Source organism: Oxyura jamaicensis, chromosome 5 (genome assembly GCF_011077185.1).
Source record: "Oxyura jamaicensis isolate SHBP4307 breed ruddy duck chromosome 5, BPBGC_Ojam_1.0, whole genome shotgun sequence".
NCBI classification, from domain to species: Eukaryota; Metazoa; Chordata; class Aves; order Anseriformes; family Anatidae; genus Oxyura; species Oxyura jamaicensis.
This window is the reverse complement of record NC_048897.1, coordinates 3,808,576-3,952,754: the sequence shown is the minus strand read 5'-3', so window position 1 is coordinate 3,952,754 and position 144,179 is coordinate 3,808,576. Positions and strand designations below refer to the sequence as shown.

General features: G+C 41.0%; 2 protein-coding genes and 1 long non-coding RNA gene across 3 annotated transcripts; all 3 read left to right on the top strand.

Moving 5' to 3' along the window:
* Positions 1-62,267: 62,267 nt before the first annotated feature.
* On the top strand, positions 62,268-77,839 carry API5 (apoptosis inhibitor 5). Its single transcript, XM_035326877.1, has 14 exons — positions 62,268-62,432; positions 65,822-65,983; positions 66,551-66,644; positions 67,617-67,682; positions 68,013-68,164; positions 69,468-69,674; positions 70,202-70,306; positions 70,949-71,038; positions 71,642-71,823; positions 72,026-72,119; positions 73,509-73,565; positions 74,379-74,455; positions 74,853-74,989; positions 75,741-77,839. The coding sequence occupies exons 1-14, from the start codon at positions 62,364-62,366 to the stop codon at positions 75,818-75,820; spliced, it is 1,572 nt and encodes a 523-aa protein (XP_035182768.1). The 5' UTR covers positions 62,268-62,363; the 3' UTR covers positions 75,821-77,839.
* An 847-nt stretch (positions 77,840-78,686) lies between these two features.
* Positions 78,687-136,879, top strand: TTC17 (tetratricopeptide repeat domain 17). The gene is made up of 25 exons (XM_035326875.1): positions 78,687-78,875; positions 93,293-93,382; positions 95,101-95,270; positions 96,312-96,423; positions 97,533-97,664; positions 98,344-98,453; positions 98,780-98,924; positions 99,242-99,381; positions 99,629-99,789; positions 100,111-100,223; positions 101,763-101,903; positions 102,298-102,413; positions 103,501-103,675; positions 104,232-104,309; positions 106,513-106,737; positions 108,837-109,023; positions 124,053-124,220; positions 124,867-125,117; positions 125,748-125,913; positions 128,371-128,491; positions 128,802-128,961; positions 129,433-129,516; positions 131,310-131,429; positions 133,446-133,589; positions 135,768-136,879. The coding sequence occupies exons 1-25, from the start codon at positions 78,717-78,719 to the stop codon at positions 135,897-135,899; spliced, it is 3,600 nt and encodes a 1,199-aa protein (XP_035182766.1). The 5' UTR covers positions 78,687-78,716; the 3' UTR covers positions 135,900-136,879.
* LOC118167481 lies at positions 114,802-120,668 on the top strand. The gene is made up of 2 exons (XR_004751160.1): positions 114,802-120,095; positions 120,398-120,668. It is a non-coding gene; the product is annotated as an uncharacterized LOC118167481 (long non-coding RNA).
* Positions 136,880-144,179: the final 7,300 nt, after the last annotated feature.

Below are 144,179 nucleotides of genomic sequence, written 5' to 3'. Positions count from 1 at the left end.
TCAGTGCAGGTAAATCATAGAGCTTCAGTGTGTCATTGCCATGGAAACCTAAAGCTAATACTGTACAACTTATCTCTTTTAACATTTTGCAGTGGTTGCAATGTCCTTGTTCAGACCAGAAAGTTTAAGAAATATAGTAAGAGAGATATCTCCAGATTGGTCCCAAGATGAAAACAGGTTCAGACCCACTTTCTAATGGGCCAGATTCTGGTTTTCTGGACTCCCACCAAAAAGATTTTGTTTCTGAGCCCCATCCATCACTAAAGCTTGAATTTTACCCTGACATCTTATGTGCACATCTATCAGTATGCTTGAAGAGGGCAGTAAGTTATTGCGCGTGGATTCTGTCTCATTTGTTATCATTTGCTACATCCAAATCTACTCCTGGTTTATTTGTCATCACCTTTAGTTGCTGTCCACAGCCATAATGCTTTGCAGCCCTAGAGGGATCAGTGGGGACATAAAGGTGGTGCTGCTACACCCTCATTGCTATCAGACAACAGGCACGTGGCTGTGCTGTACCAATAAACAATCTGCTGTGTCCACAAATTTCCTGTGCTTCTGCAGAAACTTTATTGGGCACAGTACAGAAACTCAGTTATTACTGGGAATTACATTGCCTACTGCAACCCAAGTTGCATCCAATTACTTTTTCTTTATGCCTTTTGTTCAGTCCCCAGCAAACATAAGAGAGGGAGGCTGGTGTCCTTCCAGCAGCCCTTTAGTAGGAAGCCAGGGATCTGCTGAGTCCACTGACATGGCCCCAGCTCTAACCCAGTCACTTTTTTCTCACAGCAGCTCCACTGCTGTGATGAAAGTTAACCCAATATTGGAATTTGGTTGTTTCTTAGGAACCCCATTCAATTTACCCCTCTTTATGCGAGAGTAAACGTGATGCCGCCATCAGCTCTGCCTGACAGAATGATAAGCAGAGTACCTTTTGCTACTGCTCCTTTAACTAAATATCTAAAATTGGTTTATTTCTTTCTGTCTCATACACAGAAGTTTCTCATAAAATAATGATTTAAAAAAATACTGATTTAAAAAAAAAAAAAAAAAAAAAAAAAAAAAAAAGGCCTAAAATGCAAGGAATGAGCAGCATTTTAGCCTCCCCAGTATGTACCATGAATTCCAGCTCAGGGAATACCACTGTACTGTAGTCATATCAGACATATTCCAGAAAATTACACCATGAGCAGTTAGCAGAATTTTGTATCAGTTGAGACTTCCTTTTTATCATTGTTGGGATATAACGTTTGGTGTGATGGGGAGGTGGGGTGTGGCTAGAGAGACTTTTTCAGAAGCTCCAACAAAATCTACGTGATGTTAGTTAAGCCCCAGCTAAGGACCTGATCCCATGGGATATGCAGTTTCAAAAGAACAATGGTGTTGCTTAAATACACTGCAGCATATATGTTTATCAGATATAAAAGCTCTGAGCTTTCCGAGACACAGAGGATTTGTCTTTTACATTGGTATAAAGCTCTGCCTTCTTGTTTCCCTACCAGCTTGTGAGTGGTTCTGCTTTATGCTTCTCATTTGTTACCAGGAGCTCACTGATTTCGGCAGCAGCTGAAAGTGCAAAGCATTTCTCCGGCCCTTTGGTTGAGAGTTGATGTTTGTAAGAAAAAATAAAAAGAAAAAAAAAAGAAAAGGGAAAAAAAAAAAAATGAAAAAGCACCCCAAATGTTGTCTGAACTCCCTGAATTTATTCTGATGTTCTTGGTACTTTTGGTAAAACTCTGTGTCTATCTAGAGGTCTAAAATGTCACTAGAGGACTACCTGTTAGTGGTAACTGACTGCTGCATGTCATAAAGTGTGCAAATCAGCTATCAGAAATTTTGGTCCTGAAATTCTTCATAACACTGTTGGGAAAGAATCAAGCCTGCACTGTTGGCCTTATCCTTCTTCTGAACCTGAAATATTGGGAAGTTATTGAGGTATCACTAACATCTTAAAGATTACTTATTTCCAACATAAAATAGCACGTTGGAGTCACTGTATTTTATCTGAATCCTTCTCTAATGATTTAAGATATGCAGGAAGATATGTAGGAAGGAGATGGCAGAGGGAGTAGGAGGTAGCAGTGGCTCAGAGGAGCTTCAGATCAGGCTTAAGGACCCAGGAGAGGTACCTGTGGGTGTTAAGGCAGGCGGGCTATGTGCCAGGGTGGCATGCACTAATTTCCCAATGCTATAGCTTGGCTGCAATTTCACTTTTAAGAACTGCTGCTCGTTCCCCACCCCACCCCAACATCCCCTTGGGGAATTCATAGATATCTTGACACAGCTTTTGGAGTGCCTGCACTATAAACCAGATCAGGAAAAAACACCTGTAAAATGCATACCTGGGACCACATCATAACTCTCCACCCCAGATACTGGAAGGCTCCTAAACACCTGCATGTAGTGATTCCAGCCAAGGCGCCTCTGTTCAGGGCCTGCATCTGGAAGGCAGCATCAGGAAGAACTGGTCAAGCAACAAAAGCTCCTTCCAAAATGTCTAAGCGAGGTTAGAAAGAGTAATATAGCTATGAAGTTGCTCCAGGAAAACAGTCCCTTGGCTGTCTGCACCAAATAAGCTTTGTGCAATATATAGGACTTTTGAGGAGCAACACAGAGCCACAGAATAGGGATTTTGTTACAATTTTTCAAATTATATTCAAGATAAATGTTAAAAATCATAGTCAGTATTCAAATTATATTCAATGTTAAATGTTAAATTTTATCTTTTTTGATCATCTTGTAATGAAAAAGCTGTCTTAAACAGTTTGAACAGTTATGACATAGGACAATGGCTAATGCGTCATACTCATGCCACATAACGTACATACATGTCCATACACGCATCTGCAGGCCCCAGATCTGAAACTTAGTCCACTCCTCAACACAAGCATTGCTTCTCTCTCTTACCTCTTCAGCCATCTTTTGTATTTTTGAGGCAGCTCTTTTTAGTAATTATCACAACTTAAGCTTTTCTGATGACGAAAAATGTGGTTAATAAAGTGATAGTCAGAAGCTACTGAGTAATCTGCCCAAGGCATTTTGCAATTATTTGCTTATTCTATAACCTAATAATCATTTTAGCTTTAGGATACAATAAAACAGAAGTGCTAATTCAGTAGTGTTAAAGGAAGACTAATTATACTGAGGACACATCCTCTTCTGAGTTTAGTCACTTGTGACCTACTGTGAAGCTACCAGGAAAGAGCCAGGCACTCTCCGGTGCTGAATTATTCATGGCCTTATCTGCTTGAAGGGGCTGATGGAAGCATTGTTCATCCAGTTTTACTCAGCAGACTCTGGCTGCACTCATCTCGGTGCAATTTTAGAAGTATTCAAGTCAGGAACATTCAGATAGGGAAACAGATTCATGTTCTATGTCATGTTCATCTGATTTTCAAACAAGTCAGAACATTTCCCTATAAATGAGACAAAATGTGAGAGAAAACAATGAAAGGGAAAGTATCGAGAACAAGTGTGTCTGTGGGTCATAATCATGGTCTGCACTGAGAGGAAACAACCTGTCAGCTCCAAGGGGAGCCCAAAGGCCTTCCTAACTCCACCACCTGCAGGTGTGTTACAGTACTTTTGATTTCATGAACCATTTACTGCCATCATTACGGAAATCTAAGTGCTGTACTAACCAACAAGAAGTCTTCTGGTATTGGGTTCCATAGAAAACAAATACGTTCTGTGCAAGTAGAAACCCTCTTCGTTGTGTCAGCAGTGAAACAAGATTTCTTCATGTAATAGCACCTCCAGTGCACCACAGGTCTTACGTGAAACATGAGAAGGAAATTCAGTCTCTGTGTAGACTGAGTTGTTGACTTGAGAGCAGAACCTGGTAAGGTACAGTTTTGATTTATTTTGTGAGATGGGAGCTCCCATAAAAATCATTTCAGATGGTGCCAAACAGCCATAATACAATAACACACCTAATTATTACTGTTAGCCTCGGATGAAGCTGAACCAGCAGTAATGAGAAGGAAGGCTCTGTTGTATTGCACTCAGTTTAAGCCATCCAGACTCAATTACGCAGTTTTATTCCCTGTAAAAATTGAAGTATAAGAAAGAAAGAAAATGTTATCCCCCTGTGTATCATAAATCATTGTGCTGGGCTTTCTGTTTTGGACCAACTGATATTTAAGGCCTTGACCATGCAGAATGATTTAAAATTAGTGAGCTGTTTCACTTTTTTATACACACTTAAATCTGAACAAGGTGAGAAGTGCTGGGCATATGCAGATTTTACGTTCTAAACCTGTTAATACATTGCATGCAAGCAAGTTATTGGTGCTGCCATCTCAGGCATCACACTCTTTAGTTCAACCCATTCTTACCAGAAATGACCTGAAACGAGAGCCAGGAAGGAGGAATGGCCTGTTTGTTCCTTTCAAACCTCACATGCTGCCTAGCACTGTTACAATAAAGAAACCATATGTTTTTTAAGACATAAGGCACATTTCTTTTTATTTTTAAATGCCAGCTTTGGCCAAGGGGAGAAAGTTACAGAGTCACTCTGAAGAGAGTGCCAAATGGAAAGGAAACCCAGCAAACTTCAGTCTACTAGAACTGTTTTCTGGCTCAGACAGATTGAGTTTTCTTGGTGGGACTGGAAGCGTGGGGGTGGAGGACTGATACTCTCCTATAATCATCTAGTCCCAGTAGCTGCATAAGCTTGTACATATAGATATAATACTTACATCACACTGCTCGACTTTGCAACACATTGGCTGGGCTGGTCAGATATGTTCTAAAATATCATCTCTAAAACATCCCACTTGTAACAAATTTATGTTTAGCAGTTGTAATCATATAAACACAACCATTCGAGTGCCACTCCATCTTCCAAATAAGATCATTTGGACTCACTACAGTTCTCATTGTTTTTAAGAAGAAAAAAAAAATAAAAATAAAAATAAAAAAACTCAAAAACCAAGGGATTTCTACTAAGTGTTGATGTGACCACATATGCACCAATCCACTAAGTCAGTACACCCCAGTTTTACATCACTCTGACAGAGCTAACCTGCACTTCACTGTGAAAGCATTAAAACTCTTTCTCATTGATCAGTTTGTTTAGTTTTGAATTTGTCCTATTAACAGATTCTCTGTCAGCCTCATAATGGAACAAGGCTCTCCCTAAGACAACCAGTGGAGAGTTTCTCTATAAATTTGTTAGGGAGATAGAGAGAGTGGTGCTGCATTAAAGAGCTGCTTTCAAATGGTGAGAGAGGACAGCAGGTGACTCCTTATACACATAACTCTCATGAGCAAATGCAACAGTATTTTATTGGGAGATCAATAAAGGAGCTGAAGGACAGAATAAGGCAGGGAATGGAGACCTCATTGTTAATCTGTTTTTGCCTGTCTTGAGACAAAAGGCTGCCTTCATTCTGAGACATTTATATCAGGGTAACAAACCAATGTGATGTTTTTGTATCTAGATGTCACACTATTACAAATAAACTCATCATAAAATGTGGGTCCTATTGCATTGCATTATGTGTCTGCACAGGGAGGCTTACAAAGCATTACCACAACAGTGAGACTAGTGAGATAAAAGGGTCAGGAGAGAAATCCAAAGACACATTGTTCATGGCTTTGTAAATGAACTCTTATCCCTTTCCTTTGAAGCATCCAGTGCTGGATATACCAGAAAGGATAGACTACTCAGAGGTTACTGTTCCATCTGAAAGCAGCAGTACAGCAGATGCTCACATGTTGCATGATGCTATCACAGCTCTGTAGTCCCCTACATAAATTAGAGCAAGGAAGAAAACATGATGGACAGAAGAATGAAATAACAAGAGTAAGCCTGTCCTGCTTCTTCCTCTTTAATGTGGGATCTCTTGAAAAACTATTTTGCACCAATATCTGCCCTTATTGTGAAAATCCTAATTTTCTCCAGGAAAATATGTATATACAGAAATAAAATTAAAGCTTCAGATCAATAGTTCTTGCATGTGGGAACAGACCCAAGAGATCTACCTTGCAATCCAACGAATTCTATGATTAGAAATCTTCTGTAGTCTTTTTTGATCTCTATATGAATTTGAGTCCTTTTCATCTTTTCCCCTAGATGAGTTCTCTGCAGCTGGAAGCTCATATACCCCTCTGTTTCAACAAACACAGAATTAGCTTTATGTCCAGAAAGTGTCATGCACCGCATATTTAGTGCAAAGGTGCACTAATGCTTCCATTGTCCACATTGGATATTTAACTAATTACCGCTGTCAAAACTCATCAGCCTTTTGTTGAGTTGTTTTGCACATACTTACAATTTTGATGTTGTTCCTACTTCCTGCATGGAAGATATCTTTAGCTGTTATGGGTATGTCCAGCATGATACTGCACCTCAGCTGACTCTTCATGTTGTGTTACAGCGCTTTAGACATTTCTTAGTATTTGGGCAAACAGCCTGCAATTTATTTAGATTTCAGCAGCTTCTGCCAGTGCTCTTCTCTGTTGTATCTTCATCCTAACGGTTGCACTGGCATTGCAGAATAGGTTGCTATGTGCTCCAGGTGACGTACACTGAAGAGCCTTCCCAGCCTTTGTGTGTGAGTTTTCCTGCAAAGAAACAAGAGCCCTCGGCGTGCTGGGGTGTACCTGTGTCCCTTCTAGGGACCAGATCAGGGCTATGCTGCAGAGAGCATCACAGTAGAGGTAAAATCTTCCTATCACGTCAGGTATGGTAGCACCTCCTGGTACCTCTGTATCTCCTGCGGCCCCACTACAGCTCTTACAATGCACCTGTCCACGGCCTTGCTCTCCATTTTTTGCTCCAGTTCTCTCACCACATATTCAGTTCAGTAAATGCACACCTAAGTGAGCTGTGGGGATACGTGTGTTGCTCTGATCATGTTTTCAGCTTCACTTATGTGAAGATTTGAATAGCTGAATTCCATTTGCTTTGTTAAGAGCCTATATTTTTGCAAATATAGGCAAATTTGCATGAATGAAAATTTGTGAAAAGCTGCAGATGTATAAAATTTTATTGTTCTGGATGACCCACAGAAAATAGAAACCATATCATATAACTCAGGCAACCAGACAGGCAGTGAAAATTGTGAACTCTCTGTAGTGATTGCTCTAAGGAATAATTGTTATGAACAACCTAAGCAGATCACCAACTGAATTATGTCTATTAAGACAAGTACTCCTCAGAAAGAACAGCTGGAAAAAAAAACAAAAGCCAATCAGTGAAGAAAAAGCATCTGGCTATCTGCAGTTTTTAAAACAAGAAGAGAAGAAAGAACAAAACTAGCATCCCACTTTTCCACTTCTTTCCTAGGCAGGCTGATCCACCCTGACTTGTACACTTTGCCAGTCAAACCCTATTCAAAATGTAGCTAATGGACTCCATCCCCTGAGTCTTGCTGCTGTGCTTCTTGAGACTTGCTGCTGTGGGCTGCACTTACGCAATACATGCAGATAAACCAGCATTATTATTATTACTCTCATCATCATCATTATTATTATCATAATCATTATCATCCCTATTAACAGCAATATCATTATTATTCAACAAGCTACTATTTCTTTCTGTTGCCATGGCCTTTAGGAGCTGCAGCCATAGAGCCCCAGTACACTGGCTTTATCCAGTCAAGCAAAGCCCATACTGATAATCTCTTTAGCTTGTGGCTGTGCCCAGCTCTGCAGGAGTGGAATGTAAGTAGGTAGATGTCTGCCTTCCACATTTGGTTCTCTGGAGAAACAATATTTTTGTATTTGACCTAACAGTCAGGGGGACTCTAAATATTGGTGAATGGATCCAGGATCATTTCCACGTAAAAATCTCACTATAAATCCTTCACAGTGATGAACAGACCAGTATTTTAAAATGCCCACTCTAGCTGCAACCCTTAATAAATTACAGAACATCTGAACTACCCAGAGCTGTTTCTTCCAACCCGCACACTAGCAGCAAAAAGTGTTTTATTGCCAGATAAATGCTTCTGTGGTTGTATTTATGTGAGGAGACCATGGCACTCTATGAGAAGTAAATCACCCATGTCTATCCCACTCCCTTCTACTTTTACTTTGAGATAAGAAAAGATATCTAGGGCACCAGTCATGGTGTCAACCCCTGTCAAACTCAGTGTTTGGGGTTGCCCAGCACAAAAATTAAACAAAGTTGTATGATATGAGAAAACTATGAAAACAAAGCCTTTTTCCAGAGGTCCTTCATCTCATGCCATCAGTTGTAGTCTAGGCCCAAGAATGAATCTTTCCCAGGGATCTAAGACCTCACTGTGAAACAAGGGAGACAGTTCCCATTAGTCTTCTTAGGGCTGTGTTTCCCATCCCTCTTGGTGGGACCATCATTGCTAATGATTATCTATCAAATAGAGACTGGACCTATAGCAGATGAGCCTAGGAATCCATCAATGAAACTGCATGTGTTCAATTTCTTTGTGATAACAGTCAAGTTAAGTGGTTACAAGTATATTGTGCGAGACTACATTGAAAGCCTTGCAAAAGCTCAAGTAAATGACATCCACAGCTCTCCCTTCATCCATAAATCTAGTTATTTGATGATAAAAGGCAATCAGGTTGTTCTGGCATGATTTGCCCTTGGCAAACTGATGGTGCCAACTGATTCCAGGCACCTTCATCTCCTTCACGAGCCCAGAAATGTGTTTCGAGAGACTTATTGCATGATTTTCCCAGGGACTGAAAATCTGAAAATTCAAAATTGGAAATATCCTTTCACTTTCCAGCAATTTTTCCATGAGACTGCATATGCCTAGGCTCCCAGGTTTTTTGTTTTTGTTTTTGTTTTTGTTTGTTTGGTTGGTTGGTTGGTTGGTTGGTTGGTTTTTGCTCTCCTAAGAAATACTTAAACATTCCTTAGTTTGGTTATTTTAGAACAAGGATAAACTATGTCTGTGATTAATCTCATAAGTAAATCATTCTGAATGCATGGATACAGCAGAGGAAGCAGCATACTAATTAAGATGTGACTAAATATTTTACATTTGGATTCTTATCCCACATGGACAAAAGTGAAACTGAAGAGCCTACTGTAAAGTAAACTGAACGCTCAAGAAATTTTCCCATATCATATACTGCTATGCTGTTCTGTTATTAGTACAAGGCTGCATATTGGCAGCACGTGGCAAAGATCCATAGTCAAAGAAGTTCAGAGTATCAGTCAGTAGAGGTAGAACATTATTCTTCTCATCCTGAATCCGGTCACAGGATGGTACAGTAACCATAACGGATGCGGGAAGGAACACACTCAGAACATGACTCTTCAGAACAGAAAAATTAAAGGAATTGGCAACCTCAAGGCCAAGAACTATCACTGCATGGCACCCTGATCTTCCTGAGCCTCTCTTTCCTCCAATGTATCATCAGCCATGTTTTAAGTCATAATAAATGGTTTTTTTGTGTTTGTACCCTTAAATAAAAGCACTATAGAAATGCAGTACTACTAATACCCAGGAAAGACTGATTTCATTATGAAATAAAAATACAGCCACAATACCAAGAAAAACCTGAAAGAAAGCAGAGAGGAAAAGAGACACTCATCTGCCTAGGCAGCCTGGCCTTTCTTCGTTTGCAAGTCACATACTTAGCAGGCATGTATTTGACTCCACTTTGTAGGACATGCACTGGCAACAAAATCATTTTTTTTATTAAATGACTGAGAATGTATGTTTCTCTACAAAATGGTTCAATAACACAAACCATCAGCTCAGAGAATATGTGACCAGTATACCTAACACCTTGCTCTTCCATCTTTATAATAATTTTAAAGCTCTCTCTCCTGCAGCTCTTAATAAAGTAAGAAAAGGGCCATATGGCTGTCCCCTAATTTCTTTAGCATTTCTCAGTGGATGCTTATGAAGATTAGGAATGGACAACTGGGAAGCAACTGGCATATTTGTAACATGCCACATACACTAGGGAGCTTTCCTACCAGAGAGAAAAATAGATGGGGTATGCAGAACCAAGGCCTTTATTTCTCATTTTCTGTGTTTAGAGCATTAGGCAAGTAGTCAGGTACCAACCTGATATGTATTACACAAAAACACCTCGGCAACAGTGAGTATTTAGAAGAGTCAACTAGAGATAAAGTGCAGAGGTGAAGTCACCTACTCATTTACTCATTAAAGTCTACCACTGAGAAAATGTTTCATTTCTTTATTTTCAGTGGTCCTGATGGATATATTGAAATATCAATTCTTTAGCTTTTATGATGTCTTTCATCCCAAAAGATCTTCAAAGGCACATCCATCTGCACAAATACTGTCACCTTTTCTTGGTATGAGGTTCTGCAACCATTAAGAATGTACCAGGAATGTGACTGCTCAAGGCAGAAGGTGGTGGCCAGTGATAATTACTACCAGAGTTTGATTAGGCAGTTTCATTTTTCTTCTGAAGCTGAGACATTCTTTTTCCACAGTCTTCAAAAGTAACTTTTGACTGTTGCATTATAAGCAACATAATCTCTCAAGCTCCTTCCTCTGACTTTAACAAATTTGAAATAGGTCCTAGATGGATAGTAAACATGGATTTAAGTCTTTTTACTAATGTAGATTTCTTTAGCCCAGTCAAAGACCTGGTCAGGCAAAAAGGCTTCATGTTCAGTATTTATGAACATAGGCTCCTCTTGTAGGAGAACCCAGTTTCTGTCTGGACCTCAGTTCAGGAACCTCAATGACTCTCTCCAGCCTGGTGGATCAGATAGCTGAGTGTCCAGGTGATAGCTAATGGACATCTCCAGCACCTATGAGATGAGTCTGGGCAGCTCATAGCATGTTATTCATCCATTTGATACCTATGTGACCAAGCTCTATATTGCTGTTTAAGATGTAGTGCCTTTTCCTAGTAATCAAGCATTTTACCTATATAAATATCTTCTGATTTTATGTATGTATGTGTTGTATTTGTCTACATACATAGTATCATATTGATAATATTGATGTTTCTTTAAAATCCCAGATAACCTTCCTGTACTTCTTTAGTCATTTAAAGACATTTAAACATTTGCATACTAATACACAGAGATACCAAAATCAGGTAGGAAGGATTTAACAGTATTCCTAAAACGTAGTCCACACTGAATTTGTTAAATCTAAATTCTGATAATCAGAACATTTACTGGCATTATGTAAATAGTATAATGATTATTCATTGGCATACAAATTAGGACATCATTTGCAATTCAGTTCTACATTTCTGCACTTCTAACACAGATATGCATCATTTTGCTGATTTTGCAAACTGAAACTGTTAGTTATATTTTATTCTTGGTAATCCTGAAGGAGTAAAACAGTTTGTGAGGAAGCTAGCACATAGATCATCAATAATATTGCTGCACAAAAAAAAAGTAGAGTTCTTCTGGTTAGTAGCATGCAGACAATCACCAGACTATCAGATCTAAGATTCAGTTTTAAAGTAGAGCATTTTTTGCATTTGTCAGATGAGCAGATTTAATTTGGAAATACAGAAAGGCAATAAATACACAACTCTAAGGTGACATTTTATGACATTTTTCATGAATGTATGCTGAAAGAGAATATTTTTGAGCCACCTGAGTGCATCATAATATTTCAGCCTTTATTGAGTTACAGACAAATGGCAGATATTTTACAGTTTAGAAAAGTATTAAACATCCTAAGCATCCCCAGTGACATTTTCTTCATCCAATTTAAGCAGAGTTCCTACACTCAGAATGCTACCCATAGGTTCTAAGTTTCAATTCCCAAATGATAAGCAAAGCAGAGCAAGAAATACCAAATGTTACACTCCAAGCCCACATGTCATCCGTTTTCACCCAAGGCACCCGAAAGCCTATCTTTTCTGTTCAGATCACAAAATTAGTGAGTATGAGGAAAAGCAGAAAGTCAGTAAGAGAAGCCAGAAGTCTTCACAATAGGGTCCCCAAAACACGGGTGATTGTGTTAGGAATATAATCATCCTTTTAAAGGTTATCAAGTAATTACATCTCTAATTTTGTTTGAATGTAGATTAGTTCACTCTGCTGAGATCCAAGAGAAAAGAGAGATCCCTGGAGTTCTGTGAGAACTGTTGGACAAATTTTAATTGCAAAAAATCATGTGGAGATGTTCCTTCCAATAGAATAAATAAAATAAAGAAAAATTACTAGGAATTTTCATGCTCGTTTTGAAGGATATCAAATCTTAGTGAAAAGAGAGTCACTTTGCTCAGTATAAATGCAATGACTTATTATTTTATTTTTTTCTGCAAAGCAGGTTATGTTGGGTGCATGGAAAGCCAAAAAGATCAGTCTCAATTATCTTAATAAATAAGGTGGCATTACTAGAGAAAGGAAGTTATTTTCATAAGCAGTAAACCCAAATGTGCATGCTTGATAAATTAAAGTGATAATCCAGATTAGGCTGTCCCACCTTTAGGATGATTGTAATCCATAATTACCAGCTGTCTCAGTATTTCAATGAATTATAACAAATATTTCATCACAAATATATCTGTTTCTAACAGTGAAGTCCATATTAGTTGACTATGAAAACTAAAAAGAAAGAATATATATATATGTATTTCTGTTATATAGTTATTCTCTAATATATTTTTAAGGATTTTTTCCAGAGGCAATGAAGATTGTAAGGAGAAAAAAATAGTCAACACATATTCATTTTATTTTCATTGACATCCTCTTGGTTTTCCCTCTTAGATGAATCTGGGGAATTCCCCAGTGGAAAAATTAGAAACGTTGGCTTCTTTAATACCTTAGCTATTTTATTAATGTCTCTGTCATTTGCAGACCGGCATATTGCAAATAATCAGATCTCCAGTAGGTGTGGTACAGGTTGGGCACCAAAAGAATTTCCAAACCCTTGTACAGAATGTTAGGTATTCTGATTTGTTGGGGAAATTTTGGACAATCTTTGTGTATTGATTTATTTAGTTAGCTGCTTTTTCCATGTGTTAAAGAGTTAAACATTTGACACTGCAAAATTAACCTATATGGCCTCCTAGGACAATGATCACACAAAGCTATTCTTATCCTAGATAGGGAAAGAATGACAGATAGGTCTTTTCTGTCCTACAGAAGAAAGTGGTTTCCCTCTCCAGTGGTAAGTACCTTCCTCCACCCCATTAAAAAAAAGGGGGGGGGGGGATTTCCCGTGCATGAGAATGTGCAGAACAGGAATCACTATTTCTAAAACATTTCAAGTAGTTCTTTAGACATCCAAGTAACAAAAAAGATGCTCAAACTGTTAATAATCTTATTCTAAATAGATACTCAATTTGCAACACTGGAATTGCACAAAACATGTATAAATGAAACAGCAATTAACCTTTAGTTCTGAGCTTCTTCTCTTTCCAACCAACATGGGTCAGTTACCATAGAGATGATACCTACGTGATGTGCAGATGTGACTCAAACACGGCTGGAGTTTCCATCTCAGCCGCAACTCAGTATGGCACCAGGATAATTAAAAACCTGCTAAAAGAGAAATGAAAGTTCATCTGAAACACTAAGAAAAAAAGCCAATTAAAAGGAGAATGGTTGAGGGGGGACAAGTACTTTGAAACTCCAGGAAAAAAAGACTTCTTTCATCAAGACAAGATGTCCTGGCCAAACCCGGAGAATCTCCTCTGGAGGCCAACGTGCTGAGAACGTTTGGTGCCTCTTGTGGTTCAGAGCCCAGCCCAAAGCAAGACCTCCTGAACTCAAAGTGATACAGTTCAGCACTTTACAGCTGAACCGTTCACTAATACCATACACTTGTACCACACAGCAATTGGTTCCAGCTGCCTCTGCCTATAGCTCTCCGTGACTGTCCAGAAGTGCACTGAGACACTAGAATAACTGTTCTAGTCAATGTCTTATAAAGAACGTATTAAAATTAGTTGGCAGGAGAGTCATCCTTTCCTGGTGAGTCTTCTTCAAGAGCTTTTTTCACCAGTTTCCAGAAGAGTCTGAAAAAGAGCCAAAACATTGTGGGTGTGTGCTGTAAAGAATCAAAGAGAAAGGAGGCTTCAGAGTTTTGATAAGCCGCCTACTTTTAGCTGGGTTACATTTTGGTTGCACTTCCAGAATTATCTGTGTACAAGCATTCATATGATACAGTTGGCAGAGATCAGCTATGAACTTGTGCAGCACCTTCTAAATGTAATAGCTGTTTGCACAATTTCTTTTAGGCATCATCTGAGAGGCTTTGTTAAAAGTTCTTTTCACACTATGTTCAAAATGAACTTTGGCTGCACAGTGTTCACCCTTATGGCGTGAACATTTCATTGAGATAAGTAACCCAGGCTTCAGGGAGAGTGAATAGTGTGCAGAGCGCTTGGAAAACACGTGGCCTTTTCCCTTGTAAAATAAAGGCAACTACATACATGAAAGGAAAAGTAGTGTCTGTGTCCCACAGGCCGGTCCACATAGTGCATTGTCACATTTTTATTGAAATCATCATCATAAAATTCATAGAATCATAGAACACTTGTAGCGTCATGTAGCATCACTTGTCACAAAAAAGTTTTACAGACTGAATGAAGAACATCCAGAGAATTAAACAAATCCTGCCAATAGTAACAGAAACAAATTGACTGAATATTTATAGAGATCTATAGAAGAGCTGTACAAGTGGATAGTGCTACTCCCTATGCACAAGGTGCCTTTTAAGTGACAATTGCCCCTTTTTATGGACTGGGAAACTAAGGCAAGGATGCCTTGTTCCTCTCACTCCAAAGTAACTCAGTCAGCAATACAATCCACAGATACAGCCAGGGCTTCTAAACAATGTATTATGTCACCTTGAAGTTAAAGCAGAAGTGAGGAGAAAAATAGAGCTGAAGAGATAAAAGCATAGAAAAAAAGCAGGGGATTTTCAACTGAAATGTGAACAAAGATACAGAATCAACAAGGCAGAGAGACACAAAGCAGAATCTTGGAGAAAAAGCCTATTGTATTTGGCTTACTTGGGGAGAAGATGAGACAGCCATGTACAAAAAACCCTGAAGTCCAAAAATGTTAATTGGTGTCTTGAGGAATGGGAGTCAGTGGGGCACCTGTGAAACAACCTTTAGCTTCTCAGGTAATTTGGTTTGAACCAGTAGTTACAGCCACCTGCAAAGCAACATGGAAAGGACTGATTCCACGGATTCCATACATCCTTCCTGGATTTTATTTCTGAGATTATGTTGACACAAAGTCTTATGACTTAACAGTATGTGGGCAATGTAAATCACTCTTTCTTTGTAAGTCCCATGCATTATTAATGGTATCATCCCTAAGAAACTAAATGTCTTTATTCTCCTGGGCAAGGTATGTAGAAATTAATAAGGAAAATAAGGTAGCATTTCTATAGCAGAGGAGCGCAGTTCTTCTCTTTGAAATGAGGCCAGGAAGTAATCCCAGATGTAGCTGTAGTACTTAACATGGGAGGCTGAATATCACTTATGCGGTATGTTTGCATGCGAGAGAAACAGAACATGCCATTGCCTCCGCTTGTGCATGAAATCCTATTCAGAAGGTTTCAATGATATGGATAGGGAGGGTAAACCTGCCACCTGGGATTGCTTAATGAACACTGTAATGAGCAGCACCAATTAACTAATTGTTAACCTGCAAGGAGACAGTGCAGAAGCAGCCCGCCTGCCTGCCTGCTCACGTTGTCCCAAATGCTGCTTCAGAGCTGGGGACTTTTATGGCATATGAGGACTCCTTCGCTACACGGTTTGAAACTGATGGCTTGGCATTTTTCCTAATATAGCTATCTTTAATGGAGTAGCCATCTACTTCTTTACAGAATCCCCTAGCATCAGAAGAAGCATTGCCTTGAAAAATTTCCAACACAACAATTGGAAAGATAAAAAGAAATAGAGAAAGGAAGAGGGGAAGAAAGGAAAAGAGGGAGAGAGGGAGAGAGAGACAGAGAGAGAAAGTGAGATCCCAAGAGTCGAAGCTTTAAAGGAATGGGAAATTTTAGAAAGGCTGATCCAGGTGGAGGTTCGGAGAAACCCTGTATCCTAGAAGTGATGGCTTTTAAGAACAGAATGAAAGCCAGATCCAGACTATGACACCAGCTGGTATGAAATTAAAATCCTGCCCTAGGTGCACAACCCATGAAATCCATGAAAGAGCCTGCAGTGTCTTGACTCTCCTGGTAACAGAAGAACCTCAGGACGGTGCTGAGCACCCACTGCCACAAGCCCAGCCTGCTCCTGCAGGCTGCAGACCTGCTGCACCCCCCTTCAGAACACAGGAGTCTTCCAGGCCTTCTGATTTCAGTTGCTTCTTAGACCCAAGTCTGAACTTTATAAATGCATTGTAAGCATAAATGCTTGTCAGCATTCTTGTAACAGATGGGTTTACTTTAACTACAGCTAAGCACAAGCAAATTTCACAGTAGCAATTGCCATAATATGTAGTAATCTGGACCTTTGCCATCAAGAAATTAAAGGAAATAGTGCTTTAAGAGAAAATCACTGGGGCTTGCACTTTATTTCCTTCAGATTTTTAGCAAAATGCAGATTTATTTCCGAATGAATAAACCATTAAATGCTGGTTGAAATAAGGAAATACAATAATACTAGCTAGAATTAGATACTTTCTCATTTTCCTGCAGTCTGTAAGCATTTCTTTCTTAAATTTTACTCAGGCACACCCAAGCCAATCAATGACCAGAAGTGTGCTCCTCCACAGCTTGGCTTTTTAGTCACGAGCCACCCTTACTGCTCTTTACACCCTTACTACTCTTTTACCCTTAATCTCTTTACAGCAGCCTCTGGTGCCCCAGGCCCCACATCCCTCCCAGAGTGCTGTCAGTTTTAGCAGTCTGGATGGCTCTGTCTGAAAGTGTTATTTTGTTTATACGCCAAAAGTCCTTCAGCGCTTCCATGAGGGATCCCAGTGGTTTTGGATTCCCCGCATTTATGTCACACAAAAAAATGCATCTTCTCTCCAAAAACACTTACAAGCAGGAAGACGTATAACACTGAGAAGCAAAGAGAATTTAAAATGCAATTTAAGATGTTAATTACGTTCTCTCAACCAGCCTATTTAGTTTATTTCAAACTTACTAACATTACGCAATGGGATGGACTAACATTAAGTCTGAATTTGGCAGGGAGTCAGTGATACAGAGGACTAAAATCAACACCCCAGAATGGTCAATACATTCTGATGGGCTGAATCTAGTTCTAATGACAAGGCAGGGATGTTTGTTGTCTGCAGAATTCAGTGTAGCACAGAGAAACCTGAGCTGGCTTTAAAACCATCTACCTAAGGTACCACAAATAGCCCAGCTATAGCAACACTGGTCTCCATTTCAGCTAGTTTGCACTTTACCCAGGCAATTCTTGCTCCGATAGGAATTCTCTTTCTGATGCAGCAGAGGGGAAAAGAGAAAAAAAAAAAAAAAAAAAAAAAAAACTTTACAGGAATGAGGACATTGGGCCAGGCAAAGCTAGATAAAAATGTCTGTTGGAGAGCCCTCACTAGGCAGGGTTTTGCCTCTAAAGAAACAGAGGAAAAAGCTGCTGGTGGGGAGTGACCTGCAACTGGAGGAGCCACCTCCCAGATCAATAACGGGACATGGCTATTTGCCAGTCCCAGCAATCTGCAGCCTATACTGCTGCCTGTCTTCTGGTTCCTGATCCACCTCCTGCACTTCTTTAAGGCCATTTTGTGTTCCTTGTGCAACACTACAGTATGACCAGGGTGCAGTCTGACCCTAGGTCTGACGTGGGCCTCTGGCACATTCAGCAGCAGACATTTCTGTTGTTATTGCCAACAAACCTTGCTGAACATACATATGCTGTTTGCACTGATTGATTAAAAGAAGCTGACACTAACCAATTCCCTTGCTGGCAGTTACATTGGAGCTTTCTACTTCTGAGTGCCACGCAGCATGAACAACCGTTCTCCTTTAGCAGATGCTCTTCTAGACACCCTGGCAGGCTGCTGTACCTATGCCCTGGTAAACTGCAAATGTGAGTCTCCATGGATTTCAAAAAAACTAGCACCTTCAATTAGCATCAAATTTTGTCAAAGTACTGTGCAGTAGATGCCTTTGTTTGGCTTGTTCTTAGGGGTAAGATGACATCAATGAGTTCTGCAGAGTTTAGAATTCTGTTATCTACCCATCAGCATCTCTGTGTGTCCTATATTAGCAATCTCTATTAGGGAACACACGTACGATACTATCTGATTTTTAGCCCACAATAACAGTAAAACTAAAATCCAGACCACCTAGCTGCATGCCAAGAGCACATCATTACTTATCTTCTCTATTTTTCAGCGTAAGACTGAGATTCTTTCATTGCCTGAAGTATTTTTTGCAGCTTATCTAGCTTCAAATGTGCTTTGAAATACAAACCTATGGTTTCATAATAATAATCCTTTCACATCTTCTGATCACTTTTGGGAAATGAAACCTGAAAAACATTGATATACTTGAATGACAACTTCGGGTCTTGTGCCATGCAGCTTAATTCTTAGCTGGGGCTTCAGGAGGTTTGAATGGCACAGGAAAGACAGAGGAGCTGCTCTGTGTTGCAAGATGCCCTTGGAAAACATGATAGTAGGAAATGGCATAACACACTTATCCAAGGGTAAATCATCTGATAAGAAAGAGGCTGTAGGAAGGAGAAGCAACAAAGTTTAATACAAAAGGTTGTAAAAGGATAGAAAAATTTTTAAGTCCTTATCCTTTTCACTCTGAGCATCTCAGAGCAATAGATCACAAGGTATCTTAGACAATGGAGATTATTATTCCTCATTCATACTTAGGAAAGGCAAGCAGGTATATTTTATTTGTCCAGGACTGCATAACCACTGACAAAGGTAGAAGAGGAACCCAGCAAAGAGGAATCTGTGAGGGAGCTAGATGCAAAATTCCTTGACTCCAAATGGAGTATCATACACTGGGTCTCTTTCCATTTATTCCCAAATCTCTTCTGTTTCCTGAAAACGTTAACTGCTTGTTGATAAGAAACTGCAAGTTAACTTGAAATGATTGAAGTGAGATTCAGAGGAATATCTCGTGGACTACATATAATTAGTGTGGGAATCTTCTGAAGATATTTACAGATATTCTAAGTTCAAGTTGCCAGAGCTCAGATAATAGATGAGTGTTGGGTAAATAAGATGGATATGTAAGCACTGAAAAACTTCACATGCCTAGCCCTTTAACTTCCATTCAGGGCTTGAATGCAAAAAAGACTTGCATTTTCAAATGGAAAAAATGAACAGCAACTACCCCCCTCATTAAGTTTTCCTCATTCTTCCTTTGGGCTTCCCAGTACATTAGATTACTCAAAGTTAAGCTTACAGTGCAGCATAGTTGAACAGCCTGTATTTTCAGCTCCTTCCCTGGGAACTGTCAAGGTCAATCTACTAAGCAGTTCATTTTTCTCAGATATCCACAAGGGTTGAATACCCCAAGGGCATCACTAATTAATATTCAGGGTTGAAACAGAAGAGAGTTAAGCTTGATGCTAATTAAAGCTGGAGACTTTCAACCCTAGAAACCCACAATGAAGTCAGTTTTAGTATTAAAAAGTGTATTGCACTGGCGGTTTCTTTTTGCTTTTACCATTTCAGAAATTTCTTCTGGAATCAACTGTGCCAGACTTCTCCTCTGTCCAACTTAATGGTCTGAGATATATCTGGTTAAAGTTTAAAATCTCAGCTACCATTTCAAAAATCATCATACACCTTACACATCTTTTAGTTAATGGAATTTGGAGTGACACTTACGAACAACCAGCAAACTCCACATCTTAAAGCTTCCTCAAAGCCCCTATTCTGTTTCCTCTTGGAGCTTCCTCCTTCACAAGAGCTCTTAGTGGGAATGAATGAGTTTGGAGGATCAGGGAAGTTTTCTTTGGCTTCACCCAAACAAAGCTGCTTATGGTATCCATAAATACATATACAAAGTTCTCTGAAGAGCTCTTCTAAACTGTGTAAAATCAATGGGAAGACTGTCACCTATTTAAATGGACTTCAGATCACACCTTACAAAGGCATGCAAAATGGAAGTTTTATATGTCCCTAATATATATTCATATTTTCAGTTACCTTTACCTTGTGGAGTTCCTGTCATTCCTCATTTACCCACAGATACATAGAATAATTATTCTCGATACACTTCAGGAACTATCAATAGCCTATTAACTTGTCATTTCCAGATCTATACACAGGGCGCTGCATCACCCTCTGTGTCACTGACATTTGATGTCCTGCTATTTGCTTTTCTTGATGGGGCCAGGGTCTCTGTGGGACAAAGGATTGGAAGTAATGTGCTGCACCCATTAAAATTAATTGCATGCAAACATTAGAAACCAGCCACCCATTTCAGTCATGAAATATGGATAAGGATTTGCTGAAAGCCATTTATATTAAATTACTTTTATGATAATATTTAACTTTTTGGTATTAAATATTTAGTGCCCTTTTACTTCCCCACTGTGATGAACCTTCAAGCTCCTGTGTTTTTGGCAGAACTGCAGAAAGTGGCTCACTAGTAACTTCAACTCTTGTCTTTGCACCTACAAGGTGATTCATAAGAGCAAGGATAGACAGATGAGCCAGAACTAAGAGTGCCTGCATGATGCAGCACTGGCCAACCAGTTCACAGAACGGTGGTGCATCCATTCATTGCATTCACTGCATCCTTCCTCGGAAAATCGCAAAGGATAGTGATAACTTTTATTGAGTTATCCCCCACACCCTACATAAAAGGTAACTAATATCTCTCATGCCTGTGACAGTAGGCCTCTGTCACCAAACGGCCCTTTTCCTGACAGTGAGTCAGTGATGGCAAGTCCCAGCATCCAGTTCTGCCCCCAGGATCTACTCTCAGCCCTGGGGCAGGGCCACAGTCTCAGACTGCACTTGTGTGTCTGTAGCATGACATCCATACACACTCCCAGCCTAGGGGTCTTGTCAAGAGACAACGTCCTCTTGCTCACAGAGACAATGTGCCATACTTCGGGGCATCAGAGAAATATGAGGCCAAATGCAAGACATCAAACATCAAAGACTAGCTGCAGACTCACCTCTGTGTTAAAGCCCAGTAAAAGTCAAGAAAAAGTTGTTACAACAACACCATTCAGCTCATCTGGAAGCTCTTACTGCAGTAGAGTCAGGATCAGCTCCTGCTTATTAAAAAAAAAAAAAAAAAAAACTTTTCCCTCATTTCTTTTTTTTCATTATGTTTGACAGTAATTCAAAGGAAAAAATCCATCAAAAGCAATTCTGCACCTCAGCTCCACTCCTCTTCCCAATTTAAGAAAACTTGGTGTTGACTCGAACCTCCTGGTTAGTTAACATGGGACCTCTCTGCATACCAGCTGCCTCTGCTAATATGATGATCAAAACCAATAGCTCAGATTATGTTTCACTAACAGCAAAAGAGATGCTTCAGCTGCTCATAAGAGAAAAACTAGTGGGGGATCGGCATTCATGGTGTTGAAATATTGGCCTCTGAACAGCCTGGAGCAATCATGTGATACACAGAAAAGCACCCAGCTGCTGGTTGTGAGCAGAATCTCAAGTGAAAGACCATGCAAACAAAACCCAGTTTATCACTGGCAGTATCAAAGATTAGAGAAAGAACATTCACTGTGCCACCCAAAGCTGTCTGGTCCTGAGGAAGGAGAGGAATTAACCACAGGAATATTAACTGACAGTACTTGCCCTATTGCTAAAGAAGTGTGTTCGACTGGGTGGCTGGAAAGCTGGCCAGAGCAATTTAAACATGCCTATGGAAAATATTTCATATCATCCATAGATATCCATGCTTTAGTTCACATTTAATTTTACTTAAATTAGAAATTACTGTAGAGTGTTGAAGTACCAAATTAATATTTATAGGTGTTTACTTAGCATTAACTGCAAGCTACTGTGTTGAGTATATGTCTTGGGAATATAACACAGGGCTGCAACATTAGAGGTGAAATCAGACTCAGTCTGGGGAAAGCCAGTTCAGATTGGGGTCCAACTATTTTGCGTCTTTGTGTCCTCAAGTAAAGACAGAATAACTCCAATCACATTGCACATTCAGGCTGCTACCTCTCTTCAGTCTCAAAGAGAAACCACCTCCATCACTTCAATCAGAATAATCAGTTCCTCCTCCCTCCACTCGCTTAAATGAACTATCAGTTTCCTTCACCTGCTCCCCAAAGGTACGAAAAGCTGGGTACAGCACTAAGGAGCACTGCAGTACCTTTTGGGAAGTATCCAGCATGTTTATGCATTTGCTCAAGTGCTTCAAGGAGAGTTTAGACAACAGAAAACGAACACAAAACGATCTGTCACTGTCAGCAATAATCAGAGGAACAGCTCTGATTCTCCTTCCTGTATCCAACCAAGGCTCATGGATGAAAACAGGTGGTTGAGGTTGAATTCAAACAAGTTATGCCAACAGACAGACGGCACTGTGCATGGATTACGCTGTTATGGTGCAAGCACCTTAGGCTACTGATATAAAAGCCCATTTGGTCAAAGCTGTGCATAGAAAAAGAGAGCTCCTCAGTCTCAGATGCCAGACTCTCACAGTGCTTCTTAGGAAAATCCAGCTAGTAAAGAAAGCCACAGTACATTACCTCAGCTACAGGGGTTATGGCAAATACACCTACCAGACTTCAGCTGTGTATTCTAGCATCCCAGAGGACATGGAATTAAGTTCTTATTCTCAGTCTCTATCCTCAACATGTTCAATGGCTTGAGGCCAAAATAAGCTAGAAGCTAGGCATCCAGAAAATGAGAAATACACATGCTGTGTTTGAAAAAAAAAAAAATCGTTTAAATGATTTGCCAACTTCATAATAGAAATATCCTGTGAAGAATTTTTCACAATAGATGAAGAAATGGAGGAACAAGCATAGAATCTACTTCTATGTCAGTCAGCTGCCAATTCATAAGAATTTTCTTTTCTTCCTGACACTCCTTGTCTTATTGCCAGCACCTTGGTTAACATCTCTGACATATAACAGGCACCTTACATGAAATGATTCTGTGCCCTGTGTAAGCCTGACTCAGCCTGCAAGCAGGGCCCATGCTGTGCTGTGAATGAGAATCCATGAGAAAAGGTTTGCCACTGTGTCATCAAAGAGTACATCCTAAAACGTAAGAGGACAGACAAGCTTTCAAGGGCAAGTTTGGTTACATCTACTTTTCTTGCTGGGGCTAAGCCCCATTATCCAAGCTGTCCTACTTATATTGCCAGCTGCTTGAAGGATCAAGAATGAAAAGGTGAAAACAATGCAACACAGAAATCAACTTGTTTGGACTTGAGTGTCACCTAGGCCCCTGATCGAGTATAAAAATATAACCTTTCTCAATACAGCATTTCCTGTTTTTTTGGCTAGTTGAATTGGCAGGCTGTTCTTCCTGTTTTGTGTAAAGTCTCAAGCTTTCCTCCAAAAAAATGTTACCCAAGAGTGTCAGATGACAAGCAAGTTCTTCTGTGGAGGCAAGGCCTTCATGAGAATGACAACCCACCAAGCCTGCCAACCTGCTCCTCCTCAGAACCTTGACCCAATCCATAAAATCATTACATTTCCTCCTGCTTGAAGAGACATCCTACAGATACTGAAGCATCCCACAGATATCTCTTCAAGCATCACTGTATGCAGAATAGAGAGCAAACAAAACCCTGTTTGAATTGTTTAAATTCATTTCAAAACTTTAACATTTCATATTTAAAACTCTGCCTGCTGCTGGTGGCTAGAATCAAAGGTTTCTGTTCCGCTTGTCCTCCATCATCTGTGTTTTCCTTTGTACCTTCTCTGGGGTCAGTGCATTCATAGAGGAGAGAACAGAAAGTGGCCTAGGGGCTCAGGGGTCTCCAAATTCTAATCACAGAAATAGGAGGTAATAATTATGCCTCAGCATCCACTGGGGCAACTGAGTCCAGAGCATTTTATCCATAGGAGAAAAAAGCAGTGTAAAGTGTTCTGTCTTACAGCGACAGCAGGTTAGAAATGCATAGGGGAGAGGCCGTTCGTACAAAATCAGAGTATACCATTAGCATCATCTTTCCATCCCGTGTCACAAGCCCGGCTGTTGAACTGCCTTCCAGCCTGCTGCTGGTAAGGTTCAGCAGGCCTCGTGCACGGAGCCTCCCTCAGAACCTCCCACGTTGTGGCCAGCTGCTCCGGTCACACCCAGCCAGATCCTAGCACCTTCCGAACTCTGCTGCTGCATATTGCTTCCTCACTGGATGAGTGCAATGGTGCTGCGATTCCCCAGCCCTAGACAACTAACATCCAATGTCAGGCTGAGAACAAATGTTCCAGCGTATGCCTAGTGCTTGCAAAAGCATAACCTTTGCTTGTAAGGCAGCAAATAACTTTGGCTGTATGTGGCATGTCTTGGCAGAGTAAACACCAGTCATTGGAGGCTAGTGACATTTTGCCTGCCACTTCGTACAGATGCTCACTTGTTACACGTACATGTTGCACTTGTCTCCTGCTTTGTAGTAATCGGTCCTTTGCTTGGATTTCAGTGAAATGGTCTGAAAATGGACAAAGGTTCATGGCGTGGGAGCAGCAGCTTAAGAAATGGGTTTGATGTCTGCCCAAACAGCTATTAGAAGCAAAAGAAATACCAGTCCAGAGCTGGCAGAATGTTTTGAGTGCTCTGAGTGCATACGACTGCATGATGGAAATGACAATCAGATGATGCTGCGATCATCTTTTCTTGTTGGAAAATGTTTAAATGCACAGTCATTCTCTAGGAGAAAAAACTATGCTGGAACAAAAAGGTTTTGTTTGAGGGCTAATGGGGGTACTGAACAAGCCAAAATTTATTTTAAAAAAAATCATTCATAACCATTACTTTTATTAGAAATTTCTAGGGGAAAATGCAATATATCCGGAAGGCACTGAAAGCACACACATGAGTTTAAACCTCTATTTGGAGAATAAAACAAGCATTTAAAAAGTTTCATACCTGGTATAATTCCATGTTTCCATGAAGTCCAAGCCCTACATCATTTTGGTTATGCCAGCCTGCAGAACTGGCATAACTGAGAGGAAAAAAAAATCTCAAAATAAAATTGTATTTTCTGATCAGCCTATGAAAATTTCAGATCATAATGTCCCAAATACTATTACTATTATTTGTTTTTCTAGAACAACTCAGCATTTGACCTGATTACCCAGAAAGATCACTTTCTGAGAGAATCTGTGGTGCCTTCACACTGCTCAGCACCTGACCTCCACCACACCACTCTCTCACTCCCCCTCCTCAAAGTAAGAGCGGGAGAAAATATGATGGAAAAGGGTGCAAGGGTTGAGGTAAGGACAGGGAGATTGCTCACCAATTGTCATCACAGGCAAAACAGACTCAGTGTAGGGAGATTAATATAATTTATTGCCTATCACTAGCAGACTAGAGCAATGAGAAACTAAAAGCAAACCAAAAACACCTTCCCTCTGCTGTACTCTGCTCACAGAGGCCATCCTGCAGCACCCCTGCTACTAAACCCTTGCCACATAGACCCTACAGAGTTGCATCAAAACAGGGTCTTGCAAAACTATTTTAGTGCTCCTGTTGACTCTGGCAAGAAGTTCCTGGAACTGCTGCCATCTCCACTGAGCTCCTCCAGTTGTCACCGAGGAGCCCTCTCCGGCATATGGCAAAGGAACAGATGCCCACTAGTATCCTTCATCTGTCTGAGGGAAGAGCTATGCTGCTATAGACACAGCTGTGGATGGAGAATACAGCAGGGATGGGCATGTTCTGATTTGATTTAATGCTGAATTTTGCTGGGCAGAAAAATATCTTGGTATAAAAATGTCTCTGGCAGAGCCTAGCCCTGCAGTGTCAATCCTCCCTTCCATCCCCGACTTCTCTAACAGCTGTGGTGCTCTCTCCAGTGTTAAAGTGATGCCAAAACACTCGCTCATGTCACAGAGATTTTAGAGAAGCAAGTGTGCGTGTTTGTGTGCATGTGTGTGTAGAAATTATTGGAATATTTCCCCCCTTGTCAGTGGAAAGGCACCGGGAAGGGGAGGATACGGAACATCTTCCAGAACTGATGAATTAGTCACCTTGAAAGAAAAAAAGTACCTGCCAGAAATTCCCTTCTTTAACACTCCACAGCCCTCTCTTTCCCAACCCATGTCAGCAAAATGTGCTTAATGGATTGTACTGAACCTTTGCATAATAGCAGCTGCTCATTTTACAGATTTAATAAATTAAAGGCCAGATTCAATGTGTTATGGATCTGCTAACAACAGACACGAATTGCTCTAAAAGCACATACTAGATCTGGGCTATTCCATGATCTTCTTTTTCCCAGGCTACAGGCCAAGAACTTGAGTTAAATGGCTAGCCACTGTGGTAATGCAATGAGAGGTTGTCAAAATCAGTCAGGAATGTCCAACACTTTGGGAGCCAAGCTCAATTGTATAGGTTCTATTGTTCCAAGGGATAGCCCAGTTTAGAAAAAAATGTTTGCTTTTATTCAACAAAGGAATTGCAGTTGTATTATTGCCATCTATATTGGCAATATTGCCATATTATCTTATTGCCAGGTTGTATTATTGCCATTAAAAACAAAAACAAAAAAAAAAAATCTGAGAATTGCCCAAGTCTCTCCAGTTAGCCATGTAAGTCAAGGTGAGCTATTAGTGGTCTTGGTCCAAGCAAGCACTCAGTCACATCCCTGCTTTTGGTGCTGTAACTAGTCCCTTTGGAATCAATTGCACAGCTCAAACGCTTTAAGGTAGACACACGTATAAGTACTTTCCTGCCTAAATCCTCCAAATGAAGAGCTAACATTTATAAACAGAAGACAAGCTGAATAAAAGCAGAAAACGATCCATGCCAGTCAGAAATGGAGACCATCAAATGTAATTGCAAAGTGTTTCCAATTGAGGAAGAAAGTAGAGAGACACCAAAGATGAAGCAAGATGAAGCTCTAGATGTACATATTGGATGTCGTACATAAAGTACAGTATTGAGAAACAATGCAACAGAAGGACAGTTTTCCCCAAATGCTTGGCCACAGCACTGCCACTGAGAATATTAATAGAATTAGATTAATAGGAATATGAAGGTCCCCTTTGAAAACATAGCCACTCACATACACACGTAATTATTTTGTGTTTAGCAGAAAGGAGAGATTTGTGTGTGAAATTAGCAAAGAGAACTATTGCAAAATAAACAAATAGCATGGGCAAGTGCTAACTGCACAGTCAATGCGGCAAAGATCCTGTGTTCTGTCTGTGACTCAAGGAATGAAATAGAAAAGTTAAGAGCTCACACCATGAGCTCCCAGCAGCGTGACTGTTTATGTGCAACAAAAGGACTAAATAAATACAAGGAAATGGGAAGAAAAAAGTTCCATCAGCAATTTTTAACCATATGTTTTCTAAAGAAACAACCTCTCATGGAACTTTAGCTCCACTTACTGGCTGTAAATTAAATTCCTCATATGTATACACTCAAAGGACACCTCTCAATTTTTAATGCCTTCAGTCTGCCCTCCCTCACTCTCCACCTGAGCTATCCAGACTCACCTTGGTGCAGCACAAATCAGAGGCACAGCAGGCAGGAGAAGTCAGTGAGGTCCACGCGACTGGTCATAGCAGAACCCATCACGCGCAGGGTGCTCTGAGCACCCCTTTGCTACCTACTGCTACCAAGTGGGTCCACACCTGGCAAGGCAAAAGAGCATGCCTGGGTACATAACACAGCAAAGGCAAGGCAGGGTGAATGCAACTGTGATTCATGAAGCAGAGAGATCATACACCAGTCCTCATGCAGTTGCAAAGACGGGAGTGTTTATCAGCATGAAGCAGTGGCCCCACCAACTAAGTGCAATGGATGTCTTTTAAAATGAGCTACAAAGGGTGCATGCCTCGTGTCACAGAGCAATGAAGACACTGCTGTGCTTACCTGGCTAGACGCCTCCTCGGCATCACAACTGGATTTTCAGGATGAATTACCTGAACCCTCCTCAGTCTTCCCATGGAGCACCTTTGTAGCGTGTCAGCACAGACACTTAGGAAGAACCTGCAGAGAGGAGACAAATCCCTTGTGAACTGGGGAGAAAAGCACCTGCTATCAGTGGTCCATGTAAGGGCATTGCATTATCCAAATTAAGCCTCCACAACAAATGACAAAAGTGTCTTTACACAGCCACCGTGACAAGCAATATAAGGTGGATTCAGAAAACCTCGTGACAACTGTCTGCCACAAAAACACCCTCTTGTGATGCCTGTAACATCAGACCATCCTCAAGAATACTTAGTCAACCTCCTGCATTGTGTTCTGGGCATGCATGCAGCTTTACAGTTGCCAACTTTCATAAATTTTTCTGAGCTTCAGTAGGGAGAACAAGACCTGGGATTGCCGTGTAGATTCCTAGCCATGCCCCAGTTCCCGTGGGAGAAATGTAGTGTGAATTGACCACCCGTTCTTTTTGCTCGTGCTCACATGCTTCCCCCAAGCACCTGACGCCTGTTGTGATGGGGAGAGCAGCAGAGATACGAGCAGTGGGTAAAGCAGGAGAAAACAGCACTGCTGTGCAGGTGGTAGAAAACAGCACTGCTATGAACAACACTCTGCGTCTGCAGGGAGTCAAGGCCACCTCTTGACCTGCTCAATTGAGGTAAAAAACATCGCAGCACAACTACGCTAGCAAAGCGGTCGTCTTTAGGTCAGAGTTAACCGAACCCAACATAACCTTATTTATGCTCATTTTTTCTAGCCTAGAAAAACCCAACGGCATAATGCAAAGTAATGTGTGTTAGGAGGAACTACCTTACAAAGGTTACCTCTTCATTTAATCATACATTTCAGTTATTGCTCAATTAACATACCTCATGCATTTTCATCCCTCTATTACAGCTTCAGAATCTTTAGACCTGGAGGTGTCTGGCTCTGTGCCAGGCATTTACTGTTATCTGCTCAGATAGGTAAATCATTTCCTTAGTGCAGACTGTCAGCATATATCCTTTCACAGCACAGGATAATTTCTGTGGTCTTTTTTGAGGAAGCATGCCAGGTATGTGATACAGTGAGAGTACCCTTGCTTCTCCTCAGCACCCTACCTGCACTAGGGTTGGGAGTATGCCAGGCTGCATGCAGGTTCAGGACCCAAGATGACAGTGCAAAATCCTCACCTCTAAAGTCTCCTGCTCATCAGGAGCCTTGGCCTCTATATGCTAGGTGGTACCTAACTTCTCTGCCATATCCATGGATGAGACTCTTCAGAAGTTTGGGAAGAAGTCTGGACAGTCCAGCGCAGCTCCGGAGAGAATTAGCTACAACTCACCCTGAGCTTCTTGCTAAGCTGGTCATGCTGCTGTCAGGACAAAAGCCGGTATCTCCAGACAGGGCTCTTGCCCTACATATAAGTACCAGCCTGCTCAGTGGTTACGCAGAGACCTCAGCTCATGCTCCAAGACAGTGCAGATGAGACTTAAGTTGCTTATGTTCTCAGTGAAAAGCATTTGTAATCATGTCAAGTGAGTCAGTTTTTGTCCAAAGTGAAGTCTGGCAGCACAGACTATATTTAGTGCATCTCTTTTGCCTCTCCTGATGAGGCTCATCAGTCACTTCACATTCAAGCTTTCCTGAGTCATAGACAGTACAGCTACCACCCTAGCTGCTTGTCACTGGAGGTGGCCGAATCTTAAAAGTGGTGTTTTAGAAAGGATGAACTGGGTTCAGAACAGGAATTCTACCATATATAGTCTGTCTGTTCATCCTCTGGGACATGACCTTCCAAGTCCATAGGGAAGAAACTGCCTGTCAAATAACAGGTGCACACTGATGCAAAACTACTCTGCACAAGCAGCCATTGCCTTCAGACTTAGAGAGCTGTTTGACTCAGGTGCTAAAGCTGAGATGTTGCCGCTCTGGGGAGTGGAAGAGTAAGTTAATGCTCTTACAGCTCCATATGCAGAGCTCATCTTACTTCATTTTCCAAGGTGGGGCACAGAGGTTTTATGCTAGCTGTCTCCACTGGGAGGAATCGTCCTCAACAGAAGCCAGAAGAAAAAAAAAAAAAAAAAAGCCCCTCTGATAGAAATGCATAGGCATAAAGGAAAAGGAGAAAAAAACTTTGAAACTGGAGAAAGCTTTGCTTGCCCAGAAATATTTAGCCATTTAATATAAACCCTCGGGAAGGAAATGTGCAATAATCTACAATATTATCACTGAACTGCTGTATTATCTAAAGTATACATTAAAAAGTCACCCTGCTGCGAGACAAAAAATCATTAACTTCCTGATCTTTAGAGCAGCCAAATCCTTCAAGGGATACTTAATATCAAAGCATAGCATATCTCAGTTCTTTCAGCCAAAATAGCTCTGTAAAAAGTATAAAAGAAAAACAGGCCTTACTTCCATTAAGCATGATAGCTGAAGACTACAACAGACATTTTTGATCTTCCCATACCTCTGAAATGAAATAATTAAAGAGAAAGAGAAAACTTCATTAAGAAATCGTCCACCATTTTTTCAGATGTAATTTCCAAGTGTTTGGAATATCAGTTTTCAGTTTTTCTTTCTATTCTTTTGTTGTTGTTGTTCTGTTTTGTTTTGTTTTGTTTCTTCCTTCTCTGAACTCATCTTCTCCTCACCACCACCTTTACCAGCTCGTCTCCCACCGTGGGCAGCACCCGTGCTTTACCCACCAGACACAGGCACTTCTCCTGAAAATCAAGGTGCTGCACAGAAATAGAAGGGAGGAAATAGAAGGTACCAAGAATTTGAGGTCACCATTCCATGAAGGTTACTCAGAAATTGCACAATTTATGAAATGATAGTGTTTTTGTATTCATTATTGTTAGTAATGTGGAAAAGATAGTGGGAAGTGGAAAAAATGACCCAGAACGGGGAAAGTAGAAGTTTGGGCCTGTAACCTCACTATCCCTTTTTAGAAAGACCTTTTAAAACTCTAGATGTGTAGATAATTTGGTTTCTAAGAAATAAAATGCCATTATAGCGTGCTGTTGTACACCGGCTCGTTTTAAGCACTAGATTATCTGTAAATGTCCTCTTGTGTTTAAAGGAGCTTAACTCGTACAACATCTAGACACCAGAAAGGTCTATAAATCAAAAGCACTTGACATAATCCCCAAGCATGCATGTCAGATAGTGCAAATTGCAAACTGGCTGAAACCTTAGATTAAATTTGCACAATTACCACTGCTTTCACTGAGTACCCCTCTCCTGCATGACATTAAGAGTAAACCAGCCATGCAGTTTGACTTAAGGAAGCACTGTAAAGGTAGATAAAGAGGAGGGCTCAGGAAGCTCAGAAGCCAGCACAAAGGACGAATGGACCATGTTTGTATCCCACCTGGCAATGCAGTTTGCAGCAGGCATGTTACAGCCACACCACAGCACCGGGAGTGGTGCTAGCTAAACGTGAAGGCTCTTATTTTCCTGAATCCCTGGTCATGCTATGGCTGCTGTGTAGCTCTCACTCCTGCATGCTGAAATCTGACAGAAAATAAATAAATAAATAAATAAGACTATAGATGAATTTCACTTTTCTGTCTGCTTAAGTCTCAGCTAATTCTTCAGCTGTGCCACATGGGACTCGAGTGGTACATAAACCTTCCAGTGGCTCTCTGCAAAAGAACAAATTCACTCTTTGGTACTGTACAGTTTACAGTGGCTGATATTGCCATTCATCTAAGTAATAGAAGACATTTCTTAAGTTTCTTTTTTAAATGCAACTGGAGTGGATTTGGCTGCCATGTGAAACAGGATTCACGCAGGAGAAGAACTATGTATCCCGCTAAATGTCACATTATTCTGGCCCACGAGGGAGGTCACAATAACTTAAAAAAAGAATAGCAGGAAAACAGTGGGTTAGGAGCGAGACAGAGCATGAAGGGAAATCAGGATAGAATGAGTAGAACAAAAAAGTACAACAGAGCTCTCTGAAGTGCACTGCCGTTTAACATGACATGCTCAAGCCGATCAATTGAACATGATGCTGCAATGCCAATGAAGAGTCAACAGAAGCACCTTGGCCATTCCTCTGTCTGCGGCTACCGCAGTAAATCAAGTTTTGACATTATGTATTTCTTTCTTTTTTGTTCTGCACAAGCCAAAGCCCAGGCAGGGACAAGATGTTCCTGGAAACCTGCAGGGGGCAAAGAAATAGGTGGGGACAGGCCTGTTCCTCCGCAGTCCTGATACACTCGTGCACCACATCATCTCCTGTGCTTTGCCTTTTGTTGTTAAAATTCCTGCAGGCAAGGGAGAGAGGATTGCTTGTATCACTAGCACAGCATGTGAGTTGTGACTTTTGTTTTTATTTCTAGTCCAGCTCCCTGAATCATAGAATATGTGTTAATTCTCAAAGCAAGAACATATTCCTCAACTGCTTCAAAAGTCACGCTTTTGAAAACTGAATCTTCTATTTCTTCCATCAGCTCACTTCTTCAGTCTCTCTCTTTAGATTTTTAAAATATTCTCATTACTGTTCATATCAAGGCAACAGACTCACTGGCATCATAAAATGAAAGACTGACAGAGAGTCTTGCACAGAGCGTGCATTTCATATGTTCCACCATGCTTGGGCTGGACTGACTGCATTCTTCCCAAACTAAGAGCTGGATTTCTTGCTTTTGTCAGACCTTTTTCAGTGCAAGGTTATACAAAGTTGTACACACCACCCCGCTGGAGCAGTTCTCATGAGGAAAGCCCATCCTGAATACCATGGCATACTTTCTGCAGCAATTACCCAGCTGGTGCTGTTTCCACATCTCTGCAGATTTTTGATGACACTAACAGCATGGTAAATCAAGCAGAATTACCTTAGTTTCTGATGCATTAGAAATACGGTAGTTTTGCAGCCTAAGCTCACTCTTCTTGTACACTTTGAATCAGCTTCTTCTGTTTTATTCTGGGATATGGAACAGAAGGGAGAATACCAGATGATTTGCCAAATGGAGAGGAATTAAACTGTGCCAAGTGCTATCTGGAGTTTACTCACAGACACATACACCCATATCACAAATTGTCTTGCTGCTATATTTTTCCACTAAACCTGAAAGTGGTGCAAGAGGCATTGTGCATTTATTCATGGATTACAAGATTCCTATGCACTCGAATGCCTTTGTTTTTGTAGTATGTGCCCTGCTGTTTGTGGAATGTGTTTGGTATGTCAGAATCTGGCTAGTATCTGTCAGTAGTGAAAGTGTTAATGCCTCAGATACAATAAAGCTTCATCAAAAACAGCACCCCCACTAACGGAGGCTTATTCCTTGGGAGGCAGATGACACTTTTCTTATCATTTCAACTAAAATCCTCTGAGTTCTCTTACAGTTCTTACTTATACCACACCCAGGCACCAGCTGTTCACATGCAGTGGTCACCCTTCTGTCCTGCAAATGAAGAGCATTTGCAGGTCCATAAGTGTATTAGAGACGGCTGGGCTCTCAAAGCTGCTCTTGTTCAAATACATAGTCCATCTTGTAATTGACTGTCAGCTTGATTTACAATGGCAGTTGTGATGGGTTTGGAGATTTCAATCCAAAAGGCTCTCTGAAATAAATGAGGGGAAAAGTCAATCCAGAGAGGCAACTCAATTTGTTAATATCATCAAAGAACAGGGAACAATTTAGGCAACACATCAGCCCAAAACAAAATGCACTCAGGACAGAAGCAGACCATACAGAGATGGTTTATAAAACAAATCACAACAGCTGTAAAAATTATAGGAGATGGAGGAAAGAAGGTCAGAAAGGGGAAATAAAAAATCAGTCTAACCAGAAGTGAAGCAAGGAATGAGCAACATTTAAATTCTGAAAATTTTGACCTTTCTATTATCTTATGTCATTTGTGGAAAAAGCTCCATAGGAAAGAAAATCAATCGTATGTGATGGGTTTGAAGTGGTGGCACTGCAAATCTTCCAGAAAACCAGTTTGCCTCAGGAAAAGAAAAAAAAAAAAAAAAAAAAAAAAAAAAAAAAAAAAAAAAGTGCCTTACAATTTAATTTTTGTCCTGTGGAGTTCTGTTTAAACATTAGGAATGGAGGTAAAGGGTAAGTCCAGCAAATGCTGATGGAGACCTCCATGTTCCTTGGTTGGTCTCTGGAACAGCCCCTCACTTTTATTTCCAAGGCTCTCAACATCTTGCATTTTGCAGTCATCGCCTTTCCATTTTTAAAGTGAACAGAGACACACCAAATATTTTCCTCCTATTGAAGAGCTTGTCAGCAGGTGAAAATGTTAACACCTTATTTTCCAGTCACAACTTTGCCAAGTCTCACTCCTGTGCTTAAGCTTAGTTTCTTTCAGACTAAAACAGCTGAGATTCTCTCTAAATTAAAAACATTCATTGACATAAAAACATTCATTGACATTTTGGGTTTTGTTTTAGTAAACAGAAATAAAGAAAAAGCAAAGTTGACTTCAAAATCTATCACATATTTATACAGAACCTTAAGGACTAAAATATGATTTTTTTTTAAAGAAAACCCAACAAATTAATGTATGAATTATGCTCTTGATCCATCACCTTGGTGCAAGTTACTCATTTGAATGGGTTATTACTTTGCCACAAGGATTCTCCCATCTCCTGCTCCAGATTAAATGATCAATAGCATTTAGATCCCAGCTTCCTTACTTTCTAAATATTTAAATTACTGTAAGAGCAATCACCTTAAGATGTAGTAGGAACTGCATCATTTTTGCTCTTTAAGACTAAAACCAGTTGTCAAAACTTGGATTAGGTTAACCCCTTTGGTAATCAAAGCATACACAGACAGACACTGGTTCCAAATCTTGAGTTTTTCCAAAGTGAACTACTGAATAGCAGAGTCACCTCTCTCCCCCTGCCATCTAAAACAAGGATTTTTGAATGACTGATTCCAGTCAGCAAGTGCGTATACATATGCCCAATATCCAGGACAAAGTCCCATCTCTAGTGTCCCAAGTTTTCTCTTCCTTTGTATACCAAAGGCATTCTTCTTCACTCGTTTGGAAGGTTTAATTATTTCTGGACTTAAAATCCTTTATCTCCTTCCTGTCTACTCAAACAGGTTGGAAAATCATGTCCATATTGTTTGTAGTGGCAATGTTTACATATAAGTTCTTTTTTCAGCTAAAAGGAGTATATTTTTTAAAGAAAAACATTCTGTTCCAATTTCTGTTGAAAAATATTTTACCTTACAAAATCAGAGGTAAACATAAACTGAAAGTTCTGTGAATATATGTGTTTCAAGTAAACTGAAATATGAAAAACAGATGGTGCTTTTCATCAACCTTAATTCTCCTTCTTTACATCAATTTCCCTCCTGTTTTTCTCATCTCCAGAGCTCATTACAAGTTCATTCAGTTCATGACCATTCCCTTTTCATGACTTCCAATCTTCTTGGTCTCATCACTGAAAACTCTCTTACTTTTCCTTTCATTTGCACCTCCTACTCTCATTTTGATACCTCTTTTTCCCACTACAGCTAGAGTGCCTTTCAGGCCTGATAAAAAGCAATCTTTCCAGCTTTAAAGTTCTACCAGGTTCTCCAAATGTACCAGCTATGACTGTGCTCCCTGTTATACAAAACCATATCCATTATCCAGACATTTTCTTATGATGCCCTTAACCTAATTCATTGAATTTTGTCTTCGGATATTATTGCTTACCTGGCAAAAACCTATGGGATCTCATTAAAATTCCATTCTTTGCCGTTCTTCCCAGAAGAGAATGTAGGACAACCAAATTAATTAAAATATAGATAGATCCCAGAGTCCCAACAACATTCCCCATGAGGAACATGCTCATGAAATTCCATCCATTCACATTCCCGGGGAACTAGGTTATTTTTTCAGCTGCCCATAGCCCTCCTGGGACTGTTGGCTGGGGACTCTCTCTGGGAGAAGGGAGGAAAGGCTGCAGCTGCATAATGCTGCTGAGGTAAATCTGTTAGCACATTTCCATACACGAATGACTTTATTAAAGTCATTTAGACAGAGCTAGAGAGGCTGAGGTACAAAAACTCCAAAGAGATTCAAAACAAAAGATGGTTATGGGATTTGACAACAGTGGTCATGGGGGCAGTATTACAGAAAGGGACAATGAAAAAGGAGATTTAAGAACTGTGAAGAAACAAAGGAAAAAGTATAAAGGAAAAGAATAGGGGGGAAGATGTGGCTAAAACAAATGTTTCTAAAAATACTGTAAGTATTTGGAAACAACCTGAAGTGAGCATACATCAAACGTGACATAATCTGTGTGTTGGGATCAAGGGGTTAACTTTAAGTAGGTTTAAACTTTAAAAAGTAAATGCCTTCTCCAAAGCAGTAGCCCTCTGGAATCAAAATAAATAAATAAATAAATAAAATGAAAAAGAAAAGGAGAGATAAGGGAAAAGAAAAAAAGAATGAGAAAGGATAAAACATAAAATACCTGCAGTTCCCTGAAAGATGAGATGCAGTGAGAAAAAGCCTCTCTGGAAATGCTTTTTTTTACAGGTTTCTGAAGAGTCATTGCTTTTTAACACAGAGCTCTGCTCCCCAGGAAACTCCACTCCTTGGGACTGCCAAACGCACAGCCTGGCCAGCGAAGTGCAGATGCTTAGAGAGTAAGCTGCACTCTGGTACTGAAAGAAGAAGGGGCAGTTGTTTCTACTCTGTCCACACTCTGTTCAAAAATGCAAAGATAGTGTCTTAGACTAGAAAAGCTCCCGCGAAAGAGTGAAGGATTTTAAAGGACAGCAGAGGAAGTGTAAGGAGGAAGGGATGGCCAAAGCCAGCTTTCCAGAGAGTACTGGAAGCCTTTGAAATAAACTTGGAAAGAACATTCACCAAGTTTGGTAGCATTTGTACGCTGAGATCTGTACAGAGAAAATCAGCCTTTGAGTTCTGTACCTCCTTTGGATCCATCTGCTTCCTGATTACTACATCGAAGTTGTTGCTTCTAGGCTAGCGTTTTACATGCTGAAAGGAAGATGAAGAGAGAGATACAAACTAATGTACACGCTCAGTAGAAGGTTCCCAGGGAGGGAGGATGGAGGGCCAGGGACTGGCTCAGTGCTCAGGAATAATAATAATAATAATAATAATAATAATAATAAAGTTATGCCATTGCCATCTGAATGAGTATGCCAGTTTTTGCTGCTGTAACTGAGTGCAGAACCTAGCTTCATTTAGTGCTGGTCAAAATGTCTTCCACTGTAAATGAATGTGCCAATTCTGGGCACATCCAGCATCTTTGGAGAGAGCCTCCACTGTGATTTCTGTTCTTGGGACAGAAAACAAAAATAGTCTGAGGTTTCTGAAGCATCAATGTTCATATTCTGTCCCTCTACACGAGTCACTGCTCTCCAGCTGAGGTCAGACCTTTTCTTTGACAAAGAAATGAGAGACAGCAATCTGTTTTCTCATCTTCTGCTCATCCTTCTTCCTTCTGCTCACCTATGTGACGTACAGTAGGAAATCCAAAATGAGAGAGCAATGCTAGGAACAGACTAACAGAGGAAAGTCCTCCTGAGGAGACTTTGAAAGAGAGCACCAGGGAACTGGGCAAGTAACGAATGCTACAGGGCAGGGAACAAATGCCCCAAGGTTCTGCCTGCAGGAAGGGAGGGAACACGGCCAGGTGGCACTGGACGCCATACGCCAGCACCTGATCCACTCTTCATTGCCCCAGAGCACTTGCAGTCACAGCCGCAGTGCTCCCCAGCTCCACGTCCCAGAGCACAGCCCTCGTCCCTGCAGTACTTACGTGCTGCTCTGCTGCCTCGTCTTCCACAGGAGGGTTTTTGTAACATATGGGAGCTCTATACCTGGAACATCCTCTGGGTAGGAAACTGTTGGAGAGAGCAGGGGAAAGGAGCTTGTATCTGCCACTCTGCAGCAATTTACCAGGTGTTTGCTTGATTTCAGAGCTAGCGTAAGCTTTCCTTTTTTTGTCTTCTCTCTCTTTCTTTTTTAACTTGGCTGCTGGAAACATTACTATTCCTCTTACAAAAGAGAGTGGAGCTTATTCAGCTCTAGTGGAAATCCATTGACTCATGCTAGAGATAAATTTGCCCCTCGGGACTCAAAAGTAAGCAGTCAAAGCATTCTGGCATGGTGCAAGGAAACACGCCTGCTCCTAAACTCCTTCCTGCTGCAGAGCACACTCCTCTCACCCATGCAGCCAGCAGGATCTGCTAGCTGGTACCGAGTAGGAAGCAGAAAACTAGCTCTGCACCTTCACCCTCTCACCTGGCTTTTTTCCAGTCACCATCCCCTCTGGCTGCATGGGAGCTGCTTGCTGAGGGCTGCTCACCCCTTCCCGGACAGGGAAGGCAGGCAGGCAACCCCCTGTCCTTCCCCCCATGCTCTCCCCAGCCCCAGGCTCTTGCCTGAACACTGGACCTTGCCTGTCAGCTGTAAAATCTTAGAGGCCCTCCCAGCTGACAGGGGCTGTGGAAACATAACGTGAATCTTAACGGCACCCTATTGGCAGTATCTGGGATCATCTTTGCCTGCCCGCTAGCATTTATTGAGGTCAGTAAAACCACTCTGACATTTATGTGTTGTTTGCAGAAGGAAAGGGGTGGGTAAAAGACTGGCATTGGATGCTTAGAATCCCTTTTATCAGGAGCTATTTGAAGAGTGCTATTTGAAGAGCCGGACTAGATTTAGCGAGATGATTCAGGAGGGATCAACAGAGCTTTATTTCACATAGTCCCAACTTGAGAAGCGAGATTGCTTTACCTGAAATTGCTCTCAAGCTCATTCTCAGCAGAATACATGTGGATTTTATGCAAGTTGCCACCATCTTCTCTCCTTAAAACCCTCTAACTGGTGTCTCAAAATTTCAGCCTTTGAGGGTATTTTTTTACGAGGCGACGTTTTTGATGCATCAAGGTGCGCACAGAAGCCTGATGGTTACAAAGAGGCCCATAGCAACAGTGTTAAGTAAGCATAAAACCCGGGGTTTTCTTTGAGATATAAACAAACACCACATTTCCAGGGAGATGGTCCCATCTTTATTTGTCTCCCAGGGAGTCTAGGCAGTGGCAGTCACCAATACCAGTGATAACACACTGCCCTGTAGAGCACCGTGCAGAATAAGAGCCCTCCAGACTCTCTGTTTGTCATTTTGAACACTTCAGATGGGCCACACAAAGCCAGCCCATCCTGAATCTCCTTGGTGGGATTCAGCAGCTTTCCTTTAGCACAAGACAAGGAAAAGGCAGTGGACAAGTCACTGCTGAGAAATCACACTTGCTTCATCCCTCCTCCCCAAGGCCCATAGTGCAGGAGCCGGGATCCAAGACCTAGGTCCTCTGCTCTGGTGCTTACAAGTTCTCTGAAAGCAACAGCTGGGTTTTACCAAGGACCTATAAAAGTCCTTTTAGCTAATGTGAGGCTTAAAAGATTAACTCGATGCTTAAAAGAAATACACGCTAAGAGCAGACTGCGATTCTCCTGATTCAGCAGTACTCCCTCAATGTGCCTGGAAGTGCTTATGAATTTCATCACTCAGAGCCAACATGCACGACAGATGGAGACAGACAGAGTGGTGATGGCAGGGGTGGAGGGTGCAGTATTTCCTTTCCTCTTTTGCTCCTTAGTCAAACAAATGGCAGCCAAGAAACACCCTCCAAACTCCCCCTTCTCTGCGAGTTAACGGCAGCTACAAGATGTAATATTCATTAGCTCAATGGTTTGCAGTGCAACTCAAGGCTCAGCTGATATTTTTCATGTGGAATGAGGCAAGAAAATATAATGGGAAGGCTTGGTGGCTGCTTGAGCCCAATTTCTCATTTCTCTGATTGTACCTGAGAGCTAAGTGTGAAATTCTGCATACCAAAATATGTTCTAGAAAGGGTGCAATACACCTGACTGTGGAGCTTTTAAAGAAACAGAAAGCAATGAACCCCTAGTACTCACCTGTAGAAGTATTACAAGTAGTTCTTTTAATTAACTTATATTCTTGACCACTTTTTTCTCAGTAAATTAATTTTGTACTGGTGAAAAATAACAGAACAAGGATCTTGGAACCCTGAAGTCCTCTAACCAGAGAATAAATAAAGCAAGTGCAGCAGCAACACAATCTCTCCATCTTTTATTATTAGTGTCCCTTCATATTCAACAGCTGCATCTCATCCGAGCAATGTCTGCATTTTGCAATCTGCATCTACGAAAATGCAATAGCAATGGACAATAGTAAAAATTCTGTTGCTGTCCGTAGTGGATCTTATTTTCTGTCCTTCAATGGGCTTTCTGCTCCTGAAGAAATTATTTTCTTTGCTTACTTGGAAGCTAGAACTTTGCTATTTTTATGGTAGCTTTTTGCTTAGCTCAGTAATGGTCTGTTGTTATTGCCCAGAAGGGAGCCCCAGGTGGGACCTGAGCCTGAGACATCAGCTGTTTAAACAAGTGGAACGGCTGCCATTAATCTTTGCTTCTGGAGCTCATAACAGGAAAATGGAGCAAGCAGGGAATTGGTTCTCAATAAAAGAAGCGTCCTTCAGCCTTGCACAGTTTCATGTCCAGCCACTAATCAATATATATTGTTCCCATAGATCACAGCAGCAGCAGGTGAGAAATTGCTTGGACTAGAGGCTGGTGTAGAGTGGACATGTGAGGATTTCCCATGCACACTACAGACAGATCAATCTTGGAGAATAAGACTCAGAAGAAGTGTCAGGAAAAGGCAAGAGATGATACCAAGGATATTTGGGAACAGACTCTCTGAGGGAAATATGAAGACAGGAGGAAAGCCTGGCTCTTGGCATAAGGATTTTCTTGTACTGCAAAGATCAATAGAAGCATGCTAGAAGATATGTCTTTGCAAAATTATTGGTAGCTGAGAACAAACTGAAAAATGTCACATGGCTGCACACCAGGACCTCTTTGTATTAATGACTTTCTCGCTAGTATCTCAGACTACATCCTCTGGTCCACACAAGGCATACCTCAATATTGCTCCTATGTTCTCACCCACTCACCCTTGCCCCTTCCTCCTCCCCCTGCTGACTCTCTCTTTGCCACACCAAGGCTATATTCATCAGTAAAACGTGATTCTTCTTGTGCAGGACGGTTCCTCAGTGCTATGAGCTGATCCAGCCTCCCTTCCGCACTCATAACCTAGCAGAGCAGTTGCTACAAATACAATTTACAACAGCCCATGAGAGTGGCCCTGAGATCCAAGAGGCCCATTCAGCTTAGATATAGGAATGCAATCTTCAGGATACTGCTCTCCGAGTCCACGGAGCTGGGTTCAGTCTGACTGAGGCACCACACTGACATTTGACAGCAAGCCAGCAGTTCCCATTACGTGCCTGGCTCTTCTTTAACAGCAACCAAAACTCTGGCGTTTGGGTACTATATTTCTTACTAGAGGCTTTGGCTACAAATAGATCACTTTTACCTTCAGGAACAAAGGAAAACATCTGCAGCACTTAATTGGCTGCGTTGATCTAACTCCATGCAGAGGAGGCTATTTCATGACCCGCAGGAATCGTATCGCTGCCCGGGGCCAGACAGCAGCGCCAGTTAGAGCTGGCACACGCCGGACTGAGCATCTCTGAAGGAAAGGTTTAATGGGCCCGATGGCTGTCTTTTCTGTAAAGAACAGAGGGTACCCTAAAGTGGGCCGTGATGGAGAAGAGAGGTTTTAATGGCTAGGAATTTGCCCAGTAGGTAATACAGCCCCTGTGTTTTCAGCTGCTGTGCAGGAGAGGTTAAAGCAACAGGCATTTCAATTCCCAGAAGGAAGAAAGCACTTCTGGTTATATTACCAAGACAAATAGTGCAGTGAAATCAGTTCTGAGAGACAAGAATTGGTCCCGAAAGATTGACTGAGTAAATTTTCAATACAATTCAATTCATATGCTCCTTTGGTACTTTCTATTTTTTCCTTGTAAGCAGGTGGTCGGCAGCACAGAATGTGGCAAGCTCTTTTTCATGATTGATGATTTAGACTCTTCAATTAAAAGTGTGTTTGCAGGTTTGAGCAAATCTCCGTGATGAGGGAGAAGGAAGAGCTGCGTGTGTGTAAAGAAGAAAGTCTTATTTTTTGTGTGCGCTGACACCTCCGCTCCTGCTCTAGTTCTGTCATTATTTGACCAAGGGGATAGGGCACCACAGCACGCCGTTGTCCTGGAAGTGTGATGCCCAGCTCCTCTCCAGCACAGTGTCTGTACCACGTGCCAAGGACACGGGGAAGTCAAGCGTGAGCTGGGAGCTTTGCTGTTGCTGCAACAGGAGTGTCACCCGAGGGCTGAATGTGCTGTTGCTCCCGGTGCCTTCTGTCACCCATCTTATCATTCTCCAAGGACCTCATTAGGGAGGGATAAAGTGTGTTGTGACAGGTGTAAGCCAGCTGTAAAAGTGAGAGGGTAAAAAAAAAAGAAAAAAAAAAAAAAAAAAAGAGAGTCTGTCTGCTCTAGGAAATGACCATCCATGTCCCTCTTTCTCCCTGGAAACCCTGGCAATGCCCACTGCAGCTCTACCTCCTGTTCCCAGCTGAGGAACACCTGGTTGGCAGATCCAGGGACACGATCCACCCTGAGTCCCTTCTGGCCACTGGAGCTGAGGGCACAGGCCCAGCCATCACTGCTGGGCTGCTTTTGCACTCCCTAAAAAGCACCGAGAGCAAGCGCCCTGGATTGCTGCCTTGCTAAAACAAGCCTGACCCCTGACAGTGGCTTTGGAGAAGACATTTCACCCGTTTTTGCTGAGTGAAAATGCATCCTCGTTGAGGATGACATGCAGTGAATATTCAGGTACCCTGCAATTCTAAAGATAGCTGAGCTTGCTTATCCTGTAAATGCTAGGTTGTAACACGTCCTTAGCCTGTGTTTTTTATGAGATTCAGTATCTCTTGTAAGTGGATATTTCTTTTGCCCTCTAAGAAATGAAATTTTGATTGATTTGTTTTATAAATGGCCTTTTATTGTGGTCATGATTGCCGAGAGTGATCATAAGCAAGTTTTGTCTTTTGTTTTCACTAATTTATTTCAAATTGCTCTAAGGAGCATCTCATCAAATAGCTGATATTTTCACTGCCTAAACAGTCCTGGAATGAAAAATGCCTGTTGTCTGCTGGCTGTGAGAAAAGCAGACTTTTGTATCCACGTTGCTATCAGCTGTATTCTGAGCTGGGAATTCACTGACAGTTATTTGCCAGATACTGAAACAACATTGTAAATTGGCTTGGTTCCAGCTGTGCTTTGGAAGAAGTGCATAAACAGTGTGTATCATTCAAACCCAGCACATTTCAGAGAGCTGCTTTTGTTGGAAATGGGGGATACAGAGCCATGTTAATGCATCTGTATGGCTTCCAGACTACAGGTGTTACTTCAGTTAGCTGTCATGTCCTGTTAATTTAAGGGATGTTCCTACAAAACTGCCTTTCACTAGCTAAATGTGAGTTATCCTCTGGAGGTGCCTCTCTTTCTTTCCCTTGATTATGGATATCTTGGTGTATCTCAATCACCAGCGGAGGTACCTGACTTACACACCTGGGGCGAGACGGAACGAAGCCAGTTGTGCACGTCCCTCTTCTTCACCAGGAGCTGTGGAAGTTGATGCAATCACTTTCAAGGATGTTAAATTATTGATTTTGTAGTGAGGTTGTGAAAGTGGGCAATCAGCCTACATCCACAATTTGGGAAGCTGAAAATATTCCCATTGGAATAAACATTATCACTGGGCCAGCAGTGGCTTAACCATCCTGTATTACCTTTAAATGTATTTAGAGAACCAGCCCAGTGAGCAGTCCTTTGTAGGGACTTGCGTGGTGTGTGGGGCAGGGAAGTGTTATAATCACCTGAGGCTATCGTGAAGTATAAGGCACAATGTTGTATCACCTCCACCAACTCCCAGCCCCTTGCAGGTGATGGATTGCTTCTCGGAAGGGTTTCTTGTGGCCACAGGCTGTGCTGTGGGCTGATAAGCCTGGCCTTTCCCTCTTCTGCTGTCTGCACTGGCTTAGATCTGAAGTGTACATGCCCAAACCTTTCTTGAGTTTCCCTTTACGGTAGCAATGATAAAACCTGAGACATGCAGCAAGGATGTAGCATTAAATTATTTTGACAGAGCTAAAATTACTTGCCCAGGATGTCAGTCAGGAGAAAGCAAGAAGACAGCATGAGAAGTACAGCAATAAGGCAGCCAAGGCTCGGGTCCAGAGAAGTGACTTCTGAGGTGGAAAAGCAGCAGCCTGGGCACAGAACTTTTTAGAACAGCCAAACCTGGTAATATCTGCAATACTAAGCATTGAATCCTGCAAAAGCCTGAGAGCTCCTGCCCTTTGAACTTTTATGAATGGTGAAGGTAAGCCAGACAGGTGCGGTAGTAATTAGCACCTCCCTATCTTTTGTATACTGTCACTGACTTCCCAGTACCATTGGAACAAACACTCTAAAACATTCCTGTTTAACGAAGGCTAAACCAACTCTTATCTGGATTTCAGTATGTTCCTTATAAATATTCATGTGTTTGGTCTCACAGCACAGCTATGAGTTACGTAAATATTATTATTCCCACATCGTGAATAAGGAGCCTTTCAGTAGACACAATTTTATGCTTGCAGTTTAGATCACAGAGATGTCTAGAGCTCTTACTGCTCTTTCAAAACAGGGACTTAAGCACCTGAATGGCCTAAAATGCCAGAGCAGAAGGGAGATGTTCACGCCCCAAAATCTCACCCTAAATGATGGTCCGTGTCAGATCAGAAACATGCAGCATGGAAAAGGGGGCTTGCACAATCTTAACTTCTTGTGCCATATCTTAGCCAAAAGACCATCTTTTCTCTGTGTTATTGTCTGTGGCTCCAATGTAAACTGTTTAAGTGGGAATGTGTCTTAAGGGAGCATCACAAAGGGACATTTATGTAGGTTTTTATACAAATAGGCTCACAAAACAGATTCCTCACTGCAGTGTTTGAAATTATTAGCTGCTCACAACACCCATCATAACTCCAAGAGCAACAACTTAGCCAGCTACGGCTTCTGACTGTTCACTTGCAAAATCTATGTCATGCTCTCAGTGCCTTGATGATCAGTAGTTTCTTTGCCCTTCCCTGGACAGACGAAGGGGTGGAACTAAGGAGTTATGGATGTTTTCCACCTGTTCTTAAAGTTAGAAAGCCAGTTCATTGCATTGCCTCTAGAACAATTACTTATTAAATTTTGTCATTAATTCTGGTTCTTTTTAACGCATTAGCATAGAGTCTGTAAGATCCAAGGGAACAGAAACATTGGAAGCCACTTAGACATCAGTGAAATAATAAAACACTATGAACTAAAAGAAGAACATGAGCTTAAAAGAACAAATTCCATCTGGAAATTTTATTTATGTATCAAAACTAATTATTGCAAGTTCCACCTCAGTAGCACTTGAGGATTTCATTACAAGATCTAATTGGACTTATATGTACTGTAAAAGTTTTTTATCTTTTAATTGGTAGCAGACATCAAAGCAAAGAGAATCAGAGACAAACTCGGTATTTGTTCCACAAACTCATCTTCTGGCTTCATTTGCATTTACATGGTTCTTTGGAGCCACTCACAGCACAGGCTTGTATTAGCATGCCAAAAAAAGAATCTGCTCCTGGTCCTCCAGTTCAATGCTTCAGAAGTTTGTCAGAGTCATCCAGCTAGTCAGATCTTAATTACCAAAGGATTCTGCTTCAAGTCAGCCCTGAGTTTCCTGCCCCTCCTCAAGCCTGTCTGGAACAGGTTTGGGAAAAAGGCACGTGGCAGCTGTTGTGCCATTTTACTGCACTGTCCATGATGGAGGGGCAAGCCTACTTTCCCAGGGGTGAATGAGTCCTTGGAACAGCTCATCTGAAGTGGTTTTGTGGGTCTGGATCATAGCCCTTTTAACTTTCACCCAGCCTGGCAGCCTGAACATTTTTGCTTGATTCTACCTTAAATGTAGCCAAGCTACATTTGGGCTCTTTCAGAGAAAGATCTCTTGAGCTGGTATGGGAACACTTCTAGAGCCAGTGACACGGAGGTGGATTTTTCCAGCCCAGTGAATCAATAATAGCTGAATTCATTAAGACTGAGGCAGCAGTAGTAGCAACACAGATTTAAACCTGCCATCTTAGGGTGTGCAAAAGCTGGTTAGATGCTAGTGACACCAAAAGACACTGAAATATCTACTCATGAAAGTCAGGCACCATTTTTCATCTGAGCTCAAGTTGAACAGACCAGAGTGCATCCCTGAACCTTGCTAATATCTGAAATCAAGCTGTAAGTGGACACAGCAGCAGAAAGGGCAAAAATGACATAAACAATTCTTTTGAATGTTGAGCATTCATGCTGGCATGTTGGGAAGATGAATGAGCTGCCAAAGAGACTGAAGACTTTGCGTTGTATTTATCATTCTTGATCTTGTTCTTGATCTGATTTGTTGCATTTTACCAAAGAATAGCTGTGTCCTTTCTTCCTTTAGGCTTCTATTGTATATTCAAATTCAATGTTTACAAGGGAAGTGTTGATTGTTGAGGTTTCAACTTGGAGGTATTCAATCTTCATAGTTTTCTGTGTGTTTGAGACAGTTTTGTGTTACAACTATAAAAGGCCTACACTGGTACTGGCCACCCAGGCTGGAAGAAAGGTTGTGTAGAGTGTAGAGTGTTAGAAGTGTACACCTCCCAACCTTTACATGGAACTGTGAAAGCTGCCAGTCTACATTTCTGGTCCTCCAGCAAAAACAGGGTAATTTTTTTTATAAATCTACAAATACAAATAACTGGCAAACTTTTACACCATGGGCAGAAGCAGAGAGGGTACAGGAACATTGTTTTCAGAATCTGTTGACCCCTTTGCTGTCACCTTGCTCTGTCAGCTTGTGGTGCTTCACTTTGCCACGTAGAAGAAGACTACAGTACTTACACACAGATCCCCAGAGGGCAAGAAGGCTAAACTGACACTGTTCAGTTGCTTTGGAACCCTCAGAGAAATTGACTCAGACAAAAGATGATGCTGACCCAAATGACACCATCATTTTCTCTCTGTGATGGTCCTGAGATGTGACCTCCACTGAAAAGGCATCCTGCTCCCCATGGTGCTTGCACATAAGATGAGCATGTCCTTCAGAAGGCTGTTTTATTTCTTTTTCTCTGGCTCCTTCTAACTCTCACCCTCTCCTTGAAGCAGCCCAGCAGCTTCGATAGTGGATCCTTCCCTTTCTTTTACTGATATTAATTAAAGAGCTCAATCCCCAATTCATTTATTATAATAAAATAACCAAGCAGTATAAAGCAATCTAATTTTCTCTACTCCACAGAGGCCAACAAAATGCTCACTTTGGAGCCTTAATATAATGAAAGAGCTGAAGAGTTACTTAGAGACATGCTGAAGATTCACACGTTTGAGAGGGTCATGGGCGCTTTATTATACCCTCATCAAAACAACAACAAAAAAAATGTTATTCTTTGATGAGGAGTTCCACAGTGACTGAAAGCAACCAGCTTTATAACAGCACTGGTAAAAGCAGCCAACATCTCACAGAAAGTATGTGCAGTCCTGTCTCTAAATTAATAGTTCCTCCCAGCTAAACAGCTGCAGAACTGAGCATGGTGCATGTATACGGGCTACACGGCAGCACTTTTGCTCCTGAATAGTATGACAGTGCACTGTACCAGGCCATCTTAATGGACAGGTCATAGGAAAGACTACTGCTTCTTTCTCACAGTTAGCCTGCCCAGCAGCAACACTGGGAAGTATCATTCTTAACTGGTATTTTTCTTACCTGAGAAAACAAGAGTTTTTGAGATATGATCATCCTCATTCTACATTAGATAGCCTATATTAAGAAAACTGTCTGAAAATCCTCACCTGCAGCTTGTGCCCTACTGAGTATTGGAAAAAACAACAGTACACAAAACCATCAGAAATCAGACTTCATTAGTTCCCTTGCTCTCATAACTACATGTTTATTTACTACGGGAATTCTCCTGCAAAGAAACCCTTCACTGCAAGAACGTTCTCCTGCATTCATAATCCTCTGCTTGGAACACCCTGATCCTCTGTTTGCATAGGGGTGTCTACACTTTGTAGTGTTAAACTGTTGAAAGAGGACACTTCACAGACCAACAGGCTAAAAATGGCTTTGGAGCTTTGGTGTATCAACATATACGCGGGGGGCTGATATCCCCCTGCCTGAGCAATCATTTTACATCTGTGCAAAATGAGCTTCAAGCTTCTCCATTCTGATTCAGTTGAGTTTCAACACTCTTTATGGGTAAGTTTAAATGACAGCATAAGCGGCAAGACAACAGAAAATCAAATGCTGTGATATGGATATGCCAGCTCAAAATGGATAAGGCAATAATAAAACAGATTAGCCTTGTGGTTTTCATGCCAGCAATCCTAATATAATTGACATACTCTACAGGAATCACAGGAAAATAGATAGGGACATGGGATTGGCAGGGACTGCCTAGGTCATTGAGTCCAGTCCCCTGCTATCACAGGCAACCATGTCATATAATCCTTCTCATAAATCCTTTGACTTGCCAATGAAATGCAGCGAACACAGGGGAGAACTCTGCAGCTGTTCAGTAGAGCATAGAAAAACCCACAGTCTGTTTACAATAAAATATTCAATTGAAGTCATACAGGGTTTTAGTAGGGATGAACCAAAAAGGTTGGTTTAGTTTATCTCTGACACCAAACTTTTCTGTCAGGTGCGAAAGTGTTGCATGCGAATATCTGATGCAGGACATTCATGTTCCTCTTGCACATATAAGGAGGGTCTATGAGAAGTGAGAGTTGGTTTGAGGAGCAGTGTGGTCAAAGATTGTCCATGGATCGTGAATAATCAGCACTGGTGGAATATTCCACTGTACATATCACTTGAGGCATAATGAACATGACATTTTGACTGGTTTGTCTGTTGGCTCCAGGAAAGGATAACCAAATCCAGAAGGGAGAATATGCCAGGTCCTTAATCCCTGTTTTACACAGGGTATCAGAGACATTCATCTATGGCATGTAGAGTTATTAAAAATACACAAGTCTTCCCCAAGTTTCTATTCAATTTGTGATTCAGATATTTAATTCTGTCTTGCTCTTTTGCAAGCTACGTATAAATAACCCGTTACCAGTTGATTTAGCTTCCAGAAGGGCCAAATTCAATGGCATGAGAAACGGATTAGTTGGAACGGCTTGCTGGGACCAATAAAACTAATGAGGAAACAGTCTGCATTGTTCTCTTCTGTCAAGTGCACATTAAGCAGTTTAACCTTTTGCTGTTTCCTTGCCAGTGGCCAATATTTATGTCTACATAAAGGGAAGCATAGGTCTCTCTTTCAGAGCTCTTCATGCTCCAGCATGTATTATTAGCCAAACCATGAGCAGTAAATAATCAAGACATTTGAACCCATTCTGCCAGAAGCAGAAGCTCAGATTGTTCCCTGAGCTAAAGAGCGCTGCTGCCTGCTCGTTCCCTCCAGGAGGCAGTTCTCAGTGCTGCATCAAACAGCCAAGGAAGAGGAAAAGAGCTGCGCATCTGTGGAGCATCTCCTCATCAAGCTTGTTCAGTCTGAACTAAGAAGTAGCTGTTTTGGTCAGTACCAGGTAAGGGCTGAGAATTCAGTGGCATTCTGTTGTAAATTCAGTGCAGAAAGAAAAGTGAGAAGGTAAGGAGAAAAGTTTAGCCAGTCCACAAACTTTGCCAGTGAATGCTCATGCTCAGATACCTTCACTAGTCACTGGTTCACACCTTTTTAAAAGGACAAAGAGGGAACTGAGGTTAATCCCCTCCAACTGAGCCCTTCCAAACTGTTGTAAGATCACATGATAGCTGTAACATTCTGAAGTGAATATTGCACTTTTTCTATGCATTACACTCAGTTTTCTCTTTCATTTGTAAGATATATTGTGATTGCAGATGTCCGTTATGAAAGGGTATCACTTAAACTACAAAAACAGTTGCTTGGGATTCTCTAAAGGACACAGAGAGAAAAGTGGCACTCTATCAAGGAGCTGGTGCTTGTTTGGAATATGTTGCAGATGAAATGTTGAGGGAAAGAGAAAAATGTCCGGTTTATGGAGTTGAGGCACCATTCTGCCAGAGATGTTAAAGATAACACGAGGGTGTACATAATGAGCTTCTCTGGCCTCTGAGCCTTGGAAAATAGATGAGAGAAACAAAGAAGATACGTGAGAAGTAAATTAAGAGTTAAAGCATTGGCAGAAAATGATAAGTGAACCACTTCTAGTCTGGTTTCAGCAGCTTTTATAGGGCATATATGCCAAGGAAAATGATGGAATTGAATAAAAGAAGTAGGGAAAATTAAGCTTAGTGCTAAATTTATTTGGAGTGTTCCAGTAATGGCTTGGCTTACCAGGAAAGTTCTCTTATAGTTACCTTACTCAAAATATAGAATTTTGGCATTTCTGTGTATGTGTATCACAGTAATTTGCTGATATTTATACTCAGGAGACTAACCTTCCTGCTGCATTCCTGACTACCTTTGAAAGTTATATTTTAGTGTATTTTCTCATAGGGATAAACTAGAAAGAGAGATAACAATTCCCTTGCCTCTTTCCATGGCCCACACAAAATAGACCCAAACTGATCATGCACAGAGAGCATGCTCTTTTAAGGGAGATCAAGAAATTCAGAAGTAAAAAGCACATAGACAAATATTTCTAAAGAAAAATAGTATGGTTTCATCAATCTAACTGCAGGAAGAATACCTGAGTGCAAATGCACATGGCAAATTGGAGAGGCTTCATCAGACAGGAAGACTTCTAAATAGTCACATTTCTTTAGGAAATACTTAAAGTACAACTTTATGTCCTTCGTCAAAAGTTTTTTAAAGTTTCCAAAAGTTGGAAGTACTTTCTTAAAAACTTTTCATTGTAAAGTTCTTTTGTTCTCATTTCCATTATTACAAGTTAAGGCATCCTCTTCACTAAAGTGTATCTGTCAGCACACAGAAATCCTTTCCATTAACAATTGATGTATCTTCCCTACTTTTCCCTGTCACTTGCTTATGTTCATGTTCTAATTACCTCTTTCCATTTGAAAAAGCAAAGAAACTCAACCAGTACAGTATGCATAACAGTATCACGAAATCTTCACACTTTCACCACAGTGAAAAACTAGAAAGCGAGCGTCCTGTAGCTTCCATGTTTTCACACAAATACCCAGGCAATAACTGTCCAGATTCTAGCTGGCCTTAGCTTCAATAAAGGAATTTTCAGATTTTTATTTTAGGAAGTCCTGTGCTGGTTCTCCTGATCATTAGAAATGCCATCAATATCTCACTCCCTCATATCAGAACAGAAACTGAAGACAAGAGCACGATGCAGACCAGAGGCAGTGCTCCTCATCTCTGTGGCAGGCTGTGGTGAGCTGGGTGGGGACTGAGCAGGCTGGCCAGGTGATGAGCTGAAAGGCACTACTAATCTGATGAGTTCCCAAGGTACCAGACATGCACAGACAGATGTGAAGGAGCATCTCAAGGAAAGGCTTCGAAAGGTGCAGGAGAGAGCATATAAACTACACAGCATGTATGAGTGCGGACAGGACTCCATACACTAGGCAAAGTACCATGGCACAGTCCTGGGAAAAGATGGCAAGGCTGATATATTTTGATGGCTGCTATTTCCTGAGATTAAAGGCAAGGGATGATTTCTAACAACAGCAACAACAGCAAACAAAGCAAAGTGAGGGGCAAAACAGAAAACGAGGTCTTCTAAAGGAGGCCCAAGACAAAGTAATGTAAACAAGAAAACCAAATGAGGGAGAAAAGAACCATTCACACATATTCATAAAACTAGGACAAACACTCAATGCTGCCACAAGCTGGGGAGTAGACAAAATGAGAGAATAAGGGGTAAAAGGAACACTAGTTAGTTTTGAAGTGATGTACTTCATGCCTCTCCGTCCACTAATTACAGCTGCACCAGCAACTAACTTCTCTTTCTCTGCCAAGAGAGAACACTGACGAAATGCACTCAGGCAGTGGAGGGTCCTCAGTGCTTTTCCTGCTGACTGGCATCATCTGTCCATGGAAAAACTGCTCCTACATCAGTTACACCAAAGTCATGCTGTGCTGTTCTGGATGGAATGAGATGTCACTTTGGTCTCTGGCCCATTCAGTCATCAGCTTCCCTGCTCAGTGCTCTCATAAATGCACTGGTTGATACTAATAGGGATGGACTGAGGAGAGAAATGACTTGTTTCTTTCCTAGCTTTCATCCTGTGCAGCAACTCTCACCTGTGCATACCACACACATACACAGTCTGCTGATGGCTGTCGCAAGTCTACCTCCTGCTGGGCAGAGTTCCCTTCTGCCTGAAGTACAAGAGCAGAGCATATTGCAGCTGTGGAAATGTCACCAAATTACAGCAAGGTGAGCATTTACAAGGGGAAAAAAGCCTGCTAGCCAGCAAGCATTTTCAAAGCATGTTCACAAATCCAGCTTATCTCACATGCCAGTTCTCCCCTGCCCCATTCCCATTCCTACTGAATAGACACTAATTGAAAATTATGTTTTCAATGCGAAGCCTTTTTCTAATTTGGTCTTGTTTAGAAGCATTTAGGGATCCTATGGTTTGTTGTATTTCTGAAGTGCTTTGCATGAAGTCCCAAGGGAAGCCAACAAAGGGCACTGTCAACATTTTGCTGGCAGACAGCAAGGGTTTTGACTCAGCACAGAATATTCATGTGCTCCAAGGAGCAAAGATTCTTGGGGCAGAGGAGACAGCTGCAGAGCTCCAGTGCAAAGCATCTTTATAGCAAAATGCTATAAAGTCTGTTCCTCTCCAGGGTTTTTTGAAGTCCTTGAGTAATCCTAAATTCCCTGGTAAGCAAGAGAGAACTCTACTAAGTATATGAAAATATTTCTAATGAAAAAGGTAGAATTACCAATGCAGTATTATTAGATTTGTTCACAAGGATGCTTTACAGTCTTTAAGTCACGTACACATTATATTGCATAGGCTAAAATATTGCCATGGAGTTATATACACTTCTGTAGAGTATGACAAATGAGTTTACAAAGAATAAAACACTTTGTATTTACCCAACAAATTATGAAATAATATTGTTCATAAGAAACAGCTTGCAGCTTACAACATGCATTTGTGGGATTTACTCACCAACAGCCTCCCCAGTAAATTTTAAATTAGTTATACTTACAAATATGTTGGGCTCAAAGGGTTATGGTAAATGGGGTTACATCAGGCTGCCACCCAGTCACTAGCAGGGTTCCCCAGGGTTCCATTTTAGGGCCAGTTCTCTTAAATGTTTTCATAAATGATCTGATCTTTCATAAATAAGTTAGTTTGTGGATAATGCTAAGTCTGACTCCCTCAAGGATAGAGAGGTCTTGCAGAGAGATCTTGACAAATTAAAGAGCTCAGCAATCACTAACAGTATGAAATTTAACAAGAGCAAATGCCAGATTCTGCACCTGGGGTAGGGCAACCCTAGTTATATCTACAGTCTGGGGAATGAGAGGATGGAGAACAGCCCCTCAGAAAGGGGTCTGGGGGTTTTGGTCGATGGCAAATTAAATATGAGTCAACAGTGTGCTCTGGTAGCCAAAATGGCCAGCTATATCCTGGGGTGCATCAGGCACAGCACAGCTAGATGGTCAAGTGGAGTGACTGTCCTGTGCTGCCTTGCGCTGGCGCAGCCTCACCTCAAGTACTGTGTGCAGTTTGGGGCACAACAGTATAAGAGGGACATAAAACTATTAGAGAGTATCCAAAGGGGGGCTACAAAGATGGTGAAGGGTCTGGAGGGCAAGATGTATGAGGAGCGGCTGAGGTCTCTGGGTTTGTTCAGCCCCGAGCAGAGCAGGCTGAGGGGAGGCTTCATGGGGCCTGCAGCTCCCTCACGAGGGGAGCAGAGGGGCAGGCGCTGAGCTCTGCTCTCTGGGGACAGCGACAGGACCCGAGGGAACGGCATGGAGCTGGGACAGGGGAGGGTCAGGCTGGGGGTTAGGGAAAGGTTCTGCCCCCAGAGGGTGGTCGGGCACTGGGACAGGCTCCCCAGGGCAGTGATCACAGCACCAAGACTGCTAGAGTTCAAGAATAGGGGTGTTTAAAAGAAGTTTGGACATGGTGCTTAGCAACATGCTTTAGTGGGTGATATTGGTGGTAGGGGAATGGTTGTACAAGATGATCTTGGAGGCCTTTTCCAACCTTAATGATTCTATGATCCTATGAAGTGCTTGGACAACACTCTTAGCCATATGGTCTGATTTTTGGGTGGTCCTGTGTGGAGCCAGGAGTTGGACTTGATGATCTTTGTAGGTCCTTTTCAACTTGGGATATTCTATGATTCTATGATTCTAAATGCAATAACAAAACCTATGTGGTATAGTGTTACATCTTTAAAACTGTACACATGCAATACATGCCTGTACATTCATTTACTTAATACAGGATGGTTACAAAGAGAAAAGCATTAAGGAGTACAGTGGAGACTTCAGAAAACAATTTATTTGACTAAGTCCTGTTCCTGGTTGTTGTTTTTCTGAGTTTTCAGATTAGTATAAAACCTGTTCTACATGCAAAAGTTTTGCTGGCACAGATAAGTTAAGAACATAGCAATCTAGCGCATTAATTGACATTCCCATGACAATAAAAGTCTTAGAGCTATGCCAGAAAAATTTCCTTGGCAGTCTAATTTCTCTAGTTCAAGAAGTGAGAGAAAGGAAAGTAACATTTTCCCTTTTTTAGAGTAATTGGAAATACAAATTACCATCAAACTTTTTCCAATGTAATAAAGGCTTGAATCTATTTAGGATGTTTTTTTTCACCAGAGTGGCTCAGAGTGTTAGAGCGATATTATTTAACTCAAATCTAGTCAAGAATTCAGTCTAGGACTGGCTACTCACAGATCCTATTTCAAACTACAAATTAGGGTACCGTAATTGCTGCAGGCTGTGGTTCTGTAGCCACGTTTACACAGCCTGCTGCAGCCCAAAGTATTTTGTCGAGATGGTAGAGACCTTTTACAAAGTATTGAGTGCTATTTTGAACAGATATTCCAAGTATTTCAGGTATTCAATCCCATATGCTGAATTTTTGCTGAAGTACCTGTGGAGAACATTGCCAAAGCTAGCTAAAAATGAACCTCAAATACTCCTGATTCTTCTCTCTCTTCTGTCACCGTCCATCTCCTCCTGAGCAGCCTGCACGATTTTCACACTCTCACCACCCAGCACAGATGAAAACAGTGCTCTGCGCCATTGCAAATGCCACTGCAAATACACAGAAGTTGTGGAGATGTTCTCACAGCTTGCTGCCATGTGGCCTTTGCTCTGCCAACCTGCCACCCTGCTGTGGAACAGCTCCCACGGTTTTGGAAGCGGTTAAAACAGCTATCTCACCTGCAGCAGCCTCGGGAGCACTGGAGGGCCCAGGAGGGCAGGTAGCTCAGCAAGGAGGGTGAGTCAGCATCCATAGCTGAAATGCTGTTTCTGAATTTATCAGACAGGATGCAAGTGGTGGTTGTCCTGGGACAACCATCAGAATCTGCTGGGTTTCTGGGTAAGACAGGCCAAAATTTTGGATGTCTGTGGAGCATTTGGCTCAAAGTCACTGACACCTACCTGAGGACTGGAGTTCCTGCAGGTAAGCATGCTGTCCCTGTTTTCTTCGGCTCAGTTTGGTGCAGACAGATTGAACTTCTCTGCTGGAGGTGGGCAGTGAGGAAAGGTAGTGTCAGCAGATGTTACGAGGTTTGCCACTCTTCAGAGTTTATTGAGGGCTGTGTGCACACATGGTTCAGAGTCTGAAATAAGATATGTTGGATGACTGTTTGCTCTTCTTCCCTCACAAGGTGTCAGAGCCTGTTAGCAGAAATGGGTACCATTGCATTGGGCTGCCTCACCTGGATGAGCACAATGGCAGACTTACTGCTGTGAATGCAGATGGTCTAGAAACCTTCATGATTCAGATATTGCCAGGAACTTGCAAACTCATATTCAACAAAGCTGGTGATTTGTTCCTATCACCATAACAGACAAATCGTGTTTGCATTCTCCCTATAATTCCAAAGACATGCTCATCCTTCATGTGTGATTAAATCTTAATAACATGCTAGAAAGGAGTTGCTTAATCATTTGTAGCTACAGGATAATGTTAGGAAGTATTCAAGTGCCAAAAGGAAAAACATTACCACCTCTCACTAAATGGAAAGGCTGTAAAGAACTACCTGCTGGTGGCAGAAGCCCTGTTTTGCCCAACATGTGGTGAGAACATGGTGGAAATGCTCCCTGAGCACTGGGAGATAGCAGTGTATAATTCCTTCTCCAAACTTACAGTTGCCTGGGACATGTACTCAAGGATGCCTTCTTTGAGGACACAAGTTGATTTTACCCATATGTTTCATTAATCTTGTGGCTGTATTGCTTTCTTTTTGCTTTGTGTAACATTCCATTGATGTTGCAGAATTTAACAAGGTGTCAAGAGAGAATACTTCGTGGATGGTAGCACAAATATTTTATGTAGTTTCATGAAATATTTCACAAAATACTGGATGAGTATTTTGTATGGTCTGGTTTGTGTGATTTCAGGGTTATGTCTTATTCACATTGCAGAAATACTTCATCAGAATGGCAGGGAATAGTTCATGAAATAAAACATGAGTATTCATATGAGATTGCATGAGAAGTTTCATGACTAGCCACACTCCAATGTTTGGAAGACATATGTTATGGCACTTTCCTTTTGAAACTTTCCTCAAAATATTACTACAGCTTTTCAGCTATGCTAATGTTTAATCCAGACTTTAGCCTGCAGCAAATTACCGTTTTATTTCCTTTCAAAAGGAGGATGGAGGACTCATTATCTGCCCCATTACTGTGCCCTAAGCAGCATTGTGTAAATGTGGGTCTTTTCAATGTAGGTAGAATAAACCCGGAATAAACCAGTCATCTGCCTCCCTTCCATAGATGCCCTTTGAGTTGAACAATCCATAGCTGCTGTCTCCATTTTTGTCTTGCCACACATTATATTTCACAGTCACTTTTTTTTCTGCACTTTGAGATGTTTCCCCTCAATTATTGCTGTATGAATAGTCCACACTAGCAAGAGAATTAAATTGACTCTGGCAAGTCTGGAGTTTTCAATCTTTAAACATCCTTTCCAATGCGGAAAGGCACACATTATGGGCTCCAAATAATAGTGCCAGTTAACTATACTTAACATGCAAGGCACAAATGCTTTGTCAGGGCTTTGAGCCTTCTGAGTTATAGAAGAGAATGAGGCTTACTGTCTGGCTCACAAATCATTCGAAAGGACACTGCAATTGCTACACACCGCAGCAGGGTAAACAGTAGGACCGATACAATCAGACTGCTATCACACGTACAAAGTCAGCAACATGAAAAAAATAGGAAAAAAACAACAACAATAAAAACCTTTATTTCTCTTATCTTGTTCTTCTGCTGAGTTTGGCAATGTCACTCGGAACAGCCTATTGTACCGCTTTTTCAGACAGAAACGCAGCCTGATTCTCAATCCCGCACAGCAGTCATTCAGTAGAGGCTCAGTCCTGCTCTGTTTGGGGACGCAGATGCTGCGTGATGACACAACCTCTCTCTTCCCAGCCTGCAAAGCCGGGCTGCTGTCGGCGTTTCAGTCCCGACAGGAGCAGAGGCGGGGACGCCCGGCTCCATTCGTGGTCGCGGAGTGCCGCCTGCCGGCTGCGGGCCGGCCGCCACCAGTACGCGACGGTACCCGGGGAAGGCGAGGCGAGCCTGGGACTGCCTTCAGGGGACACAGCCGCACCGTGGAGAGCACCTGCGGCTCGGTCGGGGCGTGCTGAGAAAGACAAGGTAAATACTACGTGATAAAGACGTAAAAAGATAATAAAAAACAAATTATTTGAAAAAAAATAAGACATTTAAAACATTTAAAATAAAATAAAAAATAAAATAAAAATAAAATAAAATAAAATAAAATAAATAAAATAAAATAAAATAAATAAAATAAAATAAAATAAATAAAATAAAATAAAATAAAATAAATAGAGCCAAGGCTGAAGACAGCAGTTCGTGACAACAGAGGCTTATAACCACGCAAGATGCCTCGATTGTGTGCCAACAAAAGGCATTACATCGCTAACCAATTTTACACATTCACTGTGTTCCCCCATGATATCCAAAGACCTTTTCCAGATAAACGCTATGCGATGTTTAGGATGGAATGGGGATAATTGCTATATCCCTTCATTTTGTAAAACTAGGCTTAGTGATTCAAGTCTGATTCTACAGAGTGGGAAACAGAAAATTAGAAGAATTCAGGATTTATTGCTCATCTGGCACAATCTGACTAATGGAGTCAATCTCAGACACTTTATTATCCACCGGGTATCTGTCCCACAGAAACCTTTCAGCCCTGGTACCTGAGGATCCATGTGATTAAACCACTGTGCCTGAGAGATGTTTTTGTTAAGCATGTCTTCTCTTTCTGTTCCCACGTGGGCGATACAAGCCTATTACTTCCACTGTACACAGCTGCGTATGGTCTGTCCCTCACCAATGAGCAGGACAGTTCTGAGACATGAACAGTAGTTTTTATTCATCCGAGAAAAGGAGCAAATTTCAATGATTTCACAAGTAAATTTCACAAGTTTTTTCCTCTGGAGAACTTACTGAAAATTGTGTGGAGATCAGCAAAGATGCCAATGTATGGGGATTAATGGCCAGTACGCAGGGATGGAAGTCAAATGTACAATGGTATCAATTCATTAGCAAATGACTCAGTAACTTACCATAGGGTTACCATCAAATGAATTGGCATGAGATTGAGAAGAAAGAGGAGATGAAAATCCTAACTGATGGCCACATATTTATGTTCTGTGAAACCAGGATGCTTGCACTGCACAGTCTGTTGCAAGCTATGTTGCCATTCACAGGTATGCATTTGAAGCTTTTGAGTTTCTAGAGATGCATTTCCAAAAATATACCAACTTTAACAGAACAAGAGATACCTGACTTACTTTTAAAAATAATTTCAAACAATGTGTCCTATACTTGTAACACTCTTCATTAATATTCCTTCCATATTAAAGCTGAAGACTAATGGTAACTAATTTTAAGGTTTCATTATAATAATAATAGTTTTTAAAAAATCATGTATGAGTAAGACGAAAACTAGAGACTGGAAGAGGGAAATTTCTGTAAGGAGAGAAAAAATAAGAGAAGAATGATGTGAATCAACAAGAAAGTAGGTGACGAAAAAAAGGTGATGTGTGGAAGAAGAACAAGGACAGAAATAGAATAAACACTGCAGAAAATGTGTTCTTAATGTGGCTCTGAATGTCCCTTTTCCTTTTGCATATTCTCTTTTAGAGTCACTGACCCCAGCTGAATGTGCTGTTGTCAGAGAAGGTGATATAATTCCAAGGCATATAATATCTATTACGATGCAATATGTATAATTGTGATTAAAATATTGTATGTCTGTGTTTATAGCACATTTTACAGTGGTATTACGGTATTTTGAAATTGCTTAACATCCCACCCTTCTCATTAATCTCCCTCTAGTGCAGCCGAGGATGAATAGTTAACCCACCACTCTTTCCCACCCCTCTCTAGCACCAGCTCTACTGTGCCACTAGGTGCCTACCTTTCCCAGCATGCACACAGCCCCTCTCTTGCCCACAATCATCCATGCCTACTTTTCTATTTTTCCCCCACAGCTCTCATACAGTAATGTACAAATGTTACATATTGGTCTGATTATTGATGGTTACTGTAGAACGTAATCACCATCTAACAGCATGTGTTGAGGAAGCAAGGAAGAAAATGAGATAATGAGGCACCTCCATCTACATAAATATTTCAGGGGGGTTAAAAAGCAACTAAATGTGAGATTCATCTTTCCTCCTTTTGGACCAAGGTGTAAAGCTTGCCATGGTAGTGCCAATAAAGTAGACTATAACGAGTTTTAAAATCTGCATTCAGCAGAGATGCTGACTGCAAGATGTTTGAGGGCAAGAGATGGACATCTCCCAATCTCTGTCCAGCTGCCTGAACAAGCTGTCTTACCGTAGAAAATGAAAGGTTTGGGTAAGCTGTGCATGCATGCAGATCTCTTGATGCTGAAAAATGTCTCTTTCTCCATTACATTTTCTTCTATCTGCTGAGATTAACCAAGATATTAAGAAGACAACTTTGGATGAACAATATTTTCACAAACACACCAGGGCCAGGCTGGGTCTGACAGCATCACAGTCTCATGGAGTTCTTGGTCATGTCAAGTGCTGGTGAAACCACCAGGATGCTAATGCAGCTTGTGAAAAGAGGAAGTTGCTGCTGCAGTGGTTTTGCATTTTGTCACATTTTTAGGTCATTTGAGTTCACCATGTGCATCCTCCCTCCATTGCCTACAGGGACAGACGTTGCAGGTACTTTGGTTTCTATGTGCTGGGTTGAGGTTCAACATGGCTAAGTGCTGGTTTCTGCACTTTGGCTACAACAACCCTGTGCAGCGCTACAGGTCCGGGGCAGAGTGACTGGGAAGCTGTGCAGAGGAAGGGATCTGGGGGTGTTGGTCAGTGCTCAGCTGAACATGAGCCAGCAGTGTGCCCAGGTGGCCAACAAGGCCAACAGTATCCTGGCTTGTACCAGGGATAGTGTAGCCAGCAGGACCAGGGCAGTGATCGTCCCCCTGTACTCTGCTCTGGTGAGGCTGCACCTCGAGTGCTGTGTTCAGCTTTGGGCCCCTCACTACAAGAAGCACACCAATGCCCTGGAACGTGTCCAGAGAAGGGCTGTGAAAGGCCTGGAACACAAATCCTGTGAGGAGCGGCTGAGGGAACTGGGATGGTATAGTCTGAAGAGAGGAGGCTCAGGGGAGACATTATTGCTCTCTAGAACTACCTCTACAACTCTCTACAACAAACAAGGAAGTTGTGTGGAGCTGGGGGTCAGCCTCTTCTCACAGGTAACTAGTGATAGGACTAGAGGAATGGCCTCAAATTGCACCAGGGGAGGTTTAAGTTGGAGATTAGGGACATTTCTTCTCAGAAAGAGTAGTTAGTCATTGGAACAAGTTGCCAAGGGAGTTGTGAAGTCACTGTCCCTGGGGTTGTTTAATAAAAAGTTGGGCGTGGTGCTTAGGGACATGGTTTAACGGGTGACATTCGTAGTAGGGTGATGGTTGGACCAGATGATCTCAGAGGTCTTTTCCAACCTTAACGATTCTGTGATTCTATGATTCTAAGGGTAACTGTGAGAAAAGAGAAACCAGAAAAATGAGGAGTGAGAAGAAAAGTGACCTACAGAGAAAAAAAAAAAAAAAAAAAAAAAAAAAGAAAGGCTGCAAAAGGTAAACAACAGGTTCCTGAGCAAGCACGCACACCCGGAAGAGGAGCAGGGTGCCCTGGCTGCTGACTGGGACCAGGGTCAGGCAGGCCTCACAAAATGGCGGCAAAGCACTGAGAGGGGAAAATGGCCGCCCAGCTGGCAGCAGGTGCGGAGATTGACCCCCGTGGCCTGGAGGGGCTGGCTGGGGACATGGAGCAGCCCTGGGGCTGCAACGGGGCACCTGAGGACCGGGGACAGCCTGAAGGGAGCTTCGAGAAAGATAAAACGGGAAACTGAGGGGCAGCTTATTGCTGGAGAAAGTGAAAAGTAGTCTGGGAAAGAGGGAAGTAGCTGAAAAAGTGGAAACTGATGTGAGAAATCTATTTTTTTCTTTACAAAAAAATAAAGGAAACCAAGAAACATCATTATCTGTTGGCTCTCTCAGCAGAAAGACCAAAATTAACAGCACCTACTGGCTACCAGAGTGCCGTTCACCCTCATGGCTCTGCGTGATACCAAGGGGCCTGATTTCTTCCCAGAATGGATTTCTCTCTCAGAGAAGCTCCCATGCCACAGGTCTCCCACTCGTTTGCTTTTCCTTCCTCCTCAAGCAGGCTGAAGCTTTGCTGCAGCCCCACGAGGCTGCACACCCACAACACCCACCACCTTGGCAGGGTGGCTGCCCGCTGCCACAGCACCCTGTGCCCAGCCTGGGGCACCCAGCCTCCTTTGTGTCACTCCCAGACCCTTGCCAGTTGCTCTCTCCCTCAGACCGGTTTTCTAATTATGCCCCTCTGGGGTCTAATTAAGCGCTCTTTACGCCCCCTTCTGGAGTCGGTGCGATATGTTGGGCACCGCCGATGTTACAAACATACGCATGTATATTTTATGACTGTATGCAAAGCTCCCCGTTCAAGCCGAGCTCCCCCCATCCGGTTTTATTTTATTTTATTTTATTTTATTTTATTTTATTTTATTTTATTTTATTTTATTTTAATTTTATTTCATTTTATGACGCCGGTCCTGCAGGGGGCGCCGCGCGGCCCTTGCCACCGCGGCCGCTCTGCGCCTCCCTCCTCGCTGGTGCTGACGGCGGCGGCCTGCGCGGAGCGGCGGCGACGGCGGCGTCAGTGGCGGCCTCGGTGTCAGCGGCGGCTGTGCCCGTTCCCCGTGCCCGCCGCGCCATGCCCACCGTCGAGGAGCTCTACCGCAACTACGGCATCCTGGCCGACGCCACCGAGACGGCGGGGCAGGTGCGGCGGGGCTGCGGCCTGCAGGGCCTCGCCGGGCCTAGCCGGGCCTCGCCGGGCCTGGGGCTCGAGTGGCGCCGCGGGCCGGGCCGGGCCGGGTCGAGGGGCCGGGGGCTGCCCGCCTGCAGGGCCTCGGCACGGCTTGCAGGGGCGGCCCTGCGGGGTGGGGACGGGCAGGTGGCGGCGGGGAGGCCGCCGGGTGTGCTCGGCCCGCCGGGGCCCGGCCTTGCGGGGGAGCGGGGGCCGTGCGGGGCTGGGGCGGCGCGCTGGTGATTCCGTTACAAGGCCGCTGGAGGAACTGAACTGGTGGGGGAAGGTGGTTGGTGGCTCCTCGCAGCCTTGCCTTTCCACAAGAGCGATTCTCAGCGCCAAAGGTTTTACGTACCAGTAAAATCCCGGCAAGATCTGCCGCTCAGCACCATCAGCATTGAGTTAATCAAACACGGGGAGGCCTTAGAATATTAGCAATTCCAAAATACTTTCCTTAATTAAAACTATTTATTATTTTTTTTACTTGCATGAGGCTCTCATGCAATTTAATGGTTATCCAAAAAAAAGTAGTAAAGTGTTTTTTATTATTATGCTTTTGTCATAATATGTATAGGTAGGAAAGGAGCTTTTTTTTTCTATCTACAAGTGGATTGTTAACCACATTCTGATACGCAAGGTTATGTGGACAGTTCTTTAAGAAAACAAATAATAGGGAATAGGGTTGTGGTGGTGGTTGTTTGCTTTTAAAGTTACTTTATTTTTAATTCAGGTCTGCTCACTTTGTGTGACTGTCCCCCCATCATTGCAGGCAGCCCAGCAAAAACAGCAGCCTAGAGGCAGCCGAAAAATTGAACTAAAATGCTGAGATCTGTGGGGAGAGATGCGGAATAAAATAGGTGCTGTTAGTGTGCTCTTTAACTAATGTGTAGTCCCTCATCATTTTAAGAAGTATGGGTAACTCTCATAAGATAGGAATAGGAGTGTGAGATAGATGAGCTCCAGGATAGCTGAGAATGCTGCTCGTGGCAGGATCAATGCCAGGTGTCTCGAAACCTCTCAGGGCAAGAGCAGGGCAAGCTGAGAGTGAGGGTTCCTGGTGTGCTCTCCTGGTTTTTGTTTCTTTATAGGTTATGGGCTTCCAGAGTCAGGGAGAGACCCTTTGCATTCTTGCTAGATTGTTCTTCAGCAAACTTCTCTGGCCCTTCCTTTATCTGGTTATATTTCTGGCATATGAATGATCAATGCCAAAATGTTCTGTTACTTCATTAACCTTTGTGAAGAAATTACCTTCTTTGAACTTGTCATTTCATAATCTCATTTGATGTCTGGTTTTTGCATTTTGAGAAGCCACGAGTAATTGTTCCTTACTCATTGATTTTATCCCACTTAACGATTTTATTGGCTTTTAATGTCCCTGTGAATGTGATTTCTCACTGTAAAAAGTCATAGTCACGCTGCCTCAAAAAGGAAGCTTTGAGCCTGAGAAGGGCAAGGGGACAACCCGAACTATGACATTAGGTGGAATAATGTAAAACAGCAGAAATACTCAGCTCCTAAAGTGTTTCGGTTGAGAAGGGAACAGAGGTAGGATGGGTATACCTCCTTGGCAGAATGAAGGTGAGAATGTCAAAAAAAAAAAAAAAAAAAAAAAAGTGGTTTAGAATAATGAGGAAGACATACTTTGTAACACCTTGTTGAAATTGTCATGGGGTGTTAGAGAGTATAAATCAGTCAAAGAGCTGATCTAGAGTAATTAATGGATGAGAGGTCAATTTTTAGTTATTAAAAATAAGGGTCTGGGCTCTGGGCTTAGGACATTCATATGTTACAGACTGGGAGGAAATGTGCAAAAAGAAAGGATCACGCATTTTCTGCACTTGCCCACTTTTTTTTTTCTTGACCGTTCATTGCTGCTAAGTAGAAGGTAAAACAAACTTCTGCCTGAACTGTGTCTTCGGAACAATCAGCATGCAGCAATACAAATGAATGGAACACAGGCTACTCCAAGCTCCTCTATTTCAGTAGCTGTTGGGACACTTTTTTAGTATGTGTTAGGTTAAGGTAATTTGTTCCACAAAAGGTGGTTCTTAATGTGCAGTCTCAGAACCAGTAGCCATGACAATATGTGCTTCATTGCTAGTTTGTGCTGGTGCATTCCTGCCCAGGCTGTTGAGCGTGCCGTGAAGGCACAGCTACAGAGCAAGCTGGATGCGGGTGTGGATCAGCTGAAAACCAACCATTTTTATCCTCAGTTATTTTGCTTCCGGATCAGTGCCCCAATCCAGTTCAGAATCTGGCTCCACAGACAGGTGTCAGAGTGGTGTGGGGAGTGTTTCAGCAGCACTCCTACTGCATGTTAAAATACAGCTTGCTGTAAAGGGAATTCAAGCAGCATACTGCTTTGTAAGTTAGTATCTTCACTTGCTGTGAGTGAACTTTTACATGGAGTGGGATGTGATACAGGTGGCCCTGGGAAATTCAGTGCAAATAAAGGAAAGCATCCTGTGTTGTCGATGTTACTGTTCCCGTTGGGACACATTGTCTAAAACATTTTTTTCACAACAATGAGGAAAATTAATGATAAAATGTTCTGATTTCTGCCAGCATCCTAACAACACTGACTTATTTCTAGTGGAAGGTGTCTCTGCCCATGGAGGTGTCTCTGCTCCAATCCAAACCACTCTGTGATTCTATGAAGCACATCTGTAACCACAACGAATACTTGAATTTATTCTAAAGCCTCAAGTTGTGCACACACAAAATCAGGAATGCCTGTGCACTTCTAGTTGGAGCTGCTAGAGATTTTTCCACTCTTTTGCTGAAGTGTTTATTTCTGTACTTCAACTGGAGATTGTTTGTTGTTGTTTACTTATTTATTGCATCCAGTCTCTGTTAACAGATCTTTTAAGAACTCCTTTACCTCAATTCAAGTCAACCGCTCAAAGATTCTTTAGAGCAGCGTGTGTTAAAAGTCACTCATGATTTGTTCCAGTACAGTTGCTGGGAGAGGTAGCCTCTGCTTAAGAAACAATAAAAGAGCAGACAGAAAGAAAAAACTCCTTGAAAAAATGCCTAAGCTCAGTGAAGAAGGTGATGGTGTAATTCCTTTAGTCTACACTAATCTAATCACAAGTGGTGTGCAAGAGCTGTTAGCCCTAACGGTTGGAGCAGTAAGCACTTGAACAGATAGAGGAACCGACTAACAGTACGGTCAGTCGAGGCGAATTTTACTAGATTAACGAGATTATATTGCTGCGAGAGAAATGTGCTTCTTTGTATAAAGCTTGTATGGTGTAGTTCACTTAAATAGATGCAGGAAATGGGAGAGAAAAAAATCCTTTCTTTGTCTTGAGATTACCCCAAGATTTTTCTATTTGTGTGTTCTCTTTTTCCTCTTTTAGCATAAGGATGCTTACCAGGCGATCTTGGATGGTGTGAAAGGAGGTGCCAAGGAAAAGAGACTTGCAGCCCAGTTCATTCCGAAGTTCTTCAAGCATTTCCCTGAATTAGCTGACTCAGCTATCAATGCCCAGTTGGACCTTTGTGAGGATGAAGATGTTTCTGTAAGAATAACGACTGGAATGTTGTAGCAAGTTGATACGTTGATTTATATTTTGATATTCCTTTTTTTTGTTGTTGTTTGCCTTTTTTGTTTTGGTTTGGTTTTGGTTTGGTTTCGTTTTCCTTAACCTGTTTCTTTTTGGGGGGAAGGAGAGGAAGGCTGGTCTTTGGAAGGCTGAAAGAGACAAGAATGTTACTGTATTCCTGCAATAGAAAAATCTACTGTTTGATGGTATGGGAAGATAAATCCGTTTTCATTTGACTTTGCACCCCCATCATTGATCAATGGACTATCTCTGCAGAAAAAAAAACTTAGATACGGTTTCTTTGAATATCTTACATTTTTCCTTTCAAAGCACTTCATGGTAATAGATTCTAATAAGTCTTGCTAGGGACAAGAAAACTTCATTTGCACCTGAAAACCATGGGGTTGTTAAAAGGATGTGGTCTTCTTCTGTTTTTGTTGTGTTTGTCTGTTTTTGTCAAGCTTCATATGGAAGTTGAATTGCCTGATTCTTTTGTAATCATTTTTAATTTTTTTCTTTTAATGCGACTGACAATTTCAACAGATCCGGCGCCAGGCAATTAAGGAATTGCCTCAGTTTGCCACCGGAGATAACCTTCCCCGGGTAGCAGACATACTGACCCAGCTTCTACAGTCAGGTAGGAGACATTGGTAGCTTCTTGGCTGATCTCCTTGTGGCACACTTAGAAATGTATGCAGTTTTGTTTTGTAAAACATTTTTTGTTGATTCATTAGTTTGTTACAAAGCAGCCTGTCCCAGTGGAATTCGTGTCCTGCTTCTGTTCTTTCTCTCCTCTGTATATTTGCTGTCCAGTTATGCTACTAGTTTCGCTAATTACTCAAATCTAAATTGAAAATCTTTTTTTCTATCTCAGACTTTTCATTCAAGTTGTCTACAAGCATTTGTAGAAGAAAAAAAAAGACGCAGTTATAGTTTGCAAGAAACTGCCTTCCAACTGAGAGCTATTGGGTTTCTAATTCAGGAACTTAAAAAAAAAAAGAAGGCATTTTCTTTGACGCAGTACATTTTTTGTACAAAACACTTAGCTCAGAATTTAATATACAGTATGTATTTTTTATATTTCAGCATGCTTTTGGAGTGCTAAATATTACATGTTCAAAATTATATTAAAAATGCATGCTTAAGTCTCTACAGATTTGCTTCTCAGAAGAAACAGTTTTTAGGAACGTGTACATTTCTCCATTTAGTTCAAGGAGAATTGTTTCTTCCATCTAGGAATTCTGTAGATTAAAAAGAAGTTAACTGATTCACGTTAATCTAGTAAAAGTGAGCTTGTTTATTCAACTGTTTCTTACAAGGAACAAACACATTGAATTAAAACTTTGCTTTAGGTTTTCGGTCCTATTAAGTTTGTAATGTTAAAGCTATGAGGGTAAGAGGGGGGAGATGAAATGACAAATAGGTTTTTCTTTTGCTTCCAGCTTTTGTAATCGTGGGTTTCTACTTCCTCAGTCTAATAGTAGTTTAAGCACAAGTTGTGTTAATAATGCTGAAGATAGAATCCTTTTTGTATGATACCAGAAATCTTTCTGGTTTTCTATGTTTGTTTACCTTTCAAGGATATGTATGAGTTTTTTTCTCTCTTCAGATGATTCTGCAGAATTCAATTTGGTCAACAATGCATTGCTCAGTATCTTTAAGATGGATGCTAAAGGTAAAGGACACATTTTTCTTTAAATGTCTTTTATTAATACTTTCCAGTCTCATGGGATGAGAGCAGGACCCCAGTTTGTATCTTAGTACAATGCAAATGTTAGAGATGTACTCATTGGTTTGTTTTGCAAATGATACTGAAATTCTCAATGGTTGAGGATCTGAATTATGCAGACCAGTAAAAGAATGCATTTTCTTATGTCAAAAGACATGAAAAATATCTTTAAAAGTTTCATGGAGTCTTACAGTAGTAAATTGCTTTCTAATGTGTTGAAAGCTCAGCTCCAAACTTTTAAAATAATTAGTGTTACCTGATTTATTCTCCATTCAGGGACTTTGGGAGGTTTATTCAGTCAAATTCTTCAGGGGGAGGATATTGTGAGAGAGAGGGCCATCAAGTTCCTTTCTACAAAACTGAAAACCCTGCCTGAGGAGGTGTTGACAAAGGAGGTCGAAGAGTTCATACTAACTGAATCTAAGAAGGTGAGTGTCTTGTTTTACTACAAACTTAAGTACTATTAAACCATCTTTTATCACTGATGATATTTTGGAGGTCTGTTTGTTTAAAATCACGCATAGGGTTGAGCATTGTACAAATTACAATTGTCTGGTTTTCCTGTTCTGCTCCAGTTCAAAGTTTGCAACATTTTTTGTGGGGACAATAAAATGGTAGGCTTTTCTCATTTTGCAAAAGCTACTTTTATTAGAATCATAGAATCATGGCACCCTGGGAAGATGAGTCATTTCTGTGAATCCTGCTCAGTTGAATTCAGATCAGATTTCTCAGTGCTCTGTCCAGTTGGGTGTTAAAAACCTCTAAGGATGGAGATTTCCCAACCTTCTTGGGCAATTAGTACTAATGTTCAGTTGTCCCTGAAGTGATTTTTTTTTTTTATCCAGTTGGAGCCTCCCGTTTCAGTTCTGTACCATTGTCTTTTTCTCTCCCCATGCACCTCAGTAAAGAGCCTGTTTTGTAGTCTTGGTCATGAAGTACTGGAATATTGCTGTCAGGTACCCCATCTCCCATCACTACTTTTTTTGGTAGGCTGAAAAAGCCCAGATTCCTCGAGTGCTCCTTACAGGTCGTGTGCTCCAGACACTGATACCTTCGTGGCTGAAATTCTGAAGCTTATCAACAACTTCGTCATGGCAGAAGACCTACAGTTGTGGGGTGTAGTGTCCCAGATTTCGTCTAACGAGAGCCCAGTGAAGAAGAATCCTCAATCTGCTTGGTTCCCTCAATCTATTAGCTATGGTTTGTCATGGTCCAGGACAGTGTTCATCAGCCTCCAGTCCCCAGGATGCTCAGGGCCTTTGCAGCAGGGCAGTTCCACAGGCAGCCAGTTCCCTGCATGTGCAGATGCAGGGAAGTTGGTTCATCCCATGTGCAGGACTTGGCATTTGTCCTTTTTGGATTTCGTGAGATTCCTGTGCATTCCCTAAACTGAAAAAATACACAAAGTATTAAGACAGTCAGTCAAGCAGATACTCATTTCAGACTTATTCTGCCTGAAGCATACGATTTTGGTAGATAAGAAATTTTGTCCTAAGGTTGCTGTTCAAGAAAAATGTTACCTCTGCACAACGTGATGGCGGTTAATTAATTTGGAGATGCATACAATCATACTGAATGTTTTCCTGGGTTCCTTTAACGTTTTGTTTTTAAATAACTAGGAGATAATTTAAATATTAGGTAACTGCACACTATCTTCTCAAATCAAAGAGGTTTGTCTTGGAGGTTTGCAAATTACCACAATGGAATTATGTTTTCTGGTGTTTTGCTAAGGTGCTGGAAGATGTGACAGGCGAGGAATTTGTTCTGTTCATGAAAATACTGTCTGGGTTAAAAAGCTTACAGACAGTAAGTGGGAGGCAGCAACTGGTGGAGCTGGTAGCCGAACAAGCTGACCTGGAGCAAACACTCAATCCCTCTGATCCAGATTGCGTGGACAGACTTCTACAGTGTACTCGGCAGGCAGTGCCGCTCTTCTCAGTATGTATTTATTTGTTTTTCGTGAGGATTGTTGCAGAAAATTAACAGCTGTAGCTCCTCTCTCTTCAGTGTTCTGAATGTTTACGTTAGAATGACAGTGTACCAGTTCTTCTACACCTTGATCTTTTAATGTATTAGATTGTTGGAAAGCACCCTTACACCTGTGAATGCAAAGAGCTTTTGTGTATTCTCTGGTCTTCAACATCTTCTTTCAAATTTAAGACATCAGTTAATTATGACAAGATTCTCTCACTAGGTTCATATATGTATGTTTGATTAATACAAGTCCAGCAAATGCAGCATGTAAAGGTCCATTTTCAGGTTTTAGGCAATCTTTTCAGCCCCTGTAGCAGACTGCCTCTGAGTTTAAGCTACCTGGCAGGGTCTCTGCATTTCAGAGTTAAAGAGAAGTTGAATTAAGGTGTAGCTGTGTGGTGGGCTTTTACAAGGTTGGGAGAGTGATGGGGAAAAGCATTTAACTCACTCAAACTCAGAGTAGCCTGAATAAAGCGTGTTGTTTTTTGCAGAAGAACGTTCATTCCACAAAATTTGTTACGTACTTCTGTGAGCATGTGCTTCCGAACCTTGGTTCTTTGACTACTCCAGTGGAGGGTGTTGATATCCAGTTAGAGGTAAGCCGAGGTTCCAATTGTTTGCAATCGTAAGAAATACAAATCTGTACTGGAGGAGAAGGAGCTACACTAGAAAAAAACTCTTTGCTGTGTTGAGGCATGACTGAGCGTTGCCTTCTAAAGCATGTGTCGTTTGTCCCAGGCTTTTGAGACATGGCTAGAATAAGTAGAGCAGTGTAATCATCTTTATATTACCGTCATTTTTTTAAGCAGGTAGCATTTACTGAAATGATTGTTGCATGGCTTGTGCTAATTTAGTCTCCTAAGGGAGTGGTTTAATGCCTGCAATTTTGGTTACATTAATCAGTGCTGCAGCTGCAGTTCGATCTTTGTGAGTCTCGCTGTGAAGGTGAGCTGTGCTGCAGGCATGAGTTGTTGAGGTTTTTGTCCACTTGTTGATTAATGGTGCTTGTTGGGATTAGACAGCAACACCCATGTTTCTGAGGTTTACTCATGTCTGGGGACGTGAAGAACAGACTAGGCATGTTCTTCCTTGTATTCTTTCCAGAGGATTAGTTTTTTTTAATAGCTGACCTCTTCTATGCCAACCATAATGATATAATAATCTCCTTTTAGCTTGAAAGTTAAGCCTTCATACAGACCTTTTAACACATTAAAAAAAACAGCTATCCTTATGTCTAGGTCTTGAAGCTTCTTGCGGAAATGAGTTCATTTTGTGGAGATATGGAAAAGCTTGAATCAAACTTGAAGAAGTTGTTTGATAAATTACTGGTAAGACTAATTCAATTTTTACTTAAGTAAAAGACTAAAATGAACATCTTTCATCAAAACAAGTTATTTTTATCCACTAATCTATTTATCCTTTTTTGAATGTGGCTATATCACAAATAGTGTTGTCTGTGATTTGAGGAAAAACAATTTGCAATTCAGAGCCCTTCTAGATATAGAGGAAGGTATGCTGATAGCTGCATAATGGTTTTAGTTCAGTATACTCGTGGTTTTGTTACTTTTTAAATTCTAAACTGATGAGAGATTAATGCTGGATTGCATCAGACACTGTATCCGTGCTGCTCATCTTAAGCAAAGGCAGCACTCTCTCAGAAGCACTGGTGCAGTCCATTGTTGCTTTCTGTGGCAGCAGCACTACCATCATATTTCCTCCTAGTCAGGGGGTGTGAAGTGGCATGAGTGTAGGCAAACCACCTGCACTGGGATTTTGTGCAGCACCTGATCCTGTTAGTACAAGGATGGGGAACACTGGGAATACTTCTTGAAGTGTCAGCAGAAATAAAGCCTCCAGTATGAACACTGCAAGAGAACCGCCAGTCCGTGTAAGTGTGCCTCATCTATTTGTTACTTCTTTCTGTTCGTTAGGAGTACATGCCACTTCCTCCGGAGGAAGCAGAGAACGGGGAAAATGCTAGCAGTGAAGAGCCCAAGTTGCAATTCAGTTACGTGGAGTGTCTGTTGTATAGCTTCCATCAGTTAGGTCGTAAACTTCCAGACTTCCTCACAGCCAAGTTGAATGCGGAGAAATTGAAAGACTTTAAAATCAGGTAATTGTCTAAGGGTGGGTGTTCGAGTTCTGTTAGAAAGCATGAATTGCTAGGGTCTGCATGCTAGAGAAGCACAAATCAGATTGGTAGAAGACTTCTTCTGAGCATTTTTCTTCAAGAGAAAAAAAAAGATTACAAGTTTCTTCTGCTTATTTTTTAATAGGAATATATGAGATTAACATCTTGTTTTTAAACTTTTTAGGCTACAGTATTTTGCTCGAGGCTTGCAGGTGTATATTCGACAGCTTCGTCTAGCGCTCCAAGGAAAAACAGGAGAGGCCTTGAAAACAGAGGAGGTAAGTATTGTGTAAGAATTCTGATTTTCTGCTTGAGCCTGCAGAAGTAACCATTGGTGCACATGAACAGGCTAACATCTGTTGTAAGCATGCAAACAGATGAAGGGAATAATACTTTAACATCATTACCATTTTCCCTTTAAACGTATTTAAGTTGTCCGTATTTTGGATGACTGATAAGAACTCAGCTTGTGCACTAGTCCTACTTCAAAGATGTGGTATTTATTTTTCTGCATGTGCGCTTACAGTTAATTATTACAATTCAGGTAGCATGAATACCAAACTCCTGCACTTTGTGTTTCTGAATGCTGTCAGATCTGAAGAAAGAGATTACAGGTTATCATTCAAAGCAGCTGAAAACGTTGCTAGGTATTGGGGACTGTGATTAAAAACTTGACACCTCGTCCCCTTCAACTTTGGGTGAGTTCTGCAGATCGGTTAGGTTCAAGATCATCAGGAAGGCTTTGAATAATAGTGAAGCTCTATTACAGCTGCAGATGAGATAACGATTCAGTATCTGGTTGGATTATTACTTACACTGGCCAGTAAGAGCTTTCCTGGGCATTACTCCTGCTATTTTTTAAAGTGGTTCGTAATGATGTAACTGCAGCCTGACAGCAGAAGAATGCACTTGTTACTCTTGATTTCATGTGGCAGTCTTTCACATTTCTAACATTTCTAAGCAGGAAAGTTGCAGTATTAGTTGTAAATTTCTGAACCAGTGTTGAACTGGAAGTAACACAGTTAAGTGTTAGTGCCTGTACGTATTGACACTTGTGTCACTAGACAGTGCCTTGAGTGTTGAATATACCAAAAAGTGAGTTTGCCTACAGAAAAACGTGTTTGAACTGCTAGCATTAAACTGTGTTTAAATTGCACTCGTGTTTGTCCGTTGTTTTATAGACCTGAGCGAATGTCAGATTGGTGTGTGTTGTGGCCATGTCACTAGTGATGTCATTGTCAATGTGCCACTTCTGGAGGAGAGAATAAGGAAACTTATTGTGCAGCTGCGTCATAACTGATGCTGAGTTCTGCAAGCTAAAAAGATCTTTTAGTTTTTGGTAATTCTGTTAAGCCACTCTGCACAATCGTATGTAGTTCACTTAACTGTGCTCCGTGTTTTGCTTTGAAGGAGGCAGTTTTATATGTTGGGAAAAATTGAGAGTGGGAAATACACAGGAACATTACAAGCAACTAACTAGTATAGAGCTGCTGGAAGCCTAAAAGCAGTTGTCACGTATTCTTGGAATTGTGCACACCCTTCACTATTGCTACTGACTAGCAGTCAGTTTAACGTTACAACTTCATGAAATGCAGTTGGTCTAATTTAATGTGATAGAATAGAAGGTATTCAATAGTGGTGTGTTTTTATTATTATTTTTTTTACAGAACAAGATCAAAGTGGTTGCCTTGAAAATAACCAATAACATCAATGTTTTAATCAAGGTAAGTATTCACTGTACCTGAAGCAGAAATGGATATGCTGTTTAAGCAAACTCTTGCTGTTGTTGGTAGGAGGTGTCAAGGCCCTTCTTAGCATTAGCAGTTAGGAGCAGGAGCAGAAAACCTTGGTTTAGGAGTCTCTGGATTCTGACTGAGTCATCTTTCCCTTTTATTTGCCTTTTCTGCCGTGGTAGTAGGGAGAGGCAGGTTCAAAGAGGTGCAAGTAGATGGAAGGAGGTAAAGCAAGCTGCTATACAGAGCTCTTTTCTCCAAAGAGTCTAGGACAGATGGGCTGCAGAAAGCTGTTTCTATCCATAGCCCTTGAAACCTTTTGATTTCTTCTAACCGCCCTTTAAGAACTCCACTGATTTCCTTAGTTGGCCTGTCTTCCTTTATTTCCCATCGTCAATACATGACCATAAACCAAATATCGCCCGTGCCGTCGAGAACCCTTTTTTATTTTTAACCATGTTATCTAGGATATCAGATGTATAGCCACTGTTGTTCATTAAAAGATGTTTTATTTGCAGAGGTGGAGAAAGACAGTGTGTAATTGCAGTATAAGTAATTGCAATTACTATTCTGGTAACATAAATTTCATTTGAATTTCCTACTAAAGTAAATGGAACTAAGATAGCTAGGTAAAACAGTTAGCCTCTGTTGCCTTCTTACTGTGCCGTAGGACTTATAAGGTTTTGATTTTAAAATGGTTGGAAGGTAAGTGCTATTCTGGAGCCTCTATGGATAGCTAAAATTTTGGAGTACTGTTGACATGGGTTTAACTGTAAAATAAATTGTCCGATTTTGTCTCCACAGGACCTCTTCCACATTCCTCCTTCTTACAAAAGTATAGTCACACTGTCCTGGAAACCAGTACAGAAGGCAGATGCAAGGTAAGAGGTTTCTCATGAAAAAAAAAAAAATATATATATATATATAATATTTATATATAAAAACATATAGATAAAATGAAAAAAAGGTGTGTTAACTTTTGCTGTTTGCAAGGTAAATATCTCAAGCTGCATGTGGATAATGTATACAGTGCATGAGCTAGAAGTTTCACAACCAAAACTAACACCCATCCTGAAAGGAAGTAAGGATGTGGTATGATATCTTAGTCTTGCTTTAGGGATGCAATGGACTGAATCAACTGGAGCTTTGCTTACTTCCTCTTCTGAAGTATTATTCAGGGCATCTTCATTAGCTATCTCTAGTATACAACTGTTGGTCTTTGAGGCTGTACTTGTCGCCACAGGGGTGAAATTATCTGTTTTTGTTTTCTTCCATCAGTCAAAAAAGAACAAGTGAAGATACAACCTCAAGTTCACCTCCAAAGAAAGCTTCGGCAGGACCAAAAAGGGATGCCAGGCAGATATATAATCCTCCCAGTGGAAAATACAGTAGTAACCTGGGTAGTTTTTCTTATGGTAAGTGAAGCAGCTTAGAAAAACTTTTTCTAGTTAGAGTTGTGCCCATGGTTCTCTTTGTAGATTAATATGACCTGAATTTTAAGGCTGTGCATGAAGAAAAAGCATGGATGGGGAATGAGAGAGTTTGGTAACACTTTCGAACGAATCCCAAGAAACTTTAACAAAATGTTTTGTGCTTTTTTCACTCTGCAAATTTCTTTTTGACAAAGAGAAACAAATTTCCACAGTATACAAGTACTTTGTGTGGTATCCAGCTATGCTTAAGATCCTCGATTTGTGTATAGTGAGATACCAGCCAAACGAAGAAACTTAAGGATGCTGATGTAACTTAAGGACAGGGAATGACAGACTGACCAAGTTGTGGTTTCCCATCATTTTTATAAAATCACTAGGAGTGAGTCATGCAAATGTGAAGATTAATGTGGTGTTATTGGACAGAAGGATGAGCTACTGAAGTTATTTACAGCTCACTTTTCAATTCTGTGAAAATCGATTTGTTCAAAAGTGGTTCTAAAATAATGGGACAGCCCTGTATCATTGTATGTGGAAGACTGCATTTCGTTTAGAGAGGCTAGCTCTGTTGACATTGTTTTACATTTAGTAGTGGCTGTTGTCCATCAGGGTGCAACTCTGAGATCTTGTAATAAGGAAGCTTAACCTCAGAGACTTCAGTCAGCCTGCAGTTATTACTGTTTAATTTTGATCACCATGCATGAACGTGTATGAAAAGCTTTAATTTCTGTTCCAGAGCAAAGAGGTGGTTTCCGGGGTGGACGAGGAAGAGGCTGGGGAGGACGTGGCAATCGTAGTCGAGGAAGAATCTACTGAGTAGACCACTGTATCTTCCCCGGCCCCAATGGGCTACCGTAAAAGTACTACTCAGCAAAAGATTGCTTGGAATATTGTTTCCTTCAAGGACTGCCTTCCACTAGGACTGACTTAAATGTTCTTTATACCTTTGTATGTATGATCTACTTTTCTAACGGACTACAACTTGTCCATAGTGAAACTACAACTGTATTTTTGGATGCTTACAGTCAGCAGTTTTGGGTTCTTACTTTTGAAGTGTCTTCAGGATTTATTCAAAATTGGAAAAGAGCATAGATGTCTTATCAAAAGCTACATCTTAATTGTTTGTATATTAACCTAAAAATCAGCTACTGCATAACAAGCTATGTAATTGAGTTCACGTATTAAGTAATGGACAGGAAAGGCATGATTACAGAGATACATGTCAGATAAGCTTAGCAGCTGAAGTAACCCTTTCCTCATCTGTAACCATATTTTGCAATATGTGGAGAAGAGTACCATTGTTAAATTTGATTTTATTTACTTACTATAATGAACTTGACTGAGAGACATGCTGATTTTCTGAAGTTTGCAGCATGATTGGAAACTTACTTTGCTTGTAGCATGAAGCAGTCCTTTTCCTTAGAGATGTGGAGAATGTGGTGTGTTTTTTGTTTTGCACATCTTACTCTTCTCCGTGCATTGTAATGCAAAAGTGGTGTTTTGCAAAGGAATTTTTAATGTTGAATATGAATATGTGCATATACTTATGCCATGAAATCACAGTAAATGAACAGAAAAAAAATAATAAATGAGTAGAATTATTTCATGAATGGATAAAGATTGATGCAGTGATTAAGCTTCGTAGGTCGGAGCTGGACCGTAGCAGTACCTGGCTCTTTTCTGTGTTTTGCAGATTTCTGGGTTAGTCGGCACTCAAGGATTGTTTTTCAGTTTTGTTTTGTCTTTTTACCAATACAGTTGCATTTAAAAATATATAAATAAAATTGTATTTTGGGTAACATAGAAAAATTCCAGCATGTAGTTAAATTCAAGTGGAAAAATTAACAATTCCATGCTATTTTTTTTCATAGCAACTTGGGATTCTTATTTACTGGTATACACCCAGAAAATACAATGTAAGAGCACAATGCTTTTTTTTTTATTCTCACCACTTAAAATTTTTACTTCTCAGGTCACTCAACATTGTAAAGGGGTTAGCTGGTAGTAAAAAGAAGTTGGGGCAGAGGAAGACAATTTTTAAAAAGTATTCCAGGGCGTGTTGATGTAAAATAGCTTAGGCTTTAGAAGGATGAAGAATTTTCTTATTCTCCTTTTTTTCCTGCAGCCATTTGATATCCACACACAAATGCCTGAAAGTGATGTTTTGCCACCTAGTTCCATTTGTATTTGCTTGTAAATCTGATTCAGGTGTCTTCATTAACATTGACATTTATCACTGCAGTCAAAACTATATCGAAGTTAGAGAAGTTGTTGACTAAATTTGAAGTCTATTTTTGCTCAACTGTGGAGCAGTAGGCAGCAAACTTTGGACATTCCAGGACGTACGAGCTTACTTTCTGATTACATGCCAGCTGCTGAACTCTGATTTGTCACTAAAACCAACAAACTTGGTAAAGAGTTTTAAGTACAAATTCAAGAGATCAAAGTGTCACTCTGAAAACAGGCAAGGGATAGGAAATAGGCTTCCACTGAAGAAGAAAAAAAAAAGACGTTTTGCACTTGTGGCTATAATTTGTGTTTTGAGGGGATTTAAGAATGTTATATCAAAGCCTAAACGTAGCATGTATTTAGACCAATAACCAGGTACTAGCAGCTTGTTCTCTCACTGAGTTTTGAGTGAGTTTCCTTTACGGGATTCCTGTTTTTCAGAGTTGATGTGCAAAGTTCTTGTAGCTGCAGAAGTAGTTAGAATTTTTTTCCCTACTTTCATATTTAATTTTAATGCAGTGAGTTCTTGTGGAGACACCTGTTTACCATCTTGTTCAATTGTAAATGTTCCCTTACGCTTTTGGAATAAATTCATTTTGTAATTTTGTTTGGCTCATTGTTTCACAGTTACTCTACAACGTGTTGTGGTGGCTTAGTAAAAGGGTACTGTGGTACCTTTAGTTTTAGTGACTTGCTCCTTAGATTGCTATAGATGTACTGAGTTGTTTGCCACCAAGAAATACTTACCATGACTGTGTTAGCTGTTTCAATTTCTGAGTAATTCAACTTAAATGCAAAATCATGGACGGTAATTTAAATATTCAGCAGAAGTTGCATGTCTAATAGATCTATTTTATTTGGGAATGTATCATGTGAAAAGGAGACATTGTCTTATTCTCTCTCCTAGATGTTGACAGTGCAATAAAATTCATTAGTATCTTACGATAGAACACTAGTGGCTTGGAGTAGCAACCTCTTTTATTCGGTGAAATGAGCGATGTGCTATGATGGAAACTGGCATCAGTAAGTAACTTGTACTTGTGGGAACCTGTTCTCTGTCACTGATGAAACACAAGCCCTTGCATTAGTTAATCACTGACTGCATGCGTAGAGTTTTATCTGAACCATACGCGGTGGGTTTGCGTTGTAGATGAGTTTTACTGTGTAACAGGCTCTGGGAAGTCTGCTCTCTTTAAGAAACAGAACCAGTAGCAGCTCAATTGCAAACTTAACAGTGAAGCAGAATAAGCAGAAGTGAATGTGGAAGATCCTAGCTGGGACCACGCGCGGCGGCTGCGGAGCGGGCACTGCTCACGGCGCTGCCGCCTGGGGTAGGGCAGAAGCCGCCCGGGGCTCTCAGCCCCGCCTGGGGAGGGCCGGGAGGGCCCCGCGGGAGGCGCGCCCCGCCCCGCTCCCCCCTCCCAAAATGGCGGCGCGGGCGGATCCGGTTCCGGGTGGCGCGGGCAGGCCGGGATTGGGGAAGATGGCGGCGGCTGCGGCGTCCGGGCGGGGCGGGCTGGGGCGGGCGTGGGTCTTCTCCGGCTGGGCGCTCGGCCTCTGCTCGCTGCTGGCCTCGGGGCCGCGGCCCGCCGCCGCCACCACGCACTGGGTGGTCACCGAGGACGGGAAGATCCAGCAGCAGGTGAGGGGACCCCTCCGGCACGGCCTCCCCGCGGCGGGGCCGGGGCTCGACGCGGAGCTCGGCGGGGCGTTGGGGCCGGGCGGGTGCGAAGCGCTCCTCGCTCGGCGGGGCGCTGGAAGCGCCTCGGGGGCAGCGGCGCTGCCTGCTTACCTGGGCTTCTCCGCAGCCTTTCAGCGCCCAGGCCGCCTCCTGGGTTCTGCCCCGCTCCCGCAGAAGCAGGGCCTGGAGCCTCGGCCGTGCCCTGCCGGCGAAGGCAGAGGTCCGCCTGCTGCCCGCGCTGCCCTTCATCCTTCACCTCACGGCTGGTGTCCGCCCCCAGAGACCCCCGCTGGTCTCGGAAGCAGGCTCCGGTGGGACCGGCGCGGGCTGGCTTGTGAATGAGTTTGCGATTTTTCCCATCCCCACCACGCCCACCCAGCTGCCTCCCATTTCTTCAGGAAGAAAGCAGAAGGGATCTGTCAGCGTGGTGCCGGGCGGCGTGCCGCCTCGCTCCGCAGGATTGCTGCGGCTGCAGTCAAAGGGGTCTGGTTTGGGTACCGGGCTGTGCCTCACATGCACCAAGTGGCTGAAAGTTAACGCGTAGCTGTGTTCGGGTCCTCCCTACCTGGCTTCGATTCCTCTCTGTTGCAAGGGGAACAGCACCAGAAATCGGTTATCGTGGCAGATCCGACCTAGGTGTAAACACTACTAACTACCACGTCTGTTTGCAGCTGGAGTGGAAGAAGCAGCCCCTATAGGAAGCTGCGTGGTCTTCCCCCAGTAATTTTTTATCAAAAATAGAACAGTACGGAGCGATGAGTGTCTGTAAACATCACTTTCCTTCTGAGGCACTTCTGGTGGGGTCTCTCATCAGAAAGCACTTACAGTCCTGAGGCAGGTGGAACCGGCTTCCCGTAAAGGAGCCCCCTGCTGTCTTTATCAGCCTTAGGCGCCGTCTTACGGGTCTTAAGTTGTCTACGCAGGTCTAAGCGCTCTCTCACCCTGGTTAATCACAGATTAATGAATGACAACATTTCCAGTGTTATTTTTCCTCCCTTTTCCACTTTACGTAGTGGAGAAGTGATGAGTGTGTGTGATAATGGTCTGGAAGCATCTGCATGTGTATATTAACTGTGTATTATCAAATTTGGGTGAAGTGTTGATTATGGCATGAAAAGCAGCTGTGAGTTGGAAAAATCTAATTAGCTAACATGACTTGAAAAATCTAATTAGTTAAATGCAGCACTGATTTTAGGAAGTGGCTTTTTATGCTGTCAGTTAACTGATGGGACGTGTAGAAGCTTCCACTGTACGATTGCTGTGCAGTAAGCTGTTCAATCACAATTAGCTGCGCCTTCTAAGGGAGCCCCTGCCCATGCCACCCGCCGCTCAGCGCAGCCCCAGCCTGCCCCAGGCCTCCCTGCAGCGGGGGGCGAGCTGGGGGCCAGGGCCTGGGTGGGGGCAGAGCTCTGCTGGCCCCAGAGCCGCGGGGGAGCAGCCAGAACGTTCCCGTGTTCCTCATGTCAAGTACTGAGATGCTGGAGCTGATGTGATAGAACAGCGTCTGCAGAACAAGGTAACTTTTGTTTTTTTAGCGTGTACAGTCAAAATGAGACCACCCAGTACCAGCAGGGAAACTCAAGTTCTACGTATGGTGGTACTGGGAATGTGAGGAACTGCGTTCATCTTCAGCAGCTGGGGGACAGCGCTTCTTCGTGAAGTGCTGCTAATTGTCCAGTGAGCTTTTTGGAGTACTGCTTTCCTTCTGGCTTTTTGAGAAAAAAAATGTGGGTATTGCTTTTGCCAGCCCTGCAGAGCACCTCTGAATTTCACTTTTTCCCACTTATTTGTATTTTGGGGAATGAGAAGCCTGGGTATTTTCTAGAGTGAACTTGAATGTTGTTTTAAATGCCAAAATATAATTATTAGTTTTTGCTGCTAGCTGTTGAACCATAACAGAATATTTCCATTATCCATCAAGGAGGAATTGTCTTCTGTGCATTAGTAATAGGATGATTTGTAATTGATTTATTATCAATGCATTGATAAAACCATTGAATTCAAAAATATTAGAGCTGTTCTTATAATACCAAGACCTAGATACTTATTAACAGAACAGAAGCCTAACATTTCCTATCAGAGCATCCTTATGTTTTAATTTTTCAGAGTATTCTTCATTAAGTTGATATTTATTGTGAGAAGTTGTCTTTTTAACAGTACAGTTTAGCCAGGAAGAATGACTGAATGGCTTTTTTATTTTGTGTGTTTCCAGTGGGGCTGTCCTTTACATTCATCTTGCAAGCCATTGGGCTGTGTAGCTTTTCGTGTTTCTCTGCAGCATCTGGAGTTTCAGCTTCTCAACATATGTGATGTGCTACCTGTCACCTTACTTTTTTTTTTTAGTCCTTCTAATTAATCTACTGCTGTTTTGTCGAAAAATATTGTCACACCAGGTTTCTCTGTGGTACTCTAGACTCCTCCTCAGAACTTCAAAGTGAGGATCCATTCTCGCTGTTTCTGTGGCAGCCCATGTTTGAGTTCTGGAGAACCTTATCTTCCAGAAGACAGCTGTGTAAGTGAAGGCTCACGTTTGGAGCAAGCTTCAGCTGCTGCTGGTTTGAGCAAAGGAGCCCAAAGAGGACCGTAGAGTAATACTGCCTGCCCTGCAGCTCAGAGCAGGGCCAGCTTGGGCAGGTCGCTGCAGGCCCTGCCCACCTGAATTTAGCATCTGAGGATGGAGATCCAACAGCTTTGTTGGGCCATTGGACACCTGGTGCAGTGGACAGCTGTTTTCAGAATGGACAACTGTTTTCATCTTCTCTAATTAGAATTTCGCTTGTAGCAGCTGGTGTCTGATGCCTCTCACTGTGGCACCTCAGAGCAGTCTGGCTCTGTCTTCTCTGTACTCTCCCATTAGGAAGCTGAAAGCAGCAGCGATGCCCCCCTGGGCCTCCTTGAGGCTGAGTCAGCCCGGTTCTCTCAGCCCCTCTGTGCGCTATGCGCTCCAGGCCCCTGGCCGCCTTGAACAGGCTTTGCTGGGCATGCTCAGGTACGTCGGCGTCTGTCTCCTGCCAGGGACCGAAAGCCAAAGCTGACCTATTCTCCCAAGTGCTTCTGCCTTCCTCACCTTGCTGGTTCCAGTCTTGCCACTGCAGCTCAGCGTGCAGTTGACCTTCATTGCTGCAGAAGTGTACACTGCTGACAAATCATCATTATTTTTTTTCCCCTACCAGAACCCAGATGTCCTTTTCTGCAAAGCTGTTTTGTGTTTGGTCAGCCCCAGCGTTTCCCGGTGGAGCAGGCTCTTCCAAAGGCACTGGCTTTGTGCTTGCCTTTGCTGAATGGCCCAATGGTTTCTGCAGCTGTCCCTCTTAGAGCAGCCCTGCCCTCTGCCCTGCCACCCCACCCCGCATTTGCAGAGGACGCCAGGCTTGCCGAGGTCCTTTTTCTCCACAGTGTTCACGAAGACACTAAACGGTGTTGGTCCCGCTATTGATCCCTGCGAATGCTGCTCGTGACCAGCCACTGCTGGACTTTGCACTGCTGATTGCAGCCTTTCCAGCACAGCAGCCTCCAGCTGGAAGTGGCTAGTGCTGTCCAGTGACTAAGAGTTGTGGTAGCTTTTATATTATTTAATTTTAGCAGTATTAGCTTTCTCAAATGCTGAAATGCATTTTAAAATTGTCACCTTTTTGGAGCAGGAAGGGCTTAATCTTTACTTGGACTGCTTAGGTTTATCTGAAGGAAGCCCATGTAATTGGTAAAGATATGGGCGTAAAGCTCAAGTGATAGTAAAAGGCAGCCATTCGCCCTGATAAATGATTCACTAGCTGTAGATTTGCAGATAAGCACCGGTGACAAGCGACTTCCCTGCAGCTCGTAGTTTGCTGCAGTGAATTTTGTTTTCCTTGTTACCAAAGTGCGCTGTGGATGAGGAGCTGAAAGCAGAAGTTACAGATCCTGACCTCTATACAAAATCCAACAGCCTGAATCTGTTCAAGGGAAGGGTTTTATATTATGGCCCTAAAATCTCCACTGGCCATCTTCTCCTCGTAGTGCAGTAAGAGTGTAAGCCTCTAATATGAGACTACGTTGGAGTGAGATTGACTTGTCTGTGGTATAAGCCAGCTTGCTGAGATTTTGTGTGGAGTTCCTGGTGGTAGAACAGCATGACAAGTGGCAAATCTAAGGCAAAGCTAACAGCTTGCAGTGTATCACCAAGATCTCGTCTAGTAAATGGGAATGCTTGCTCAGTAGGCCCTGCCGTTCCAGTTTCTGGCGAGTATTTCTGAGTGATGAAGCAAGTTAATTCCCAGCACTGCATGTAACGTTTCATTGTCTCAGTACACCATCACCAGAAAAGTCATCAAGTCGTTTCTGTTGCTCTAGTAGCTGTTTTCAGGTCACATACATCTTTCTCTGAGTAGGTTCCTATTCTTGTTTGGTCTGAGTCCTCCTTCAGTTGTGTGTTCCTGCAAAGTCAGGGACCGAGTAATTGTATCTCTTTAATGAAATTATATCTGCATAGTGCATGTGTTTATAAACCTTTTTGTTTCACAACTCCCAGAATAAAGTTCAGACTAAAATATAACCAATTTTAGGCAGTGTTTTTAAGATAGTAGGGAAACTGGCTACTCTGCAGAAGCACTAGTGCACTTCAAGAGAACAGAGAAACTTGGCCTAGAGAGGACAGATTAAATATGGTGCAACCAACAGTTTCTGTACTCATTCTTGGCTTTGCTGGTAGACACTAGCTGCTGTCATGCACCAGAGACCTGACATACCAAAGCTGAGGTAGGGTCTTCACAGAGGTCACGTTTGGGCTTGGTGGAGACGATTACAGCCAAGCGCGTTGTGCTGGACTCCAAAAAGTGCCTTTATGTGGACTGCTATAAACACTGAAAAAGTCAGTCTGGAGTAACTAAACTAAAAGTAGCAAAGAGCTCCCAGAGATATGGTTCAAAGCAGGACTGAGGAGGCGTTGCCAGGAGCAGAGAGCCTCAGGCAAGGAATCTGAGCTGGCCAAAAGTTGTTTTGTTGTAATGTGCTGAGGTTTGTTGAGAGCTGACCAGGAGAACAGTGTGAAGGCTTTTAGCCTGTCCTGTGCTGAGAAGACGAGCAGGTTGAGATGAAAACAACGGTCTGTGCATACGCTCAGACTAGAGAAAAAGCAGCCACCCAAAGCCAAGGAAGACTGAAAATCTAGTGCAGGCAAACAAAAACCTATTTTCTGTTTGCAGAGCATCTTCTGTGATACGTTAAGCAGTTGCTCAGTCTCATCTTGAAAATGACAGGTGGATGTTTGCTTTGCTGTTTCTCTAAAGGTTAGTTTTCTTGGCCATCTGACCTTTTTCTTGACTGAATTTCTTATTCTGCTAATCTGTTGTGTGCTAAACAAAGCAAATTGCTCTTTATTGCTGGTGTGTGTAACACAGAGCGCCTTCCCCGAGGCAGTCTCCAGCACGCGTGTCTCTGGAGGAGCGTGTACAGAGAGACCTCAGCTGGAGATCGGTGTGAATCTGCCCAAGTTCAGGAGCTGTCATCCAACGTCAGGATGACAACCTGAAAGGAGATGTTACTGAAGTGTAGGTCAGCTTATCCTTGCTGAAAAGGGACGCTTGCTTTGTTTGAAAACTTCTTGCTCAAACACCAGAGCACTGTAGGATTTTGGCCTTTGTTTAGCGGGAAAAATAAAAATAAAATAACTCCTTCACTTTATTTTTTCTTTTTTTGCCTTTTCATGAGAATCTAGGAAAAGCTGGGACCTGTGTGCTGGATGTCTGAGCAGTTTACCTCACTGAGCAGATCAGGTGCTCCTGACCTAGAACTGCGCTTCGCCAGCGCTGTGTGCCAGCTGAGGAGCGAGGCGTGGGTCTTTGTGTGTCACCGCGAAGGTCGTGGCTGATCAGAACTCGATAAAAGTAGTCCTCAGGTTAGCCTACGCGTGTAGCGCAGTCAGAAATGTGAATTTTTTCTTCTGTGGGGCAGCGGTGGAGGATGAGTAGTGTAACTGCTGTCAGCTGGGCTGCGGGAGGTTTGCAGGCTGGGCAGGCCGCTGGGGTAGGGCCTGTAGCGGCCCCGCGCCTCGCCTCGGCCGACACCACAGCTTGGGCCAGAGTTTGGCTGCTGACAGCAGAGCTCTGACACAGGCATGGCTGGATGTGGCCGAACGTGGCAGTAGGCACTGAGGTGGTTCAGCCTGCCAGCCCCCTCGGTTCTTCCTGTTAGCCAGCGCAGGCCCCTTCCCTGTCCCATTTTAGTGTTTCCATGTGGCTTTTGTCCCCTAAGCTGCATCTGGTTCCTTGATCCCCTCTTCTGGTATCCTCAAAATTTGGCATCCTGACCTCTAACCCTGTGTTTGTATCAGCTTTAAGTGTAAGGCGGACTGACAAGATGATACCAGCCAACTGTTGGAACCTGATTGTTGTGTGGTGGAGGCTGTGCCTGATGCCTGACAAGCTTTCCCCCATAGCAGGAGCTTCATAGCAAAAGGGCAGCCTGGAAGCTGCCCAAGCACAAGTGTGCAGGAGGGCCCAGGGCAAGCCAGAAGAGCAATGTCAGCAAGACTGTACGATCCACTGGCTTTTCATGCAGCTGAATTTATTTATTTTTTTGCATGTAAAGCTGAATCCCTACCTGTTTTTAACAAACCAGTTGAGAAATGAAAACCGTACTATAAAGTGCCTGCCCTAAAAATATAGCATAGGATAAAGCTGTGCGTTAACCAGAAATACCTAACGGGTCGTGTGGGGGTTGTCGCTATTTGCTGAAGAAATTAATACTCAGTATTATCATTTTTAGGTATCTTGTGAGAGTATTTATCATTTTCTGTAGTTTGAATAATAGAACACAGTGTTTTTAGGATTTGGCAGTGAGCAGGCAGCAGGAAGCAGTCTGCCTTTCTGAAAACAAATTCTTGTTTATTGCAGATTTGTATGGGTGATCTCCATCTCTTGTTTTGATTTGGCTGAGTGTACAGCTGATACCCATTTGGCTACTGTAGAAAATAAACCTTAGCTAGAATATACACATTGGAAATTTGTTTTGTACCAGTAAACATGATCGCCAATACGCTGCAGACAAGTGGTGTTACAAATCAAGTGCTGTTTTCCTTTGTATTTAGATCTGTTGTCTGTGATACTCATAGCCACTGTGCTCTGTTGAAGTGATCTCAGTTGAGCAGACCTATTGGATAATACAGAAACTTTGTCAGGTTTTATGTTTGAAGTGCTACAGGCACTTAAAATTCCTTTACCCTGCAGCTCAGCTCTTTTTAACAATATCAAAACGGTTAATGCTGCTTTTTAACAGACCCTGCAGTTGTAAGCTTTCAAGTAGCTGAACATTTATTACAGAAACTCAGTTCAGCATCATTTTTCTAGGTGAACCTTTGTGACATCCGTTGGAATAAGTATCTGCTGACACTCTGCTCATCATTTGGATAAGCCCGAGAGTTTATTTTCCACTTTAGTAGCTTGTCTTAAACTGAAGCCTATACAGAAATTTCTGCAGCTTTTTCAGAAATGCAATGTTAGTATCACACTAGCGTAGAGTATCTTGAGATAGCAAGAATATACCGAAAGGCAAGAAGCAGTTTTTAGATCCTTCTCTCCTACTTGGGACTACAAAGAGTCTAGTCTAGTGGGAATTGCCTTAATTTCTAAGTGAAATGGCAAAAATTCAGTATTTACAGTCTATAAAACAAGTACAAGGAGCCCATTCTGTTGCATACCGTACCTTAATGGAGTGTCTTTTCAAGCATCTTCCCGTCATAATCTGCCTTCTGCATGTCGTAGCTTTTAGGGCATGCACAGGCACTGATAGCTGTTCAGATAATGGTAGTCCTGTACCTCAATTAGTAGTGAGATTTCCATGTTACTTAAAAAAAGAAAAAGGAAAAGTGTAACCTAAAAATAGTTGATTGAGGTATTCATTTGCCCTCTTTTTTAAATAATAATAATTCCTGGTGTATGTAACTGAACTGTGAGGAAAAAATACACTGGAAGATTTGGTAAAGGTCTAACTATTCAGAGGCTTTGATACCTGCAGGTAACACAGGAGACTCTAGAACTTCAGGGTTTGATTCAGCTCTCATGTCTTTTTTTGTTGCACAAATTCAGCATCTTGCTGAATCAGGTTCTTGCTGTACTTCGTGACGGTGAATAAACTTGAACCGTGCTTTATAAAGAAACTTTCACCTCTGGGCAAAGTTGAACGGAGAACAAAATTTAAAAGTGGTTTCCTGGCAGACTTTCTGCAGTCTAGCTGTAGGAGCCATTAGAGTTTCAAGGCAAGCTTTTCAGCACTATTTTTTCCTGTTTACTGTGCTTGAATCAAAGTCAGTTTCTTGCATTTCAAGCAGTTCGTCTTGAATGGCACAGTTTCAGCACTTTAGAGAAGGAGTAAATGAACATGGTGCTTTGCCATCAGCCAAGCACTTTGAGTTAAAAGTAAATAATTGGATCAAGCATCTGTTCTGGTCCAAGAGTCCCTTCTAACCGTGAGGCTGGTGTATGTGTTCTGCAGGTTGACTTCCATTTTTTTTTCCACATGAAAGAGCATTCTGGGGAGTTCTTTATGTTTTGTAAAAGATCAGCTAAATCCCAATATCCTTTTTTTTTTTTTCCTCAGTGCCCAGGTGAGATGATAAGGCACATCAGATGTAGACTTTGAAGAGGTAAAGGATGTGTAGTGTTGGCAGACCATTGTCTCATATTGCATAAAAGTGAAGCTACCATTTCCAGTGCTGTTTGAATTTATGGTAACAACCTCAGCTCTTGTCTAAAACAAGGCAGCAAGCATCAGATGTTACAATTTTTAACTCTTGGCTGGTGGGTGGATGTATCTGCAACTTTCTGTTTGACAAGGGAAAGTGTGACACTCTAAGTGAAACCAAGTGTTGCACAGTAAAAGGTTTAATCCTAAAATAAAAAGCAGCAGCTCAGAACACAAGTATTGGATTGTACCTGCTGCAATGTTGAAATACAACATGACTGCTTCTGATATAATACCTGCTCTCTAATAAAGTTCTCATGGTTGAAGTCAGTTCTGGACTAGTTTCCAGAGTAAAGTTTTTTGTTTTGCTTTCCCTACTAGTTAATTGCATAAAAATTGAATTAAATGCAAACTCTGTGCCACACGCATCTTTAACGGTGCGTCGAAGAGATACAAACTCGTGTTCGTTCCACCCATTCTAGGGCTGTGCCATCAGCAAGTCTGGTGAAGCTCAGTAAGACAGGGGTCACCTACGCCTTTATTTCTCAACAGGAGGCTTTCGGTGCAGTTATTTACAAATACCTGTACTGTCAAGAGGGAAGCTATGGCTGTAAGTTAGTGGATACATGCCATGTGTGCTGTGAGATCATACACAATTGTAGAATCTACACCTGTATGGATGCAATGTGCTCTTTCTTCAAACTGTTCCAGTACCATTGCTGTTTTCTCTCTAAAGAAATATTTTCTCTAGTGGATGCCACAAAGATTTAGTTCAACTGTGCAAAGACAAGAGACATGATGACAAGAAAAATAAGGTGATGTTTTATGCAAAGCTTCCTGGTGGAGCCAGTCTCCCTCTTATTTTTCGTTTGTTTGTTTGTTTTATATATTTTCTTGAAATTGGAGGCATTTCCACAGTGAGATCAGCCTGCTAGGTGACTACTAAGTAGAGGAACCAAGTGTCTGTAAGAGCACAAACAGGACATGAGCCTGAATGAAACCAGTATCTACCTAAAGTCTTTTAGAGCCTCTTTCTAGTGGGGAGAAAGAGGTGTAATCCATAACAGTCCTCCAGGTACCCATTAAATACATATTATTTGGACTATAGCTGTTCAGACTAAAGAATTCTTTGACAGGTGAGTGAAACCGTGAGGGCTTTTCTGAATCTCCTGTTTGTGTTGCCATCTCTTCTTTTTTTTTTTCAGCCCACAGAAAATCTCTATCCTGTCTTATGTTTGTGTTCAGTGTGCTGTTGTCCAGTTCTGGGGGTGTGACCGCACAGAAAAGCGAAAAGGTGACGGCCAAGCCTGGCAACGTGAAGGTGGGGAAGCCGGGTCACAGGCCCTGCAGGAGTCAGAGCCGTGTGCTTGTTTTTAGCAGGTGCTGTTACCCACCTACCTGTACCACTGTTGATACTGTTACCTGTGCTGTGTGGATTACGCTGACATTAAAGCTTTGTGTACTACCTACTCACTGTGGTAAATTCATCCTGAGGTGGAATTGACACCCTTGGTGTCAGAGGTGGCACGGGTGATCTTTACAGCCGAGTAGGTCAGCTCTGTTTTTTTCCAGCTTTTTACAGGTGGCACTGTAAAAATAAAATGTGTTCAATCCAGGGAGAGGATGGCGTGGAATGGTGGATGACAAACCCCAGGTCCTGACAGTATTCTTGGCTGGATCTGAGAGGAGAAGGTTGCCTGTCTGGTGGCAGCTGCAGAGGCCTGTGGTTGTCAGGGGTTAGCCAGGAGATGAGAGCTGCTCACCTGAGGCCAGTTCGGGCTGGTGTGCTGATCTGGCTCAGTACTAACATACAGTCTTTTTGAGTTATTTCTTATCGGATTGAATGAGCTGTTTCTCAGTGGAGCCGTAAGATTACAGATAGTAAGAAAAGGGAAGATCCTCCCGCTTGGCAGCAGGGTGATATTTTGGATCAACCCAAGCAGCTCAGGCTGATGCCTGCTGAGGGCCAGGTTGACATTATTTTTCTCATTTGTAGGCATGATATCATAAGATCTCCTGTAGATTTCAATTAAGAGTCTGATTTCCTTTGTGTCATATGGCATTACTCTGTAGGTCTGGATGCTTTTTATTTCCTTGGTTAAAATCATACAGTGCCTTCGTTCTGTAGATGTGCAAGCTGAAGAGAACAAGAAGCAATACATTACATTCAGCTCACTTTTATGAGCTACCAAAAATGCTTTGAATACTTCGGTTGAGTTGGATCAAGTTTCCTTTCCAAGCCTTGTATTTTTGACCAGTGTTGCTACTTATTTTTTTCCCATTCAAATTGTTGTTCAGAAGTGATTGGATCTAAGTGGATTTTTATATCTAGGACCTAATAGTGAAATCTTTGATAATTTCTTACAATGGAAGTCTTGAGGTTTCATTGTCAGAAATGATGAAATCTAAATGCAAGGTTGGATTGACAGTATTAAGTTGGTTTTTTATTTATTTATTTTAGAGCTTTTTATTTAGGCTTTGCATTAGTCTTGGAGACAATAACGGCTAAGATTATTAAATAATAATAACTTTCTACTAAGTTGAAGGGTTTTGCTATCATTAGAAAGTCTACATTTTGTGACAGACCGAGGTCAGATCTGAAGTTGAAAACCTGAAGACTAAATAAGATCATGCGTGTTGCTGAAGCTGCTAAACGTGATATAATTTCCTGGTGGACTGACATAACTTCATGAGTGAATTCAAGGGTGTTGCTGTTTGGCTGCTTTTGTCACTTTTGATTTCTGCTGCCAGGTGATAGTTGATAGGAATTTGGAGCCACTCAGTTAAACAGAAGCTGTCTCTGAGTATGATTCTGCTTCTGAATGAATGGTCGGTCACCTGAAATTATTCAACTTTCATAATAAGGTTTTTAGAAAAGATCATCTCATTACAACCCACCTGCCAAGGGCAGGGACGCTTCCCACGGGCCAGGTTGCTCAAAGCCCATTCCATCCTGACCTTGAGCACTTCCTGGGATGGGGCATCCACACCTTCTCTGGGCAGCCTGTGCCAGTGCCTCACCACCCTCTGAGTAAATAATTTCTTCCTTATATCTCATCTAAATCTAATATTTTTTTGTTTAAAGCCATTATTCCTTCTCCTATTACTACGCTCCCTGACAAAGAGTTCATCTCTTGCTTTCTTGTAAGCCCCCTTTAGGTACTGGAAGGCTGCAATGAGGTGGTCTCCTCAGAGTCTTCTCTTCTCCAGGCTGAACAGCCCCAACTCCCTCAGCCTGTCTTAACAGTGATGCCTGCATAATATTCTGCAAAAAAAATCACTCCCCAGATGCAGTTAGTCACTGAAAGGGGAGCTCCTACTTGACTTTGCTCTCAGTGGCAGTATGATACTGTGCAAACAGCCTTCAGTAGTCAGAGGAACAGTGCTGTTTTGGAATGCATGATTAAGGGCTTCAAATAGAAATAGCAAAATTTGCCTTTGTTTTCTTTTCAAATTCATACCTCATTCACTTGCACATACCATGATAATTTCTCCAGCAAACGAGGTATGAACGAGTTCTACATTCACTGCATAACTCTGTTTTATGAGCAGCATGGTCAAGGGGAGGTGGGGCCCATCGGAGGAAATATGGCATATAACTAACTGTAAGTAAAATGCTGTGGACTTCAGTACTCCAACTAACAGCATTGTTTGCTGTGAGTTTTTTTTTCTATTGCATTTTCTGTGCTTCTCTGGATCATTGTGGATTTGCTGGTAACAGTTAAATCAATAATCTCCAAATTCATAGGATAACTGGTATCAGTTAATTATTACTTTCTCTTCATCTGGTGATAGAATAATTAATTCACCGGGGAAGAAGAGTGTGCAGATGACAGCCACCCTCCAAAAAGTCTGCATGCTGAGAGAAGCAGTTTAGCCTGTGATTTGAAAAGGAAAACTTAGCCAAATTTAGGCAAAAGCAACCTTGTAGGTTTTGTTTTGTTTGTTTGTTGTTGTTGTTTGGTTGTTTTTTTGGTTGGTTGGTTTTGAGGTGGAGGGAACACAGGAACAGCCAAATGCTTGGTTTTGCTTAGGAGATCAAGTCCTTTCCTTAGCAGGGAGGTTTGCAGGGAAGGTGGGCTTAACAGTCAGTAGTGCAGAAAATGTAGATTTGAGCTTCTTCTTTGACTTAGAGCCAGGAGAACCTGGCTCGAGGCTTGATCTGTTCAGAGGTCACATTAAAAATGAGCAGCAATTTGCTGTTCTCCTGCTGGAGCTGCAATTTCCTGCAATAAGAGAGAGGTCCAGAAATATGCCCAAGTTGTTTGGAAAGTTGGAAAAAAATAAAAGCAGGAGCTCAGAGGCTCTGCTGCTATATGTGGTAGGCTTTTCCATTAAATTATAATGTCACCACGTTTGTATAGACTAAATAAAGGCAGCAAAGCAATCATACCTGGCATAGAATGCTCCCATTACTTCATAAATTTAAAAAATAGAAACAGATTAATGCAGGAAGCGGTGGGCAGCCCTTGTAGGGGAGGTATCAGGGCTAACACACAGGTAGTATTTACGCCTTTGTGCAGTAGTTGGTTCCATTTTCTGTAAATTTGAATGTAAAGTGAGCAGATCCAGGGATATCTTGCTGTAGATCATCTACCATAACAGCCTGAGGTACAATTCCATGAAATGAGTGAACTCAAGAACATTAAAAGTTAATGATAGAAAGGGGAGATCTTGCTGTTCTTCTCACCCACCCTCCTTCCTCATCCTGTCATCACATCCTCCCATCCATTTCCTCACTTCTGTTCTCATTCTCACTGGATCTTCAATGAGCTAATTTTAATTTACTAGTTGAGGTAGAGCAAAAAATAGCAGCAGGTGACATCCTATTGAACTATCAAGTTTTACTTGGCTCAGGAGAGCCAGGTAGTCACCAGAGGTGACGTGAGGTATTTATTAACTTACGGCAGTGACAGAACAGGGAACCAGGACTGGAAGCCTGGGGGTGGGACCCACAGAGCGCCTTCAACACTGCAGTCACTTTCCCCCACCCAGTCGGGCACCAGAATTGGCTTGGTGTGAGGACAAGGATGGAATATTTCAGCTGTAGAATGAAGTGCTGTGGCTTACTGAAACCCTTTAGGAACCAGTAAAAGTCAGCATATAACCACTTTTGTCTGTGACTTGCCCATGATGTTGGAATTTATCGAGCTACCAGTTCCTGTGCAGAGCTGTGGAAGCTGTGGCACGGTCTTCTGTAATAAAGTTTTCAATCTTTGCTTACCTCTTGATTTTGTTAATTTTCTTCTTCATCCTGAAGGCAATAGATCTTTCAAAGACTTAGTGCGGGGCTTGTGTGTTAAATTGGTTGTGTGGAAGAGTTGACTTGAAGCTGAAGTACTTCATGCCTCTTGAGGAACTGGATGAAGGAATTTTAAAGCTGTAAGAGAGGACAGATTTTTGCAATAGCACTTTCAGTTTATCTAGTACTTTAGTACTTCAGCAATAAGTACTCCTAGCAACGTTTTGTTATTTTATTGCCTCCTATGCTTAGAATTTGTGCACCTGAATAAACCAAAGTAGGTTTGAAATTAAAGCTTGGGTTGGATTCTCCAAGTACAATATTGTTGGAAATAACAGATTAAAAATACAGGAATATTATGAATGGTGAGTGGACGTAACTCTGAAATGACAAACTGAAGGTGAATGAGCATAACTTCCTGTCTTTTAAAATCACTCTAATTTAGCAAATGTCTTACCTGGACTGTTGAATTGTCTTGCAGGTGGATTCACCGATGAACTTGAGGAACCCACATGATTTGGTAATACTAATGAGACAAGAAACAACAGTTAACTACCTCAAAGAACTGGAGGTAAAACAGAACTTTCAGTACTTACGAATTGCCAAAGATACAGCATTTATTTCATAGCGATTCTAGTGATAGGTCTAGACAGGGAACAAGAGTTATTGCTGGCATAGTTCTGCTTAACCAAAAGGATAAAGAATTATTCAGATTTCAGGATTTTTGTGCCTCAAGTTTGCTCAACTGATTATCATTTTTCCCAGATGCATCCCTTTACCAGTTGTTATCCATAAAGCCTAATGCTTTTAAGTAAAGAAAAATCATTTATGTACTTGATTTTGTTGCTGACTACTATTTTCTGGAACTATTTATGGAGGTGTTGTCTTAAATTCGTTATAGCTGCTATTGAGAGTACATTTTCACTGTACTCCTCTCTGGATTTGTCAGGCCATTCTTCTTTTCATTGCTCTGTCTAGGACAAATCAGAGAGGAGATCACCACTGGTTTATTTCAGGTCCTCTTATCACAGAATTGCTGTGGCTGGCAGGGACCTCTGGGTCCATCTGATCCAACCCCTGCTCAAGCAGGGTCGCCCAGAGCAAGTTGTCCAGGGCTGTGTCCAGGTGACTTTTGAAGATCTTCAAGGAGGGAGACTCCATGACCCCCCTGGGCAACCTATACCAGTGCAACTTTAAATATGATAGGGATGGGCACGCAGATAGCTCTCAGCCTTTCTTTTGTCCACACATTCACTCCTCTTTCTCTTGTGCCAGATTTAATTTTGTCAGATTAGCATAACTAGCTAACTGAGAAGTTAAATGAACACCAGAGATAACTTCAGGCAAATAAGAGAGGAGTACTGGAAGAAAAAAGCAGGACTGCCCCATATTTGGCTGATCTTTTTCATTGAGGTGTACTTATTTTTGTAGTAGCGGGCATTTTAGCTATTGTGAAAGAATAACTATAAGCTCCTCAGGACATGGTTTGTGGTTTGTAATTGACTAATGTACGATTTGTGGCATACAAATGACTTTCAGCAGAAATAATTTATTTTAAGATCTCGCACAAGATGCTATTACTGCATATATCTTGAGTATTGCATAATAGTGTGTTATCTAATGCATGTGGCTTTAAAAATGCAAATTTTCTTCTCTTTTCACACATACAAATCCTTCTGATATTTAATGGGTTTTCACTTTGCAGGTGAGAATTAAATATAGCATAAGGTCCTAGGATAGATGATTAGTCCATTGACTATTCATAATAATGTTCTTTCTGGGGTGAAGGGTAGCCCAAAGGCATGTCATAAGCTGACGTAACAAAATTTGTTCTCAGTCTCGATTCTTGTTGGCCTGCTGCCTTATTACTTATTACTTTGCATGCTGAATGGTTAACAGTTCATTTTGTTTGCAGTCTTTGATACTAATTTTGTGATGTCCTAAAGTGGAGGAAAAGTTGGCTTAATGTTAACTACTATTTATTCTTTTTCTGAATGCTCACCAATGAAATTGAAATGGTATACGCTTTCTCTTTTGCTACAGCAGGAGAAATAAAGGCCTGTTCATGTTGTATTATCTGTGTTGAAAGTATTCATCTTCCATCTAAACCAAAAAATGTCCTACAGATGTTATAAAATATCAGGAAAGATTCCCAGAATGTTAAGAGAAATTTTTACATTTTCTTCAAAATGACTTTGTTTTAAGGAAATAACTGGATTGCTCAACTGCTAGTTACTATACACTTTGCTTTCATCAGTATACTTTTTTTTTTTTTTTCTATTCCTACAGAAACAGTTAGTTGCTCAAAAGATTCATATAGAGGAAAACGAGGACAGAGACACAGGGCTGGAACAACGGCACAATAAAGAGGACCCAGACTGCATTAAAGCAAAAGTGCCCTTGGGGGACCTAGATCTATATGATGGCACATACATCACCTTAGAGAGCAAAGATATCCGGTAATAAGATGCTTTATATTTTAAGATCTTTACTGAATGGAAAAAAAATCTCCTACTGCAATTAAAAAGAAAAATACTGTTGTGTAACTGTTCTTTTAGATGAGTCGTTTTATTTTATGCTAACATGAACTAACATTGAAACACCACCTGTCCCTAATTACAAAAGGGTACAATTCAGAACTACTGTATCCTCCCAAAACTCAGCCATGTTACTTGTTGAGACTACCCTAAGACTTCTCATTTCTTCTCCCAGGCTCCATATCAGTTCTACCAACGTAACTCTGTAATGATAGGAGCACACGTGAATTAAACTGAAGTGCTTCATGCAGAAAGAGGCCAAATTTGCTTGAGTGCTTTGTTGTTTGTTTGTTTGTTTTTTTGAGCTAGATACACTTCTTGTAGTGGGATCTCTCTTGACTTAATTTTGAATGAAATTCTGTTTATGACCAAGATGTTATACCTCCTGGTCAAATTTTATCCTATGCATTTAGCAAATAACAGATATATAGAAGTCTGATATTCAGCTTCATTGGTAATTCATCTTCAGGGATGACTGTTTTGTTTTTGTGCTTTTATTTTTTGAACATAATCAGATGACTATAGGAGGTGGAAAAAGGTTAATTTTATCCTCAGATAATTTAATTTGGGCTTCTAACCACTTTGTGTGGCTGTGGGGATTTTTTGTTTTGTATTGCTTTTTCCTGGGGGGTGTCCAGTTGAGCCTTCTGCATGCATTGTTATTTGACCAGCATATAAATCATCAATCATACAAGTGATACAGTAGGTTGATGGTGGTGCATTTTGGAGGCTATCCAAATGTTGATATATTTATAAAAGCAGATAGCAATTTATTTGCTTTATAGTGATGACATCTTTAGACAACTGAAATCTGGGGAGACATCAGAAAGGTGTTATGCACTCAAACAAAGAGGCTTTGTAACAGTCAAATCAGAATATTGTGTCTGTCAACTACAATATTGTATTTTATGGACTTTAACAGCATTTTAATGTGGAGTCCACCATGTTATGTTATGTCCCCAGCCCTGAAGACTACATAGACACAAAGTCTCCAGTGCCTCCAGACCTGCAGCAGCCAGACTGTACAAAAGTTCTAGATCTTCCATACAGCATTCATGCTTTTCAGCACTTACGGGTAAGCGAGCAAATGGAAGGATGTTATTTTATTTTTTTCCCCGTCAGGAAGAGGAACAGAAAACTCCTACTGGCAGTTCTCAGTCAAGGTTGAAAGGTAACGTAATTTTTTTTTGAGACTGTCTCAGACTTCTCTGAACCACAGTTTTACCCTGCTTGGAGGAGGATGCTTCTGTCAGATACAATTGTCTTTTGTTATTTCTTCCCTTATTTTAGAGAGCATTTTCAGGCTTTTGTTTTCACAACATGTTTCGTCAATAAAATGACAGTTTCCATTAGAAATGTTTATATCTTGTAAATTGTTTCAGTTGAAAATTGGGGAGCGCTAAGAGGCCTCATTAAGATGTGCAAAGATTAATGGTCAGAAAATTGTTTGCATGCTTGTCAATAGTTCATAACATACCTGCCTGTCTCTTTGATATCTGAATGCCAAACTGTTAACACAGGGGATGAGATGATTGTTCTTTACTAATGTAAAGTTCATCTCTTTAGAATGGTTACAGAAGTGTGGTGCAAAAATTGCTGTTGTTAACAGTATTATATGAACACATTTTCTGCAGAACCAGCTTTCTTGGTATTTCTTTTATTACAAGTCTTGAAAACAGTTTTTCATCTACAAGTAAGGATTTTCCTATGAAGAAAACGGAAGGAGAAGTTTTCTAGTTGTATTCCTGGGTTTGTATATGATTTGGAAACAAGTACCTTTTTTGTTCAGAAAAGAAGAAAGGAAAGGAAAGCGAGTAATTCCATAGCGAGTAACATGACAAGTGAGAGTTAAGTGCCTCAGTGGTCATTAGTGAAATCAATAGTTACCAAATGTGCAAAGCTACCAGGAGTTGGTACTTACCCTGTAGCATTCCTCAAGCAGAGGGTGCTTTTAGAAGAAATGATATTAATGACTGCTCAAGTGTTTGCCTATCCATAATAATATGTATTATTCATATGTCAAAGATGTAATATCTGTCAAGTTTTGAAGATCTTGATACACAAGGATGATAGGATTGCAAAGTAATCACACCGTGAACTTTCCTGGAAGTCATGTTCTTGTGCATATTTCTCTAGTTTTTAGTTAAAGTGTCAGCAATTACTTATCTTCAATTTTTATTTTAGGGAGTCCAAGAAAGAGTCAATCTTTCTGCGCCCTTGTTACCTAAAGAAGATCCAATCTTCACGTACTTGTCACGGAGGCTGGGAAGAAGTATAGAAGAAATAGGACATCGTATTTATGATGGACTAATGAAGGTATGAAGCTGTAAACTTACTGTACACTCAAAAAGAGTGCTAAAAAGGTCTCAGAATATCAGATATGCCTAGTACACGCAGTCAGATCCAGTACTAGTTCTGCAGTTATATTTTGGTTTTACATTTCAGTTACAAAAGATAGAGTAAAAACATTTTCTGCTAGGTAAGCAGAGGCAGATAAAAGCTTCAGCAAAGCCAGTAAGTAGATACTTAACTGTCATCTTTAATGACTCGTCTATTTTTGTGGTCTATCAAGCCACGGATGTTGCTCTGTCAAAGTAGTAAGAGCTTTTAAACAAAAATGCGGGTACTTAAAGAACAAATGGTCGTACTGCCATGTCTTAAATGTAGTACTGAAATGTCTGAAATTTTTAAGTCTTCCTGCAAAATACAGGAAGTCTTTCAAGTCAAACTGTCTGTCCCTTCATATTTCATCTCACTTTGAATTTTTACCTGTATTCAGGTAAAGGCAGAAGTTTAGTTTCTTTCATACACTTACATGCTGATTCATTCCTCCTGAAGATTCACAACTATGGCCAAATGACAGCTTTCCAGAGGAAAAGGATAACTTAAAGTTATCAGTGCTCAGTTTTCTATCCCAGAGTAATTAAAGCCCTGAATAACCTTTTAGTTCATGTCTTAGTTGATTGTATAGTTCGTGCATTTCTCTTTACTGCAGAACTCTTCTTCCTGGGTACTTTATAATATGGCTTCTTTTTACTGGCGAATAAAAAACGAACCATACCAAGTAGTTGAATGTGCCATGCGTGCCCTTCATTTTTCTTCAAGGTAAGAATTGCTGACAAAGTTTGTTTGTTTTTTTTTTTTTTCCAGATTGTTTTTCTAGTTATCCTAGTCACTAAACAAGTTTTAATTTTATGACTGTAATAAACAAGTAACAATAATTTAACTTGTTCTTAGTTCTTATGTGCTAAACAAGGCATGTATGTAATTTAGACACTTGATTCTTCTTTCAAATTGCATATTTTATATGTGACTGAGGAATGAGTGTGTTCTTCTGCATGATTCTTATACAGCCTAACCTTTTAATCTTTTCTTGTTTTTCTACTTTCTTTTTTTTGGTTTTGTTTTTTTTTGTTTGTTTGTTTTTTTAGGCAAAATAAAGATATTGCATTGGTAAATTTGGCAAATATTCTGCACCGAGCTCACTTCTCTGCAGATGCAGCTATTGTGGTCCACGCAGCTCTGGATTACAGTGACTTCTTTACCAGCTATTACACTTTGGGAAATATATACGCGGTAAATATTATCTTTACTTTTCAAGACTCATAGAAAATCAAATAATATTTAATCTTTCTGGTTTGACTTGTAATGCTTTAGACTTCTACAGTGTATCTGTTGTTCCACATGCATTACATACTTAATGTTTAAGGTTTCATCAAGATATTTTCATCCTACAGCCTCCCTTTAACAAATATAGTGGCTTGAGTTTCTCACAAGACAGGCTGCTTGTTACCACAGGTTAAATCTGAGTTAATGACTTCTTTAAAAATATTTTTTAAAAGGTAAAATATTCAGAACAATGGTTAATTCTTTGTCTCTTCATCATTCTTTAGATGCTTGGGGAGTACAACCACTCAGTCCTGTGTTACGATCATGCTCTACAGGCCAAGCCAGGTTTTGAGCAAGCTGTGAAAAGGAAGCATGCTGTCCTGTGTCAGCAAAAACTTGAGCAAAAACTGGAAGCTCAACATAGGTAATAAAAGAAGCACCTAGTGGAAGTTCGTGCAATCTGAATTTATTGTTCTGCTGCAGCATTTCTTTACATTCCAAATAGAATAACAATGCTTTTAATTTATACATTTCTTTGTCTATTTGCTGAAGTTACCCATAAGAATATTATAAGCAGTCCAGAACAAAGCTGACAATGTACAATATTGTGGGAAAAAATATATTTAAAAAAGCATTAAAAGTATTTTTTTTCCTACTGTTAAATTTTTAAGATCACTTCAGCGAACCTTGAATGAATTGAAGGAATATCAGAAGCAGCATGACCATTACCTTAGACAACAAGATGTTTTAGACAAGTACAAGCTCATCCAGGAGGAACAAATCCTGAGGAACATCATTCATGAGACACAGATGGCTAAAGAAGCTCAATTAGGTACAACTTTTTAGAGTTAATTTTTATTATAGCAATGAAGAATTGCATGCATTCAGATTAATGTCAGGGCATAACTTAATTGTGTATTTCAATGGCCTTTAGTGGCTGTTCTGTTTCACCTGTTAAACCAGTGATCATGACCTATTATTGAATTTTTTGAGTCTTTCAAAAGATGAAATTTTTGAGCTTTTTTTTTTAAAAAAAAAAAAATGGTAGAGGTCGAAGTTGGGGTTGTTTTTTGTTTGTTTGTTTTGATTGTATACTCTTCTCTTCTTGAAAACCTCATTTGCATTGTAAAGCAACATGTTTTGTGCTCTCCAGGGAACCATCAGATTTGTAGACTGGGCAACCAGCAGCATAGCTTGCACTGCCAGTGGGACCAGCCTGTTCGCTATCACCGTGGAGACATTTTTGAAAATGTGGAATATGTTCAGGTTTGTGTATGAATTGATACCACTGTTCTAACCTGCAGTTCTTATTTTGTTCTATTTTTTCTTTGAGAGGTTTAAGAAAGGAAGGTACCTTTGGGCTGTCATAATTACAGTGAGAAATAGCTTAGTCCCCTTTTGAGAGTTTAAAGTATTAAATGGTAATTTCTTTTGCTAGCAATACAAGCTGAGATTAACATTGGGTTATAGAAATGTAGAGTTCTTATTTAATAAGGTTTTCTTTTACGTAGAAAAGAGAACAATTAGAGTTATTTAAATTAAATGCATTATTTTTTTCCCAAGTCTTAGTTTTGTGTGAGGTTCTAGCCACTTCTATAGTCCCCTTTGTTTTCTCAGCCTGCATAGAACAGGCAGCCATTTATTTCTAGGAAATAGAAAAACTCCTAACTTGAGGAATTACAGCTTTCTGTCATGTACATATACTACATTTCACAGATGCTAGGAGGAGCATAACAAGTAGAATTTTCCAATTCATTATCTGTCAAAGAGGACAGGAAAATTATTAGTTAATGAAGAGGCAAAGATTTCAAAGTTTTCTTTTCAAGTGTACAAGTGGTATATGGAATGAGAATTACTTTGTATTGGACTATACTTTCCATTAAAATAGTTCAAAAATGTGTTTAATATTGTATTGACCATTTGTCAATACAGCCTCAGTGAATTGAAATTTGGTTATTATGCAATCGATATGACTCAAACTATGTAACTTTTGCATGTTCCTTCGAAAGTATTTTTTTTTCCTGCCGGAAGGAGCACAAAACTGCAATACCCAATTAACAGATAGAAGAGTAGAGCTCATTTGTGGTGAATCTAGTGAGTGCTTTTTGCACTCAAATAGTGCGTTAGCAGCCCTAAAATAATGTGTTAGCCTGGTTTCAGGAGCATTTGCTAATTGTGTATCTTGAACTAGACAGTGCATCAAGGAAATCTGATACAGGAATAATGAGAAGTGCTAGAAGCAGAGCGTATGCTAACACTGAAAACCCAGAACAAAAGCTAGCCAAGCAGCCCTGCTGATGTGTTAGAACTACAGATAAAGATCATCCTTTAATGTATTTTGTAATGTGGAACGTGTTCTGGAGCTTCTTCTTAACTAATTTAAGAAAACAGGAGTAATTATTTTTAATTATACTGTTTTCTTCTTGGATGTTCTTCCTATTCAGGTTATTAAGGTCGTTTTGTAAGCCATGAATCGTAGTAACTCTGACCTGAACTAGAGATACGTGGTCTATATATGTACATATAGCTTGTGGTCTATTAGAAATGTTGGCTTGATACCTTTTAGCATTATTTGGTGATTTGTAGTTGTATTTTCATTATTGACTTATAACACGGATATTGCTTTTTTCGTGGTGTGAGTGGATCGAGAAACGTAAATTTCCATTTTTTTTCTGCTACTCAATTTCAGATCATCAATAAGATTAATTACGTAAAGTAGTGGGGAAAAAATGCGTGGAAATTCAGCCAATAATATAACATTTCTTCTCCTTACTAAATACTGTGGGTTTTTTTTTCTGTTTCTAGTTTGGTGAGGACTCTTCAACTTCTAGTATGACATCTCTGAATTTTGATCTTGATACAAACCAGAGTGATCACAGCCAGTCCTTGCGGTCTTCCCCTGTTGCTCGTTCCATCGTTTCAGTGTGGAGTGTAGAATCCAATAGAGTAAGCAAACAGGATAAGTTTTGCTGCTTCAAAGAGGAGTTTTGAAAGTGTGCATCCCATCTTGTCCTTGTTTGTGTGAAAATTTGTAGCATTTCTTTATTATGCTATGCCTCTGTGGTTTCTGCATATCAGTTTCCAGTAATTTAAGACTCTACTACTGTGCAGAGGGGGGTGGTTGTTATTCAGTACCTTTGCAGAAATCTAGAGCAAGTAAAGCAGTACAGCTGAGTAAAAATAGAAACTGAGATGCTGTTCCAGAAAAGATTAAAAAATCATAGTTCTGAAGATCTCTACTCTTTTCTTCCTCCAGATTATTCCTTATTTCTTATTAGATTTTTAATAGTAATGTTAAAAATATTGATCAAATAATCAAAACAATGCCTTTTCCCCTTAGGACAAACAGCATATTCTTTGGCCTCAGCGATCAGACTGTATGAAATCTTTCCCCAAAATTCCTGATCCAGAAGACCTGCCATCTTATTTCCTGCCACCAGAAAACAGGGGATTCAGGCAAGTGTTGATTTTAAAAACTCACGTTTATAAATTTTGACACAAAGTTTTAATGGCCATTTTCTCTCTGGAGACGATGGATACAGTTAGTAATCAACGGTACAGATGGATTCAGATCTCTTCCTTTGGCTGTCCCAGGGAATGAGTGATTTTTCCATTATTGTTTTTTGTAACAGACCGAATTCCATCCTGGACTTTTTTTAGTGCCAGGTGAATACATGAAATATCTACAGTATTACTAAAAGAGTGAAGGTTTTTTAAGTGCAGGTATGAACATATTCTAGAGTATATTTTAAGAGAAAGAGAAAGTCTGTTCTATCTAATGAGCATAATTAAATGTTGTAGATTGCAGACATCTTAGCTTTAGTTACGTTAATGACAAACTGTGTAGACCAGAAAATTAGGAGTTGAAAGCCTTGGATTATTCCTTTGGGACAGAGGTAGAAAACCAGCTTAGTTGTGGAGTAGCCAACAGTATTTATTATTAAATAGGGTAAAACAAATGTGTCTATACTGCAGTAACTATCTTATGTGGGTCAAGGTAATTTCATAATATTCTATTTGCTTAATGTTACAGTGGTGATACTTAGGGTGCTTTTTTTCTCCTAGTCAGTATGATTCTAGTATGGAGCATTTGTTAAAGCAGAGGTTCCCATCCACAAATGTCCTGAAGCTTCCTTTGAAAAAATGGTGTTAACTTAAATAGAATGTTCTTTTGAAATAATCTGGTTACTTCTTGATGATGTTTTCAAAATCAAACTTTAGTTTAAAATAATTTTGCATTTTCTTCTTCACTTACCTATTTAATCCTAAACTTCATACAGCCCTTTTTAGCATAATACTAGGACCTTCTGTGTCTTAATCTCTGCTGAATTGTTCATTGTTTACAGGTATTATAAGCTTAAAAGTTGGAAATAAAAACCTTATCCATTAATGCTTGTCAGGGGATGATGGTCCTTGAAGTCTTCTCATTTCTAGCTCATTTCCAGTCCACAGTGTGAGACTTGTCAGTAGCTGATTGTTACAATTATGTATCAGTGACATGCAGCATGTGCTATTTGTGTGTTTTGGATCTCTTTATTCCTAGAGTCCAGTCAATCCTAAATACCGCAAGAGAATCTGTTGGGCATGGAGAAACCCAGGCACCAGACTGTTCTTCCATTACCGATGCTCGTAACAATGAATCTCTGTTCCTACTGGTCAAAGAACTAGACAGTAATCTAGATTTGAAATTTAAGATGCCGGATGATCAAGCAAGACAAGTAAGAGATGCATTCTCATTGGTTCTCTTCTGTTTTAAATTTCATCTCTTTTTTGCCTTAACATTCTTATTCAGGACATCAAAGGTTCTGATATTTAAAAGATGACTTGATACCACGTATCCAAAAAAGGAAAGCAAGTGCTTCCTAATACTGCTGGAGAACGGGAGAGTTTGTCACTCAGCATAAGGCTATTGTCTGACCTCTCTTAAATGCTTAAATACTGTACATAGACTAAGAAAAATAATTTACTATTTAAAATTAATATTTCATTTTAGAAGTTATAACAGTCCCTTGAAATGATTAATCTTCTTGAGATTTCCAATAGCTGCTGTATTCTACCAAGTTAGTAACTTTAGGCTGAGATTAGTCCTTCATATTGTTTTCTGTAGATTGGCTGCTTAAATGATGTAAATAATGTGAAAGTGTAATGATAAATTTAGACATTTTATCTTTTTTAACTAAATTTTTAACTAAATTTCAAATCCTTTGAAATTTTACAATTTATAGCTACATGGGTCATTCAAGTCTTTTAAAAATAAAAAATCTCTTTGTCTAGATCTTGCATTCTCGTATCAACAATCAAACAATTACACAGGAAAATATGGGAGCATTTCTTAATCATGCCATGAAAAAGGTATGTCAAAAACTATAGCATGAGATAAACGAAGAATTCTTACTTGAGGCTTGTTTCTATACTTTTAATGAAGTCAGTCAGAGGTGTTCCAGAAGTAAGGTTATTTGCTGTGTCTGTGGGTGAGATGCAACTAACTTGAAAGTCCAGGCTTATAAGAGAAGCACAGACATAAAGAGAAAAGCCATTTCCTTTAGCTGGGTGTAATTATTTGTTCTTACTGTGACTGCAGGACACTGAGCAGCAACGTATTAGCTAATCCTGGCAGACGTTAATTTAAATGAACAAAGTAACTTGGCAGTGTTTGATCTTTCACCCCTTCTTGCATGTCTGCCTCTTGCTCTTCCTCCTCCTCCCCACTAGCCTGCCCCCACCCTCCCCACTCCCAAAAAGGCAACCAACCCCCTGTCAGTCTTCTGTCAGGATAATTAGCACTCTGGGGCAAAGCGGGTACATCTGTATAACACCCTGTAGAATGCCACCTCCATCTTGCGTGGGGCCTTTGAGAGTCATCATAAGTCAAATGACAGGAAGCATTGAGATAGAGGTTGGCTCTTTTTGACATCTCAGGCTGATTATTTCTCAAATTAACTCTCTTGTATGAGTTGTGTCAAGGCAGCTTATGTATTGGTTTTAGTCTAAAATCAGTACAATTTACTATGTGCATCTGTCTTACACAGAAGAAGAAAAATTAACAGTAGTAGATTTCTGTTGTTATGCTGTTCAGAACAAACCTATATATGCCTAATATCTTACTGTTGTGCGTACGTATTTTGGTTTTTACTGTTGTATTCTGTTGCCTTCATGCTAAAAGTCTGAACTTGTTCACCACTTATATGCTGATGCATGACCAGCGTTATGTCATGCCTATTCTGCTAATGATCAGCTTTCTAGAGCACGAATGCCGCAGCTGGTGGCTTTGTATTGGGAAAGACAAAGTGCTCATAACTTGCTCAGGATTCAGTTAAAGGCCATAAAGACCTGTGTGTGGAGAGTGGTTCAGTGAGGAGTTCAGCACTAATAACATAGGAGTAATGTGTGTGCATTGCAAAATAAGGGTGATAAATAATCTCACAATTACAGGTTATTATGTAAGGTACTCCTGACAAAAAGTTGCTCCTGTCGATATCTTCCTGTACATCTTGAACCATAGAAAAAGCCCTTCTGTGTGAGGTTGTCTTTAAAATTTTGAAGAAAATCTTTGTAGCAGTTAACCTTTTCAACACATTATTTCTGTAATGCCAGCTGTATTGTTAATACAACGCTACTGTAAACATCCCGATCTGTTTTGCTTATTTAATCCTAACTGCATGTTTCCTCTTCACGTGTGGATTTGAGCTTCAGACATGTAGGTTGGAACAGACATTAATTTTAGTTGATGCTTTTATACTTTAAGCTCTTCATATAATGGGGTAGCACTGAAAATATTAAAAAACTAGGACATAAATGTTTCTAAAGCATTTCCATCTGCTCCATCTGAAAGGGGATGTTTTACTTAGCTCTGCCCACTTGACAGGATTTTAAAATGTTGCTATTTTTCTTCTAGGATGAGGGTTTGTTTTTTCTGTTTTAGGTGAAAGAGGAGGAAGGAACATTTAAGGTGTATTTGACACTTCCTCCGTTATTCCACATGCCCTTAGTTGTTGCTTGCTGTTTTATAATCTTCCAACAGCATCTCATGCATCAGCTTGTCACCTTGTCATCTATTCATAAAACATAAATAGATAACTAAGAAAAAGCAATTCTGGAACCTTAAATTGACAGTCTTGATGTTGGGTATAGGACGAGGAAGGACATCTAACTAGTGGTTGGAAACTGCCTGACCTTCAAATTGGTAACATTTTTACATAGAACTATGTTGGTGTAATTTGAAGGCTCTGAAGTGGCTTACAAACGTTCTTCCTGAAGTGAGCTAACCATTATCAGTTGCATATTCTAAGGGATTTTGTGGTCATGTCATAAGGCACTCGTATGAGTAAAGTGTGTGAGCAACAGCTCCTACTGAATTACAGTGCAGATTGGTGTGTTCAATCTGCTCTACACTGATAAAACTCCATGTGTGAGCAGAGTGAAGTGTAATGTGTATCTGTCTAGTAAAATAGTATGCAAGGGTAAGTTTTGTTTGGTTTTCACCAAACTGAGCACTTGTCTCCCTGAGACACCTTTTTTGCGGGTATTTTCATCCTATTCCCTGACTCTCCTATAGCCTGAAGATTCTCTATGGCTTGTGCTTAACGAAGCTGGATTGTACTGGCGTGCAGTTGGAAATAGCACCTTTGCTATCACCTGTTTGCAAAAAGCGTTTAGTTTGGCTCCACATGAATATCAGGATATCCCTCTGGTCAATCTTGCTAACCTCTTGATTCATTATGGTCTTCATTTGGATGCCAGCAGGCTCTTGCTGCAGGCTTTGGCCATCAATGCCTCTGAGGTAAGATAATGGTTTTTTTGTTGGTTCAGAAGTGGCTGTCCTTTCCTTTACTCGATTAGGAATGTTATGTATTTGTGCTTACGTACCTGAAGCATGCAGCTCAGCTTCCAGCTTGTGGTTTGGATTGGATGTTCGTTTTCATTTGCGTTCTTGATCTAACTTGGTGACGCTGGTTGCTGAGAACGTAGGTACCTGGAACAGAAGTGCTTCTGGAATAGATGACAGACTTTTGCTTCCCAAAGCCTGTGTCACCAGTGGCTCCAAGGAATCCAATCCTGATATTTCGGCAATGTTGTCACCTAAAAGAGAGATCGTAATGCTGTTGTCATTCTGTCTTGATTTTTAAACCCTTTAAATAGCAGACATGTCAGTAAGGTCTTGGACTGTGTGAACATCTTTCTGTGCCACTTGTTTTTTTGTTTGCTTGTTTTTGCTTTTTCTATATACTATTTTATTTGTCCCTAGACTTAAAGTACATACCTGGATGTAAGCCTGTGTCCTAGTTACTTTGACTTAACTTCCAACCATAGTTTTAAAACAGTTTTTGCATTTCTGAATGGTAACATTATAGAAGTTTTGTAGATCGTCACCTATCTGAGGGGAAAACTCACTATATAAGCTGTTTAAACTACTGAGCTAGCCAGAACAATTGTGAAAAGGAAAAGAGGGGGAAAAAGAGTTAAAATGAGATGGGACCTGAAGTTAGGTTGTTAAATTTGCAATGCTTCAGTAAGAAGCTGAAATAACTTTTTCCTGTGCTTGTGCCTCTGTAGTTAGATAAGACAGAGGGCTTACACCTGCCAGGCTACCAGTCACCTAGCACTTAAAGCAAGAAGCAGAATGAGCTTCTTTAATATAACATTCAGCAACAATTTTGCACTTGTTGGAAAGGAATCTTGCCAATGTAGGTCACAGGTAAGTGTGCAAAAACAAATTATACAAAGAAGTACATTAAGTGACGTGCCTTAAGAAGACCAATTGAAAACACAGTCATGAAGGTTAACCTAGCACCACACTGCATGGATTAGGACTTTTCTTCAACAGTATTGGTGAGTCCTGCCTCATTACAGTAATGCCTGCTCCTATTCTGGGGGGCAGTTACAGTCCTGTAGCGATTGTTGTTTCAAAAAAAAATTTGGCAGGACAAATTGTGCTTAAATGAAACTTTCTGGAGTACAATGGAAAGTAAGTATAAATCAAAATGAGTTACAGCTACAGGGAACTAAGCACGTGCTATGAGAGCAAAAGCTTAAACTTTTGAATCCAGTTGCTCAACTTTTTCTGAATGATGCTTAATAATGCAAAGAGAGTTTGAAAAATCTGATGTTATTGGTCAATTTCCAAATATTCAGATAACGAATGTAAAATTACCTTGAAAGGGAAAAAAACCACTGCCATGTCACAGTATTATAGTAATTATTCTAGTATTATATTAATTGTAGTAAATTTGTGTAAGTACAGGACTGTTTTCAGTCAAAGAAAAAGTAGTGCTTTAGTATGTACCTATATTTGCTGATTCAGTTCTAACCAGTAAGAAAAGTGTTTATGATCGGTGCTTTAAAAATACATATTATGTGGAGACTGGCCAAAAGCAATGGACAAAAACACTAGGTTTTAAAAAGAACTGACAATAAATGTACATCCCTAAGCTAGTATGAAATGGGTGTTTTCAGTAACCTCTGTCTGCTTGAGTAAATGCTGAATGTTGTTGACAAATCAAATTTATCTGTACTTCTAGAATGGTAGTAATATTTTTGTGTTTGTGCTGACTTTTAATCGTTCTAAAATATCCTCAGCTGTTTCAGTTCTTTATTACTCTGTGCAGTAAGCATTGTTCATGATGGTTCATCTCAGTGTGGATTTAACAGTTTTTTTTTTGTGTGTGGAAAATGGGAATCCTGAATACAGCCTTATGTCAGAACAGCTTTGTTTAGCACCAGTGCATCAAGCTGTTAGCTCTTCTTTCAAGGAATAGGCAATCCCTATTGAAAAAGTTTACCAAGTTTGGGAGGGTGTGGATTGACAGGGGTTTTTCCTAGTTGGCTTCTATTGTAAATGGTGAACATACTTATGCTGAGGTATTGCTTTTTTCTTTGCAGCCTCTGACTTTTTTGAGCCTAGGAAATGCCTATCTGGCTCTGAACAACATTAGTGGAGCCCTGCAGGCCTTCAGACATGCACTGGATCTGACTACCAAGTGCCTGGAGTGTGAAAGCAGCCTGAAGATGATCCGCTGTTTGCAGTTTTATCCTTTTCTCTACAACATCACCTCTTCTGTATGCAGTGGTAAGCAACTGCTGAAAGATGGACCACAAGTGAAATAGTGTCCTTTTGCCTTGAGTGTTACACCTGAAATTCCTGATTACTGTGCTGTTTCTCCAAGGATCCTCCCTTTTGCTTTGTAGTGTATTTTCCCCATAAGGACCAGGGTTGAGGCACTACTTTTAATGGAGAAGTTATGGTCCATTAAGAAGTGCTTGAGGATGACTTCTTAAATATCTAGAGGGCCACCACTGAGTGCAAATTACTTCCTGAGCATGTCAGTAATACCTTAACAGACTGACGGATATCTCTTACTGGTAAATGAGGAAAGCTGAACTGAATATTTATGGAAGTGCACAGCTGCTACTGCTAGGCTACTCAATGGCCCCTTTGTACATCCCTTCAAATTTTACAATTGGATGGATTTGTTTTCTTAAAGCTGAAGAAATTGCTAAAAAGCAGCTCTAGTTTTAATTCTTACTCTTTCAATGTGTTCAGTACTTCATATGTCATTTTCTAGTGTTCAGTCTTTATGGAATAGGCTATATAATGTCAATGTTATTTTGTTCCTATGGGGTCTATGGTCACTGCTCTTCACCCCCCAAAAATCTGCCAAGAATGTCAACATTGAACCTAATCTCTCCCAGCTGAAATATTTGAAAGTATTTGAGATGCAGTGCTTTGTTTCTAGTGGCTACTTGAATAAGCCCCTTACAAACACTTACCATGTTTGGTATTCCAAATTTCTCCCAAATTGTCACTAAGGTGTCTTTTCATCTAATCTTTCTTTTGTTTTTAAATAAAAACCTCACTTGACCATAATGCATTTGATTTTTAGCATTGCAAGGACTTTCTCTGATTTTTTTTATGATTTTATTTTATTTATAATTCCACCTCTAGTGGAAAAACATGGGAAAAAACTGCTCTGATCTAGCATCTAGAATTATGCTGTCTGAGCACAGACCAGAGGCTATCCATACCTCTCGATGGGATATGGTTGATTCCAATGTATTCAATATTCCAGGACTATGTCATCAAAATAATACTATCTTTTACGGTCTTCTGCATTTTTGCTGATTGACAGCACACCAGTTGTACAGATAACTGAATGCTGTTTGGATAAACATAGTGTAGGAAGTGGTATTAAGGCCCATCTGGTCGGTCTCTGACTGACTTCTGTAACGTCAGCTTGCACACTGCTGCCTTTCATCCCTTAACACTGGACTGTCCTTCTCTTAAATATCCCAATACCACAGGCAGTAGTAGAACTTGAACTTCTCATCACAAGAGTCTCTTTTGCTATTGTGGAAGAAAAAATCAGTGTCTGTTTACTTTTTATTAAGATCTCTTAAAAAAGGCTGTAACTCACAAGGTTAAAATTGTTCTATTTAAACATCAATGAAAGCAACTCTATTTTGAAATTTAGCCAAAAGAGTAATTTAAAGATACATTCACAGAGCTGAGAAGCTAACAAACAATGGCTGGTTTTGAACCACAAAATAATCTTTTACAGTTATCTCTGTTGTGTGCTTTTCTTCCTTAAATCTTACTGTAATACCTAAAAATGTATTCATATAGTTTGGCTGATTCTTAGCTTCTGTATGCGTTAATTGATGATCCAGGATCTTCATTTTGAAGATGACTAGCATTGCATATGCAGCTTAGGAAGTTTGTGGTTCTTGAATGTGAGGAGAAACCCATAGGAAGTGTTACCCTTCTGTTTTTTGCTAGCATGGCCACAGATTAACAAAGTGACCGTGAATATCTTTGTCTGGTAGGTTGTGGGTTTTGATTGTTTATTAATGAATCTGTAAAGCTGGTAATTAAAAAAAAAGAACTGAATATGCCTTAGCATATTCATTTGATCATTATACGTCAGAATTTTAGTATATAAGGATTTTACTCTGTATTTTTGCCTTTTCCTGGGACTCTTCCTGTCTTAATATTTCTCTCTTCCATTTCTGTCTATAATATCCTTTAGGTCGTCTTCTGTCTGAGTGCAAGAAACCTGAGAGCATGAACCTGACAGTGTAAATGTTCTTTGTTCATTCTTCTGCAGAACATAAAATAAACATGCTGGTTAATTCAACCTTGATAATGATTTGTGGTTTAAATCAAAAATCAGAATTAGGCAAATCTACCTTTCCATTTTTTATCTTATTTCCGTAAGGTTTGGGGAAATGTTTTTCTCCTGCTGTAAACTTCAACAGACTTGAGAGGAAACTTGACAGGCTGTGTGAAAGTGAAGTTGTCTCCAAAACCAGAATTATTTCAAGAATGCGTACACAGAACTCGCACTTCAATCTTACAAGTACCCTGAAATTTTGGAGTTTTCAGTTCATCCTTCAGACCAAAGAAAACAACTGAAAAGAGAGAACTTTGAATTTCTACCTTTAGATACTTAACACAAACCTTTGCTAAGATTATTATTAGTACATGCAATTATTCAACCACTTAGTATTCAAAAAAATGCAAACTATATTTAGATGTTAATATTAAATGTTCCCCATCGCGCTTAGAGCATTCATTAGTATGTTCATATCACGTAGACTTGAACGATTCATAGAGCAACTTGATCTGTTCTTGTTTGGTTCCATGACAGAGTGGAATTCACGTTTTGACAAGACGCAATCTGAACAATACTTCCAGACACCTACCTGAACGGGAGTTCAGATACAGAGCTAAAGCAGCTCATATGTCAATACTGGGATCAGACGTGTGCTTGACAAGCCCAGGATCACCAGCCTGTTTTACTTTGGGGAGATTTCCATGGCCCATAGATTGCGAGTTGCTGCTTGGGGGTACTTGACACTTAGTCCTCTTGTTATGCACTTGATAGCACATTAACTATTCACATCCATCTTCTTTGAGATGTGTCAGAGCTACAGAATAGCCAACATGCGGTACCTGGTACACTGAAAATTTCACCCAAAAATTGGAATGTCACATGCTGCCTCTTATTAAACTTATTTTGGCAAGCATTTCCTCAATATTTCTGAAAGCAATGGCAGCAGGGCTGCCTGTGCCCTACCGTGGGATTGTAATCCCATGTGATAGGTGTGTCTGTTTGGCCTGTCAAAAGCCTCACGAGAACCCCACTAACTGAGAAGACACACATTTCCTTGCCCTGCTGCCATGAGATGTCAGCAAAATGCAGCACATGGTCAATGGGAGTTGTGTGCCTGGTACAGTGAATGGAATATAGGATCAGAATTTTGCACTTACAGCCTGCTATTAGATTACAGCATCGTGTATTTCGTAGCGGTGAGATTGGAATTTTCTCAGGCATGTTGGGAGATTTGCTATGAGTACAGGACTGTGGAAGTGCACTACACTAGTGCTGATTTTTTTGGATGCTTACTTTCATGTTCCTGTCCATAGATGCTGCCTCATACTGTTTTTTCTAGCTGCCTCTGCTTTAGGCAGATTTTTTTTATTTCAAACCCAAGTCACTTCATGCATATGAGCAGAGCTCATGCCCTTCGTGTTCTTCTAGACAGGATCTAAATTCAAAATCTTAAACTTATTAATAAATTGGTATTCAAAACGTGAAGCATGACATGTTTTAAGCTTCAAGTATCTCTAGTCTTACTGTCTTATTACTTGGCAGGGTAGTGCTTTTTACAGAAAGCTTCCTGCTGATCTTCCGGAGGTACAGGCACTGTGAGTACATTATGAATACCTCTGTAATATCAAGATCTCCAAATGCTTCTAAGCAGCAAGTATGTATGTATGTGAAAGCAGCACGGACCTCCTCATACTCTGATTTGTTTCTGTGATGTGTTCCACAGTAGCTTAATGATCCACTTTGAGTTTGGTTCCACTGCCCTCTTGTGGTACAAATACCCTATACCACATGAAATCAAGTCTTGGTTTACTTCACCTGCTTCCTCTTAAAATAAAACATGGAGAAAAGGTATTTACTCTCATAAGTGTATTCATTTCCCTTTGTCTCCCAGCACATAAACTCTTACAAAGCTAATAAGCTTAGACCTTTAAGTAAGTTGACCTGAAAAAGAAAGGTTGACCAGAAAGGTCAATTTCTCTGCTTGAAATTCTGATAGTATGCTTACAGACAGATTAAATTACTTACTTAAATCAACATCACACTTGAAGCCTCTGACTTTTAACTTAGTAGCTACAATCATTTCAAGTTCCCTATAGCAATTTCAGCTACTCAAACACTAAGCAAAAGCACTCCATACAACAAAACAAGCATACATTTCCTTTACGGTAGCGTGTGTTAAAACACAGAGATGTGAAATGTGAGATGTGAAATACTTGCTCTTTGCATTCTTAAGCATACCTTTCACTTACTCACTGATCTCCAGCCAGCAATGACTGACTTCATGGTCCCAAGAAAGTCTGCTAATTTTTTTTTTTTTCTTTCCTACAGGATGATGTCCTTTTAGACATTTTTTTCACAGGCATTTTATTTTCCTTCTTTTCAAGCTGCCTTATCTTGTTGCCCCAAAGACTGCTCATCACTTAGAGTGTTAGTCCAGAACCTACACTAATTGCATGGGATTCTGACCTGAACGCTACCTCACGTTTAAAGTTAAGCTTTTTCTTTCTTTGTCTTGTTTATCATGTAAAGGCAGAATTCTTGAGTGCTCCTGAAACATACTACCATTAAATGTTAGTACTCTTATTTATTTGAATATATTAATGAAAAGGGTTGGGTCTGTGACCATTCATTTCTGCGTTGCTTTTACTGTCTCTCCACTACCTTACAGGAAAGTTCATTGGTGCAAAAGGAATAGTCCTCAAAGTGGGTGTTTTAAACGAGCAGAATTCCATCAAGCTCACAAACTGGTTGTCAAAGCTCTTGGAAACACATCAGGGCAAACATTTGTGTTATTTAATAACCAGGTAGCACCACAGAGAAAGTGAGCTCTGTCTTAAACAGTAGCAATGCTAAAATAACTTGTCATTTGAAGTGAAATGTTGGGTTGCTTATTCCCAGGCCCTCTCTCTTCCATGTGAGCACGTTGTCCACCCTGCGAGTTTCACCAGGGAGCTGAATATTGAGCTGGATTCTTTCCCAAATCCCTGGCAACGGAAATCACACAGGGTCAGGTCGTCTGAAAGATCTGTTGATGCTGCACAGGTGGAATCTAGGTCACCTTCCCTGGGCTCCGCAATGCTAAAGGAGTAAGAGGAGGTTAAATTGTACTTGCATAGAATGAAAGCATCTTGCCTAATGCAGGCAGATGGGAGATACAGGGGAGGAGGACTGCTTTTTGTCCTGTCAGAGGCAGACATTCCTAGATGGTGGAGGTGTCTGAAACTGTCAGACACACACACCTTGGACTGGGAGATCTTCAAGAAATACTGTAAGAGAATGTGCTCTAACAGGAGTAACGGGACCCAATTTTTCTTTCAGTTTTGTGTGACAGTTTCAGCTCTGCTAGCCCGGCCAGGGAAGAAGCAGTTCCTACCATCCACCTTTGCTGCAATAATCACAGCGTTCATACGGTTTCAGTGCTGGAAGATAGTTAACTAGATATGTTGTTGCCAGAGGATGACACACTTTTCTAACTTTATAAACCGTTGCATGAAGAAGCATGTTTTCTCTTTGTAGGCTTTTTGATACATTTACTGTATGATTTGGTTCCTGCTGTGTAAATCAGACCTTTCCCTGGAGAGTCTTTGTCAAGCTTCTCAAGTTACTGAAGAAAGTTGAAAGTGAATGATCTTGCCCTGATAAGAAAGTGAAAAGCCTTGTAAAGTTCACCTGGAAAATAGTCTTTCTTTCCTTTCCACGCTCCATGTATTTTTGTTTTCAAAACTCTGCAAAGATATATAGAATCAAAGAATGTAGTGCTATGTTAAACATCGCATTTTTAGCTACAACAGTATTCCAAAGTCTGCATAGCCCACTGCTTGTGCACACTGTTTCCAAGCTACTGCTTGTTGGCAAGCCATTGTGCATCTTAAAATTTTCTGAGCATGCTGTTTAAGAATAACTGTGCTCCTTAAATGTCATTCTCTTTTGCGTTTGTCAAACATGCTAGTGGTGTGGGTGAATTTGGTCTGCAGCCTTCTTTTGTGCTAACATTAGATAGTTTCTGTACATCCTACAAGGTCTGTCTTGCCAGCTTATGTACTTACTCTGCTTATTTACAGCATGCCAGTGTACCTGAAACTGCTCCCAGAAGTCATCAGTCTCACTTTGTACCATATTCGATTAAGAGCTGTGTACCCACAATATTTAGCATCCTGTATTCATTCTGTCTTCTCCCGGGATCAGAAGGCCACAGGCTAGCAGAAGGAGGAGAAAGAAGGCATAGCCTCAGCTGCAGGAGAACTGAGGAGACACAGGTAGCATGATGGAGAGACAGTTCAGCAAGAGTTTACTGATGCAAAACCATTAACGTATAAGGGAAAAGTAGTACAATATTAGACTAAATATAGCGTGACAATTCCCATTTTTATCTGCCTTTGTAGTGCAAATGATTCTTCATGATACGTATCTGGATCTTTCAGTTACTTCAGCATACATATGTAATAGGAGGATCGTCAGGGTTTAGAATGGAAGTGAGAAGGTTGTCTTTCCAACCAAATCTTTCGAAACCCAATGCTGGCAGTTGTCAGGTGTATTAACATTTCTCTGCAGTGCTCTTGGTGCGTTTTTGTGATAGGAATGTAGAGAAAATGACACATTTGCTATTTTTTGTCTCCATCTTTTAGGCGGCTGCTTTTGCCAGTGGTGATTCCTTGCATATAGCTGCTAAAATTTCTTACTAATCCTGCATGGTGTGCTCTCCTCGGAGCTGGACCTTTTTAAAAAATTCCAACAACTGCATATGTTTGACGGGCTTGTATTTGTACAAACAACTTTGTAGTGACTCTGCCCAGACTGAACTAGTGATTTGGTTAAAGCATGTTTGGAAGAGAAAGAACATGTGGCTCCCACGTATGGGAGAACTGACAGGACGTTGTTTGGTCTCATTAACAACTTGCCAAGACCTTGAAGGCTGTACTCACTTAGCTGGAATCTGAGAACTTGTAAAGTGGTGATGTGTAGCCTCAGCCTGTAATGAGTCATGTTGAGATTGTCTCAAAGCAGCATGCAATGCCATGTGCTCAGATTAAAATGAGCACTGCATGCTGAGCCATGGAGTGCCAGGCACTTAACTACCCCTGATCTGTCTACTTTATTGATTTGTTTTTCCTTTTAAGGTTGGTTGCCTGGTTCATGCGAGAATCTGCTGTGCTCTGGCTGTCCTCAAAGCTTGAAATCTATCATCCATTCTGGCTACTAGTGACCGAAACTAGGACAATTCAAAGTTTCCCTAGAGGAAGGGATAGATGCTTCTTGAATGCAACAGTTCTGGAGAGATGAGAAAATCTTCCAAAAATCCATGCATTTTTGCAGGGGCTGTTCTACAGCTTTGTACAACACTGGCAGCAGGAGGAGAGTATTTTCCTCTTGAATCCTAAACTAGGGTGATTGGCAGTATTCTTGCCTGATCTAACCGTCATCAGGGGTTCCCTACCTGTACTGTAGAAAAGGCTAATCCAGATTTTGATTGTTTTTCATTGCTCCCTCAAAACCAGAATTGATTTTTGTCTATTTTATCTACAGCAACAACTCTGCTCTTTAATGGTGTTGTGTAAAATGTAGCCCATCAGGCAAACAACTAAGCACTTAAAAGCTATCTTAGATTAGTAAGGGGTATAGCTACCTGGCTAGTTAACACATTCTTTTGCTGTTCGTGACAGTGTCTCCTTGCTTTGGTATTCAGTTAGGAGGAATATTGCTCAAATATCTGTCCCAGACAAATCTGACAGTTGTTGTGGATCAATTTTGACTGTAAATCTGCTCTGGCTGAGCAGTATAATATACTGAAGAGATGCACAGATGAACGTAAAACGAAGCCTTTCAAAAATATTTTCTTTAAAAAATACAAAATCAGATCACTGCAGAATACTGCTTAAATTCACCCATATAGCACAAACCTTACAGACAAGCGAGGTCAAAAGCTACACAGATCAGGCCATTACTTGGCTTCCTGGCGTCTCTGTGTGTGTTGAGAGAAATGGAAAGTTAACTTCCACTGTGTTAGCTGTTGTAGGGTTTGTTTTTCATGAATGGGCTATATTTGTATTTAGCCCCTTTTAAACTTGAGTCCTACAGAATATTTAATGTTTAGCATAGGAAGAGGTATGGGGCTCATGGTGGAGGGAAGATAATACAAAGAGCGAAACAAACACGGGACACTGTTGCCTTTATTTTCGTAGTGGTACTTAAACCAAGAATTCCCATGGCTTAATCAGAAACATATTTGTGAAGTGTATTGTGTGAAGTCAAGGAACCAAATACTAGCCATTCAATCTTCACAGCATATACTCTACTGCAATCCAGTGTAGGCGGGTATTTAATGTTAAGAAATTACTAAGTAGGTATTTTATCTGATGTTAGGGGGAAAAAAAAAAATCAAGCACACTGGAGGAGTCACTGAGGACAAGCCTTTGTCTTTGAAATTTACGTGTGCTTGTTTACCTTGCTTTCTTTCTGTCTTTCTGCAGAACAAAAATTGAAAAAAAAAAATAAATAAATAAATAAAGGCAACTATCTTTGAGGCACAAACTGAAATTCAGGCTGGAGTGCTGCTTACCTTGCTGCTCTATATGTAGTCCCAGAGTACCCTGAAAGAGACATTTCTAGTCTATCTTATCTGCTGGCAGGATTTGAGAGTTTAAATTCAGATGTTTCTATGTTTTGGGCACTGTTCCCAGGCATCACAAAGCAAGTTATTGCTTCTAGACGTGTCGTAATAAAACAACCTCCTATTGTAGTGGGTGGCGAGGAAGGAGGACAGTGAAGGCTTCAGATAGTCAACCTCCTTGATTTTCCCCTCCCTGTTTTTAATTATGGAACAGATGTTTTGGGGGTTGTTTGTTCTTTTTTTTGTTTTTGGTTTTTTTTTTGCTTTGTTTTGTTTTAAGATTTCTATGCTGCTATAAAGTATTGCTGAATTCAGAAAGTTTTGCATGCATGTCCCTTATTAAACTGCACGGTGTTCACATTTAAATAGGTTTATCTGCCTCTTTTTCATGTTTTATTTATCGCTTCCTTATATTTCATAAGGAGATTTTTTTTTTGTCAGGGATTTTTTTTGCATCAGGGACTAGTCTGTTACACAGTGCTGAGGTATTTCTGTCTGTTAATATGAACAAGAAATCTGGCTATAAATGGTTGGCATCTGTGTGTTTTAAAAGGTTTAATCAGAACTGCTGTAATGAGACACATAGATAATCTTTAAATCTATAGCTAAGCCAATTTAGAGGCATCTTTTTGGCTACAAATCACATTAAAAACTATTTCCCTACAAGTGAGAACAGTTGTTTTACAATATAATCCTCTTAATTGAAAACCTGTTGTTGGAATAAATAACGAAAGAATGAACTCTTGTATGCTTCATTTTGTGTGCTTAAGTCTAAATTTTGACCATGCAAATCGTACTGTTGCTTGCTGTGCACCAAACCAAAGCTTGTTATGTAGTGAACTCGTAGGACTGCTTGCTTTCGAGTGTGCCCCTCATCATCTTTGGAGAAGTTGCCATTGGCTGCTCATCTAAGGGAGGAATTTAAGATGAGGTAGGAATGTATGAAAACTTGTAAAATGCTTGATACTGCTTTTCATTATTTGTGCTCTTTAATTCTTTCGTTAGAAAAATGTCCTGCCTTATGCCCTTGAGAATGTTTTGTTTTTGTGTGTGTGTGTGGTTTTTGTTCTTTTGTTTAGTTTTTGTCTTGTAACCTCTAGTTTTGCAAAGGAGGGTTTATATTAAAGGAAAAATGCTGGAAATAAGCAGTGCTTCCATGTGGGGAGAAAACATACCAAAGCTTAGTCTAAATTTTAGGGCGCTACAGTCATCATTCTCTGCCAGTAAAAATACTTGAAGCTTGAGAGGGAACTTAATACACTCTGTCCTTTGTTATTCTAAAAGAATAGCTATGATGGCATGAGGGCAGCAGATGGGATTTTTAGTGATTACCCAGTGCATTACAAATGTAAAAGATATTGGAGGTACATTTGTATTATCGTTACAAAGCCTAGTCATGCTTTGAAACTACTGGTCAAGTTATTGGCTTCAGGGAGAGCAAGACTCACCTCTGGGTGGGCTGGCTTGCTTCAGAGTCTGCAGCAAGGCCTCTCTGTTACGCTTCTGCAGATGTAGCCTGTCCTGCTTTGTATCTTTTCCGAGCCCTGGAGTACACAGTGCATATCTCATCAGACTTGTGTATTTCTCCTCAGTTAAATATAGACCTATCAAACGTTCACATGTCAGCAGTGCGTAGCGAGGTAATTGTAATTAACAACTTCTACTTTTCTTCTGTCTTTAATTCCCTGCTTCGATTGTCACTATTAATCATTTTCACCAAAAAGAAACTGAGAACTCCTTTGTTAGTTTCGTTATTTTTACACTCCTGTGTGTGGTAAGCACAAAAGTGACTTTGATTCTGCTTCTGGGGTGTAGTTCGGTGCTGCAGATCGAGCAGCTCTGGCAGCTTCCTGATGACAGTCTCGTTCCGTCAGAAGTGGTTTGCTCTTTCCACTTTCAAAGCTCCGTTAACGTGATTTTATTTTTTGAAGTGTAAAGATGTATTTTTTTCTGTAATTAGAAAGGAAGGAAAACAGTAAGAAAAGGAAGGCATGAACTTTAGAGCAAAAAAAAAATCTTAATAAAAGCACAATAAGTTATAATTAAAGTGAGCAGAACAGCAAGATCTGCTAAAGATAGGTCTCTTTTTTAGTTTCTGCTCAAGCTATTGCTTTTAAAAGTAATCTTAAAATAACTGGCATGTTTTTTTCCCCTTAGCAAATGTGTAATTCTAAAGAATGTTAATTTCTTTTGCAACCAAATATCCACTCATATGTGATCAGAATAGCACGGTGGTGGTTAATAGCTTACAAGATCTTTACAAAATGATCTGTTCACCTTGAAACGTCAAGGTAATTGGGATGTGTGGTGTGTAATCACCAGAGTTAGTGCTGTGAAAGTCAAAGCCCACATTTTAGATGTTGTCTGAAGGATGCTCCCTCAAACAGCATTTCCCCATAACGCTGCCCTGGCTTTCTGGAGGTGATGTTGCAGTGAGGTCACCAGGGAAGTGGTGCAGGATGTTAAGACAGTTCCTCACGTGCTAGTTTGGCACACATCTTGGTGACTGAGATCCCAGAAGTTTTAGATACACAAAGGCTTCCGGTAGGTGAGTTTATTAATTCCAGATTATTCTTGTAAGTTCTGGTGAATTATATTGCCTGGGACTTGCAGCACTGAACAGGACTTGTCCTATAAAAGTGATAGGTGACAGTTTCTTCCATTCAATTTCTCTAATGGATATATTTTAGTCTAATTATAAATAGGCAGTATCACCCAAGCAGCAAGCACCCCCAGAATTTTCACATGATCTAATAAGTGCATTAATTATTATTCATTTTCATAGCTAAAGTGATAATATACCACCCTCTTTAATTGTTTGACTCATGTCTTTTTGCATCTGCATAAGCAGCAACTAGCAAAAGGAAAAAGAAGGCTACTTACTGGTGCGCTGCTCCGGAGATGTCTAGAGATGAGGCTGTTCACCTGCATTCAGGGAATCAAACCTCTCTCCATTGAGCTCAGTGATACGTCATTCCTGCTACCAAAAAAAAACTTTACTAAATTTCCTTTAGAGGAATAACAGGTTTGAGTGTGCACCAGAAAACAAGTGTGAATTCAAACTTCTTGCTTTGGGTGTTTGTTTTAGTTTTACTGGCTGTAATAGTACTAAAGCTGTGGTGGAAATTCAAGAGGAGTCCTAAAGACCAAGCAGATGGGTAATATTAGATGGAAAGGACAATCTAGCAGAGCTTTTCTGTATTTAGAGTGCAAGGCGCACACACGCACCCTTCCCCCATCACAGGGGGTTGGAACTAGATGATCTTTAAGGTCCCTTCCAACCCAAACTGTTCAGTGACTCTATGTTGTGGTAGTGCTGTCCAAGTGCTTTCACGTTGGCCCAGAAAATGCTAAATGGCTAAAATGACGTAAGAGGTAGAGACCTTTTAATATATAATAGAGTTTTCTGCTTTTCATCTGTAGAAACCCCAGGCTTCAGTCTAGAGTGTATTTGTTTTTCTAACCAATGGATATGCTGTATAGCTTAGGAACTTTTCTCAGTTTTCCTTCCAGTTTTTACATTAAACAGGCACAGACTATTTATTTGTCTCATTTCCTTCAGTTGAATAAAGGTGCAGAAAGCCACATACGTGTTGTGTCCTGTCTCTAGCATCTTTGTTCCATTGACTGGACCAGAGTAACCAGGTCTCATAATACACAAGGTAGAACAGAGGCTGATCCTCTCTTTTAATCTGAACTTTCTTAGCTCTGTACGATGAACAGGAAAGAGTTACAGCAGCTGCTCTCAGAAAACAAGTGAGCAAGAAAGTGATCCTCCTTTAGCAAGTTTTCAGGATGGAGTAAGCTGAATTGATCAGCTACTGTGAAGTAGTTTTAGACTTTAAATTTCGTACCTGTAATCACTGTGTCAGGACTTTAGAGCAAAAATTCACATGTGCATTTGGACAACTAGAATATATGTGAATAAATCCTATTTAGCAGAGCATTTCTAGGGTTGCAGTTGCTTTTGTCCTTCACACATCTAGCATGCACTAAGTATTGAATGACGCAAGCAATGCTTTGCCGCCAGGGAATGTTCCTGGAGTCTAGGGCTGTGTTGTTCCCTTGGTCTGACACTCGTACCTGGTGTTCTTCCCAGTTGTTCTCCAGGCACGCAGCTGATACAAGCTGTAAAATTCTGACTTGTGATGTTTTGGTACCACCAGATTCATGGTAAGCTCATCAAAGATCTTAAACTTCCCTTGTCTTTTCAACCAGCTCTTTTTTTTTTTTTTTTTTTTTTTTCTCCTGTGACATCAGGCAACTGGAAGCAGTAATTTGGAAAAATGAGGCCACTCAGGTTTCTATATATAGCAGCTCTCGGATCCCAAGAAAGCCAGCACTCCCATCATCTGTTTTTAGCTGTCAGTGTTTGTAAATTAATATTAACAAGATTAGTCTTAAGCAGAATTTTAAGTGTCTGCATCATTTTTTTCCTCCTGCTTGCTAATTCCAGCTTTTTTTTCTCATTTTGGTGTTTTTATCTCAATTAAAAATAGTTGAGGGTATTTCAGCCCCTTTGCTGCCCCCCACGCACACGTACACACACCTCAGTGCTGAGCTGACCTTCAGCAAAGGGAACGGTGGTCATCGCACTGCTGGGCAGCACCTGACTTGCATCAAAATCAGGCTGGTTTTGATGTCAGGCAGAAGGACTAGTTTCATCTTCAGGGTTCCGTGCACACCATTCTTCATGAATTAATCATGAGGATCTCCATATATTGGAGAGAGAGATTTTTTTTTTTTAATGAAACCAATTAATTTTTTATTGACAGCATGGGGGGAGAGGTAAGGAGAGGATTAAAGAAAGGGACACTGACTAATAGAATAAGTAGGAAAGGCAGAGTATAATTGTATGGCAGATGTTAGGACAGTTTCTGAAGTTAACAGCTTCTGTTTTGAACGTTTACTCATCTAATAGCCTTGTTTGACTTTTTATATATAGCAGAAAAGGTAAGGCAAGAAATAGTTTTCACGGAGGATTTATGAGTACAGTTGTATATATTTGGTTTGGGTAATAACGCCATGAATATACCGGTCTGTTTCTCCTCCTGAGGTGTCACCTGAGTGTTGGCAGCTGCAAAAGTACAGAACATGCAGTAAAAAGCTGCGGCTCGGTTCTGCTGGGAAGCGGTGGAGCAGGTGACATCTACCTGAGAGTTACAGCCATCCTCTCTTCCTCCCCGCCTGATAGAGAGCGAGGCCTGAAAACTTCCTCCTAGAACATGGGATCGTTGGGTGGAGGAAAAAGGAGTCACTGATCTGCTTCATTCATATTCTTCATAGTTCACACTGCCAGCTGGAAAAATAATGCTTTCCATATGATTTGAGCAATGCGGTTAGCGTTCGTGAGGATAGACCGGGGAACACACTTGATAATCTTTCATTTAGTTTAATCTCTCTGTGATTCACTATGTGCTTCTTAATTCACTTGTGTACGGAAGATATTCTCACTCACAGGTGATGGAAAGGAGGAAGGAGGGAATTTCGAGCAGCAGCAGCTCAATGCTCAGGATATCTGTTCTCCTCCTTGGTGACAGACTGAGGCTGCAGATACGGCCCCTGCTCTGTGTGTCAGCTCTGTAGTTGTGCAACGAAGTGAGGGGCACCTCCCTGCCCCTTGTGCCGTGTGGGGAGTGTGTGTTTTAGTATCTGTGGAGCTCCAGGAGAGTCAGGAGGGGGAACAGCTCTTTAAAAACCCCACCTGGAAGGCTGACAAGTAACTACTGTTGGAAACTCTGAGATCTGAAGTTAAAATGGCTTTGAGATCAAAAATCTTGTTAAAAAGTTGCAGGTGACTTAGGTGCTGAGTTAAACGTTCAGCTGATTTTTGATACAGATCAGTACCGATGGCTTTTGTCTGTCTGCTTATGAGTTAGTCTTACCTAGCTCCTGTCGGCTGCTGGCCCAGGAGGTCAGAGCCAGGCAGTCCCACACCAATCTGCAGTGGCCCTTTTTCTCTCTCTTTCTCTCACGTAAGCACTGTGAGCGTTACAGTGTCTAGTGAGGTTCATACAGCAGACAACCCCCACGTGTGGTCCAGTGTCACTGAAAATATGCTTTGGGAACACTCACTGGAATTGCTACCAACACACAATTATTTCCTAGGTCCTGTGCCACCTCCTGTCAAAAGATACCTGACTTTTCCTTCATCGGTAATTCACAGTATATGCCTAAATACATTATCAGTAACTGTTTTAGGTGATCTGCCTTGTAAAGAGGCAGAACAGTTTTTTTTTTTTTTTTTTTTCTCAGCAATGTCTTCAGTACCTGGTGGAATTGTACTGTTAATCTGCATGTAGAAAACTAGAAGACTGTAGTTTCTGCACCTAAGAGGAGCAGTTTTATGTGGTGTATCAATATATTCCTCTCTTTCAGGTCACTGTCATGAGAAAAATCTAGATGGCAGTCATGACAAGGAGAAATACTTTGAGCACCATGAGTCAGTCACAGCAGTGGCAGAAGGACACTCTGAGGGAGGTACAGAAAATCCAGAAGTCCTTACTCAGGGTTCAGCAAGGGATCCCTCCATCTTGAGACTGGAAAGTAAGTCAGCATAACAAAATTGGTACTGACAGGTGAATCAGTTTCTAGATATTTCAAAGAGCTGCCTTCCTTCCTCCAAGAAAGCTACATTTTTTTCTCAAGTGAAAAGTAACCCTTAAAACTTCATTCTGTTCACTGTTCTTATCCGAGCCTGGCATGAAAATGTGTGAAATAAAAGGTTAAGATGCTTTCCATGGTAAAGGATATAGTTTTCTGCAAGACTCTACAAAGACACGTTGCTTGTACTTTGGTAAATTCTGTATCAGCTGTGCCAAGCAGTAGTGAGGGAACGCAGTCTCTGTGGTTAAGGTACAGAGAGCATTATTTGGTGTTTAATGCATATATGTGGAGAAAAGTCATCACTTGTCTGCCCCCTTGAATGGGCAGAACGTTGGTCTGGAAAGGAAACTGATGCAAGTGCTCTAGAGGTGTTAATTTCTGAGGCAATGGTTGGTGCTTTTTTGCAATGGGCAAGTCTGCATTCTCCAGTCCCATTCTCTTTTTGCAGTATGCAGTGAGTATTCAGTTAATGCAAATGGAAGAGTTAGGTCACAGAAAAAAAAAAAATAATAATAAACTTCTTCTGTACAATTCACGGATGCAGTAAGTAAAGAATTTTTGACATTTCTGTGGTTTTCCATTTCAGACACGGTTACTCCAGAAAGCAACGATTCAGAAGGAATGGAGGGTTTGGATGATGATCATATGTCTGAAGAGATGCTGGCTTTGGTGGATGAGTTTGAAAACTCATGGCCTCAGGAAGCTTTTGAAGGGGCGCTGGAGGTAAAAGGTCGTCGGATGGACTTGCAGGGAATCCGTGTCCTAAAAAAGGGAGCTCAAGATGGACTGGCTAGCTCCTGTTTTGGGGACTGTGGTGATGATGACGAAGCTGAATGGGTAAGTTTGGATGGGTTTGTAAAAATCTTGCACCCACTTACTGTTGTGGAGGGAAAGGCTAGGACAGGTGGTGGGTTTTAACACTGGTTTAGATAGATCTTCATGATCTTCATCTATGGGTCTAAGAGCTGGTTTGTGTGAAATGAACAAGTAGTTTCAATCTCTCTTAAAGGAAAGGCTTCTACATCACTAAAACCAATGTCATTGGTGTTAATTATCAACAGCAAGAGCTTAGGTGTTGAATGATGCTGGGTGCCTTCAAACTTCTTACTTATAGTTGCAAAGGCAGCAGGTTTTTAACCAAAAGTTCTGGTTAGCATGAAGATGACACAATACCTGTTGTCATCATGTTACAAATAACGTATATAATGAAAAACACGTTTCACTTCTCCAGCAGTTAAATTGTTTTCTGTTACATTAGAGGTAGTAGTTGTGTACTGTGTGTGTGTGGTGTGATGTGGTGAGAATAATGAGCAGGCTTAGAGAATGGGTTGAGATGGGAAGGGAAAGAAATCTCATCTGTAACATCTTCAAAATGGAATCTTTGGGCTAAAACAGGTGGCGTATTGTAGCTGATAATGTTCATGCCGCTTCTGAATGTTAACCTTGCCAATATTGTCCTTTTGGTAGATCACTTTTCAGGTCAAACGTTTAAAGAAACCAAAAGCTGATAGCTTGGATCTCCAGGAGCCAGCTGGGAGAAACGGAGAAGAAGGGACTAACGGAGAAAATGAAAACTTCTACCAAACTGCCCTGGAGATCAGTGGACCAAAGATACCTTCTCCTGGACCAATAGGTAACCTGCTGCAACTAGAGAAAGCTGTCCTTTGCAGCTTTTGGAATATTGTGGTGTATTTCTTTGCGGCTTTTATATTACACTGGTTTATTATCGTAAATGTGCATCACAAATACTACATAGTAAAATACACCTTGTAGATGGGAATGTGGGTTTTTAAGAAATCTCCTCCATCAGCACCTTCTTCATGAAGCACAGCATAACTTTATTGGCTGAATGAAAAATGTTAATTGCCAGAACTTCTGGGGATGAAGCGATAAAAGGAGAGAATGAAAGACATGGATAATGTCAGTAGAAGTAGTAAGGGGGTGGTTGTGGAAGTAATTACTTTTTCCTTTAAAACTGAATAAGCAGGGAAGTTGCTTTATTTACCAGATCAGAGAGACCTTCAGGGACAGATACAGGGTGTTATCTTGAATTGATAAAATATAACAAAATATAAATATAACAAAAGCAATTCAAAAACAAATGGCAGAGAACTTGGTCTAGTAGAAATAGTATAAAGCTTTACATCCTGCTGTGATTCATTTGGTGATATTAGAAGAGAAAATTTAGATGCTGTCTTCCAGAAGACTGGAGCTACAGAAGAGCAGTTTTGCACCAACGTAGGTGAGGAGTTTTGCAGAGAGAGGTGGAGTTTTTGCACCTTAAGTAACAGGTACCAGAGAGGAGAGCTATTAAGATAATGCATGCTAGTTCCACTGGTCTTTTCAGGTGGGTAGAAATCATCAGCACATGGTTACTTAGAGTAAAATTTGGAACTTCTGGAACCTAGTGATGCCAACTAGGAGAGCCAAAATGATGGTTCTCCCATACTTCTCATTTTACCCTGATTTCAAAGGATGTAAAATCTTAATGCTGTAGGGTTGATGTGTAAGCAAAAATGTGTTCTCCCATCCATTTTAGTCAATGACAATTTGTTGACCTAGAATGTGAGTTCACATTTTGAAGGCTTTTACATTACATCTTTAACACGCTTCTTTTTAAGCAACTGACAAAGGTAAGTTGTTGTATTAAATATTTAAATAGGGAAGGCTACATGAAAACAAACTATCGTTTGTGAACACACACCTTTCCTCTCCTCAGTGTATTTTTTCTCCCTGAGCTTCTTTTGTGGGTTTATTATATAGCATCCCTCAGTTGTAAAGTCATTAACTTCCTAGCACTCCTGAGAGGCAAGGTCTGCTGACATCCTCTTCATGAGAACTAAATCACTGAAAGTTTAAGTAACACATTGGAGGTTGCCTGGGGAGTTCCTAGGAGAACAGGGAAATGAAGCTATCTGTCCTGTATCTGACTAGTGCTTTGATTACTGATCTGTCCCTGTGTAGCATTTCCATACCTCTCACTGTCTTTTGCCTTTCATGCAGATAGTTAACTCGTAATCAGATAGTGCATGGTGCTGATGGCAAGAAATTATCTTTTCCTTCTGAGGTTTCCCAGTGTTTCGCTAAGTTAGTGTTCCTTTAGTCAGAATATGTTACAGAACACATGGCATTGCAGGTTTTGTGGTTATTTTTCAAAATTATGGTGAAACGCTTCCTTTGAAGTAAATAGGATTTGCATCCAAATGGTCAAAAATTAGGTAACTACAAATAGGTACTGAAATACTGTATGTGTACCTGGTGAGACTGCTGCACGTTGTTGAACTTGGCCTCCCACTCTGCAAATTTATGGCTACAGTGAATCTTTCTTACCTTCAAAACAGTTCAGATGTTTCTGATCCAAGAGAAAAATGTTTCCTAGCATTTAACATGTAGGATCCAGGTTTGTAGGATCTGGTACCATATCCACCACACATGAGGAAAAGATTTCAGTAGGGTTTGGATCAAATCTGAAAATCAGATTCCTAGCATAAACTAAATTATTTAACCTTTCCCTGCCTTGGTTAACTCTTGGTTAACTCAAAATGGGAGAGTTAGAGTGTAATTGCTTAGTAGTTTTCAGAAATGTTGCTGTCTTGAGTGTAAGAATGCAATAAAAGTTAGCATCTGTCCTAATATTCGGTGATAAGAAATGGCAGTATATTTCACCTGGAATTGTCAGAAGATGGAGTTATCAACTTCTATTAGTTCTTACTGTAGGTGTAGAACATAAATGATGACTCACTTAGGAACTTTCTTTAAGGACATCTAAGTAGAGACATGTAAACAAGAACAGCGATTGTTCTTAATCTGTAGCTATTGAAAAATTACAATAAAACATTTTTTGAGACTTCACCTCCAAATCTGTCTCCATAGGATCCAATTCTGTCTTCGAATTCAATAAACTTCGTTCAGTGTATTTAGTTTTGGGGTTGTTCTTAAAGAAATCTGGCTGTAGGACTGTGACTTTTATAATGTAGGGAATGTAATCTGCTGCTATGAAGTATTTTGTAAATCATTGTACTGAAGCAGAATGTCTTTTCACTTCAAGAGAATTTCTCTTACTTTTTGGGTTTTTTTTCCCTTTCTCTAGGAAAAAAGCGTGACTATCGTAGCCTTGGCTGGCCAAGTCCTGATGAATGCCTGAAACTCCGTAGGGTAGAGCTTACAACTGTGGCCAGCACATGGCTTGCTGTTTCTGCTAAAAACATCGAGTAAGTATCTTACATGTAGACCATAAGTCACTCACACAAAGCAAGACAGTTTTATGGCCTCAAGTGTATATTAACTGAAAGTTCTTTAAGAACTATCAGAGTTTCAGAGAAGTTTGAAAACATTATGTGGTATTTCATTAATCCACTTGTAAAGAAAAGTGTAACTGCAGACTGAAGATCCATTTTCTCTTTCTTCTTAAGCTACTCAAAGGAGATTCTGCCAGATTCTAGGCAGGTTATACTCACTAGGGAACTTTGTGATGACTCTTCCATTTCTTCTCCTGACTGATTGAGTTTATTACCTTTGTAGCATTACAGAACACATTGATTTTGCAACACAGCTGCAAGAACCAGCCATGGAGCCCCTTTGCAACCCTAATCTACCAGCCAGTATGCATACTTTGGACCACCTGCAAGGTGTCTCTAGTCGGGCAAGCTTGCATTACACTGGAGAAAGTCAACTTAAAGAGGTATGCCACAGGTGAAGGTTCTCACACAAAAATGGCCATACCATGGCAGATTCGAGGTACATTTATTTCAGCGCCCTGTCTCTGAAAGTATCTTCAGAGAGTGAACACCTGGATAAAACTGTAAGAACAACCCAACTAATATTTTACCGGACTGTTTTCCTAGCCTTCTGTGATTTGGGCTGAGGGAAACCTTAAAACACCATTAGTGCCTCTGTATTGATGAATTAATAGAAGAAAAAAAATCAATTAAGAATGCAATAAACTTCTAACCTTCCTGGTATTCAGTGGCATGGAGTTAAAGCACTGTGTGATGATACAGATAGAACTAACAAGATACACAGTGACGTTTGGAATGGAACAAGTTAGGGCATTTGTAAAAGGCTGTGTAAAAAAGCAGCAAACAAGCGGACAAGTGAAGGGCATCTCTTATCAGGTTCCATCCTCTCAGGACGTGTTTTTCCTCTTTCACAGGTGTTACAGAATCTTGGCAAAGACCAGTACTCACCACAGTCATTAGAACAAGTTGGTACTCGAATAGCCAAAGCTTTGGAAAAGGTATGTGTAAGTGAGAAAAAGAATGGTGCCTGGGTGCAGTTTATCCAGTCTCAAAACTGTATGACTCGCATTCCAGTTAAGGAATGCAGCAGTAGTTGGACCAGAGATTTGTCTATTCAGCCTCTGTAAGGCCCTCACAGGTACTTTCTCGAGCTATATCCTCTGCTTACAGATGGGAGTCCCGCTGCCAGGTCTCTTGCCTACCTTTCTACTAAAACATAAGCATATCATATTTCCCCGTGTAATTCCAGCCCTGTTTTGAGCCCTATTTCTAGCTGCTGATATTTATTAAACTATTTTAACAGTTCTTAATCATCCTCTTTCTGTTGATGGGACATTGGCTTGGAGCTTGTAGAAAGTCAGCGTTAAGCCATGGCTCAGCTCTTCCAGTTGCACTTCTGGCAGGCAGGCAGCTGACAGGCAGGGACTTCCTCTCTTTCTTACTTATTTCCTTTTACCTTATGCAGTGTTGAACTGGTGTCAGATGCCTTCAGGCAGAGGTATAACACCATGTGTGAGGCTGCAGTTCCTGTTCTTGATGGAGAGATGATTAGGAACATATTTTTCTCAGGATATACAAGGTGGATAGGGATATAGGGATTGTTGTTGTGTGTTTACAGTGCAAGGAGGATGTTCCAAACTATCATATAAAAGGGAGTTCAACCAAAACAGCTTGGTGCCCCTAGCCTATTCTAGAAAGCCATCAAAAGAACTTATTATGCTTTGAAACTTAAGCCAGTATACCTTTGTTGTTCCCAGAAAGTGAAGATGTTACTCTTAGGCTTGCATTATAAATCTTAGTTCCTTTTGACTTCAGATATGCCAACTTTTCTTTTACAAGCTACACTTCCCCCCGCAGACAGCAAGCTTTATCCAAATTAGCTGAAAACTTTGTACTAACAGACCAGAAACTAAGTGCTCACTAAGGCTAGCTGTGCTGGAAATAAAATGCAGTTTTTCTGTGTACCAGTCTCATTCATTATTCACAAGAGCTAATCAAACAAATCAAGATGGCTACTTATCTAATTGCATATGTGAACATAAACATTCATTTAAAGTGTCTGAGTCCACAGAATTCAAGCACATGGTATTTTCCCTTCTGACACGTGACATGGGGAGTCAGCCAACTAGAGGCAACAAGCTCGGTCAGCTAGACTTCTCAGGGGTCTGCCCTGGGCTGCATCCCAGAGCACCCTTTCTCTTTCCAGTGACTACAGAGAGCCTAAGGAGTCCAGTCAGCTAACTTAGCTAAGAGTGTTGATTTACACAGGGTAATGCGTGTACGCATCTGAATGCTCAGCACCTGGCAGCTGGTTAGAAGCTGTTGTGACTGCTGAAACTGTTGTTGCTGTATAAAGCTATTAAGATGCTATTCCCTTAAGAAAATTATGTTGCATTTAGAATTTGTGTTTCGTATGGCAGTCTCATTGACCTGGCTGCCGCATATGTGTTAGAGAAACTCTTTCTGACGCTTTGGAATAGGAACATAGAATCAGAGAATATCGCGAGTTGGAAGGGACCCACAAGGATCATCGAGTCCAACTCCTGGCACCACACAGGCCTACCCAAAAATTCAGACCATGTGACTAAGTGCAGGGTACAAGCACTTCTTAAACTCCAACAGGATTGGTGCCATAACTACCTTCCTGGGGAGCCTGTTCCAGTGAATAGTTTATTGTTAAGTGTAACACCCTCCACCCTCAATATGTCAAGTAAATTCAAAGAGTGAAAGACAAGGAGTCTGCTCACTACAGGTGTTTGCATGACTGGGTTTTGTGTTCTTCTTTTTCCAGAATCAGACTTCATGGGTCCTCTCTAGCATGGCTGCTCTTTACTGGAGGGTGAAAGGCCAAGGAAAGAAGGCAATTGACTGCTTACGGCAAGCGCTGCACTATGCACCCCATCACATGAAGGTGTGTACCCATCACGTCTGCCTGCTACACGGATGAAATAACGTTTTGCTTGTGTAACAGCCATGTGGAGTTTTCACAAACTATTAAGGCCAGAATTGTGCGTATCAAGTGTCTGTAACGTGTTGGACGTTAGCTAGTTGTGGTGAAACCTCAAGACCCTCACCATGTGTTGAGTGTGGGCAACTGCAAAAGAGGAATTTCCTGCAGTTTAGTGGGTTTGAGGCCTCTCTGGGCAATACAGGCTTGAACTCCCCTCTGTTACGTAGGACTGAATGTTTGTCAGCCTCTGCCTGTACAAGTCTTCTAACCTAAAATGTGGGAAGTATGTCTTGTCATTGTGCTTTTAAAGGGGGGAAGTGGTGAGTTCTAAAGGAATAATATCAATGCTTAAAGCATAAGTGTTTTGGCTGACTAGTGCCTGACTTTGTGCAGCAGTTTTGTGGTTTAGTCCAAAAAGGCAGTATTTGGGACAGTCTCCTGTTCAGTGTTACAGTTGACTGAAGTGCTTTGCATAGCCTTGGCCCTGCCCCATGAGATGCTGAGCAGGGATTCTGTTCTTAGACACCAGGCTCCCCCTTGCAAACTGGTAAATGCAAACGGGCCCCTCACTCAACATTGGAGATTGCACTCTGGGACCTGAACAGCGAACTGTGCAACACTGCAAAGTGCAAACCACTTTTTGAACCTTGGCCTTAAATCCTTCTCTGAAAATCAGAAGACAGTTTTTACACTCAGTATTATTAGGAGGATTTAGCTATTAACAGGAGAAATACCTCAGCTAAGAAATGTTAATCTATTCCTACTCCACATCCTGAGTGTCTTTTGTCTCCTTTAATTCTGTCTTTTTGCTGTTATCTTTTAAAACAAGGCTGGAGCCAAGGTCTAACACAACATGCACTTGTGTATTTTATTTACCTGTCTTTCTTTTATGGTGTAGGTACTGCTGACTGTTTCCTAGTGGTGTGATACAGTGTTGCTTGGGATGGGCTCACACCAAATTTGTGCTTTGTTTTTGTCCTTTTGAAGTTGCCCCCATGCCTCCAGAGAAAACTGGGGGTGCTGTTCGTAAAGACTGAGCTGCAACTTGAACTCAGTGAGAGTTAACACTGAATGAATTGCTATTTACTATTTTGTTTAATCCTCCTCCTTGGCTTTATGTGCTCTCCCTACTTTATCTCACCTTTTCTCATCTAATTAAAAGGTAATTAATTTTCCTGTGGGCTCCTTTTGTGATTCTCACTTCCATAGTATCTGCATAGTATCAAAACTGCGGCAGGGATCAAATACATCCAGAATTTTTTTATTCTTCTGTTGAGGGCATCTAAGTCTTGCTTCTGAGTAGTATTTTGTTCTTTGTAGATGTGAAGCTCCCAGAGAGTTTGTTATGGCTGTCAGGGCTCCACAATTTTGTCAGTCAGACACAGTCACAGTCTGGAAATTCAGAAAATAAAAACATCAGTGACTACCTGAGAAAACTTTATTTATAGCTGTTACTCAGCATCTTACAGGAATTCTGTACCAGAAGCAGGATAGAAAACAGTGTGTCAGCTGCACTAATGGTTAGACCCTTTTTTTTTTTTTTTCACTTCCCTGCTTTCCCTTTTTATTTCTATTCTTCCCCTTCTATGCAACAGCTGAAGAAGGGGGGTTAGACTAACAGCTTCTCTCTCGTCTCTTAGACTGCATTTCATCTTTTGGGTGAATACTAATGCAACAGCATCTAAAAACTAAGTGTATGCACTAGGACATTCACTATGAGGTAGTTTTTGAACCGCTTGTCTGTGCAACAGTCATGCTTGTCACTTTTGTGAGCAGATGTGTTTATTAGAGGGTTTTTTGTTTGTTTGTTTATAACTCAGGTTGAAATGCCCCTTTTTATAGTAAAATAAGTCTTAATTCATCACCTTCAAAAAGTGATCAGATAGTGGAGTGGCCAGGTGGTGGAGCCTTCTGTCTTCCTGATCCTGGAACTATTTCAGTGGAAAGAACCTCACTGTTTATCGCTTTCTCTTCCAGGATGTACCACTAATAAGCCTAGCAAACATCTTCCACAATGCCAGACTTTGGAATGATGCCATCATCGTGGCTACCATGGCAGTGGAAATAGCACCGCACTTTGTGGTTAATCATTTCACGCTGGCAAATGTCTACGTAGCAATGGTGAGTGTGCTGTCCCCCGTCTACGTCTTGTCTTTGGTAAAGTATATATACAAAAATGCTGTTTTCACAAGTTGGAATTCTGGGGGAGCAACATTCACAAAATAAGGGAGGGATCAGTAAGAGAGTATTTTTTTAATGTACTTTTTAAGCCCATCAAAGCTCTCTATTACTCATTTAATTCCTGAAGGCCAGTGTTCTTACAAGCTGGCTTCAGGATGCTGTCTGCAAAGCTTTGTTAAGACAATAGCAAACAATTGATAATTTTGGTTGTCTTCCCATCTAAACACGGGATATTTTTGTAATGCTGGAAAATTAATGATAAGCTGAATTTTTATCCTGGAGAGCTTAGTTTAACATAATTAGTAAAACACAGTTTGCTGCTGCGGTGAACAAACACAAGGGAGGTTTAACTTCAGTATCTGAACTATCAACACCCAAAATAGTTTACAGATTTAATTCAAATTTCTTCATACTGCCTATAAGTTCTAATCTACAAGTCAGCTTTCAGTATTTCCTGTGAATGCAAAATGTTCATTCTTTTTACGTCACAAAGGCTGGATTGGTTCTTGCACTTTACATTCTCATCTTTAACAGGGCCGGTCTGCTTGAAAGGTAAGAGAGACACCATTAAACTGAAACACAGATATTAGCTATGTCTGTTTCAGAAGTATTTTCAATTACGTGTGTTCCTTTGTATCCCTGCCAGTTTTTAGCACTTGTCGTAGATCTGTCCTTACTGTTTCGCTCTTCTGGTTGAGGGGATCATAGAGGTAACAGGGCAAGTTGAGCAGGTGGTCATGTATTACAGCTACCAGAGTTGAAAAGAGCAGAATGCACAGTGCTGTCAGACACCCAGTGCAAACAAACTGAAGAAAGGAATGACTTTGTTCTATTAAGGTATTACTTCTGACAGTAGAAAGAAATGAAGTTTGATGCTTGAGTTTCGAACTTCTTTTACGATGACTTTACAACTTCTATGACTTTACAGTGACTTTACGACTCATTGGTCTAGCTAGTGTTTATAAAGTGGCTAGAGATTAATGTTACCTGGACTGTGCAAGTAGTTACTGAGAAACAGAACTCGACTGAAGTTGAGGTAATGCTTAGAGTGAGATCCTGGGAGTTGTAAGTATGAAGCAGCAGTCTGCCCAAACTTCTGTCTTCTTTTACTTAGAAAGAAAATAAATTCAAAGTCTAGAAGCGCTGTGCAGTGTGCTGCCTGCTTTCAGATGGCGATGTTAGTTTAGCTCTTTACCAGTAGTTCATCAATAGTCTTGCCCTAGGAAATACTGAATATGCTGTTTAAGAGAAAAGGCACCCAAGTCCAGCATCTCTTTTAAAGCTCTTTTAGTGGTTCCCTTTAGTAGATTTGGAAAATAAATAAATTCTCGTTCACAGTCCCAAAAATATGTAATAGGAGTAGCTCAGTTCCTATAAGGAAAAAAAGAGGAAGAAAAAATGTAAAAAGTGACTGAAAAACCCACAATGTTTGTGTTTTTTTTTCTCTCATGTTTTTCTTCTAAGACATTATTGGAAGTTGGCATGTTTTCCTGATTAATAAATAAAGAAGTGGGGTGGTATAGATCATTAGAATTCAGTACTATAAAATTAAATGTTACTACACCATGAATGCTTCTTAGTACCATTGTGGAGTCCAGGTTATCAATTGAAATTGTCTAGCTACTGTATGATTTTAAATTATCAGGTTGGTTTTTTTTATTATTATTTCCTTAATTTGAGTAATCTTTTAGTACGATTTTCAAGTTTGTTCTTAAAAATGTTACCTGTTCAGCAACATTGATATTTTTGCATTGTACAAGAGTGTAAAGCTTTGATCCATGTAAATTCTGGATGAAATCTGCTTTTTAAAAGTTATTCCACAGTAAGAATGCACATACCTACTATTAAAAGGAAAAAGGTGAGAGAATTGGTCAGTAATGCTTAACAGTGATTTGACTCCCTTCCATGGGTTATGCAAAATTGGGTCGTATAAGCCCAAGAAAATAGCAGAGGTAATTGGAGGAAAAAAAAATAAAACCACTAAACCACCAGGATGGTTTGGTTACTTCTGTGTATACCATGCCACTTTAACTACTTAGAACAGGGAGGAAATAGAAAACCATAGTGTCCGCTGTTTTTAGAATCTGACTTAATGCAATCTTTGTTCTTTCTTTATAGGAAGAGTTTGAAAAGGCGATGAAATGGTATGAGTCAACATTAAAACTTCAGCCGGAGTTTGCCCCAGCAAAGAATCGAATCCGCACCATTCAGTGTCATTTACTTATGAAAAAAGAGCGACGGTCTCCGTAGACATCAGCATGTTTCTCTTTTTTTTTAAAGTCATTATTCACTATTCTGCTTTTAAGTGTGCTAAGATAAATTGATGAATCAACATTTTTAACAAGACTTTTAAAAAGAGATGGGATTTGGATCAAGGGTTCTTTTAGTTTTTCTCAGATAAAGGAGCATCTTCGGAAAATATTTCACAGACCATAATTTTAAAACATCCTTGTAAATATTAAACCAAGGAACTTCCATAAGTCCATGACCACCTATGCCAGGACCCAGGCATCATTAGTTTTTCCTTAATGCTCAGATTGGCATCAGCATCCAAAATAACTTGCTTCATGTCTTATAATCTACATCAATAGAAATGCAAAGCAAACACCCATACCAAATAGTAAGAAGAGATAATCAGCAGTTCATCCATGTGAAACTCATGCTTTGTCCAGTCCTGTTTACTCCATGCCACATTGCCTGCTTTTTTGGAAGGAGAGGGACAGAATTTCAAATGGTTCGTTTGTTCGTTTGTTTTTTTAAAAAAGGAGGGGGGGTGTTAGGAATATCTAGCATTTTTGGAATTGTTTATTTCTGTTGGGGGATGAGGAGGGAATGAGGAGGGGAAAACAGCAGGACACTAAAGTTAAAGTGGTTTTTAAACTTACTTGCAGAAAAAAAAAAATCAGTAAAAATCCCAATAAGATGTTTTCTATTTGTCTGTATATTCATAGCCCTCTGCCTCCCTGAGTGGTTGTTTTTACTGGTTCTTTGTTCACTGTATTTCTAGTCATTTCAGAGTAAGGTGCAAGTTTATGCTCACTCTGAGCCATACTTTCAGCTGCTGAGAAGGAGCGGGGAGGCAGTGTCAAGGTATCATCAGCAAATGAGTCAGGTGAAAGATTTCCAAATCAGTTCTCTTTTTGTTTGGTGGAGGACATGATTCTCCAGACATCACTGTTGAATCAACAAGGGCACATATTTGAAATAAAATAAATTGTTTATGAACAAAACACAGTGTCTCCTCTAATCTGTGTGTCGTGCCATTTGAAGGAGATTAGGCTTGGGGAACTACAGCCTTTCTTTGGGAGTAAACAGAGCTGGGAGTCAGGAAAGCCTTTAACACCCTTGATTTAGATAATGATTTTCTACATATCCCTGGAAAATTCTCAATACCTCTGTGCCTGGCTTCTTTTTAATGTTTCCTCGTTCAGTGACGCAGATTAAGAGTAAGTATGGCAGTGGTGTAAACTATGGCATCAACATATTTTTTATCTACTTTATTCCTTCATAAAAGGATCCTGAGTATTTTTATACATAATTGAAGATGAACACTTCTAAGACAAATGTTTACCTCTGCTTTACTGCAAGTAATTTCTATTAATCTAGAAATCCTCAAAAAGGTATAAGCAAGTGCTACTATTGGTTAGATTTTTATTAAAAATGGGTCAATGTGTTGAATTTCTGATGGTCAACAGAGACAACAGCATATCAAATTTCATTCTCTTCCCAAGGCTACCTAAAAGCCTGATAATGTTGACTGGAGATCCATCTATATAAACTCTAGTGTGAGGAGGCAGATCACTTTCTGGAAAGTCTGATGCAGCACCACAAGGATCATGGACTGGGTTAATGAATTGCAGAGACTTCTCACAGATGTTTGGGAGGAGAACCTAGTAAGGTAGGTGCAAGTAAATGGAAAGAAGTTCCGTCCGAGGTAGAAAAATATTAAAGGAAAAGGCTTTTCCTTGAACTACATAAATGCAAAGAGAGGTAGCTTTTTATTCTTTTTTTTTTTTTTTTTTAACTGATCTGCTTTACGTTCTTAGTGGTTGATAAAACCTTGGAAGTGTTTGGCAAATTTTATGTTTCATGTGCTAGTTTTAAAATGTAATATGCACAAACTTCTCTTACTTGGGATAGAGGATCCAGCTTACAGCTTAGTTTCCTCATATATCGTAGTCACATCAAGTGATTGCTTCACGCTGAGCTTTCTACTGCATCTGTCTCACTGATGATGAGCAATGTTAGGATTTAAGTAAAGAGCAAGGCAGGTCCATAAGAACCCAAAGCAGCAATACGAGGGGCACAGGTGGTCACCACTGGCTGTGTCAATAGATGGAATTAAAATAGACCTCTTCTGGATCAACGAATATTATGCTCATAGACAGCACTGGTGCACACTTAAAATTAGCCATTAGTACTCTTGTCAGTTTACATCTTGCTTACTGCAGTTGGGTTTTTTTGTTTGGTTTAGAAATGCAGTGAGGTGCGCTGTATATAGACATCATACAAAAGGCAGGAACACTGCTGTGTGCATGACCATACTGTAAGCTGGTGTTACCGCCAAGGAGTAGCAGGCTATTTATCTTGATCTGTGTGCATTTTCAGAGAACTCGCACCTTACAAATGATTCTTCAAAACTGCAGGAGTCTGACTCCATGTATTTTCTTCTGAATCTTAGTTAAGTGTTTTAAGGGAGCATGTACTGCCTTACTCCCATTAAACTTGTTTGTACAGCTGTTCACTTGTTAATCGGCTCCTCTATGCTGTATCTGCCATGCAACTAATTTTGAAATAGCTCGTGCGTCCCTCTTAACTGTCTTTTCATAAATTTTAGCTAATTCTTTTAAGCGTTGTACTGATTCCCATCAGCTGCTTGCAGTGCATAAGCAGTGCATAAAATTGATGCAGAGAAGCAAAGAGATGTACTTGAGCATAAACCTGGGCTAACGCCAGCAGTAAAGCATGTGTCCTAAAAATTTCACCCGCTGATGAATCTTCTGGGGACCACTGGCTCCCACCTTGGGGAAAGCAGATGGATTGCTCTTCTTTCTCATTTCTGTGTCTGAAACCTTCCTGCATAAATGCAAAGAATGGGGGGTTTTGAGTGGTTTGGCTGTGTTCAAGTGTCAGTCAAAGAAAAACTAATTACGCTTAGCTTAGAAGCAGGAGACAAGTTGGGCGGCATGTTGAAAGGGAAGCCAGTGCATTTTATGGAGCAAAGGTGTGGTTCTCTGCAGGATGAGCTAGCTGTTTAAGGATGAAATCCATCTTCATTTAGTCCATTTTAAAATAAGCTAGCTAAGCTAGTTGTCTGGGCTCCATCTTCGGTAGATGGAGAAGATGATTATCTCCAGAGGGTGATTCACCTCCCTGTGACAAATGGCCTGTTCAAACTGCCTAGTCCTTTCCATTGAGTACCTTTGACCAACTAAATTTAAACATGATTTCTAATGAGACTTAGTGACTTCCTTCATAATGACTAGCTCTGCTAAGTGTATCTCCCAAGTAGTCTAATTTAGAGATGACAAAATCATAGGTGAACAGGAAAATCCTCTTTTCTAAAATATATATTTTTTCCCTCCATTGTTTCCAGACTGTTCACAGAAATCAAAGTACAAATGGGGAAAAAGTCTCCATTTGTTTGCAGATGGCATCATGCACATCATGCAGATATCAAAGGGCTTTTCAGAGCACAACTTGGAGGAAAAGAATCAGATACTTCTGTATATGGAGTGGTGGCTTTGATTCACCACTGATGGCATAGCTGTACTGATCAGGGCTGCACTGGTCCTCTACAAAGAAGAGAAACACAAAGTGCTGTGGCACCCAGTGTGACCGTAGCATTGCATTGAAACAATAGGTTTTACAATGCAGGAGAGGCTGGGATCTTCATTTCCATCACCTGCAGTTTCCTTGCATCACCTGTGATGACCAACTTTTGTCATAGACTGAAAATACAAATCTGAAAAGTTTTCCAGTGGAGCTTACAACCTTCTTTTTTCCCCATTCTCTAACCCTCCTACCTTCTCTCTTAACTAAGAGGAAGGAGAATAAAACAAAGCCCCGTAACCTCTCCATAGCAATTGTACGGTAGCCAGAGATGCTGTACTAGCTCTACTACAGAACTGGGATGCGACTCGTGGCATTTTGCTTTCAGTGGCTGCCATGAACTTGTCTGGTTAGCAAATTAGAGCCCCCTGTGTTTAGACCTGCTTCACGAGCAGTAATGTTCCCAGCCGTGTCGCTGCCCTTCTGCATGACTTTAGGCAAGGCATTTCCCCTCCTCGCTGTACCTCTCTGCCTCCCACGCGTTGTCTGATGTCTTTTTAGAACATATGGGGTTTTTGGAGCTGGAATCGCTGCTGTTTATGTCTTTGTATGAGAAACAGTTGTAGTGCCAGGGAATACAAATAGTAACAGCACAAATTAAAAACAACTGTGTGGAGACCTATGAAGTGGGGAATGGGAAGAGTTTAATAGTCTCTGTATCAGCATTGAAAGAGTGAAAATGCTTCAGAAGAACTTCTTTTGGCATTCAGAAAAGTGCAAGCTCCTTTTCATCTCCAGAACTACAGGATGTTGCGTGGAAGGTTCAAGATGGTCCTCCTCCCATCTCAAGCATCACTAGAGGTGTCCTTCCGCAGTGTTGCAGGTTGCCTTGATTTCTTAGAGGACCAGCTGGCCACGTTCTGGCCAGTGAGACTCACTTCAAAGAAACGTCCCCAAAGAGTAAGGTTTGTTGCCTGGGGGGTTGCTCTTGTTGATTTTCTCTTTTAATTTGCCGAATGTACTCAAGCATGCCAGTATTGATTCAAACAAAACAAATGGCTCTGCGAATGCTGAGGCTTATGAAGCTTTGCTATCAATTTGTGGTTTTCTGGTTGCCATCTGATGGCTGGTCATCTGTGAGAGCCAACAGAAGGCTGTCCTGCAAATGACTAACTGGAAAGGCCAGGCAGTGAGCTTAAACGCATTTTGTCATTGTTGTTATTAGGAAATCTAGACAAGATTGATGCAACCTATATTCTTTACATACAACGTTAAGTGGGGAATCTTGCCGCATTAAATGAGAGGGTTCTCATACTTAAAGCTCTTCTCAGATTTAAGTATTGAAAAGAGCAGGATCAATTTGGGACAGCGTTTTGGTAAGGCTGACCCCTTGAAACAGCAACCCTCACAACTTCTGTTAACTGTTGGTTTTAACCTTTCATCCTAATTATCTGCGTTTGGGTCTTAGAGCAAAAATAATAGTAATAGTAACCAAGTTCAATAGTACCACAGGAGGAACAATAACCATGCCGCAGAAGGAACAGTTCCAAATTCAGGTGTTGGTGAGTTAGCCTTGTGGCATTTTCAAAAGGATTGTCTGAAGACAGGTGTTCTGGTTTTTATTTTTGTATTTAGTTTCAGTTCCTTCCATTTTTGGTCCTTCAGAATCGGGTTATTTCTAGCCTAATAGAGTTTTGCTATTTGTATCTGTTTGTGCTCATAGCAGGCCAGGTGTTTCAGACAAGACCACCTCTGTTCTGAAGAGAGCGCTGTTACAGACGTTGGCCCACAGTAGACTTTCAATGGTTACAGCCTTTGCCTGTGGAGCTCACTCTATGCGTGGTCAAGGATGAGATGGCTGTTCATTGATACCTGCGGGTTCTAGACCTCTCACAGTGACATCGCTGCTGTTTTCAAACTTGGAGTGATCCACGTTTCTCTGTGCAGAACACAGCTGTCTGCCAAGCCAAGCAGTCGTTCTAATACAGTAATGGAAAACTTTCAACCTAAATTTTTGACTGTTTTCTTGATCTAAATCCAGTCTTGTCTTCTCTCTATAATTATCTAATTCAACTGTAGTTTTAAAAATAAATAAATAAATCTCAGAGCTGCTGCAGTTGCAAATTACAGTATGATAGCAGGAGTTACCATTATGTCTTACGGCTGCCTTTTGCTGTAGCTGTCTTGTGCTGCTGAGGGGCAGAGAAGTAATATTTAAAAGTCATTAAGAGGCGCTGACTCGTGGGCAGGCGCAATCTAAACAACACAAATGGATGGCGGAAGCCCAGAGGACGCCAGTTTTATCCAACTGCCACGCCAGGAGCTAAGGTAGGACAGTGTTCTGTGGGAACAGGGAAAATAAACCAGGTTTTAGTGGTGAGACTCTAGGAGCAGGGGGATCTCTCAGAACCTCAGGCAGGAGTGCGGAGGCCGAGGGGCCTGCCTTTGTAGCATAAAAGACTGCTTCTGGCTGCAGGACCCAACAAAGAGACAGTCTGAGAGGGGTGGTTGGCTTCTTCTGGTTGTCTGGGGAAGTCGGAGGACATCTGAGAAGCCATGAGTGGGTGCTGTGTAGTTCAGATGTGCCATCAGTCCCCATGCCATTGGGAGGACAAGAGGGGCTTCGGCTCCCCCAGCCAGCTCAGGGGCAGGTGCCGGGGGAAGAGCACGAGCACGGAGAGCCCTGGAGCTCGGTGCAGTGCTGCGGGGTGTCTGACGTGCCCACCGCACCGACGGGCTGGGGTGCCTGCACCCTGCATTCAAATGCAGCTGTGTGTCACTGCCGGGTCTCCTCCTGTGACCGTGTATGCCCATTTTCTAGCTTGCAGGTATTTCGGCGTCCATAAGCACCCACGGCAGGGAGTTCTGGAGTTCAGGTTCCTTTCTGAAGAAGCAGCAGAGAAGAATCATCTGTTTTGAACCTGCCAGTTCCGTGTGATGCTTCCTATTTCTTGTGTCGGAAGAGACCATGCATGGTTGTTCTCCCTCACCTTTCCCATTGCAGGCTTGTCGAAGGCATGCCTTGCTGACTAAGCTGAGGCCTGACTAGGCTTCTTTTGGCTCTCAGCCTAGTGACTCTTGTTTGGGAATATAGAACACTTGCTAAAAAGTGAATTTTTTATCATCAGCATGTACGGCATCTGCAATCTGCTTTCTCTCCTGCCTCTCCACCTGGATTGCAAATGCTGCTGGGACAGAAAGGTCAGGACGTGACTCAGGTAAGCAAGGTGTTAACACCGGGGTGGCCGAGCTGCAGCCCACACTCCAGATGCATCTCCTGGCCCACTTGCTCTCACCCTCCGCAGATGCAGGGAGGTCTGCGCCTTGTCTTGTGGCACAGGGATGTAGCTGCGTGTCGGGTCAGCAGGTTACAGACATAGGCCCCCGGTTGCCGATCGCACGTCTGGCCACACAGGCTCGGTGGGGTCGCAGCAAATGCTGACTGTCGCCTGCCCTGCCACACCAAGCTCTTCGCACGCGCTGGTGTGCTACTATGAGAACCGTCCCCGTGGTTAATTGTAACCGTGGGGCATAGCATTAAATCGCTGGTTTACTCACTGGCCTGGTGCTGTTAACTGTCAGGCTGCCCTAATGGAAATCGGAACGGCAGCCTTTGCAATCTGCGCGTTACCTGTGGGCTGCTGCGGTGCCTTACGGTCTGTTTCAATGAACTGACAGAGGCGACCTGAATGACCTTACAAGCGGTAATTCCTTAATTGCCCGTGGTCACCGCAGGGCAATTTTAATGATTTGGAGCAGCGTGGTCAGCACCGGGTTGCAAGAGCCCTGCGAGGGTTTTTATCGTAGCATGCCACAGGTTTACCTGGGCCCTCCTTTCAGCCTCCATAGCAGCCCTGCTCCCAGACCTGCAGCAGTGCAGGCACCTTGGGGAGTGCGTAGCGGGGCGGCCGCAGCCCGACTGAAGCCCTCTCCAGCTGAGGGGAAAGGACTGTGCTTCCTCAGGAGCAGAGCAGCGTAGCACCGACACTGCTATCCTGACAAAGATCCCTGTGTCCTCTTTGATAAATAGGATATTCTGTGCTCGTAGAAACCCAGAGTGTTTCTTACGAACCACTTTCCCCTAAAATGCTTCAAAGACATTTTGACCAGCGGAACAAACAATGGGACATGTTTTAGTGTTGACAAGGCTGCTTTTCTTCAGCTGGAGGACCTGCAAGAGGAAGAAAAGAGGAAAAACTCCCACCCAGTTGTTGTTTTTTTCCCCTCTTTCCTTAGAAACTCTTCCGATGAGAAGCTAGGACAAACCCCTTCTGTGCCTTCAGCCTTCTTGGGTGCTAGGCAGAGGAGCAGGGCCTGCCCATTAGCTACGTGAATCCAGGGAGAGGGCTTTTCTTTTCTTTGTCTTCTTGTTTATTGGCTTAGCCCTGAGCTCCATTCCTCTTTTAAATGTGTTTTGGGGTAAGTGGCAGCTGCAGTTCTTCCAGTCCAGATAGTGTGTCCTAGCATATCAGGTTACTGTGATTTGTCTGTTCCACAGGCAACCCGTCAAGTCTTTGACTTAAAAACTTTATGTTAGTGAACAAAAACAACAAGACTTCCTAATTCTGTCAGAGTGTGCAAGGAAGTTTTGAGAGGGGAATTCATAATATTAGTAAAAAAAAAAAAGGGGGGGGGGGGATATTTAATAGAATGAACTACATAGGTACAGTGGATAAGATGGAAATGAATCCATCCTTGTAACTCTCTCACTTCCAAGTGCCACCAGCAGTGATTGATTACGGTCTTGTGCCTTTGCTT

Coding starts and splice junctions, on each gene's coding strand:
- API5 (XM_035326877.1), top strand. CDS start 62,364: ATGCCCACCGTCGAGGAGCTCTACCGCAACTACGGCATCCTGGCCGAC. Junction 71,824..72,025: donor TTGAAAGACTTTAAAATCAG/GTAATTGTCTAA, acceptor TAAACTTTTTAG/GCTACAGTATTTTGCTCGAG. Junction 73,566..74,378: donor ACATCAATGTTTTAATCAAG/GTAAGTATTCAC, acceptor TTGTCTCCACAG/GACCTCTTCCACATTCCTCC.
- TTC17 (XM_035326875.1), top strand. CDS start 78,717: ATGGCGGCGGCTGCGGCGTCCGGGCGGGGCGGGCTGGGGCGGGCGTGG. Junction 96,424..97,532: donor ATGCTTTTCAGCACTTACGG/GTAAGCGAGCAA, acceptor TTTTTATTTTAG/GGAGTCCAAGAAAGAGTCAA. Junction 101,904..102,297: donor GGAGTGTAGAATCCAATAGA/GTAAGCAAACAG, acceptor TTTTCCCCTTAG/GACAAACAGCATATTCTTTG.